This window comes from Vulpes lagopus, chromosome 8, assembly GCF_018345385.1.
Source record: "Vulpes lagopus strain Blue_001 chromosome 8, ASM1834538v1, whole genome shotgun sequence".
Lineage (NCBI taxonomy): Eukaryota > Metazoa > Chordata > Mammalia > Carnivora > Canidae > Vulpes > Vulpes lagopus.
Window position 1 is genome coordinate 84,093,089 of NC_054831.1, and position 142,408 is coordinate 84,235,496.

General features: G+C 42.8%; 5 protein-coding genes across 17 annotated transcripts in view; 2 read left to right on the forward strand and 3 right to left on the reverse strand.

The window, feature by feature from the left end:
• Nucleotides 1-397: 397 nt before the first annotated feature.
• DNAJC18 (DnaJ heat shock protein family (Hsp40) member C18) lies at nucleotides 398-30,701 on the reverse strand. Of its 3 annotated transcripts, XM_041766680.1 has the most exons (9): nucleotides 30,683-30,701; nucleotides 27,550-27,636; nucleotides 25,708-25,891; nucleotides 17,326-17,471; nucleotides 14,357-14,542; nucleotides 13,277-13,383; nucleotides 12,204-12,313; nucleotides 9,072-9,244; nucleotides 398-4,262 (listed from the first exon to the last, which is right to left on the reverse strand). In XM_041766680.1, exons 2-9 carry the CDS (start codon nucleotides 27,587-27,589, stop codon nucleotides 4,138-4,140), a joined length of 1,071 nt encoding a protein of 356 aa, XP_041622614.1. In that variant the 5' UTR covers nucleotides 27,590-27,636; nucleotides 30,683-30,701; the 3' UTR covers nucleotides 398-4,137. The 3 variants fall into 3 exon arrangements, with proteins under 3 accessions (XP_041622614.1, XP_041622613.1, XP_041622615.1); XM_041766679.1 differs by lacking the exon at nucleotides 30,683-30,701 and having other exon boundaries at nucleotides 27,550-27,659; XM_041766681.1 differs by lacking the exons at nucleotides 398-4,262; nucleotides 30,683-30,701 and adding an exon at nucleotides 6,912-7,255 and having other exon boundaries at nucleotides 27,550-27,660.
• A 1,658-nt stretch (nucleotides 30,702-32,359) lies between these two features.
• On the reverse strand, nucleotides 32,360-42,222 carry ECSCR (endothelial cell surface expressed chemotaxis and apoptosis regulator). Of its 3 annotated transcripts, XM_041766682.1 has the most exons (9): nucleotides 42,067-42,221; nucleotides 38,863-38,907; nucleotides 38,515-38,565; nucleotides 38,318-38,377; nucleotides 35,967-36,080; nucleotides 35,464-35,562; nucleotides 35,201-35,237; nucleotides 34,233-34,329; nucleotides 32,360-34,066 (listed from the first exon to the last, which is right to left on the reverse strand). In XM_041766682.1, the coding sequence occupies exons 1-9, from the start codon at nucleotides 42,125-42,127 to the stop codon at nucleotides 34,058-34,060; spliced, it is 573 nt and encodes a 190-aa protein (XP_041622616.1). In that variant the 5' UTR covers nucleotides 42,128-42,221; the 3' UTR covers nucleotides 32,360-34,057. The 3 variants fall into 3 exon arrangements, with proteins under 3 accessions (XP_041622616.1, XP_041622618.1, XP_041622619.1); XM_041766684.1 differs by lacking the exon at nucleotides 38,515-38,565 and having other exon boundaries at nucleotides 42,067-42,222; XM_041766685.1 differs by lacking the exon at nucleotides 35,967-36,080.
• A 4,585-nt stretch (nucleotides 42,223-46,807) lies between these two features.
• On the forward strand, nucleotides 46,808-49,685 carry SMIM33 (small integral membrane protein 33). The gene is made up of 2 exons (XM_041766691.1): nucleotides 46,808-47,120; nucleotides 48,951-49,685. The coding sequence occupies exons 1-2, from the start codon at nucleotides 47,112-47,114 to the stop codon at nucleotides 49,338-49,340; spliced, it is 399 nt and encodes a 132-aa protein (XP_041622625.1). The 5' UTR covers nucleotides 46,808-47,111; the 3' UTR covers nucleotides 49,341-49,685.
• Nucleotides 49,686-52,488: 2,803 nt separating this feature from the next.
• Nucleotides 52,489-81,855, reverse strand: STING1 (stimulator of interferon response cGAMP interactor 1). Of its 8 annotated transcripts, none has more exons than XM_041766674.1 (8): nucleotides 81,837-81,855; nucleotides 57,217-57,316; nucleotides 56,486-56,712; nucleotides 56,172-56,355; nucleotides 55,820-55,928; nucleotides 54,454-54,683; nucleotides 53,538-53,724; nucleotides 52,489-52,972 (listed from the first exon to the last, which is right to left on the reverse strand). In XM_041766674.1, exons 3-8 carry the CDS (start codon nucleotides 56,710-56,712, stop codon nucleotides 52,782-52,784), a joined length of 1,128 nt encoding a protein of 375 aa, XP_041622608.1. In that variant the 5' UTR covers nucleotides 57,217-57,316; nucleotides 81,837-81,855; the 3' UTR covers nucleotides 52,489-52,781. The 8 variants fall into 8 exon arrangements, with proteins under 8 accessions (XP_041622608.1, XP_041622607.1, XP_041622606.1 ...); XM_041766673.1 differs by lacking the exon at nucleotides 81,837-81,855 and adding an exon at nucleotides 57,655-57,673; XM_041766672.1 differs by lacking the exon at nucleotides 81,837-81,855 and adding an exon at nucleotides 57,648-57,666.
• A 12,092-nt stretch (nucleotides 81,856-93,947) lies between these two features.
• Nucleotides 93,948-142,408, forward strand: part of UBE2D2 (ubiquitin conjugating enzyme E2 D2) — a 53,530-nt gene continuing 5,069 nt past the window's right edge. The window contains exons 1-6 of one of the 2 annotated variants that reach the window (XM_041766690.1): nucleotides 93,948-94,423; nucleotides 126,372-126,510; nucleotides 132,310-132,373; nucleotides 139,503-139,534; nucleotides 139,613-139,690; nucleotides 139,775-139,880. In XM_041766690.1, coding sequence (XP_041622624.1) covers nucleotide 132,373; nucleotides 139,503-139,534; nucleotides 139,613-139,690; nucleotides 139,775-139,880 — 217 coding nt within the window. In that variant the 5' untranslated portion in view covers nucleotides 93,948-94,423; nucleotides 126,372-126,510; nucleotides 132,310-132,372. The remainder of the gene's footprint in view (nucleotides 94,424-126,371; nucleotides 126,511-132,309; nucleotides 132,374-139,502; nucleotides 139,535-139,612; nucleotides 139,691-139,774; nucleotides 139,881-142,408) is intronic. The other variant, XM_041766689.1, reaches the window with a different exon arrangement.

Consider the following 142,408-nt stretch of genomic DNA (forward strand, 5'->3'; position numbering starts at 1 on the left):
GGTGATGCTATTCACAGAAATGGGAGCATCGAGTGTGGCTTCCTTTTTCTGTTGAAAAAAAAAAAAAAAAGACTGCCTTCTGTAAGAAGGGTGGTTATATTTCAAGTCTCTCTTCCTCAAAATTGCTTCCACTGAATCCTCATTCTGAATGAAAGTCCTCTGTTATAGCTCCCCAAGCTTTCCTCGGTTTCCCCTTTGACACTCATCCCACTGGGGAGCATTGTCTAAAGTTAGCTTCCATCTCAGACATGAGCTGCAGGAGTCTGGGTCTCACTTGTTCTCCATCCCCCAGCCCCAAACTCAGCCCACCTGATGCACAGTACATTCTCCATCTTTGATGAACTGAATCTCATCTCCATCTTTTCCCAAATGAAAGGTATTATTTTGAACCATGTACTCTATGTTTAAAGTCTTTTATTCATTTATTTATTTTTAGTAATCTCTACATCCACCGTGGGCTCGAGCTCATGACCGTGAGATCTAAAGTCGCATGTTCTGACTGTGTTGTTCTCAGGTGCCCCCATGTACTGTTTATTTAAACCAAGACTTTCCTAAACAGGGGTCACTGAGAACAAAGCCATTAAGGAACTGGGATAACACCTGATTTTTGGGTGCTAAGTAGTTTAGCTCCGTATGTTGGCTATAATATGCTGCAAATGCTGTTACCTGATAGAAAAGAAATATAGAATTGGTGATGCCACCAGTTATCTACTCTAAACACCAACGGTTCCAGTGATGGATGTGGGAAGACTAGAGCAGAGGAGAGACACTGGGCCTTCTCTAGTCCTAAGTGGCTCCAAGGGAGTGAGGCTGTATGTGGTCCCCAAGGATGACATGAGCAAGGGTAAAAGAACAAAGGAAAAATATAGACCCATTCTTTTTATATAAAATCGTTTGATTTCTTTCTCTGTTAGAATACACTCAATCCAGATGCAGTGGATCAGGTGACCGGGTTTTCAGGATTCATATTCCACCAGGAGCTGATTCCACCTGTGTCAAACCCGGCTCTGGTCACATAACATTCACATCTTTAATTCCAAATACTGAGTGTGATGCAAATGATGTAATCAATATCAAACACATGGATATATAGTCACTTGGAGGTCACTGCACGAGCTATCAACAATGCAGGCTCAAAAAATATGATGTAGAGTAACTTGGCCCTTTCCAAAAATAAATATATTAGAACACTAAGCTTATACCATAAATGAGTCCAAAATAAATACTAATTAAGAGCTAGCTTCTGTGAGGAAAAGAGCAGAGACAATGAACTAGCAAGTGTGGCAGGTGTAACAGAAAACTTCTGGAATCCCAACAGTGCCTCCTCACAAAGCCAGTCCTGAGCGTGAGGATGAAAATGAGAACAACACAAGGCTTGGCCAGGCTGCTGGATCTTATGTTCTATTGGGGTTTGGAGTTCGGTGTAATTTCTAATAGTTTCCAACAGGAAGCACAGCAATGGCATTTTCTTACTGGTTACTATCCCAAGCTCTGAGACCTGGAGATGATCAAGGAAGTTCAGAAGTTTTCTGGTTTGAACAGATGAACGCCAGGGTTGCTAATGGATTTCTTGAAGTTGTAGTGTCCTCTGCGTGGGAAGGGTTTTCACCCTCCCCTCCTCACTGCTGACCAAGCAGTGCAGAGAGTGCTTTTATCCTGATGAATGGGAGCTTCACCTTCTGCTTGAGCGGCTAGCCCTGCCTCTTAGCCCTTCTCCCATCTCATACATCTCCATTCTGCATTAATACTCATAGAAATGTATAGAGCTACATGGTGAAACAGCAAGAAAAAGCCAAAAGAGTTTATACATAATCAGGAAACATCTTCCAAAAGATGTAGACAAGAGGAAGACGCTTATGTTACCACTGTACAAACAACCCATCTAAAATAGAACCCAGGAAATTATAGTTTAGCCATATTTCAGACAGTACCAAATAGATTTAAACTATTCTTCAACAAAGGCAAATACCATCCTATTGAGGAAAGCTAGATGTGTTGTAGTCTCTTAGGTAATAAACACAACAGTATCATCAGTGCTATGAAAACAGATAGAGACCTGACATTTAATGGACTTAGTTTTACCTCTATTTAGTATCATCACAGATAACTCATCTCTGCTATGAAATCCATGTCAAGTCAATTTAACTATGGCTCATTCTTTTCTAGCAGGGTTGGAGTTGGGTAGAGGAGAGCTTTGATTTTTGGGTGTATAGGGAAACTTTCCATAAGCCTGTTTGGCTCACAGGCAAATTTTATAATGTAAATTCCCTCAGTTACTCAGAAAGGATCAAGGAAGTCCCCCAAACCAGGAAGACAGACCTAGTTCAGCAGAAAAATCTGGCTATTTCCGGAGCTGCCCTCTCCTCACAGCTGAGCAGTTGTCCCCTACCAGCCACCAAGATCCACTCTTTACCTCCCATCACATGACCCTGGGGAATATCCATGTTGAACCATGCTAGACATGTCTGCCGAATTCATGGCTATGCATCTGAAAGGAAAAACTCTACTTTAGAAATCAGTCTTGACATAGGAACTTTTCTTCCATCCTGAAGGAAACATGGAGTGTAGACTACAGTCACCTATTGATTTCCAGGTTCTGATTCATGCCTATCTAGGTAGCTCAATTCTGGTAGTTCACCTGGACAAGAGGGCCCAGGACCGTGGGGCCTAGACAGTAACTTACCTCTTCCTTGTCACCAGTGGGAACAGCTAGCTGCCATTGAGGGACGTCTTGCTTTGTATACAGGATTGTTACAGAGAGGGTCTTGCTTCCTCAAGACCAGGGAGGAAGGTGTCTGCAGTGAATGCAGGACTGCCATTAAAAAGGGATTCAGAGTCATGGGGCCAGGAGGGACCAGGGCTTTCTTGGGAAATGCCTTATCAATCTGGCTAGAACCACCAGAAAAATAGGAATGACCGCACAGTTTCTACCTGATGATCAGCCTACCACCTAGCTCTGCCACTACCAATTGTATAACTGTATCATCCTCTCTGAGCCAATGTTCTCCTCCATTAAAAAAAAAAAAACAAAAAAACACATCTTCACACATCACAAATTCACAGAGTTGTGAGGAGGCTAAAGTAAAAAAAAAAATTGTGAGAGTTCCTGCTTCATACTAGGTACTCAATAAATGTTGACTACATGAAAAAGCATCTCATATCACAAGCTATGGGGCACTGGGTTAAACAACACTGACCTCCAAAGCCATGCAAAGAGGGTCTTTCCCCTCCAGCTCTAGGCTTGAGCAAATAGCCTAGTTGGCTGGCAAGGCCTGCTCTTAGGTCTCACCACTGTACTTCTATGGGGTGGAGGGACTCCGGTCAAGTGCGATCCTACAAGAGGAAATGACAAAAAAACCACCCATATTCTCCAGGTTTTGTGATGGACAGGGGGACCTGCACCAAGTTGAGACTCAGTCTTGCATTTTACTTTCATCCTCGGGTCCCTGCTTTCTGCTGCTGGGCTGACCACAGAACTGTTTCTTTTACCCAGTGGCTTTTACTTTCTGGACACTCTACAAGAGAGAGGGTCAAGGAAGTAAAAGAAACTCAAATCAGGCAGACTGCTAATGCTACTAACTCTGAAGAGAGACAGGCAAATGGAAAACTATTGACTGTAATAGTTTACATCTCTCTATATTCCCCTTGGAAAATGCAAAGTTGGGTGGGCACATGTTTCAAGGGCTGAATGCTGGGGGCCTTGATGACTCACAGGAAGGGGGAGGTCTCATCCTTGTTGTACACTATAAACAACTAATATCAAGCTGCTCTGGCTATGCCTAGTAATGACTGGGTATCAAGACTCAAGAAGGGAAGGAGGAAGAAAATGTAGATCTGCTCTGGGATGCCTGAACTACAGTCCTAGAGGCAGGGTGGGCATGGAGCAGTGGGGCCGCATCGAACGCTCTGCCTTTAATTCAATTTAGATGAACTGTTCGTGGCCCCTGGAGCCAATCCCCAGGAAGGAGTCTGTGATGACAAGTCTGGCTCCATGCTCAAGTGCCTTCAACTCTGCCCACCAAAGTTAGCAAGTTTTAAAATGTTCATCATTTCCTAATTTTGTATTATAAAATGGAATTAGGAACATAAATAGTAACAAGTAGCAAAACCCCAACCCTATATAGGACTATCATCCTCTCAGCCACCTTTGCGCAGGCCAATAAGTTTGGAGAGTTTTTCACAGTTTTCAAGTTTCAGTGACTCTGCCTTCTGTTTCAATCGTTCATCTCTGTACAATCCTGCCAAATTTGTCAACTCCGACTCTGAAAGATAAAGAGGTAACCAATTCATCAAGAGGGTTGAGCTCCTTTGTTTTGTTTCAATATTTCTGGACTCAAAGCTCCTTTTACCTTAATGCTTTTTCTTTTAATTACATTTAAGAAACGCTTATTTATTTATTTGAGAAATGTGAATTTGGCCGATACTCTACACCAGGTGCTGTGGATTAAAGGCCACCTGTGATCTTGGAGTCTTACAGTATCCGTGCTCTATTATAAAAGCCCTGGACTTAGTTCTTATCAATAGAACATTTGGCACCAGACTTAGGAAATGTGCACGTGTGCAGTAAGAGGAGACTCCGTTTCATGGCTTTCCTACGAATGGTATTCAGATGGCAGTTGGGAGAGAATGGAGTCCAGTCGCCTGTTCCTGTCATCTGAAACAAAGACAGCTGCTTCAGTCTGTCCCCTGCATTGCTGGATCATAACTCATACATGCTAACTGACACAGAGCCTCCCTCCAGTGGGTATGCCTTCTATAGAAGGCCAGGCTGCCAGTAGCTCGCTTCATTCCCTCACCACATGTGGGGTCCCTAACTCAAAGGCCAAAGGCAGCTGGGATCTTTTAAAAGTGAAATCATCTGGATCCGGTGACCTTTGTCTCCTTGACTAAATGAATTTCATTTTCTCTTCATGGTGGAGAAGGTCATTCTATTTTTAACCAGAATATAATCTCCACTGTCTTTCCCAACTCCACAGTGGTTTGGCTGCCTCTGTTTTTCATTCTTTTGTCAAGTTCCAGAGACATTCTTAGGAAGGAAAGCCTGAAAAGCAACCCCAGAGACGTGTTGTGTAGTAACAGGATGGCATGCTTGGATGGGCCGTGTGGCTTCTGAAAGCCTCTGACAGCAGGCAGCTACTCAGTGTTTAAAGGACCATACTTGTGAAAATGCTATTTTAATCATTTTGAAATATGTCTATCCATTCTTAATCATCCTGCCAACAGATTTTGTTTTTCTTGCTGGAACGAGAGGCACCTGTCTGATTAATCAGCAAACTGACTCGAAACAGGAATTAATACTCAGCCAAGGGCGGAACAATGGGCATGGTTTCCGAATAAGTTTCTATCAACACAAAACACTGTCTGGCATTTCTGCTCACAATGATTCTATTTACACCAAGTAAGGCCCAAAGTGCAGATTAAGTGCAGGACTCCAGGGTGAGGGGTGGCCATGCATGAAAACCCTCCCTCTACAAAGAAGGCTTGGAGCCTGGGCCCTAGCCCAGCAGTTGCCTGGCAAGCAGTGTTGTCTCCTGGGCCCCAGAACACTGTGCTCTCACCCGCTGGCTTGAGGGCCTGCAGTGCCTGCTAGCCAGGGCTTGCCACAGCACAATCATCCTGGTGGCCGGTGGGGCTTCCTGGAGGACCACGTGGCACATCCAAGTGAAAGCCCTCCGCTCTGGGGGCCTGCCTGCAGCACAGACTCCATTTCTCTGGCATGTGGGAGAGCTTGTTCAGGAGGCTTCTGTAAAATTAGTCTGTGCCTCCGGTCCTCTGGAGACGGTTACGCCCACACATGGAACAGATTCTGTGGCATTGCTTTTCCTTGCACTGATTTCCTTAGGTGTTTTGTGTGCTGAGCTCATCTAAATGCCTCATTACTTGAAAGCTCATTCTAGAAAAAATTAAGGGCTAGTGATTCTTACTATTTTTTTTTTGATTCTTACTATTTTCTACATTGAAGTCCACTCTAACAAGCTGATGAGGGATGAGTGCACTTACGTGAATGCTTTTCTCAAAATACCACATAGCTTTTCATCAAGCTCCTTAAAACCAGGTTTCAGTGCTCCAGACTTTGAGAGCCCTGCTCCAGATCAATGACTTTGCAACAATGTCAGTGTTTCAAGGAACCATGTCTCAAGTACCCACTACCAGGCTTGGAGAACCTTCTCTCCAGACTGCCAGTGAATGCTTTTGCCCTTCAATGAGTAAAAAGTCAACTCAATTAACATGTTACTTTTAACATATTTTAACTGTTAATATTCAGTTACTTCTAAGTAAAAAGAAGAAAAAAAATTCCTTGGAAAGGGGATCAAGAGAATAGCTTTTCTTCTTTGCAAAACGTTTCACTTGGCCTGAATGCCTGTGGACATCCACAGGCCTGTGGATAGATGGATGGTACGCTGAGCCTTCCAGGTAAACTGAGACAAATTGCTAAAGCAGCAAGTCTCAGAGCCCCTCCACAGAACACTCTGTACTCTTGTGGTCTGGAATACCACAACGGATCCCAACCACCCTCAGGATCCAGCTCCTTGGGACAGTACTGCATCCAGTCCAGCAAGACCACACAAGGCCTGGACTCCACTGGGAACCAGGCACTTAGTATGTGCCAGACACCATGCTAAGTATTATACACATACCATCTCCTATAACCTATACAGCATCTCTAGAAGGAAGTACATTTTATCCCCATTTCGAAGCCTAAGCTTCTACCCACTGTGCTACCCTGCTCCGGGGCATGGAAAGTGCTCCTCTGCCAGGCAGGACCAGGATCTCAGCTCAGCTCTGCCAGGCTGGGAGGCAGATCCTGCCTGTTACTTTTGTCCATCCCAGCCCAGTGGCCTGGCCACTTCATCTGGCATTGGGTTTATTATCTAGATGCAGCTGTGAAGGAGTAAACAGGGCAATCAGTGTTCATAGTAAGGGATTACTCATAGGCGTTCACTCATATTAAGCATTCTAAGGGAAAACAGAAAAGAAATGAACAAAAGATTAAAAAGACAATGGCTAACTTTGCTAAGAACAGTTTCCATTCGGTATTTTGCCAAGAGTGAACTTTGTTCTCAAGTGGATTTATTTTTACAACCTCCAAGTGCTATATTTAACCTTGTTGGCTGCATTTGCTGCTGGATCCGGAGGGCAGATGCTGCTCATTCTCAAGTGGCATTTGGGTCGTGTAAAGTCTGGACGGCCACCATCCTTCAATGCCAGAAATAGACTTTTAAGCGGTGTGTGCTGATAACCCCCTCTTTGGAACCTGTGGGTACATTCATCATCCTTACCCACTGGATTTTTATTTATACCTAGAGAGTACCAAAGCCCTGAAACTAGGTTTCATGAGATCAGGAGAGAAGCCTAAAAGCCATTTTAGTGGTGAACTGTTTGCATAGTTGCAGCTGGGGAGTGTATGTGGGTGGGTGGGTGTTTGAAGAATGTGAAATGCAGATTTTCATCCAGTTCTTGCAGAAAGCAACAAATTCAAAACCCTCCCAGGGTTGAATACAATGAGGACTTTTAGGACACACACTGTGGCCTATACCTGGTTTAGATCCATGGATAAAATGCCTTTCTGTCAAAAGCCTCATCGTGCTCCAAATTCTTTCCTGATTTTTGAAACTTGCAACAATTTAACATAAGGTAGGGTATTTCCTGATCTCAGTTTTTTCAATATTCATCAATAAATTTTAAAAAGCAACTTCCTCCTGCTTACTTTCCCCTTATATCTTAGAGTCTTTGCCCATCAAGCTCCTAATGTGCCTGAGAGTGGAGGTGGACTGTGCCTTATAGGAGAGGGCAGGGACAAGGTTCCTAAGGGTTAGGGTAAGGACATTAACCCTGCTCTGTGATTCTTAATCCATGAACATTTTTATTATTTTCCAGGCCTGAGAATCCTCTCTTCAAAAGCTATTTGTTGAGCACCTGTTCTAAAGCAAGGACTGTGCCAGGGGCCGTGACATGAGATTGGTAAGATATGGCTCTTATCTTCAGAGAGCCCACAGTCCAGCAGGGAGATTGACACGTACCTACAGAGCACCAACACGGAGAGCAGTACTGTGTTGGCAGGATGAACACAGTGTTTTAAGAACACGTAGGAAGGAGAGATTAACTTGGGGGTGGGGTTGGGATGCATGATGGGTCAGCAAGGGCTTAGCAGCACTGTGACTGAAGAGCTAATTTTATCAGGCACTGTTAGACATTTAATAATATCCAGTAATACCATTTTAAAAATGAGTCAGTTTGCTTTTTAAGTATCAGAACCAAGTTTTATAAGATACATTATTAAGGGTGTGTGGTGGAGTGGTGCATAGGTGTGCATGTGCATGTGTGTGTATATGTGTGTGGAATCCAAATGGGATGAAGTGAATCTTCTGGCTGCTACCAGCGCTCCCCACTGACACTCAGCTGGAGTTGTAAGCCAGCTGGCAGACACAGACACTCCCAATGTCTCCAGAGAGAGAACAGAGTGGAAGGCTTGCTGTAACCCATCCTTACTGAAGGGGCAGACCGAGTAGGGTCACTTGTGATCTAGCTGGTCCCAGCTGGCTAGAGCTCGCTTTTGGCCTGGCTCAAAAAAATGAGGCTGGATCAATCAGATTTTCCTATAGGGAATGTGGAATTAGGAAACTGGACCAATCCAGCTAGCACTGGATTACACAGGAGGCTTGTGAGGTAGAAAGGGGCCAATAACTAGAGGGGTTGCAGAAGCTAAGAGAGAGACAAGGAGGGTAGCAACCAAAACCAAGCAGGGCAAAACCAGGTTATGAAGAAGAAAACTCGAAGAAGCAAAGGCAGGCAGATGGCAGAGAGGAGAGAGGGGCAGATGGGCAGAGAGAAGTAGAGACAGACAGGCAACTAGTACTGCCTGCCTAAGTTCCTAAGGTTTCCAAATTCTCGCCACATGTATCCTGTCGATTAACTTCACTTTTTTTGTAGTGTCCTGAATGGGCCTCTGTCCTGTTTCTGTTCACATAAACATGTGCCACTCAAACTAGGAAAGAGGAGGGATAGGGAAGCTGGAATGCCTCAGTTTGGAAGCATGACTACCAGTTAAAGTCCCTTTCAGAACATCTTACTTTGTTGTTTCTCCTTCCAACAACTTGTCTGGACATAATCAATGTAATCCTTCTCTATCGTCTTCTCCAGGTCACGGAGAGATGCTCCTCTGTAGGCCTTCTCAAAGTTTTTATCCACAAAATAAGGCACCTGCAGGTTCTGTGTTTCTCTAGAGATGGTGTAGCCCAAGGTCCTGAGACAAGGAGAGAAAGGCTCAGGTAAGCTGGTTATATTTGGCAATCTCACTCTAAGCGCTGGCTGCACAGATATCATGACCATAATCACCTCATCAGAGGGCAGATGCAAGTACCACTGTCTAATACACCGAACATTTATTATTTCCCCAGCAAAGTAGTAACTGTAATGTCATCATTAGGTGAGCATATTCATATTGTGACTTCAGCCTCAATATAGTTCATTTATTCTCTTCAGGGATTTGCCTCTCTTATATTGCTTTCTGTGCTAAAATCTGAATGCTGAATGCTTAAAAAAAATATTGTACATCATGGAGGACCTAGCATGGTACCTGGCACAGAACAGGTTATTGGTAAATGTTGAATGAATGCACTGATTATTACATTAACTATTCACAAATAACCAGATAACTTACACCAACCTAGTATCAGTTTTTAGGACCAGAGAGAAAATACTTCACACACAGCTGCTAAGTGAGAACTGCAAAAAGACAAAAGACTTCAGTGATGCTTCGGCATTCTCTGTGGGTCTAATATATCCAATGGTATATGGCACTCAGAAACATCAGTAGGTCTGGGTAAACTAAATACTAACTATAAGGAAATACAGAAGGAAACTCAAATTCAAGTTAAAACAATGTGATAGCAATGTGCATAATCCAGGCTAGTTTTATTCAAGCAAGACAAGTTCCGCCTCAACTGAGTTATATTTTGACCTTTTCCTAGCTTTTTCCTTTGATCTCTCTACTTAAAAGCATCTTACTAGATGTCTCAGGGTTCAGGCCTAGACTGCTCCCACCTCCGTCTGGGAAGGTGTTAGCAGGGCAAGTTCCTCTCTGTCCCACTGGCTGGGCAAGAAAGGAGATAGAAGTAGCAAATGGAGAAACATGGATGGTCGGGAAATAGCGGGAATCAGGCCAGAGTGACCTGATAGTAATAACCCTTGAGACTCAGCTTTCCTTTCTGTAAAATGAAGATACTGATCTAGAATATAGTCTTTAGTCTATAGTCTATAGTCTATAGACTCTTCCTCTTATGTACTGCCCCATGGGTTCCTCATTTTGTTAAGGTTTTTTTTTTTAAGATTTTATTTTTAAGTAACCTCTACACCCAATATGGGGCTTGAATTCAAAACCCCGAGATTTTTTTTTTTTTTTTTTTTTTATGATAGTCACAGAGAGAAAGAGAGAGAGGCAGAGACATAGGCAGAGGGAGAAGCAGACTCCATGCACCGGGAGCCCGACGTGGGATTCAATCCCGGGTCTCCAGGATCGCGCCCTGGGCCAAAGGCAGGCGCCAAACCTCTGCGCCACCCAGGGATCCCAAAACCCCGAGATTAAGAGGTACACTCTTACTGACTGAGCCAGGTCCCCCCATCTTGTCAGGTTTTTGTCTGCTAAACCATAATGGGTAACGACTCATTTCTCATCTAACTTAAAATAATTAATCCAGTGGGGTGCCTGGGTAGCTCAGTCAGTTTAAGCGTCTGGCACTTAATTTCAGCTCAGGTCTTGAACTCACAACCTGAGTTCAAGCTCCATGTTGGGCTCCATGCTAGATGTGGAACATACTTTAAAAATAATAATAATAATAATCATCATCATCATCATCATCCAGTAAGGGGGCAGCCTGGGTGGCTCAGCGGTTTAGCGCCGCCTTCGGCTCAGGGTGTGATCCTGGAGAGCCGGGATTGAGTCCCACGTCGGGCTCCCTGCATGGAGCCTGCTTATCCCTCTGCCTGTGTCTCTGCCTCTCTCTCTCTCTCTCTCATGAATAAATAAATAAAATCGTTAAAAAAAATAATAATAATCCAGTAATCCTTAAGACTATGAACCAGAGTTATTTAAAGATCTTTTTATTTTTTAATTTTTTAAAAAGTTTTACTCATTTATTTGAGAGAGAGAGAGCACAAGCAGGAGAGGGAGAGAGACAGAGGGAGAAGCAGACTACCCACTGAGCAGGAAGCCCAACCCAGGACTTGATCCCAGGACCCTGGGATCATAACCTGAGCCAAAGGCAGACACTTAACCAACTGAGCCACCCAGGCGCCCTTGGAGAGCTTTTTAAAACTCAGATTGCTAGTTCTCATCCTGAGAGTTTCTGATTCAGTATGTATGGAGTGAGGCTTACGAGTTCACATTTCTAACACGTTATCAGTTAATGATGATGCTGGTCTGGGGACCAAACTCTGAAGACTGAATTAATTGAAATAATTAATTGAATAAATAAATTCCTATCAGAGTTCATTATTTGCATGCAATGCAAACATTACAATGAATTTTTCAGCAAAAGCAAAGAAATGTGACACTATGGTTTGACTATGTAGTCTCATCATGAATAAATGTACCATTCTTGCAATTATTTAAATTGAAAATAATCGGGATCCCTGGGTGGCTCAGCGGTTTGGTGCCTGCCTTCAGCCCAGGGTGTGATCCTGGAGTCCCAGGATCAAGTCCCACATCGGGCTCCGGGCATGGAGCCTGCTTCTCCCTCTGCCTGTGTCTCTGCCTCTGTCTCTCTCTCTCTCTCTATCATGAATAAAAAAAAAAAAATTAAAATATTAAATTGAAAATAATCACTAGATTTCAGATACTATGTTCCCAATCCAGAGGGGTCCAGTGATCTAGTCACAAGCTTAATAGGGTCCATTCTAATGCTAACCTGATGTGATAAGGATTTAATCTGAAACTGGAGTTAGTCTATTAATTCTTCAGAAACCAGTTGCTGCTGTTCTGCAGCTGATCAGATGATGTCGCTGTAGAACAAAATAATCCGCGTCCTGAGCACACAGGAAACTGCCTACATTATTTTTATCCTATCACTATCCAGCTGTTCCTTTAAACAAAATATCAAGGTTTTCTACAAAGATAAAATGAAATGTTAGCAGTCCCAGCAAAATGTTCAAGTATTTCACCCTCCAAACTGTCATTAAGAAACACTTATAAATATTTGACTTACGATTTATAGAATAGACTATATGGGGGATTAGCAGCTAGCAGCTGAGTAATGACAGATATAATCACAATCACAAGAACAGGAAGTAACTGAATAAATGCAGAATATGTAGTCTGAAAAAGAAAAAAAATATTTGGTTTAAGTGTTCATCATCAATAGAAAGCTTACAGAAAATAGGATACTTTTCCCAAAGAAAATAGAAATTCCTGCAACGTACTGCACAAAGCCTACGGCTTTTCTAGGAATGCTGTCTCTCTGCTGAGAAGACTAAAGGAGACCCACCCACAACCTGTATTGACACCCAGTAATGCTCATGCAGCTCCCTTTTTTAAGACCAATGAAGTGGACACCTCTGGGTGAGTCTGCCCAGACTATGACTCTCACAGGGCCATGTTAGTATTATGCAGCTCTGTTGCCTTGGCCACAGCTGAATGAACTGGGAGATATCTAACCATTGCAGGGATAATCACATTCTCCTTCCTAGGAATTTGGAATTGAGATCCATCTTTGTTCCCTGCTAGACAGTCACCCAAAGAAAGGACACATACTCTTAGGCAGTATGGATTGGCTATTTGCAAGAGGAAGTAGAACGAGAATCAAGCAAATGCAGAGGCAGGAAAAGTGGAGACAATCTGGCCACAAAGAGTCATGGAAAGATAGCTGCATGAGTGCCTGACTGTACCTTAGTTCCTGGTTTCCATCTGTCGTGAGGCCCACCTGCGCTTCCTGACCTTGAGCTTCATCAGACTCCCTAGATCCCCTATTTTAAACTCCCTTTAGTTCTGAATATTTTGAGAGGAGTTCCTATTCTCTGCAATGAAGAAAAGCTTGATCAAGATAGCCCCACAGGGGAACGGATTCCCTAGAACAGCTACCAAAGAACAGGTAGGGAAGGAGGTACCATTCTGGCCTACTTGGGCCAATTATTCACTCCTTCCTACCACTGCCTCTGCTTTCCAAAAACACATGTTAATAACATCACTCAAGCTGAACTTCCAAAACCCAATCATATACACCATAAAAGCCAGCTCAGTATAATGTTGATGAACAGCAGTTCAGCCATCATTCTGTGGTACCTGAGGCTTATCTTCTTCTTCCTTCCGTGTCTGCATCCTCTCACGTCCATGCTGCCGGCGGTAATAGTGGGTATCATCTGTCACATTTGAAAACATATGAATATTTCCTGGAAGAGAAAGGATATGGGATATGGAAGACACTCCTTCCTTGCTTTTTCCAAGGTCCTTGTTCCCAGCCAGGTTCTCTAAGGGCAGAGCACTGTCCCACTTTACTCAGTAGAAAAATAAAATGGTAGGTAAGCCAAGTGAATCAGGTGCAGATGGAATGTGCTTAGCTCTCCTGCTTTTTTTTTTTTTTTTTTTTTTAGCTCTCCTGCTTTTATTTAAACAGTCCTTTGTAACTAGTGAGTGAGAGATCCCAAAAGGCTAGTAGATAAAGAACATCTTTAGGTCATGCATCCTCTCTGACATGCTCCTATCTGCTTCCTTGTCCAATATCAGATTATGTCACTAGTATCTTTTTTATTTTTTTTAAGTAAGCTCCACACCCATTGTGCAGCCCAATGTGGGGCCTGCATTCACAACCCCGAGATCAAGGCCTGAGCTGAGATCAAGAGTCAGACATCCAACCGACTGAGCCACCAGGCGCCCCAACATTAGTATCTTTAAGAGCAACTCATAAAACTCAGTTTACTACCTTCTCTGAGGGTATTTTTCTAACTTTTATCTTTATATAGTTGCTATTTTGCAATAATCATAATAGGCATCTTGCTACTTTTATTTATATTTATTATATTATTATATTATATTATTATATTTATTATTATTATATTTACTTTATTTATAAAGCACTTAAAAATATATAATCCTCACAGCAGCCCTGTGAGGTAGATATTATCAGTCCCATTTCTCAGGTGAGGAAACAGGATCAGAGAGACTAAGTGATTTGGTTAAAATCATGTACAGTTGGAGGCTGGAGGCTTGCCTCAAACCCTAGCTCATCTGATTCCAAATTCTTGCTGTTTCCACCATTCCACAGTCCCTCTATTCAGATCCTCAAAGAGGAGCTAGCTGAGATACAGAAATATAGACAGAGAGAGATATATATAAATTTTTAAGTGATAATTTTGAAATACTCACCTGTAGGAAAATGTCCTCCAAAGAAGACATTGAATAACTCTTCTGGAGTGATATCAGCTTCAAAGTCCCTGTAATAATTATAAGGTCTGCCTCGAGGGGCAGTGAAAGTCACCTGTTCGTCTCCATATTCATCATAGCGGAGTCGCTTGTCAGGATTGCTCAGGACTGCAAAGGCATTTCCTATCGCTGCAACCAAAACCAAAAAATACCTGAGTACACAGTCTTTGCTGTAGCTGAGGGTGATCATCAGAGCAGCAATGATGAGCCTAGAGTCACTTCACAAGAGCCTAAAGAAAGGTGCTTGGCTGCTGGGGATTTACCCCAAAGATACAGACGCAGTGAAACGCTGGGACACCTGCACCCCAATGTTTATAGCAGCAATGTCTACAATAGCCAAACTGTGGAAGGAGCCTCGGTGTCCATCGAAAGATGACTGGATAAAGAAGATGTGGTATATGTATACAATGGAATATTACTCAGCCATTAGAAACGACAAATACCCACCATTTGCTTCAACGTGGATGGAACTGGAGGGTATTATGCTGAGTGAAATAAGTCAATTGGAGAAGGACAAACATTATATGGTCTCATTCATTTGGGGAATATAAAAAATAGTGAAAGGGAATAAAGGGGAAAGGAGAAAAAATGAGTGGGAAATATCAGAGAGGGAGACAGAACATGAGAGACTCCTAACTCTGGGAAACGAACAAGGGGTGGTGGAAAGGGAGGTGGGCGGGGGGTGGGATTGACTGGGTGACAGGCACTGAGGTGGGCACTTGATGGGATGAGCAATGGGTGTTATGCTATATGCTGGCAAATTGAACTCCAATAAAAAGAAAAGAAAAGAAAAGAAAAGAAAAGAAAAGAAAAGAAAAGAAAAGAAAAGAAAAGAAAAGAAAAGAAAAGAAAAGAAAAAGAAAAGAAAGAAAAGAAAAGAAAAGAAAAAGAAAAGAAAAAAGAAGAAAGAAAGAAAAAGAAAGAAAGAAAGAAAGAAAAGGAAGAAGGAAAGAAAGAAAGAAAGAAAGAAAGAAAGAAAGAAAGAAAGAAAGAAAGAAAGAAAGAAAGAAGAAAAGAAAAAAGAAAAGAAAGGTGCTTGGGCCTAGAAAGTTCACCAGAGTTCTTGCCCTTGACATTTTCCATGATCTAAAGTTGATAAGCCAGAAGCACTACTGGACTCAAGATGAACTAAGAACCACTGCTTTCATTCATCAAAAATGTGTCCTTATTTCTCTTGAAAGCAATTAGTTTATGGTTGGAAATAGTTCATACATAAACAGTGGTATGGTTTCTAACTTGAAGTCAGAAACAATCTTCTAAATAAAATAATCAGTAAAATGATTGCTGGGCTAAAAACAAAGTCCATACAAGTCAGTCACATTGTTCCAGCTTACTTTAGAAAGTGGGCTTTAGAAATTGAAAAACACATCTCCAGTGTCTCAGTGAGTGAAATCTTATCAAAGACTGGATAGATTACACATGCTTACCATCACTTCTCCCTATGCATAAATGTGCAAATGTTGTCCAATTTCATTTTAACATACAATCAGTGCCAATAATCAAACCTTGAAAAAAAATCTTTAAGACAGTCCCACTCCCCACCTCTAATCGAGTCAACACCAACAGAAACACAGTCAGAAAGAGCATTTCTTTATGATTCTTCTGGCGAGGGAATTATATTAAATGTTTATAGTAATAAAACAGCTAAGCAGAAAAAACTAACAAAAAAAGCCAAATAGTTGCTTCAATATCGCATCCCTTGAAATCCGGCCGGTTTCTCATAGAAATGGCATTAGGTCTGTGAGATACTTTACATGAAGATGTAAAGAGAATGTGGGTTATCTAGTGGTTTCCTTGTAGAAACTGTGGGGAGAAGAAGATTCACAATGGCACATCAACAAAGGGAGATTGTCCTTTGAGGGAAATATTGACTTTTAAAATGTTTTCAGAGCTATCATTTTTTAGTTTTTCTTTAGAAAAATTCCAAATCTACAAAAACATTGAAAGAATAGTAAATAAACACATATATATCCTTTATTTGATTCATCAATTGTTAGCATTTTGCCACATTGCTTCCCTTAACTCTCCATACACACGTATATGTAATATGTAGAAATATCTTTTGTTGAAGCCTTTGAAAGTAGGCTGCAGATATTATGGCACTTTATCCCTAAATATTTCAGCATCTATCTCCTAGAAGAATCCCCTGCATGATCACAATACCATTTTCATTGCTCAGAAAATGAACAATCCATGCAATTCATGCAAGGTTCTTGTAATATATTTGCTTTTATATTCCCTTAGTTTCATTTAATCTAGAAGAGTCTCCTTGTCTTTTCTGCTTTTCATTATATTGACTTTTTTGAAGAGCAGGTCAGTGTTCTTTGTAGAATGCTCCATATTTTTATGGTTTACTCATTACTAGATTCAGATCGAACATTTTGCAAGAATAGCCCACAGGTGCCATATCATATAATGTGAGGTGGGTCCAGCATTAATGATGACAAGTTGGACCACGTGGTTAAAGTGGTGACAGCTAGATCTCTCCATTATAAAGGAATTTTTTCCTGTTTGTAATCAGTAAGTATTCTGGGGGATGATGCTCTGACATCATGTGAATATCCTTTTCAACAAAAACCTATCACCCAACAGTTTTAGCATCCAGTGATAATCCTTGACTGAATCAGTGGCTTCACTGGGGTTGAAGCTCTTAAGTAAGATTTTTATTTATGTGTCAAATCTACAAAATTACCATTCCAGAGAAACGGGAAAAAAAATTTTTTTTCCCGAAGAAATTAAGGTAAATGAATGAAGACAGGAGGGAGCTGTGCTGATAATGACTATTTAAGGGATATGGCAGGAAAAAAAGGCCTCACTTGTGGCCTTATAAAATTATTACAGGGGAGGCTGAAAACAGCTTGTGGCCAAACATCACAAGAAGGGCAGAATTAAACATTAATTGCAGCTCAGACCTTTGAAAGCATCAGTTGCTCCAGGAGCACAATTCTTGTCAGGGTGAAATTTCAGGGCAAGTTTTCGATAAGCTTTCTTAAGCTCTTCATCACTGGCATTTCGAGAAACTCCCAGAATTTCATAGTAATTTCTGCATTTCTTGATCCTAAAAACACACATCAGAAACACATATGTCTACAAAGGCCCCTTTTGAACAACTAACTGTAAAATAGTACATTTTTACATTTACATTTGGTCCTCTAATCTGTAAGTCCCAAAACAAACCTAAAAGAAAATTGGTGAACACATTCATGAAATTTTCAAATTGATTAACAGTGTCCCCCCCACCAAGAGCTTAATGCTTTTAAAAGTATTTTTTTAAGATTTTATTTATTTATTCATGAAAGACACAGAGAGAGAGGCAGAGACATAGAGAGAGAAGCAGGCTGCCTGCAAGGAGCCTGATGTGGGATCACGACCTGAACCAAAGGCAGGTGCTCAACCACTAACCCACCCAGGCGTCCCGAAAACAAGAAATTTTAAAACAGAGTGATGATATAACTACATTATCAGTTAGCCTCTCAAAAATTTTAGTGTACAATCATGAGAGAATGGGAGTGAAAAAGGCAGATAATGTGTTTGTCTTATTATGAAAATTGTTTTAAACTTGCAGACCCCCTAAGGGCTTGGGGTTTCAAGCCACACTCTGAGAAATGTTGTGCTAGAGCATGAACTCTGGAGTCAAAATGCCTTGGTCAGGATCTTATCTTGCTGAGTACTTAGCTCCTGTACCTTAGTGTCATCTTCTGAAATGGGCTAATAATTCCAACTAACATTTCACGAGCTGTTATAATTTAAATGAAGTAATTTAAATGAAGTATTCATCAAAGCGCTTGATAGCATGTGACGCTATATAAATATTGGCTATTATATAACTATCATTCTTTTCAAAAGCTGCATGTTATTGCATTTTATGGATTATATATATATCCTCTCCTGATAGGCACTTATAGAACATCTCCGGTCTTTTGCAACTACACAACCCAGTTAGGCAGAGAGCCCGAGTCTTGCTGAAGAGATCAAAGTAAGTCAGTAACACAGGCTGGACTATAAACCAAGGTCTGGAATGTCAATCACGGTCCTTCCCCAAGAGTTGCCCATGGGGATCCTTTGGATCCCCAGCCCAGTTTCCAATCCCTGTTTCCATGGCAGATACTCCTCTGCCTCTTTCTCTCTTTTGTATAAAATTTTTTTTTTAAGATTTTATTTATTTATTTGAGAGAAAGGGAGACAGAGTATGAGCAGGGGGGAGGAGACAGAGGGAGAGGGAGAAGCAGGCTCCTTGCAGGGAACCTGGTGCGGGGCTGGATCCCCGGCTCCTGAGATTAAGACCTGAGCCAAAGGCAGAGGCTTAATAAAGTGGGCCGCCCAGGCACCCCTAAATTTGTTATTTGTTTAATAACAGTTTTCTTGAACTACAATTCACATATCACAAAGTTCACTCTTCTAAAATGCACAATGAATTGATTTTTTCTAAGTATATTCAGAATTGTGCACCCATCACCACTACCTAATTCCAGAACATCTTCATTACCCCAGAAAGAAACTCCATTACTCATCAGCAGTCATTCCTCATTCCCAACCCCTGGCAACCACGAATGTACTGTCTCTATAAATTTGCCATTCTGGACATTTCATATAAAAGGAATTATACAATATATACACTTTTGTGTCTTGCTTCTTTGACTAGCTTGATGTTCAAGGTTCATTCATGTTGTAGCATATATCAATACTTCATTCTTTGGTTACCAAAAAGTATTCATTGTATGCATATTCCCCATTTTGTTTATCCATTCATCAGTTAATTGGCCTACAGGCTGTTTTCATTTGGGCATTATTATGGATGATGCTGTACAAACATTCATGTATACGTTTTTGCGTGGAAGTATGTTTTTATTTCTCTTGGTATATACCTGGATTGCTAAGTTATATGCTATGTTTAAACTTCTCAGGAACTGGCAATCTGTTTTCCAAACTGGCCACACTGTTTTCCATTCCTACAAGCAATATACAAGGGTTCCCATTTCTCCACATTCTTATTAACACTTGCTATTATCCATCTTTTTGATTATTGCCATCCTAGTGGGTGTGAGGTAGTGTTTTGGCTTTGGCTTGTATTTTTCTAATAACTAATGATACTGAGCAACTTTTCATATGTTTATTGGCCATTTACAGATCTTTTTCTTTTTTCTTTTTTTAAGAGCCATTTGTATATATTCTTTGGAGGAATGCTTATTCAGATCCTTTGCCCATTTTTCAATTGGGCTATTTGACTTTTTATTATTGTTTTGTAAGAGTAGTTTATATATTCTAAATAGAAGTCCCTTATCAGATACATAAGTTGAAAACATTTTCTCCTGTACTGTGAATTGATTTTTCACTTTCTTGATGGTATCTTTTGAATACAAAAGCTTAAATTCTAATGAAATCCAATTCACCTATTTTTTCTTTTGTCATTTGTGCTTTAGATGTCATGTCATGAAAATGTACATTTTTGTCTTCTAAGAGTGTTATAGTTGTAGCTTTTACATTTAGGCCTTATATTAGGTCTTTAGTTAACTTTTGCGTTTGTGTGAGAAAAAAGTCCAAGTGCATTGTTTTGCATATGGATATCCAGTTGTCCAACACATTTATTAAAGACAATTCTTTACCCTATTACATTGTCTTGCACTCCTTTTTTTTTTTTTTAAAGTAAGCTGTATGCTCAATGTGGGGTCTGAATTCAAGACCCTGAGTTCAAGAATTGCATACTCCACTGACTGAGCCAGCCAGGTGCCCCTGCCTTAGTATTCTTGTCAAAAAAATTAATTGGCTCATGGTATTGTGTTTCGGTGTTACAGTATGTTGGACATCTGACCCTTTTTTTTCTTTTCTTTCTTTTCTTTCTTTTAAAAGATTTATTTATTTATTCATGATAGATATACAGAGAGAAAGAGAGAGGCAGAGACACAGGAGGAGGGAGAAGCAGGCTCCATGCTGGGAGCCCGATGCGGGACTCGATCCCCGGACTCCAGGACCGCACCCTGGGCCAAAGGAAGGCACCACACCGCTGAGCCACCCGGGGATCCCCTGACCCTTTTTTTCTTTTAAAGATTGTAAAGAAAGAATGCAAGTACAGGGAGGGGCAGAGGGAAAGAGAGAGGAGAAAAGCAGAGTCAGTGCTGAGTGCAGACCCCAATGCCAGGCTCGATCTCAGGACCGAGCTGAAACCAAGAGTCAGATGCTTAACTAACTGAGCCACCCAGGTGCCCCAGGGTGTCCAACTCTTGATCTCGGCTCAGGTCTTGATCTAAGGGTCATGAGTTCAAGCCCTGGACTGGGCTCCATGCTGAGTGTGGAGCCTACTTAAAAAAAAAAAAATCAATTGACCATAAATATTAAGGTTTACTTCTAGACTCTAAAGTCTATTCCATTAATCTACATGTCTATCCTATGCTAGTCTACACTGTCTTCATAACTGTAGCTTTTTTTTTAAGATTTTATTTATTCATTTGAGAGAGAGAGAGAACACAAGCACAGGGGAGGGGCAGAGGGAGAGGGAGAAGCAGGCTCCTGGCTGAGCAGGGAGCCCAACTTGGGGCTTGATCTCAGGACCCTAGGATCATGACCTGAGCTGAAGGCAAGATGCTTAATCAACTGAGCCACCAGATGCCCCTCTAACTGTAGCTTTGTAATAAGTTTTTCAAATTGGGAAATGTGAGTCCTCCAACTTTGTTCTTTTTCAAGACTGTTCTGGCATTCTGGATCCCCTTGCATTACCATATGAATTTTAGGATTGGCTTTGTCAATTTTTTTAAATTTTATTTATTTATTCATGAGAGACAGAAAGAGAGAGAGAGAGAGAGAGGCAGAGACACAGGCAGAGGGAGAAGCAGGCTCCATGTAGGAAGCCCAATGTGAGACTCAATCCCAGGACCCCGGGATCATGACCTGAGCCAAAGGCAGACACTTAACCCCTGGCTTGTCAATTTCTGCAAAAAAGGCAGCAAATATTTTGATAGGGATATGTTGAATCTATTGATCGATTTGAGTAGTATTACCATATTTCCATTACCATATGCCTTATAATCCATGAACACAGGCAATTTTCCCATTTATTTAGACCTTCTTTAATTTCCTTAAATGAAGTTTTATAGTTTTCAATGTACATTTTATACTTCTCTTGTTAAATTTATTCCTAAGCAGTTTATACTTTTTTGGACAGTGTTATAAATCAAGTCTGTCTTCCTTCCTTCCTTCCTTCCTTCCTTCCTTCCTTCTCTTTCAAGATTTTATTTACTTGAGAGAGAAAGCGAGAGAGAGCACAGAGGGAGAGGGAGAAGCAGACCCCCCACCAAGCAGGGAGCCAGACTTGGGCTCCATCCCAGGACCCTGGGATCATGACCTGAGCTAAAGGCAGATGCTTAACTGACTGAGCCACCCAGGTGCCTCTGAAACTGTTTTATTTTCCATTTTTGGATTGTTCATTGCTAGGGTACAGAAAAACAACGATTTTTGTATACTGATCTTATATTTTGCAACTTTGTTAAACTCATTTATTATTTCTAACACTGTGTATTTCTTAGGATTTTCTATATTATATCATATCACTGTGAATACAGTTTTACTTCTTTCCAATCTGGATGACTTATTTTTTAAAAATTTTTAAAAAGATTTACTTCTTTATTTTAGAGAGCAGGAGCTAGAGAGAGCACACACAGCCAGGGAAGGGGCAAAGGGAGAGGGAGAAGCAGACTCCCAGCTGAGCAGGGAGCCCAACTAGGGGCTTGATCCCAGGACCTGGGATCATGACCTGAGCTGAAGGCAGACATTAACTAACCGAGCCAACCAGGTGCCCCTAATTTTCTCATTTTTAAAAAAAGATTTACTGGGGTGCCTGGGTGGCTCAGTTGATTGAGCATATGCCTTCGGCTTAGGTCATGACCCAAGAGTCCTGGGATTGAATGCCACACCAGGCTTTTTGCTCAGCAGGAAGCTGCTTCTCCTTCTCCCTCTTCCTGCCATTCCCCATGCTTGTACTCATGCTCTCTCTCTACCAAATAAATAAATATAAACTCTTTTAAAAAATTAAAAAGATTTACTTACCTATGTGAGAGAGAGAAAGAGAAACAGCACACAAGCAGGGGGAGGAGCAGAGGGAGAGGGAGAGACTCAAGCAGACTCCCTGCTGACTACGGACCCAAAACATGGGGCTTGATCTCCAGACCCTGAGATCATGACCTGAGCCAAAAACTGAGTCTGAAGCTTAGCCAACTGAGCCACCCAGGTGTCCCCAATCTAGATGATTTCTCTATTTCTTTTTTTTTGCCTAAATGCCCTGGTTTGAACATCTAGTACAATGTTGAATAGAAGTGGCTAGAGTCTTGTCTTTTTCTTGATCTTGCAAAGCATCCAGTTGTTCACCATTAAGTATGATAATGTTAACTGTGGGGTTTTTGTAGATGGCCTTTATCAGTTGAGGAGGTTCTCTTCTACTCCTATTGTGTTGAGTATTGTTATCATGAAACAGTGCTGAATTTTGTCAAAAGCTTCTTCTGCACCTATTAAAATTATCATGTGGCCTTGTCCTTTATTCTATTAATATAGTGTATTACACTGATTAATTTTCATGTGTTAACGTTGCATTCTTAGGACAAATATCATTTGGTCAAAGTATATAATCCTTTTTTAAACAGATTTATTCATTCTTTTTTATTTGAGAAAAAAAGAGAGGTGGGGGGCACATAAGCAGGGGGAGGGGCAGAAGCAGAGGGAGAAGAGCAGACTTCCCACTGAGCACAGAGCCTAACACAGGGCTTGATCCCACAAACTGGAGAACATGACCTGAGTATAAACCAAGAGTCAGATGCTTAATTGACCAAGCTACCCAGGCACCCCAAGCTATATAATCCTTTTTATGTTTTTCTATGTTGCTAGAATCTATATCCATAAGGGATATTGATTGATAATTTAGTTTTCTTATAACATTTTTGTCTGGTTTTAGTTATAGAGTAATACTGGCCACACAGAATGAGTTGAGTAGTGCTCCCCTCTCTTGTATTTTTTGTAATAGTTTATGATGGATTAGTTAATTCTTCTAAAAACATTTGGTAGAATTCACCAGTGAAGTCTTCTGGGCCTAGGTTTTTCTTAGTGGGAATTTTTTATTTTATTTAAATTCAATTAATCAACATGTAGTGTATTATTAGTTTCAGAGGTAGAGTTCAGTGATTGATCAGTTGCACAGAATACCCAATGTTCACTATATTACATTCCCTACTTAATGGCCATCACCCAGTTACTCCATCCCCCCACCCACTTCCCCTCCAGCAACCCTGTTTGTTTCCTATCTCTGTCTCTCTGTCAGGGTTTCCTATCAACCCTGTCTCTGTCTCTCATGAATAAATAAATAAAATCTTTTTATTTTTTTTAATTTTTTTTTATGATAGTCACACAGAGAGAGAGAGAGAGGCAGAGACATAGGCAGAGGGAGAAGCAGGCTCCATGCACCGGGAGCCCGACGTGGGATTCCATCCCCGGTCTCCAGGCTCGCGCCCTGGGCCAAAGGCAGGCGCCAAACCGCTGTGCCACCCAGGGATCCCTAAATAAAATCTTAACAAAAAAATGTGTTGGCATACAATTATTCATAGTATCCTTTCAGAATCTTTATTATCGTTATAAGATTGGTAGTGATGATTTTAGTTATTTGAGTCTTCTCTCTTTTTCTTGGTTAGCCTAGCTAAAGGTTTGTCAATTGTGTTAATATTTTCAAAAAACCAACTTTTGGTTTTGTTAATTTTCTGTTGTTTTTCTAACCTCTATTTCATTTATTGCCATTCTATACTTTTTCCTTCATTCTGCTTGCCTGGGTTTAGTGTACTCTTTCTGTGCTTTTTTTTTTTTTTCTAGTTTGTTAAGGTGGAAGATTAGATTACTGATTTTAGATTTTTAAATATATATATTTAGGGGATCCCTGGGTGGCGCAGCGGTTTGGCGCCTGCCTTTGGCCCAGGGCGCGATCCTGGAGACCTGGGATCGAATCCCACGTCGGGCTCCCGGTGCATGGAGCCTGCTTCTCCCTCTGCCTGTGTCTCTGCCTCTCTCTATCTCTCTGTGACTATCATAAATAAATAAAAGAAAATTAAAAAAAAAAATTTTAAATATATATATTTAAATATTTACAGCTATAAATGTCCTAATATTGCTTTAGCTGCATCCTATACACTTTGGTATGCTATGTTTTCATTTTCATTCATCTCAAAGTATTCTCTAATTTTTCTTATGATTTCTTCTGTGACAATTTGTTTTTTAGGAATATGTATTTATTATATATATGTATACATATGTATATATATGTACATGCATATATATATATGTTTTAAAGATTTTATTTATTTATTTGAGAAGGGGAGAGAGAGCATGAGCAGGGGAGAGCGGCAGAGGGAGAGGGAGAAGCAGACTCCTCACTGAGTAGAGAACCCAATGTGGGGCTTGATCCCAGGACCCTGAGATATGACCTGAGCTGAAGGCAGATGCTTAACTGATTGAGCCACCCAGGCATCCCTCTTTAGGAACATATATTGTTGGGACGCCTACGTGGCTCAGCGGTTGAGCGTCTGCCTTCAGGTCTTCAATTCAGGGCATGATTCTGGAGTCCTGTGATCGAGCCTGCTCCTCCCTCAGCCTGTGTCTCTGCTTCTCTCTCTGTGTCTCTCATGAATAAATAAATAAAATCTTTTTTAAAAAAAGGAATAAATATTGTTTAATTTTCACATATTTGTGAATTTCCTAAATTTGTTTCTATGGTCGATTTCAGAGACCATACACTGTATGATTTTAATCCTTTTAAATTTATTGACACTTGTTTTGTGGCCTAACATCTGATCTATTTGGAGAATGATGAGACACCTGGGTGGCTCAGCAGTTGAGTGTCTGCCTTTGGCTCAGGGCGTGTTCCCAGGGTCCTGGGATCGAGTCCCTCATCAAGCTCCCTGCATGGAGCCTGCTTCTTCCTCTGCCTGTGTCTCTGCCTCTCTCTGTGTGTCACTCATAAATAAATAAAATCTTTTAAAAGAGAGAGAGAGAGAGAGAAAGAGAGAGAATGTTTCACGTATATTTGAAAAGAATGTATATTCTCCTGTTGTTGGCTAGGATGTTGTATAGATGTCCATTATGTTGCGTTTCCCTGCTTCTCCTTTCCAGCCGGAAAGTGACCTCAGATTACACCTTAACAGTACACTTCCACTAGTCTTGCCTCTGAATTGTGCTTCAATAATAAAAGTACTAATAGCCATCAATATATATATAACATATCTGCCAGGAACTCTACATTAAAATCACTCATGTCATTCTACCAGACTCACCTTTGTACCCCAAGCAGCTGTTCCTCAGTGTAAGTGGCACTCCCCTCACCCTGCCGGGTTTGATTCCACTCATGCTCAGATTTTTTTTCCTTTTGTACTTTCATGCAGTTACAGCAGCCACATGGGTCATGACTTTCAGGTCTGTCTTCTGGGTATTTGTTTCTTCTAACTGCATCAATGTAAGCTGCAAAGCAATAGTGCCTCCATTAGGCCTCCATCTGGTCTGCAATCAACTTTGCTATCTGCCCTAGCTATCAGGGAGGACATAAGTATGAGGGCCAAACTACTGACATCGTACAGATTTTTAAGAATCCATATAAAACTGAACGAACATCTTCCTTGAGGAAACAATGTAGTAAATACAGAGGCAATCATGAAAAACATATAAGGCTAGAAATATGAAGCACAATAATGTCCACCATAACGACAATGGTCATTCAGCAAATAATTCTGGATCAGAGCCAGAAAAGGGGCTTAGAAGGCACGTCCTCAATACCTTGCCTTTCAAGAGGTGTCTACCTTTAGTGCAATGCAGGGGAAGTCTTTATTTTTCTGTGATGCATGGTCAGAAGTGACATTGCTCATAGAAAAATTTTTTGTTGTTGCAGTGCCTCCCACCACTAAGACTTAAACTAGGGGTTGGTTCAGTTCTACAAGACACTTGGCTAGACAGATCATGGAAATATATGGATAAGACCTATTTTGACCACAAAGGGGCTATAGTTTAAAGGGAGAAGATTCAATTTATCATAACACCTGGAGAATGTAAAGAAGGCCACAGCAATCCAGTCAAAGAAGATAGAGGACTCATGTCCCATCTGAAGGATTCAGGAAACACTTTAAAGATGTCTCTCTCCTGCCTAAAGTCCCTTAGCGACTACCCACTGCTCCTTGTCCAAATTTATTATCATAGACCCAGCCTACCTCTGCAGCCGCCTCCCTCACCACAAACTCGTTTGCCGTCTAAGCTCTACACATATCTTTCAGATCAGCAATGCTTTCTCTTTTCTCTTGTGCCTTTTCACATGCTGTTCCCTCTGCTTGCAACATTCTTCCTCTGTTAGCCTGACTAACTCCAAGGCATCCTTCATGTCATCATATGTAACACTTTCTTCCTGAGGCCTCTTCTGACAGTCAGGCTGGCTGTCAGTTTGCTTCCCAAACCTAAGACCTTGCTGTATATGTCAGGACTTGGAGGCTCTGTTTCATAACTGTTTACCTGTTAAACTCCCTCAATGGACTGAGAGTTCTGTGGTCTCAGGGGCCCAAGTCTGTCAGATCCCTGCTGCACGATCAGCATAATGCAGGCTACATAACACGTATTGAATCAATACTCTTTGCTTGACTGCAGGATGGAAAAGGCCAGCCTATCGGTGCTGATGCGGGCTGCAGGAGCAGGACCAAGTGGAGACGGAGTCAGGCGGCCTAGTTGGGCGGAGCGGGGATAAGGGCCGGGCAAGCAAGCTGTGGGAATCCACATCATCCTACTGACTTCCCAGCCACCCAGGCAGGCAGGGCCTGACGACCGCTGGCCCTAAACTGGGCACGGGCCGAGGAGGGATGGGGCGGGGCTGGAGGCCGGAGGCAAAAAAGTCATCACGGGTGACTCTGGGTTCCTGGCCGGTTCCTTAGATTGAGCCAGGTATCCTGATTTCCAGATTCTGACCTCTTCCATAGGCAGTCCCCCACCTAATACGGAACCCTACCTACTCAGGATCAGCATCTCCTCATAGGCTTCCATCCTTCACCTCAGGCCGAGAATCTCAGCTCTTAGGAATCTCAAGGAGCCCCATCCTTCTCCCGAACTCTGCCCTGTCCCACCCTCCCGCAAGGACCTGGTACCTTCGGTCCAGCGCTCCCCGCTGCCCAGAGTCGCAGCCATATCGGTTCCCAATCAGCAGGTCTGCGGAGCCTCCCCGGAGCCCGAGGCTGAAAAGGGCAAGAAGCGCGGGGCATGCTGGTCATTGTAGTCCAACTCATGGGAGCTGCGGGACTTTGGACTACAACTCCCGGCAGGCTCCGCGCGAGGGGCCGTGGGAGTTGTAGTTTTGTATGGGGCTCGACCTTGGGGCGAGGTCCGCGGAGGTTTCTTGCTGCTGGTTGACTGCTGGGTGACTGGGACCGCCACACTTTTCCTCATCTGTAGACTAAGAATAGTGGCTTAGGCCTCGCCTAACACTAGGGGCATTCAGGGAGACGCGATGAGATCCTGCCTGGGAAAGGTTTTGCAAACTAGTCCAGAGGGTGACAGTGTGACTGTTTATCTCAAGGCTGTCCTTTTAAAATATATGCTAATGCCTTGTTAATTTTCCCCATTCTCACTGGAGTTAAAAATAGACCTGCCCTACGACCCAGCAATTGCACTGCTGGGGATTTACCTCAAAGATACAGATGCAATGAAACGCCAGGACACCTGCACCCCGATGTTTATAGCAGCAACATCCACAATAGCCAAACTGTGGAAGGAGCCTCGGTGTCCATCGAAAGATGAATGGATAAAGAAGGTGTGGTTTATGTATACGATGGAATATTACTCAGCCATTAGAAATGACAAATACCCACCATTTGCTTCAACGTGGATGGAACTGGAGGGTATTATGCTGAGTGAAATAAGTCAATCAGAGAAGGACAAACATTATATGTTCTCATTCATTGGAAAATATAAATAATAGTGAAAGGGAATAGAAGGGAAGGGAGAAGAAATGGGTAGGAAATATCAGAAAGGGAGACAGAACATGAAGACTCCTAACTCTGGGAAACGAACTAGGGGTGGTGGAAGGGGAGGAGGGTGAGGCTTGGGGGTGAATGGGTGACGGGCACTGAGGGGGGCACTTGACGGGATGAGCACTGGGTGTTATTCAGTATGTTGGCAAATTGAACACCAATAAAAAATAAATTTATTATTTAAAAAAATAAAATAAATAAAATAAAATATATGCTAATGCCCATCCTGTGCAAAATGTATGTTAGGTCCTGGAGGCTGAGAGATGGGTTTTGGGGTTTGCGAACTCAATCCTGAAATTTTAAGAACCAAGAAAATAGAAAAGTGAAGTAGATTTGTGTAGTCAGAGGACAGTCTGGGTATGTCCCTATTTGTCTAGCTGCTCTGGCACAAACATCATTAGAGGGATCTCTAGGATTCAGGGGTAGAGAAAGAAGAGAGGGACAGGCATTGGAGCCAGCATTAAAGTCCCTATCTTAAAAAAAAAATAAAATAAATAAAGTCACTATCTTTGCTATTCCTTACCCTTCATCCATCCCATCATCCATCCCATCCTACTCCAGGGCACCTCTGAGACTTTTCTCTTCCATTCCACCCCACTCATTTCTGTGGCCCATTCCCTTGCTTTCTGAAGGTCCTACAAAATTAGTAAAAGGGAAGTGAAATATTCCTGCATTTTCCCACTCAGGTCTGCAGGGGCCTAGCAAAGAATAAAAGATTTTCATAATGTTCTTACTGACTCATGCCTGTGGGTGAATTGGGATGGCCAAAGATCAGTTTCATAAGTGAAAAATGATCAATTCATCCCAAAATGAAAAATTACTTGGGATCTTACCAGAAAACCAAATAAGTATGCCAACAATGGTATCAAGAAGCAGATACTTAGGCATTTGGGGCAGGACTGGGAGATGATCAGCCCAAGACACAAATTGAAAGAGTAAAACCCTCCAGTTGTATGCAGTTCTATCCCTTCCCTGCAGTCAGTGGTGGTCCTAGGATATATGAGCGTAGAAGGCTGGATCCTAAAGAAGTCACTTGTGTTCAATAGACAAGGGACCTGATCAGGGATATACATTAGGTGATTGAATATAAGAAGGCAGTTTATTCCGTTTGGGAAAACTAGACAGACTGCTCTAAAATATGGACCAAGGAAGGTGGGGTATGCCTTAGAGTCTAGGGGCACAGGCTAAGGTCTAGAGATACTCAGAGATGTCAGAGTACTATTGAAGTTAGAGGTATCTGGTTGAGAGTAGGGGCACTAGAGCACTGTGGAGAGTAATAGGATTGAGAAGGGATACTTAGGAGTACAGTCCAAGTTCAAGAATGCTAAAAAGAATGGGGGAAGCTGCAGCCCTTTGGAAATGTCTGGTACCTCAACAACCTTTTCCATCATCCTCACTCCTCACTTTTTTTTTTAGAAGACTCATTTACTCCTAGATCTGTAAAAAATGTCTCATTATGGCAACCTTCTCAGATATGCCAGCAAATATATCCTTTAGCTCATTTACACCTCAACACTACTAGATGAATGTTTCTATGACTGTATCACTAGGACTTACTTAGAACTCCAAACCTCAACATTTAGAACACTTCTGTGCCAGTTTTGGCTTGAGTATACCAACTACTCAACAAAACAATTCCCACTATCAAATTCAGTCTCTGTGTTTGGTAAAAGAGGAAGCTTTGGGTTCAGAAGGTTCAGGATGGAGGTGCCTGGAGGAAGTAAGCAAGTGAGGAAGCATCTGGGAAGGAAATAAGGCAAGAGAACTTGGAATCTCTGAGGTGGTTCTCAAGGAGAAGGAGGTAAGTGTAGAAAGAAGTTCAAAAAGGTGATAAAGGATGTCCACAAATCCAGAGGGAGACCGCTAAGCAGTGTCACACAATGTTTTCCAACAGATCTAATAGAGTTGATTAGTACTAGTCTAGCTTTAGGAAATTAAGCGCATGAACTAAGCCAAAAAGCCTGCAATGATCCTTCATCTGCTAAACCATTTTACCGAGAGCTGGCCTCAAATTTCTATCAGTTTTGGGATCCCTGGGTGGCGCAGCGGTTTGGCGCCTGCCTTTGGCCCAGGGCGTGATCCTGGAGACCCGGGATCGAATCCCACATCGGGCTCCCGGTGCATGGAGCCTGCTTCTCCCTCTGCCTCTCTCTCTCTCTCTCTCTCTCTCTCTCTCTCTCTCACTGTGTGCCTATCATAAAAAAAAAAAAAAAAAAAAAAAAAAAAATTTCTATCAGTTTTCTCTACTTACTTTTAGAAGTATTTGTTGAACTGTAGTAAATTTTTGCTGGTGACACCGAGGTTTGCCTTGTGCTCTATATGATTGAGATGCTGCACCATCTACTCCTGGAAGAAAGATACTGAGTAAATGATCCCTCTGTCCCACTGGGCCTGTGTGCCTGAGCTGATTTATTGGTTGCTCTCCCATAAGATGGGGGAAGAAGCAAAAGAAGGATACTCTATAGGAACCACCCCACACCACCACCTGTTCCTGCATTGGGGCCTGTGTTAGAATAGGGAAGAAGTTGTCTTGTAAATGGCCACCATCCTGTTGTCTAGACATCAAGGAAGAGATACAGTCTCAGGGAAGTTGCAAAAGCTGCTGAAGGCTACACTCAGATTTCCTACAAGAGGTGGGTTCTTGTATTTGCATAAATAGTAAGATCCTCTAGCAGAACTCCTTCTAATATAGTTTGCTAGAGAATTAAGTTAATCCATCCTTGACCCCTTCTCAAAGGATAGCTGTTTAACAATAGGAAAACCAACATGGCTAGTGTAGAACTGCAATGCTGGTTTCTGGGTAAAATCCATTTAATCTCATATTAATACCAGTTCACACCCTTTTTCCCACATATAAATACCTTATGACTAACAGCTCATATTTGCAGGACATTGTCCAGAGTCAGGGGGAAGCTTGTGGCCTTAGAATGGAGATATTAACTGAGTTATCTAGAGTGAACCTCATGTTCTTGACCTAGTTAGTCCAGTATGATAAGCAGGTGAGCTAAGTACCCATGGCACCCAGAATAACAAGAACAATTCAAATAGAATCCAGTACTTCTAGACATTGTTATGTCACCTGAAGAGTTCTATCCCAATGATGGAATTTTTTTTTTTTTTTTTTTGTACTGGAACTGGCTAGGAAATCATTTGCTTTTTGCAGTGTGGCTTGAATAAATGTATCTGATTTGTTTTTGTTTTTGTTTTTTTTTAATGCTATAGAATTTTAGTGGTACCCGGGTGGCTCAGTCTATTAAGCATCTGTCTTTGGCTTAAGTCACGATTCCAGGGTCCTGAGATCAAGCCCACATTGGGCTCCCTGCTCAGCGGGGAGCTTGCTTCTCCCTCTCCCTCTGCCCTTCCCCCCTACTTGTGCTCTCTCACTCACTCAAATAAATAAATTCTTTTAAAAAATGCTATAGTAGGGATCCCTGGGTGGCGCAGCGGTTTGACGCCTGCCTTTGGCCCAGGGCGCGATCCTGGAGACCCGGGATCGAATCCCACATCAGGCTCCCGGTGCATGGAGCCTGCTTCTCCCTCCGCCTGTCTCTCTCTCTCTCTCTCTCTCTCTGACTATCATAAATAAATAAAAAAACAAACAAACAAACAAAAAAAAAAACAAAAAAAAATGCTATACTAGGTGTCTAGATGGTTTGGTCGGTTGGGCATCTGCCTTTGGCTCGGGTCATGATCTTGGGGTCCTGGGATCAAGCCCCATATTGGATTCCTTGCTTGGTGGGTAGCCTGCTTCTCCTTCTCCCTCCGTAGCTCCCTCTGCTTGTGCTAGTTCTCTCTCTCTCTCTCTCTCTCTCTCTCTCAAATGAATAAATAAAATCTTTAAAAAAAAACAAATTTAAAATGCTGTAATTTTTTTTTAATGCTGTAGTATTGCTATTATAGGTTGGAAATAGACTCTGAGACTCTGAGATTTGCATGCTGAAAGTTTATTTGGTGAATGCTCCTGGGAACAAGAGCTGTGAGGAGTAAGGGAAGCAGGATTGGGGAAAGGGGAAATTGAGGCAAGAGGTCCAGGTCTTTATCCCATCCCCATCAACCAGTCATCAACCAGCTACGAGCCCTCAGGAGACAATGCTCCTTTTTTTTCTTTTCCTTCCTTCCTTCCTTCCTTCCTTCCTTCCTTCCTTCCTTCCTTCCTTCCTTCCTTCTTTCCTCTCTCTCTCTCTCTCTCAAACTTTAGCAGCCAACACTCCTAACAGCTGGGGAAATAGTGAGTTGACCTTGAAGTGGAATCTGAGTGGGGATATTCGACATTATCTGCTGCAATTGCCAACTAGTACTTTTACTTCCCAAGTTTTTATGGCCTCTTATGTGCTGGGCACCGTGTACCAAATAGAGCTACAGACATCTAATCACAACTAGATTTTAAGCCTTGTCCTAGAAGATTTTAGAATCCAGTAGGTTTCTTCAGTCCACTTGAATAGTTACAATGAAACGGAGAGGGTAAAGTTTTTTGTCCTAGGCTTTCTCTATCATATCACCTTGCAAAGTCTAAATCCAGAAGCAAATAGCATGTTGTCACACATTGTTTTAGAATGGGTCATCTCCTTATAATCTGAACTGCCAGCTAGCAGGTATTTATAAAGTTAACCCCTCTGTGCAGACACACATAGATGACTCTTCCACCGAATTTTCCCCAACCAAGATTCACTTCCAAACCAGTGTCATAATGGAGATTTCTAAGAAAATTGGTAACTGCTTTCTTTTCCTCTTTCCCTTTAAAAGACTTTACAGTGTTTGTCCCCCTTTGTCCTATCTCTAGGACACAAAGATTATAGCTGTATGGGGTAAAGGGGGTGGGTTCTGCCTTATGAAATTACAGACCTGCCCTTGTTCCAAACCTTGCCAGTGTTATTCTCACAGCTTGGACCAAAGTGAGGCATGTCAACCCTGGGCAGAGAGAAGACATTTGCCTTCATATTACTCAGCCCTCACCGCTGGACTTCCCTAGTCAGAATGCATCGTGCCTCTCATGTTCTCACTCTTCAGGTTCAGAACTTCTTTACTGGTGAAGATTGGTTAGTGTTTACAGCTCCCTTTCTCTCTCTTCTCTTGAAGTGATTAGTCACTCAGGACCACATTCCTCCTTAAAAATCCAGGTGAACTGAGGCAGACCTGACAAAATGTTTAGTCTACCTCACAGTTTTCTCAGAGAGCTCCCTCAGAGGCAGAAACTTTGGTCCATGCCTTGCCCAGGAAAGGAGGCCCCATAGCTCCTAGAACACTGTTAACAAATATGCACAAGAGCACAGACCTTAAAAGAAATTAGACTGTCGGCCAGAAAATAATTTTAATGCAAAGTAGCAAGGGCCACTCCATTTTATCATTTCCTTCCTCTTGCTCTACAGACTCTTCCTTCCTGTGACTGAGCAGGTGAGAGGAACACGCTGTGTTTCTCGAGTGGCTGCCCATATGGGAAGGAGTCTCTCATACTGGTAGCTTGCTCCTAGATCTGAGGTAATGCTAGTGTCCTTTAGATCTTGGAGTAAATGTGAAATAATAAAATAATTTATATGTGGCTCGTGCGTCTACTGATCCCATCGCCTTCCTCTTTATAGTCACAGGGCAGCTGCATCATCCTTGGATCCATGGGGACCCAACATTGCTTCTAAAGAACCTGCAAAATAAATACAACATGAAAAAGGGTGAACTTCTTAGCAGTAGTGGGCTAGAGAAGATGAGAGCAGAGCCTGGGTCTTTGACAGTATCACCTTTCTGGTTAAGGGATTAGAATCTGAAGATAAAAGGAAGAGAAGGTAGGAAAGGAACTAGGAAAAAATGACCTTCTCTGCGGTGGGGCATCCTTTGCTGTTATTCATGTTGATATTCTTCATAGAGATCAGGGTGATGCTGTCTTTCTCTCCGTTGGCTGTGGAGCAGCTAGGGGAAGGATAGGAACATGGTTGAACAATGAAGAACAGGAGTCAATATAGTGGTTAAATAACTGTGGGGCAAAGTGTTGGAACCTTGAACTTTGTTTCTATTAAACCTGTAATTTGGCAATGGACCCTAATGAAATGGGAGTGTGCTTTGAAGCCCAAAAAACTTCTATTTAAATCTTAGTTTTACTATTTGCTACTTATGTGATCTTGCCCGAGTTACAACCTCTTCCAAATCTCATTTTTTCAAATGTACAGAATGCAGTATATCTGCCTGGAAGGATTGCTGTAAGGATTTGAGATAATATTATAAAATACCTGCCATAGTACCTGGCATATACAAGATGCTCCTTAACTAAGTGTTTTCTTATTTAATGGGGTATAATAGAGGGGGTCCTGGATGGTTCAGTTGATTAAGTGTCTGACTCTTGGTTTCAGCTCAGGTCAGGATCTCAGGATTGTGGTATCAAGCCCTGCCTCAGGCTCTGCACTCAGAGGGGAGACTGCTTAGGTTTTCCTCTTTCTCTCTCCCTCCCCCAGCCCCTTTCTCTTTCTCTAAAATAAATCAATAAAATCTTTTTTTAAAAAGAGGGGCATATTAGCATCTGAATTCCTACACTTTTCAAGAGGGGGTTATAGAGGCTTAGCCCTCAGGCTGAAGAGTTCCATTCATCTCCTGTCACTTGATTGTTTCCTGTTAGGGTCACCCCTGTCCCACCCATCCCTAACCCTGGCCTTGCTGGTGGCTGTCAAGATTCCATGCATGCTTATGCAAGCATGTGCGCAGAAGGCAGGAAGCGGCAGTTCTTTCTTGGAGTAGGGGCTGAGAGGTCAAAGAGATGATTTCTCCCTTATGCCTCTGACAGTCTTACCTTTCAGATAACCCCGAACTCCCAGGTTTCTGGGGATCTGTAAAACATCCAAAGACACAGACTGGGGGGAGGGTCACATACTATAACTCAGAAGACCAACCTGTTCCTCAAAGCCCACCCAAGTGGACTACCCTCCCATTTCATCAGTGGTGCTTATGAGCCATTCTTTTCCTGCACTCCAGGCTGGGTGTCAGTCCCAAAATCTAGCTCTTGGTCTCTTAGCAAAGAGGGACAAGTGGGACCCCAAGTGGAAGGGCATGTACCTTCAGACTCCTTGTTCTTCCGACACTTAAACCTTAGACTGACCACACTGACTAGGATGATCACCACAACCACTAGGATGACAATGAAGCTGATAACACCTGGACAGGGAGAATGGGGTAAGGGAGAGGCAAAGGAGGGGTCAGAGAGGGGCCAGAAGAGTCCAAATTCCCTTCCCAGCCAAGTGCCGTGTAGATAGACTCTGAGAGCAGAGTGAATTCCCCTTCTCCGCTGGATGAATGAATTCTCAGCCTGCTACTCCTGGTGAGAGCGAGCTCCACAGCCCTGTCCCACCCTCCTATAAGAGCATGGAACCCGGCAGAGCCCAGAAGAGTTGACTGGAGGGCCAGTGGAAGCTCCTTCCTACCAGGGCCTTCTTCATCAACCAAGCCCTCCTACAACAAATAAATAGGTGAGATTTAAACTCGTGTTTCCGGAGCCAGAGTCTACGTTAGTTCAGGGGTGGGGTCTCCTGCCACTCTCCCCATCTTCTCCTCTCTCTTACCAAATGCAGCCACAGTGAGCACCGTCTCTGACGTGGGGCTGGGCAAAATGGTTGAGTCTTCTCTTATCCTCAGGCTCATGGTGGTTGATATGGGAGTAATATTTTGAGAAGTGTCTGAAGTGGAGTGGGGATGGGTATGTCAATGAAGGGACTGGCATAGCCCACCAGAGACATGGCTAGCTCCCTCCCACTTCCCGGGGTAAAGAACTACAGAAGGAGGGCACCTGGGTGGCTCAGTGGTTAAGCGTGAGCCTTTGACTCAGGTCGTGATCCCAGGGTCCTGGGATCAAGTCCCACATTGGGCTCCCCACAGGGAGCCTGCTTCTCCCTCTGCCTATGTCTCTGCCTCTCTCTGTGTGTCTCTCATGAGAAAACAGAAAAAAAGAGATCTTAATCTTACAATGAAAAAATCTTAAAAAGAAAGAAAAAAAAAAAAAAAAGAACTGCAGAAGGAGCTAATGCCCTACAAAAAGGACTTCCTCCTTGCCACTCAGACCAGATCTCATTAGGACGGAGGTTGGAACTGGGTGATGTGGGATGAGGTGAATTGCATTGCTGGTTGCTCATGTTATTAGGTCCAGGGGACTCCAAAAAGTTCAAAATGCTTCTCCTATTATTCTCTTCCCACCATCCCCTTGGGGCTCATTTATGCTCTAGAGATAGGGAGCCAGACTGGGCAAGGTAGAGCCATCTGTGTTTTGCCAAGGGTTGAAGTGGGAGGAAAAAAGCCCCTGGGTGTTTATCCCTAGGCACTGATTTAATAAGCCAGGCTGCCAGTTTCTAGCCCTCTTAGGGGATCCCTGGGTGGCTCAGCGGTTTAGCACCTGCCTTTGGCCCAGGGCGCAATCCTGGAGTCCCGGGATCGAGTCCCATGTCGGGCTCCTGGCATGGAGCCTGCTTCTCCCTCCTCCTGTGTCTCTGCCTCTCTCTCTCTCTCTCTCTCTCTCTCTCTCTCTCATAAATAAATAAATAAATCTTTTAAAAAAAAAAAGTAGTATGATTACCCATCTCTTCCCTTCTTCAACTCCTTTTTTTTTCTTTTTTAAGATTTTGTTTTTAAGTAATCTCAACACCCAACACAGGGCTTGAACTTGTAACCCTGAGATCAAAAGTCACAGCTCCACCGACTGAGTCACTGAGGCACCCCCTCTTCCACTCATTGTACTGCAAGTTTGATTGCTATCCATTTCCTTATCTGTACCTGCACTGCCAAATAAGTCTTCGAGTCTAAAAAAAAATCTCAGAGCCAAGGGGTAGGATAAGAGGAAGGGTCAGGGTGCTCTTCACTGAGAGTATAGGCAGGACATACCACTGCTCCTTGGGATAGCTGGACCTATGCCATGAAACAGCAGGGCTAGGATGGAAGTGGCCACTCCCTCCCAGCTCTCTCCCCACACTGGCACATGAAGGTCAGCCTGCCCCAAAAAGCATATAGTCCTGGCCAAACCCCTTCTGCCTCCCTTTCCATCATTTTGGGTTCTCCCTCTCCCTTCCCCCTCCATGATTTTATCAGTCCCGAGTCTAGGCTTCTTTTACCTTCACTGTGACCAGGCCCAAGGCTGTGTCTCTACTTCCTACCAACCTTCTCTCATTCCCAAACCAGGCTGCCACTGATGTGGATCCTGGCCCTGAGACGCCTCACTGTAGGACAGAATCTGGGCCTCATGACGAGGTGGAGAAGGACCCCAACCACAAATGACCTAGTGCTCTTGATCCTCAGCCCCACATATTCACTAGGTTGTGCTGTGTCCTTCTGTGGCTGGGGCTGAGTCATGCCCACCAGGGACTGGGGGTGACCATCCATGGTGCTTGTGCTCAGTGTCCCGGGTTTAATGGTTACCGCGAGGACCTGTGAGGCCCTCTCTGGAGCTGCTGCAGATTGGGAAGCATGGGTGGGCCTGCTCAGGGCTTCAGCCAGTATGTACACGGGGGTCTCTTTAGTCCAAAATCTTCCTTTTCTTTACTGCTTTCAATTCCAGAAGGAGCCATCTTTTCTTTTCCCTTTGGGACCTTACCGATATAGTTACATCTGCCTAGAATATACATGCTACCACCCTCCAACCCACAGTCCTCATCTGGTTAACTCTTGGGCCTCCACTTCCAAGGTCACTCACTCTAACATGTCTTCCCTGACTCCCAAGTCTGAAGTGGCCTGCATCAGTCTCTGCTCCTCCGGCACCTTCTCTTCATGCTTATCACATCCCTTCCCACCCTGCTTTGTAGTTGGCAATGTGAGGTCCCATTTACTTGTGTGTTTCCCTACTAGTCTATATTCTTCTGTAGGGCAGAAACTGTGCCTGCTTCCCACTAGGCCCTCCCCAGAGGGCATCTGGATCTGAGCAGCAGAGTACCTGGGGTCCCAGCACTGGCCGGAGAGCTTGAGCTTCTGGGCTCTGAGGAAGAGCTATTTCCTGTAAGGACAGAGGCAGGAAGAGGTAGAGGGGGGAAGGTTTGGTGACACCATGCTCCCTCATCCAACTGAGAACCCTTGGGTTCCAAGCAGATCTGAAGGGCTAGGTCGGGGCAGGGACTGGCCACACTCACTCACCTGTATTGGAAGAAAGTGGTTCTGTGATCAGACTTGGTTTGCCAAAGGCTCCTGAAACAAATCATCTGAGGCTGAGGGTCACTGCTTTCTATTACTCTGTCTCCTTCTCTTCTTCCCTTGTAACTAGAGTTTTCTAGTCTTTCTACCTGCCACCCCCACCCTCAGCCATTCATCTTACTCCTCTTTGAAAGCACGTGAGACGGGGTCAAGCTGAAATAGTCCTGAGAAGAGCTCAGGACCCATGTCCTGAGAGCTCAGGCCCCAGCCCTAATCACCTGAGATCTGGTCTCACCCTTCCTAAGCTGCCAGGTCACCATACCAGAGTAGGCGCTATGTATTTGCTCTTACCCTGAAACCGAGATGTCTGCATCGTCATGGGCTGGGAGTGGTGGCCTGCCAGAGAAAGCAGAACACTTTGACTAGCTTGATGAGTCTCTTGTCCAGTGCAGAGCCCACAGAAGATCCTAGGCTCTCCAAACCTTCCATGTTGGAAGGCAGACACACTTGGCAGAGGGCTGAAGAATGTGGCTCTGGCTCACAGTGCTAGCTTCCTCTGAAACTAGCACTCAATAGTACCATCACCACCACCTCGTGGTTCAGTGTGCCAGAGTCCTTTCCTGACTCTTTAGTCCCATGTGTATTTTATACCAACCTGCCTTGAGGTCAGGGGAAGGTTATTTCAAACTAGTGATTTGTCCAAGGACAGAGGGCCAGTAACCTGCGACGTCTAGATAAGGACCTTGGACTCCAGGTTCTTGCTATCCTACCACTGAGCCCTTCATTTTCCCCTGTGAATATTGTCATCTTGGTTCTGCCCCAAGGGAAGAGGATGGAAAGATGTGGTGAATAAAATGAGGTTATGGATTGGGGTAGGTATCTGGGCTGTCTCTCTGCCCCCCTCCAGCTGGAAGTACGGGTGCACACAGCAAGTAAGTTCTGAGGAACATGTAGGAGCCAGGGAAGCTCTAGAACAAGCAGCCAATCTTATTTTCATAGGCAGAGGCTGCTTCCGAAATGGCCGTGGTTGGCCAAACCCAGGGAGGAGCCAGTTACGGGGAGGCCCCTATCAGAAGCCCTCATTGGCTTTTTTGTACATCCATGTATGTGCATGTGGGTCTCTGTGCAGATGTGTATGTGTGCTTGTGTGCCTGTATGTGTGGCCCCTGTGTGTGTGGGACCTGAAAGGTCAGGTTGTGTTTGCTCATTTTCCACAATGAAATCATTCTTGAAACCTGTGAACAATGTGAAAGGAAAACAACGTGGGGAAGTGGAGCCGCCCAGCTGGGTTCCCGTCCCTCTGCCACTGCTGAGACTGTAGCCTCTGGCCTGGCGCTTGGGCTCCCAGGCTCCCATCAACACGGAGGTCCCAAGCCTGGGCAAGGGTGAGCAGAGGTGGTTGGGGCCAGGGCCCTCCCAGCCTGTGGTAGCCTGGCGGCCTGTTTATTTTCCTTAACTACTGCCTTCCTCCATGGGGCTATCACTTGGATGGGGTAGAATTAACGGTTTCCAAACCCAAGCTCGCCTAAACCGTGGCTGTGTTTTTCCAAGTCACCCTGTCTCTGGTAGCCCCACCCTCTCACTGGGTGGGGCATCAGAGGGGGATTAAAACTAGTAGGGACCCAAGGCTAGCGAGCAATCCGCCCAGCTGAAAATGACCCTGAAAGAACATTTCAAGGCACATCCTGACAACACCTCTCAGTAATTGATGAAGCGTGTCTTAGGTACCGTCTGAGCTCTATCAGGTTGTCACATTAGCTCTTCATGGATGAACACAATGCACTGCCTTCTGGCAAGTGTGGAAACAAAACCAGTGTTTTAGGAAGAGTTCCAAAACCACAGGCTCTAAGCTCCAGTACTCTGTTCTCTGTCTTCTGGCCCTATCCCCCTACCAGAAATTTCTGTTAGCAGTAGATTCTTCTGTGAGTAGATGAGGGACTTTGGGAACATCTGTTTTTGCAAGCCAGGGTTCTTCTGACCCCTGGGCCTGTAGACACCCCAAGAACCCTGGCCACATGAGATTTCTGATTTTCCTGTCTCCTCTCCCTAATCCCTACCTGCTTCATTACCTTCCAGCCTCTCCCTTCTTCCTCTCTACCACCTCTGTCCCTTATTTTCCTCAGCAGCAGAATTTAGTAGTTTAAAAATCACAGCTTTTGGAGTCTGACAGATATGAGTTCAAGTCCTGCTCTACCACTTACGTTCCAACTTGGGCCTTAGTTTTTCCTCTTCTTTAAAACACAAATGACTTACATACCTCATAAGTGGTTGCGAGAATAGGAAAATTCGTATAAAGCACTTAACTCAGTGCCTGACAGTCCATGCTCAATAAATGCTAGACATCCTCCAAGTCTCTGTGTATCCAAGTCAAGTCACCTTGTGGGCCTGAATCACCTCAAAAAGGGTTCCTCAAGGGAGACAGTAAGCATGCTGAGATCTCAGGATGAGAGATGAGGAAACTCAAAGGGTAATCGTGGCTCATGTAGAGTTTATACAGGGCACCATGAGCCCTGCCATTTGCCTGGGACAGTGCCCCCTCATGAGGCTCCCCTTTAATGTCCTTCTCTGCCACTTCTGAGGTTTCTACCACAGCCTAGTCCCCCAGCCCCGGATCAAACCTGTGACTCTGTCCTCCGGGGATGGGGTAGGGATGGGAATGGGGTGGGCAATCAGAGTTTTGCTCCCAGCCCATGGGCTTCTAGAGAAAGGTCTGACCTCTCCAAGGGACAGAGTATTAGAACTCAGGCTTTCTACCCCCACCAAGGGAGGGCCTTCCTCTGTCCCCATCCAAGCACTTGGTATGAGCAGGCTCCTAAGTCTCCAACAGAGGACTGCTGGAGAGTGACATGGGAGTAGGGAAGGGATGAGCAAACGGAAGTTGCTGCCCTGTGAGTCAGAATCTCCTGGATTTCTCATGGTTCCCAGCAACTGCTCCCTAATTAGAGGACTCCTGAGCTGCTTCACCCTTCCTTGGCTCCCAGAATCAGGTCTCAGAGGGGCTGTTTCCAGGCATCTCCTCTGGATGCCTTCTCATCCAGCCCCTCAGGTGAGGATGCTGTATACATCCTCTCTGGTAGATAGTTCTTTGTACCTAACCTGAGTCTCTCTTGCTGTAATTTGAGCTTCAAGTCAACATTTAGAATTCCCAGGTTGTTACTCCTCGTATGAAAGAAGAGTCAGGATCATCTGTAAAGCCCAAGGAGCAGACAATTTTGTGCCTGAACACCCTGGAAGGAGCTCTCTGGCCTCAGTCTCACACCAAGATGGTGGCTTCCCACATTTCAGGAGGTCAGACTGTGGAGGCCCCAGTTCACCCTGGAAATGTTCCCACAAAAGGGTTTAGCCACATCTCAACTTCACCTTCGCTCAGTAATGGCCACCCTTCCCCCCACACCATTTCAACTGGTTCTCTTCATCAGAAGGCTCTGGAATTTCCCTTGGGCACAGGCCTGGGTGAAGAGCATGTGCCTCCTACTCTGTGAAGAAGGGACAGGCGCCCAGGACCGCCAGTGGCGGGAGAGGAAGTGCTAAGGCAGGATGGCAAGTGCCTCTTACCTTGGAGCAGGAGGAAGCCAAGGATCGCCCCGCACAGCCGCGCCGCTCTGACGGTGCCCATGTCAGCTGGGTCTGTGGCGGGCAGGCAGCTGCTCCACGGTGGCTCTGTCCATAGTGGAGAAGAGAGAGGGAGTGCTGGGGCGGGGTGTGGGGTGGGGGCTCGCTCTCCAGGAGCTTCCTGTCAAAGAATAGAAGGAAACAGATTGGGCCTGGCTCTAGGGGCCCTGCTCAGCCAGCAGCCCAGATGAGGATGTAAAGCTGGAGCAGTGTGACTGTGCCTGGGGCTCTGCCCTGCCTGGGCTAGCGCCACAGTGGGGTCCTCCAGGGCCTTTCCACAAAGACCAGTGATGGCAACGGGGTCCATGCCCCCTTCTCTGCCCCTCTGAGGGGTCCATCAGCTTCATCCACACACTGTTTGGAGGCTTTTGGAAATTTACCTGGAGTCGAACTCCAATCTCTCCCCATACTGTTTCAGACCAGGTCCTCGTCTCCCAAGATGAACTCTAAAGCTCAGCCCACCAGCCATCCATGCTCTGGAGACTCTGAATGCTTCACATTCCTCTCCACTCCCAGGGTCCCAATGCAGATGGGACTTCCAGCATTTTTCAGGGAGGCCTTACAAACGTTGTTTTTGTTTGCTTGTTTTTAAGTAATCTCTACAACCACATGGGTCCGGGCTTGAATTTACAAGCTTGAGATCAAGAGTCTCAAGCTCCACTGACTGAGCCCACCAGGCACCCCTATTGTTATTCTTAACAATTCTTAATGTTAGCAGGGCCATATTCCCTCCCAAGGCTCTAGAGGACAATCTGTTCCTTGTCCTTTCCAGCTTCCAGTGTCTGTTGGACATTCCTTGGCTTGTGGCCACATCACTTCAATCTTTGCCTCTATCTGCACATCACCTTCTCCTCTGTGTGTCTCTTACAAGGACACTTGTCATTGAATCTAGTGACCATCTGGATAATCCAGGATGACCTCCTTGTCCCTAAATCCTTAGCTTAGTTACATCTGAGAAGACTGGTTTTCCACATAAGGTTAATATTCACAGGTTCTGGGGACTAAGATATGGACATACTTTTGTGGGGGCCACCGTTCAGCCACTATGGCTAGCTTTCCCCACTTTAAAGTTCCTCTTTTCACCTTTATAATTAAGTACTTATTTGCAAATAAGTACTTTGAATTCTGTAAATATTACACATTACAATAATTTATTATTTTGATGCACAGATTGTCCCCATTTTGGTCACTGGGAGTCCCTTTGAGCTGGCTTTCATGTCCTGTTGACATGGCTCCATCATTCTTTGAGGATTTTCTTACTTTCTGGAGTAACAAGATGTTCCATGTTCATCCCATGCCAACTTTGAGATTGGCTGTTTCCTCCAAAGGAGCCCCAGTTCCTTTTAGTGGCAAATGGCTTTGAGAAATGGAGATCCAGGCAATGGGGGTGCTCATTGCTACTATGACGTAGCTTCTCTAAGGCCCCTTTCTCTCTTTTTAAATTTTATTTTATGTATTTTATTTTTAAAAGATTTTATTTTATTTTTATTTTATATTTAAAATATTTTATTTATTTATTTGACAGAGAGAGAGAGAGCACAAACAGAGGACTGGCGGGCAGAGAGAGGAGGAGCAGGGAGCCAGATGTGGCACTTGATCCCAGGACCCTGGAATCATGACCTGAGCAGAAGGCAGATGCTAAACCGACTGAGCCACCCAGGTGCCCCTCTGTCCTTCTCTCTCTTTTTTAAAGATTTTATTTATTTATTCCTGAGAGACATGGAGAGAGAGAGAGAGAGAGAGGCAGAGACACAGGCAGAGGGAGAAGCAGGATTCCTTCAGGGAGCCCAATGTGGTACTCGATCCCAGGACCCCGGGATCACGACCTGAGCCAAAGGCAAATGCTCAACTGCTGAACCACCCAGGTGTCCCTATTTATTTTAGAAAGAGAATGCATATGGTGGGGTGAAGAGGGGGAGGAGAGAGACAAGCTGACTCCACACTGGGAGCTTCATCCCAGGATTCTGAGTTCATGAACTGAGCCAAAACCAAAAGTCAGACGCTCAACCCACTGTGCCACCTAGGCGCTCCTCATGGTGATCATTTTTAACGGCAACGTTTTTACTGTTCTATGGTCTATTTAACCACTACCCACCCACCTTGGGAATTGGAAAAGAGAAATGACCCCAGTGCACAGAACTGAGTCAGGGCCCTCCATCCCGGAAGGCTGAATGTGGGGAGGACCCCAGACTCTTTTCATCTGTGGTTCCCACGCCTAAACATTGAAAGCCAGGGCTTCTCCTCTGAAATAAGAGTAGATTTTTTAAAAGATTTTATTTATTTATTCATGAGAGACAGAGAGAGAGAGAGAGAGAGAGAGGCAGAGACACAGGTAGAGGGAGAAGCAGGCTCCATGCAGGGAGCACAACGTGGGACTCGATCCTGGGACTTCAGGATCAGGCCCTGAGCTGAAGGTGGCGCTAAACCACTGAGCCACCAGGCTGCCCAAGAGCAGATTTTTTTTTTTATCATTTTAGAACCTGAACCCCTCCAAGAGGCTCCATTACAACAAAAAGCCAAAGAGACTGAGAGGATAAGTCACTGAACATTTGTCATGGCTCAGAAGTGCCATCCCCACAGGTGAAGGTTATGGCTTACAAATCTAAGGACCATGTTGGGGTGGAGGGATTCTTTCAGTTTCCAGTTTGATTCAGCAACCTTTGTCCAGCACCTGCTGTGTGGTACCAAGCCCCATGATAGACTCCGGAACACAGACAGGAGTACTTTGATGGGGTTCTGAGGCTAGGAAGAAAAATGAGCACTCACCCACCTGTATATAAGACAAAGTGTGGCAAATGTCAGGAACGAGGTAAAAAACATCCTGGTATAGCGTTTAAGCAAAAGAGAGCAAGCTACCTCGTCTAGGGGGCTGAAGAATATATTCCTGGCAGAGGTGACACTTGAACTAAGCCATAAAAGATGGTTAAGGTTTAGATGGTGGGAATAGGGGAAGGGCAGCTCAGAAGAGTGAGCATAGAGATGGAAAAGTAAAGGAAGGCTGGAATAATAGTCTAGTCCCCAAAGTTCCACCCACTTATCCTTTCTGAGGCCTTTTAGGAGATAGATCCAAGATTTATGAGGGAGGGAAAGGGGAGATTGCCATCAGCAGGAGCAGGAATTGGGCTTTTGGACTCAGGGACTGGAGCTTCAGTGGTGGTGCTTATGAGAGCAATGGGACATGTGTCTTTAGGGGCAGGAACCAAACAGCAGTGACTAAAGCTTTTCACTGTGGCAGAACCCATATTCCCTCTGGCTGAAGTCTAAGTGAACCAATGTGGGACGTCCAGAGCCTTGGGTATCATTGACAGGTAGGGGATCAGCCTCCTAGCTGGATTCAAGGCCAGCCAGCCTACAAGACCAGGTCAGCAGCCCAGTAACCTGGGCTTAAGTGAGCTTGGAGATCTGAGTGAAGTCCCTGAACGTCAGAGTGTGGAGCAGCTTGGCTGATGGACAAGGAATCAAAGGGCTACATGTTGCCTCCTGAGATCAAGCTACTGGATGAGTGAAGTTCCCAGAGGTCTCTTGGTCTCTAGACTGGAATGGAGGGTGGCACACACAGAGCAAGGGACAAAATGAGGGATGGCTGGTTGCATGGAGTTAGTTGAGACCAAAAATTATAAATTTATAAAATTTATAAAACCAAAAATTATCCTTTATGAACTCTCCAGTTAGAGGAGAAACTGCTGGGTGCTTTTTTTTTTTTTTTAAGGTTGTATTTATTTATTCATGAGACAGAGAGAGAGAGAGAGAGAGAGAGAGAGAGGCAGAGACATAGGCAGAGGGAGAAGCAGGCTCCCTATGGGAGCCTGATGCAGGACTTGATCCTAGGATCCCAGGATCAGGACCTAGCCAAAGGCAAACGCTCAGCCACTGAGCCACCCAGGTGCCCCTGGTGAGAGCTTTTTTTTTTTTTTTTTTTTTTTTTTTTTTTTTTTTTTTGGTGAGAGCTTTTTAAAAAGATTTTATTTTTAAGTAATCTCACCCAACATGGGGCTCAAACTTACAACCCTGAGATCAAGAGCCACATGCAGTATTGATAGAACCAGCTAGGTGCTCCTGGTGGGCACTTTTTGTGACTTTAACACATTGAAGCACACACATTCTCAAATGAAGCTACCTTCAGACAAATGCAAAGAGACATATAAAATTAATATTTATAATAACCAAAGAGGAAAAAATCCAAAGAGAAAAAAATATACCTTGCATGGGAATGATAAATGTCATATTCAACAAAATGGTTAGAAGGAGGGGCAAGGTCAAAAAATGGGGCTCCTATTTTATTTGTAATATTTCATTTCTTAAAATTTTTGAAATAGGGCACCTGGGTGGCTCAGCCAGTTAAGCATCTGCCTTCAACTCAGGTCATGATCCCAGAGTCCTGGGATGGAGCAGGAAGCCTGCTTCTCCCTCTCCCTCTGCCTGCCACTCTCCCTGCTTGCATGCGCTCTGTCAAGTAAATAAATAAAATCTTAAAAAAAAAAAAATTTTTTTTTAAATAAGTGTGACAAACTATTAAGATGGACAGAGCTGGTGGCTGGGCCAAACAGATTTAGTATATTATAGTCTACACTTCCAATGTGTTTGAGAAACTGCACTAATAAAGAAACAGTAACTTCAGGAAATCAGTTGGGGTGAGGAGTCATCATGTCATGGTATAGAGTGGGGCGGGGTGAGATGGATCACAAGGTGTGTAGGATCTGCTGGAGGAGGAGTAGGCAGGCAGACTCAGGCTTCTGAAGCTAGCAGGAAGCATAACAGGACGTGCCATATCAAGGTCCAAACACATTTAAGGGAGAGCTAGGCCCAGGGGAGTCCCAGTACTCACGGAAGTGAAAGCGCGGGGAGAGACATTGAGTGTGTGTGCAGAGGGTGTGTGCCTGGTAGAGCCCCATAGACGTGGCAGCTCCCGGTAGGGCCCATGCTGGGGCAGCAGGCTCTTCTTCACTGGCTGGCCACCTGTCCCCGGGGAGCCTTGCACCAGGCGGAGGATGCACCAGGTAGACTCTTGGCTCACCCCCCTCCTGATAGGCTGTCTGACTCTGCAGGGACCCCAAGCTTTTCACCAGCCTGAGCTTCCCTTTTTCCCCTGCTCATCTGGAGCTGCTTCCCCACCCCTGCCCCAGGAGCTCTGTGACCTGGGCCCCAGAGAGCCTTAGACTTTTAACTGGGGGTGGCTATTGGGCTTTCTACATGCAAAGGGACAGTGGGGTTGGGACGGGGTAGACAGTGTGACTGAGAAAACTAAAGGGAGAGTATTCTGGATAGCCTTCCTTGGACCCTAGTTGTTTTCTTTTGGGGAGGGCCAGGCTGATGGCTCCAGGTTAGGGGAGAGGTTCCACCCCCGGTGGTCCAGCTGGGGAAGGGAAGGCTAGAGAGAAAAGCTTTCTTGAGCCTGTGGTGACCTCCTCAGCCAGCTCTGGCATTTACACTTCGGAGGTTTGCTACCTTCATTGGCAATCCATCCCACCCCTACTCAACAGTTAGCAGAGTGGAGACAGACAGACGTTACCCCCAGCTTCTGGCTGGGACCCTGAAAGAGGCAGAGACTGGCATGGGTTCTCCTCAATCCAGCCAGGAATCAGCACTGGGCACCCCCTTTCCTCCAGGTCCAGATCCTGGGACCCCGAAAAAGATCATATCTTTTGGGATGAGGTATCCCTTTGTTTCACCCCAGGCTTTGCGAGTTCCTGCTCCATTTTTCTTTCTCCCTCCCCCAGGGTACCACCCCTCCACCTTCTGTGGAGTTGAGGGTGGTGGGAACCTCAGATGCTCCACACAATGATTCCCTTTCCCCAGGACTTGAAAAGACAGTGGCTCACTGCCCACTGGCCGAGACGCAGGACAGCAGCCCCTAGTATGCTCAGATTCCTGACCTAGGATATATTCTCTATTTAGGAATTTTACTGGAGGTCTGGGAAGACAGAGCAGGGGGAGGGGACAGGCTTGGGGCTAGGGGAGTCTATATGCCAGACTGGAAGGAAGCCTTTCTCCGTTGCTTTCTGAATGACTTTGTTTCCTTTGTTTCTTTTTTCTCTGTCTCTCTGTACCTATTTCACTCCTGGCTCTTTCTTTTCTTTTTTAATTTTATTTATTTATTCATAAGAGACACAGAGAGAGAGGCAGAGACACCGGCAGAGGGAGAAGGAGGCTCCCTGCAGGGAGCCCAATGCGTGACTTGATCCCAGGACCCCAGGATCATGCCCTGAGCCGAAGGCAGATAGATGTTCAACCGCTGAGCCACTCAGGCGTCCCTCCTGGCTCTTTCTTTATCTCTCTCTTTTTCTTTCTATTCTTGGATTTTTGTTCTTCTTTAAAATTTTATTTATTTATTTATTTATTTATTTATTTATTTATTTATTTATTTTAAAGAGAGATAGCAAGAGAGAGCAGGAGCAGGGGGGAGGTGGAAGGGGAGTCAGGCTCCCCGCTGAGCCGACCTTCTCCATCTCAGAACAGGACCACAACCTGAGCTGAAGGCAGACACTTAACCAACTCAGCCACCCAGGTGCCCCTTGGCTTTGTGTTTTTCTCCATCTCTCTGTATCCCCCACCGGCCCCCAACCATGTCTGTCTTTTTCTTTTATTCTTTCTTCCTACATGCAGGTATTGGGGGGGGGGTAATGGGTTTTTTGCTATGTTTGTGTTAATCTGTATGTTTCTCTGTCTCTCCATCTCTTCACTCTGTCTCTCTCTCTTTTTTTGTCTATGTTTCTCTCTTTCTCAGTTCCCTTTGGGCATCTGTCTCCATCTTGCTCTTTTTCTATGTGTACATAACAGACCATGTACATTCTATGTCACCCTCTCTCTCTCTGCCACTCTCTTACCAGGCTGGCCACCATCCCTGGTCTTTTCCAGCTGTGAACAGCTCAGCAGGGCAGGAGCCCCAGAAGCAACTCCCAGAGGTGCTTGGTGGGGCCTGGGGACCACCTCTAGGGGACGGACTGCCCCTGCTCACCATCATTGTTGCTGCCTTTGTCCTGCTGGCAGTCTGTATTGTGGTGGCTGTCCACTTTGGGCCAAGACTACATCAGGGCCATGCCACTCTCCCCACAGAGCCACCAGCCCCAAAGCCGGAGGACGGCATCTACCTCATCCACTGGCGAATACTGGGTCCCCAGGACAATCATGAAGGTGCTCAGCAGGAACCTCCTGCCTCTGGCTCCTGCCTTGTGCCAGATGGACCTAGGCTCAGCATGGATGAAGTCACTTATCTGTAGGAGGGAGACTTTGAAGAGTTGGACTGACCTGTCTCAGAACAAGAAAACAGACAGAGAATTAGGGCAAAAGCAAATTAGGATCTGGACATCAGAGCTTTGGAAGCTCACACATGGACTCAGCTGGAGCTGCTCTCTCTGCAGAGTATTTATAGAGAAAGCCCTGATGTGGACAGGAGAAATAAAAGAAGTGTGAAGGCTTTGCCTGGAAACATGCTACTGTGAGCATTCCCAGTGCCCAAAGCTGCCCTAACAAAGCTACTCCCTCCTTTTTAGGGACCATCAGATCTCTGACCCTCCTTTACCAAGTCCTTACCTCCTCCTCTTCTCACCCCTAATCTCCTTTGCTTTTGTTGTCAACATGAGTCCAGCCTGCAAGATCCCACCACCCACCCCACCCCTGTGCGTGGATGTCAGTATCCTTGTAGACGTCCTACCCCAAAAGCCCCCAGGTCCTGTGAGGGAGAGCCAAAGCAAAGAACCCAGGGACTGCCTTCTCCACTACTCAGGGAGAGAAGGAAAATCTGTTGCCTTTCACCGATTGAAAAACATCCCTTTGACTATTGGGGTCTATGCCTCATCAGCAACTTCCAAGGCCCAAGTACCAATCATAATCATAATCATGACTAAATTGCTTTTGAATGCCTCCTTCTATGTTGAGGAAAGACTTTGTCTTGCCTTCCCCAGATGAAATGGGGGGAATTTGGAGGTTTTCATTACCCGGAGGTAATTACACCCCCACCCCCATTTCGGTGTATATGGGCTGGTTGGAACTATCCTAAAAATTATCCCATGACATTTCCCAAATCCAGAGCCTCCTAACTGGTGGGAAAACATGAAAGGAAAAGAAGCTCCAAGAAGCTTGTCTAAGGGAAGGAAAGAGTAAGGAGAAGGTTTACCGGGGGGTGGGCATGGAGGTTGGTAAGATGCGGGAAGGCAGAGCTGAGCCTCCCGGTGGCTCTCTGGAAAGGCACCCTTTCCCTGACACCTGATATGTAGTCAAGAATGTGCAGACTGGCATTTCTGGAGGGATCTCTGGGTTCTTCACCCTGGGGAGCACCTGAGAACAATAGATGCACCCTGGTACTGCCCTTGGTGACACCCTGGCACAGTCAGGAAGGCCAGGATAACAGACCATGAAGAGGAACACAGGTGGAGATTGTAATGTACACGCAGGACTGGCCTGCCTGCTCTGGGACTGGTGAGAGGCAACTGTAACATTAATGGCTACTCCTTCTTGTGGTCCAGCTCTATGCTGGGTACCCCACTCATCTGTGAACCTGTGAATATTATACTGTTTGCTCCTCATCACAGTCTTGGGGGGAGGAGTCACTGTTATTACCATGTTACACTGGAGGATATTGGGATACACAGGTGGACACAAGTACTGAGTGGTGAAGTTAGGAGAATGAACCTGAGCTGTCAGGCTCCACAGCCTAAGCACCAAGTTGGGGGGCTAGATGGGTGGGGGATGATCATTTTGGAAAGGCTTTTGATTCTGCCCTGGTTTCTAGGGACAGGAATGATTGATGTAATGTGAGAGGAACCTCAGGCCTTTGGGGCAGAATGGCTGGGACAGCTGTGAAGATGAGGAGACTGTGTCCCCCTTTCCTCCTTAGGCTCCGTCATCTTTGGAGGCAGTTGGTTCTTTCCAGCAAATGTGTATCTGTCTGTTGAGCCTTTCTCCACAGTAATGCTGTATCCAGAAATTCATATTGAGCATTTGTGATCAAAGCTGAAGTGAGGGGCACCTGGCTGGCTCAGTCAGTACAGCATAACTTTTGATCTTGGGGTTGTGAGTTCAAGCCACATGTTGGGTGTAGAGATTACTTTAAAAAATTAAAACAAAACAAAAACCAAAAACCAAAAAAAAAAAAAAAAAATCAGAGATTGGGGGCAGGGAACAAGTCCTGGGTAGAACAGGTGGAACTGGTATAAATGGGCTGCCTGCCCTCCCAGATACAGGCCATCCTGTCATGACAGTATTGTCGTGATGGCTCAGGCCTAATGGTGATGGCATAAGATATAGCAGGAGCCTGGCTGTGTTGTCCAAGGTCTTCCAGAGAATATCCTGTCTCCTCACAGGAACCCTCTTCTCCCCCCACCCCTCCTCTCTTTGCAGGCTCTGTCATCCCCGGACATCCATCCAATGGCCCCTGCTCCTTGGAGTGGCCCCTTGCCCTAGATGCAGCCGTGTGCCCCTCATGGGGTTGGCATGCCTGCTCAAGCCACTCCATATTCCCCAGGGCTCTCACTAGAGACAAGGGCCCTGGAAGTGCAGGCATGCTACCCTCTAATGCCTTCAGCCTGACTCCTGGGCTCTGTCCATGATGAAACGATATCCACCACCATACTGCCCTGTCCTAGAATAAGGAGGGGTCTAAGGAATTATGTCTGTGTAAGGGGATTTGGACATTTCAGATAATAAATGCCAATTCTTCATGTCTGTTGGAGTCCAGCCAGAGAAAGATGGCACACTCAGATAGGTAATCTGAGAATTGTTGATAAAGGGTGCTGTTTAGGGGCAGCTGAGTGGCTCAGTTGGTTGAGCGTCAAACTCTTGGTTTCAACTCAGGTCATGGTCTCAGGATCCTGAGATCAAGCTTCACATCAGGCTCTGCGCTGGGTGTGGAGATTGCTTGAGATTCTCTCTCTCTCCCTCCCCCTCTGTCCCTCCCCCACCTACCCTCACCCATGCACACACAGGTGAGCACTCTCTTAAAAAAAAAAAAAAATTCTTTTTAAAAAGGGGGTTGTTTAGAAAGGGCAGGTATAAGAAAACCACAAGGAGAATGAGTGCTCCAGAGGAGAAATTAGCAGGAAACCATTGCCAAGTCTGAGCAGCATGGGAAAGGGACAGGTAATGGAATCTGGGGAGAGACAGGGTTACCGAGAGCATGGCGGAACTGTGACCTCAGGACAGATATGCAGAGAGACCACAATGACCTTGATACTGCAGGGAGGGATCTGGGGGGATACCTACCCCAACCTCACCCTCCTCCCTCCCTCTGTTCTCCCACTGGGGCTTCCTGTGGACTGAATATGACCAGAATTCAGAGAGCAAGGGAGCCTGTTGATGCCATCTGAGGGCTGAGGAGGCAGAGAGGAGAGTCAGTCTGGTGGGTCTAATGGAAGACACTTAACACACCCCTTATCAGGTAAGTCTACGTGATATTTAGAGTTTACAGAAAGTTCCATACAATCATAGTCCTCACAGCAACCCTGTGAGGTAGGTAGGACAGTGATTATAATCCCATTTCATAGATGAGGACACTGAAGTTCAGAGAGGTCAAACAACTTGCCCAAGGCCATTGGATTCACCTTGAGATGTTAAGTTCAGGGGCCTTCTCTGAGAGGCCCCCCTGGGAGAATGCCCTTCAATCCACACTCTTGGGTATACAGTCTTGGGGAGCACTGGGGGTTCAGGCCAGCTAACCTTGGGCCTCAGAAGACATCTGTGCGGAGTGGGAGAGGCTGTTCCAAGCCACTGATGAAGAGATTGGGTTCTTGGGACAGTGTAGAGGAGCTGTGTACGATCGAGGTGTCCATGCTGCCCATAGTAACCTCCCTTTCCTCCTGCCGCAGGTGCCGGAGAATCTCCTGTGACAGGGAGAAGCTGCTGCCCTCTGCAGGTTCTGGAACAAGCATGGGGAAGGTGGGGGAGGAGTGCAATGAGGACCTCTTACGTTCTTTAACTTCAACATTCCCTGAAACTTGCTGAGCAGATCCTCCAACCTCCCTGCATCCCTCCCCACCCCTAGCCCCTGGGGCTAGTTTCCTGGAATTCTAGAGCTAGAATTGCTTTCAGAGATGACAGAATTCCACTTTCTCAGGCTCAGAGATGATGCTCAGAGAGGGGCGGAGACCTGCCGAGGTCACAACGTGAGGCAGTAGCAGAGCTGAGGCTGCAGCTAACCCCCCCACCATCTCTTTGTTCTTCCGCTTCTTCTGGCATCCCTAGATGAAGTGAGGGGATCCTAGAGCACATCTCTTCAAACTTCACCCAGGACCCATAGCCAGATACCTCAGAAAGCAAGTGAGTGTCCTGGGTGGAGAGGCAGGACCTCTCCCCAGGGAGGAAGGAGCAGGGTTTGAATGCCTTGACCACTTGGGAAGGCCCAGGGCATAATGCTGCCATAGCTCCTTCTAACCCCTCAGGACACCTGACTCTTCCCGCCCTGTGGCCTATCAATCCCTCACCTTGGTAGACAATGAGGCGGCAGTTGTTCTGCAACTCAGGGGCATCTGCCAGGATGTCTTCAAGTGTCCGGCAGAAGAGTTTGGCCTGCTCAAGCCGATCCTCCCGGCTAAAGCCAGCTCGGCCATCCTGTGACATGGCAAAAAGGGTCTGCAAGGGGGTGGCATACTCCAGGACACAGATACCTGCCTGGAGGAGATGAGAAGACAAGATTCAACCAGGACCCAGATAGATAGACTCTGGACCCTGGTGCCACTGTTGGGGCCCCGCTCCTCCAGCCTGTAGAGATGCAGTTCCAGGAGGTGGCTACCCTGATGAGATCTATGCTATCTATGCCTTTGCTCCTAAAATCAGGACCAGGACTGTACTAAATTTATCCTTCACAGATTCCTCCTTCCCAGATCCCAGAGCAAGGTCCCCCTACACCCCCCGAGTCACCTGCTATCAACAACTCTAACTGGAAATCAAATCTGGAGGCTGTGCTCTGGGCTTCAACCCTGGTCTGGGTTTCCCCCAACCTATGTGAGATCTTAAGACATTCTCACAGCTTTGTCTAGGACAGCTTTATGGTCAAGAGCACGGTATGTCAGGATTATTGTCCAAATTCTTACTGGTTCTCTGAGTCTTAGTTTCCTCATTTGTAAAGCAGGGATCATAACAGTCCTTACCCCACAGGTGGTTGTGAGGGTTAAATGAGGTGGTCAGATGAACAGCGTCTGGTATGCAGTAAGTGCTCAAGTAGTGTTGCTTATTGTTATCATAATTCAGAGCTGAAGCTTGCCCAGCTCTGGGACCAATTGGGGAAATTAAGGGTCAGAGAAGGGTAGTGAATTTTTATCAGGGCTTGGCCAGGGGTCAGAATTCTGGTGCTCTGGGCTTGACTCCTCTTTAGCAGCTCTCGCCTCCCTGACCACTCACCGGTTGCCCTTTTTCCCGAAGTTCATAGACGCTGTTGGTGTAAACCCGGCGCTTGATGCCAGCACGGTCAGCACTTTGCTGGGGCAGCTCATATAGGAAGCGAATGTTGGGATCGACCACACTCAGGTCATCAGGCACCCCACAGTCCAATGGCAGGAGGATGTGCAGCCGATGGCTCCCTATGCCCTGTAGCATGTTGTTGTGCAATGCCTGTATCCGGGCTGGAAGCCCTGGGATGGAAAGGCCCGAAAAGTCATTCCTATTAACCCTATTTCCCACCCAACCCAGGACAGTAATCCAGGTCATTGGTTCCCTCAGTGTGTAGGTGCAAGAGAACGAAGGGTCCAGTCCACTTTCATTGTGCAGGAGCCAGGAGGGGCAGAGCTTTCGGGAACTCTCCAGCCCCTCCCTCTACTCCTTTTCGCTCTCTCTCCCTTCATCTGTCCTTTGTCTAGATTTCTCTGCTCACCCCACTCCTTCCCACAACAGATTTTAGAGATCTGGGAGGCAGGAAGAGCCCTAGGAGGTGACCTACCCAGCATTCCCAGGTACACGGAGTCTGGCCTCTAGCTCCAGACCTATTTCCTAGCAGAAGCCATGGTGACAAGGGCAGACAGCAATGAGATATGGGAGAACCATGGCCTCAGCTAGCAAGTCAGAAGAAATGAGACATGACACATGTGCTCACAGGAGAGTGGTTAAGGGTCCAGGCTCTGGGAAGATGTGGGTTCAAATCCTATCTCCTCTTCTCACTACGCTGTGTGACTTTGGAGAAGTCACTCTACCTCATAGAACCACAATTTTCTTACCTCTAAAACAGGGAGGATGATTATCCCTTGCCCACAAGGTATGAATTAAAAGCAAAAATGCACACAAAGGGTGCAGAGCATGAAGTAAATATTCATTGGAAGAATTCACGGTTAACCTGGGAGAAGTCACTTAATGGCTCAAAGCACCATACTCCTCCCTATAAACCATGTCCTTCATGCCTGCAGAATTGCTTTGGGAATCAAATTTTTAGGAATAAAAATTATTTTTTAAATATTTTATTTATTTATTTGACAGAGAGAAAGAGTGTGCACCAGCAGGAGGAGTGGCAGAGGGAGAGGGAGAAGTGGGCTCCTTGTTGAGCAGGGAACCCAATGTGGGGCTCAATCCCAGAACCCTGGGATCATGACCTGAGCCAAAGACAGGCACTTAATTGAGCCACCAAGTGCCCCAGGAATAAAACTTCTTTGAAAAATACAGGTTCTAAAAAAAAAAAAAAAAGAAAGAAAGAAAAATATAGGTTCTAGAAACACAAGAGATTTTATGTCCTATTGTCTGTCTTAGAGGTCTAGAAATAGGAGTATAAAGAATGGCTCACCTGGCAGGATCAGCCGCAGGTACCCAATAAAGTATGACCATGCCAGCCCATGGGCCACATTGAAGTTCCTTTTTTCACAGACTGCAGAGACCTCAGCTGGGGCTAGGCCCTGTGGACAGGAGGGTGGGGCTAGGGAGCCTCCATGGAGATTTCCCAATCTTCAAGATTTCCCAATCTGCTGCCAACTTGATCCCTTCTCTGCCATTGCTGGACCCACTGTTGTAGGACATTATAGGCTCTACTCTAAGGACCAACCTCTGAACTAGTCTTACTCTGAATACTGAGCTCAGAGTATCTCATACTAACTGCAGCCTCCACTTGGCTACATCCTCCACCTCCCTCTGTGTCTTACCTGGAGCTCCAGGAGGATATTTAGTGCCTGTGAGAGGCCGAGGAGGGCAAGCATCCAAGTGAAGGGCAGGCCAGCTATGTTTGGGAGGGAGCCGTAGAAATAGCAGGACAGCAGGAGCAGAGCCCCACAGCGAATGGGGCAGCCCAGGCAAGCCCGTGTAGCCCTCCAGTAGCTGCCCTGGTACCTGCAGGTGACAGTCAAGCTCCCAACTCCAGCCCAGCTCAGCCAGAGAGATTCAGGGAGGGGCAAGGCTGGGTATCAGTCACAAGAACAAGACAGGTAGGGTGCCCAGTCGCCATGGGTAATGGAGTCACCTGGAGTGGAGATGGCACAGCTCTTCAGGCAGATAACAGACCCCCTTGAACAGCAGTCCCAGTTGCAGGGAGGCCAGGTGGAGCACCAGCCATCGGAGAATGTGTTCCGGTAGCTCCCCTAGCCCCCAAAGGGCTCCCAGGCAGACAGCCAACAGGACCAAAGCTGCCTTCTGGGCCCTGGTCCCCCTGGGCCGTGGAATGGATGGGTGCAGGCTAGCCTGGAGCATCTGTGGGTACCAAGAAGCCCCAGCTGTTACCCTCTTACCCCACTACCGCTTCCAGACAGCTCTCGTTCTTCCTGGTGCCCAGCCGGAGTCAGAGGCTGTGGTTGGAGATGCCTCTAGGGGACAGGCTGGGCATAGAGTGTCCCAGAGCTCCTGTCTGGGACAGATTTGTTGAAAACAAAGCAGGGGGAGAGGAGAAGTGCATGTGTCCACACATATACACCCTACCTAACCCCAGTAAGATCACAGATGTAGTGAAGAAAGAAAGCAGTGACTGTCCCAGACTCAGACCTGAAAGTGTCCTGGGAGGTTCTACCCCCCTAGGGACTATCAAAGACTTGAGTTTCCCCTCTCCCCAGAATCCACCCCAGAAAAGACCTTAGTCAGCAAAGGTGCCACCACAGTCTGGGGGTGCAGGCAGGGCAGCCGGAAGGCTGGCACTCATCTCTGGGTCTCTGGGGTCCTCAGCCTTGGAGCCTGTGCTCCACTACTCCTAATCCTACCTACCTTCTATATCTGAGACTGCAGCTTGTTTCTGGAAGACAACAGGGAGAAGAGGTCTGGTGCAATGCCTCCCAGCGACCGAGGGCAGCTTTCTGGGTACAGCCTGAAAAACAAACATTAAATGACAATCAAAACTTTCCACAACACTCTAGCCCTGGCGTCTCACCAGACCACAGTTTATAGGAGGAGGGTATTTCCTGCTCCCCGGGCAGAGAGGAAGGGCCCCCACGAGCCAGGCCTCAATCTTGGTATGGGGAGGGAGGCTTGAGAAAGCTCTTGTTCCAATGCCATTTGCTCCACCTCATAATCCCCTGCAGCCACAATCCTGAACACTCAAGCCCCCATGATCAAACACAGTCTACCAACACCCAGGCAGGCCTCCACAAGACCAACAAAGACACTCCCAGACACTCCCAGACAAAGGCAGCACACACACTGCACCGTGCTGAGTTTTATTCTGATTTCTAGATGCACATCCTCTTTTTCTGAAGACTGTGTTATCAGGAAGGAGGAAGGGAGAATGAGTGGCTATTTCCTGTAACGACAGCCTTGCGGGTAAAAGGCTTTGTAGGAGCAGAGAGTCTATGGGGGAGTGGAGATTTGGCTCCCTGCAGGAAGTGGCCACACCTGTGATTTCTCAGGGACAACCCTGTAGTTCTAGCCAAAAAAGCAGTCCTGGGGAACTTCATCATCATCGTCATCATAAATTGTTTACCATGCTCCAGATATTATGCTAAGAGCTACACATATTATTTTACTTAATCCACTGAGCATAGGGACGCCTGGGTGGCTTGGTGGTTTAGCGTCTGCCTTTGGCTCAGGGTGTGATCCTGGAGTCTCAGGATCGAGTCCCGCATCGGGCTTACTGCATGGAGCCTGCTTCTCCTTCTGCCTGTGTCTCTGACTCTCTCTGTGTCTCTCATGAATAAATAAATAAAATCTTAAAAAAAAAATCCACTGAGCATAACACTATTTCCCATTTTACAGGTAGATAATCTGAGGCTTAGTGAAGTGAACTGCTTGTTCTGTGCCATGACTTCATGGGAAAGGGTAGAAGTTACCAGAACCAGGTTTCACACCAACAGTTTCCTCTGGGGTAACCGGGAGTGTCTCTGGCTGTTCTCCTGCAAACTGATAAGCTGATTTGATTTGAAGATGGGGCAGGCCTAAAGAGTGGGGTTGGGGTGGCACCCACACAGCAGCAGCCATTCATTCCTGACTGGGTCAAAGGGTCTTCGCCTGGACCCTCCCCCGAATCACACCCAGAAAAAGATGACACATCACATTCATAGATCGACTGGCCTCCCAGAAACAAGGAGGCTTCCTGAAATCTCTTGATTGTGAAAATCACTTCCTCCAAATGGGGGAATTCCCTACATCTTCTCTTCCCTACAAGTGAGTCACAAAGGGGCCCCCTGAGGTGAGCAAGGGCTCAGCTACTTCAAAACCAAAGAAAATCAAGGTTGCCCAAAAGAAGGCCTAGCAGAGTCCTCCCAGAGTGGGCACCTTCACACCTGCCCCAAGAGCCAGCTGTGCCAAGTAGCCAAGGGCTTCCTGGCTACTAAGGACCCACTCCCCGAGGGGGCACTGCTGTTGCCTCTCTACGGCTCTGCACTGGTCATCTCTTCCCCCCAAAAGTGTTCTCATCCCATCTTTTCTCCTGAAGGAAGTTCCTCTTGTATAGGCCAGGGTCGCACTATGCATCAGAAGCCTTAAAAAACACACATACCATGGTGGACCCAGCAATCCATTTCCAGGAACCCTTTGTCAATAAATAATCCGACAAGGGCACAAACATGCCCATTTTTCAGATATTTGTAGCAGTATCATTTACACCAGAGAAAAACTGAAAGTTATCTAAATGCCCAACAATTGAGGACTTGTTAACTAGATGTGCTTCATCTTACAGTAGAAGGTTGCATACCAGGGCACCTGGATGGTTCAGTAGTTGAACGTCTGCCTTCAGCTCAGGGCATGATCTCGGGGTTCTGAAGTCAAGTCTCAAGTCTCGCATCAGGCTCCCCGCAAGGAGCCTGCTTCTCTCTCTCTGCCTGTGTCTCTGCCTCTCTGTGTGTGTCTCTCAGGAATAGAGACACACAGAGAGAGGCAGAGGGAGAAGAAGGCTCCATGCAGGAACCCCGATGTGGCGCTCAATCCTGGGACTCCAGGATCACACCCTGGGCCAAAGGCAAGGGCCAAACCATTGATCCCCAAATAAATAAAATATTTTAAAATGTTTTTTAAAAAAGGTTGCATAGCCACCAAAAATGATGATGTAATTTTGTACCTATTGACTTTTTTAGAAGATTTATTTGTTTATATTGGGGAGGGAGGGGCAGAGGGAGAGGGAGAGAGAGAGAATCTCAAGCAGACTCCCTACTCAGCACAGAGCCCTTTGCAGGGCTTGATCCCACTACCCTGAGATCATGACTCAAGCTGAAACCAAGAGTCAGACACCCAACCAACTGAGCCACACAGGCACCCCTGTATTTGTTGATTCTTAACCACATTTATTATACATTTCTTACTGGAAAAAAGCAGTGTACAAGACAGTATAATAGCATTTTAAGAAACATATTTTGCATGAAAAAGGTCTGGAAGCACAGATATCAAAACGCCAACAATGATTACTCTATGCAGTAGGAATGCAGGTGATTTTTAGCATATTTTCCTGTTTGCTCATTATGTTTTATTGGGTTTCTTTTCCCAAGATTGAACATGTATTGGTTGTTTCATGCTTGGAGTATGCTCTAAAAAGAAAAAAATCCCAGCATTGCCTCAGGGCCTTCTTCTAGGCTGGTGAATATGTCAGGCCAGGCCCTGCTGTCATGACACCAAGAGCAGGGCTGGGGCAGTGGGCATTATGTAACTGCACCAGCAATTAACTACAGATGTGGTGAAGGCTTCAAAGAATGTACTTCTATTGCTGTTCTGAGAAGATCCTGGAATACCCCAGTCTAGACTTTCCTGAAGAAATGCCACTGAGTTTGGAAGGAGCAAGGAAAGGGTGGTGAAGAGGAATGCAGGTGTGGAACATTCTGATAGAGCAGCACGTGTAAAAGCCCTAGGGTGGGAAGGAGTTTGATCTGTAGAGAAACAGAAATGGCTGGTGTATCTGTAACGTGTGAGCATGTTGGGGTTCTGTATCAATTTCTTAGGGCTGCTGTACCAAAGCCCTAGAAATGTGGTGGCTTAAAACAACAGAAATTTGTTAAATAGAAATTTGCTCACAGTTCTAAAAGCTGGAAGTCTATAGTCAAGGTATTGGTAGGACCATGCTTTCTCTGAAGTCTCTAGAGAAGAATCTTTTCTAGCCTCTTCCACCTTCTGGGGCCCCCAGGGGATCCTTGGTTTGCACCTGCAGCTCTTATATCTCAGCCTCTGTCACGTGGTGTTCTTCAGCTTTGCAACTCTATCTTCACATGGTGGTTCCTCTTACAAGGACACCAGTTGTATTAGATGGGTCCCACCCTGATGACTTCATCTTAACTTGATTAAATCTGGAGATTAGGCTATCTCCAAATAAAGTTCTGGGATCGAGTCCCGCATTGGGTTTCCTGTAGGGAGCCTGCTTGTCTCTCATGAATAAATAAATAAACTCTTAAAAAAAAAAAAGGTTCCTGATATTCATGTGTAAAGGTCCCTGAATGGCAGGGGGCTTGTATTTTTTTTATTTTTATTTTTTTAAAGATTTTATTCATTTATTCATGAGAGACACACATGGGGAGAGAGAGAGAGAGAGAGAGAGGCAGAGACACAGGCAGAGGGAGATGAGGCCCCATGCAAGGAGCCGGACGTGTGACTCGATCCTGGGTCTCCAGGATCAGGCCCTGGGCCAAAGGCGGCGCCAAACTGCTGAGCCACCCGGGCTGCCCAAGTGGGGGTATTTTAATATCAGTTAACCATGGTGCATACCTAGGATCCCACTCTGGCCTCTACCTCTCCTAGCTATGTGACCTTGGCCTAGTTATTTAAATTCTTTGAGCCTCAGTTACAATGGGGATGGTAATATCTTTTATCATATCAGACTGTCATGAGGATAAAAAGATATGTTGCACTTGTAGACAGGACTGGCTCTAGATGCTCAGTGATTACTCATTCTAACTGCTACCAGCTGCAGCTGCAGCAACAGCACTGACGACCACATTCTTGGAGTTGCCAGCTTCAATCACCTTGGCCTCTATAATGGGCTCAAGTCACCTCTCCAGCAGACACAGATTTGATGTCTCATCCAGGGGTGGCTCTGAGTCTGACCCCAGCCGCTTCCTTGTTATAATTCCATTGCCCCATCATGGAGCCAACTAGAGTGTCATGGTCCTTCTTGGACAGGACAATATCCAAGTAGATGTGATAGAGAAAGAGGTCCTGGATGATGAAATGATTAAGGGCGGAGGAGCATAGGGAGTGAATAATGGATCCACATCCTTCTGGAAGGAAGTTATCTAGCAGGGTAAAGAGATCTGATTTTTGTTTGTTTGTTAGTTTTTGCTAACAGCTTTATTGAGATATAATTTACATAACATACAACTCATATATTTAAAATGCACAATTCAAGGGCGCCTGGATGGTACAGTCGGTTGAGCATCCCAGTCTTCATTTGGGTTCTGGTAGTGATCTCGGGGTCGTGAGATTGGGCCTGTGTAGGGCCCCTTGCTCAGCACAGAGTGTGCTTCAGATTCTTTCTCTCTCTCTCCTTCCACCACTCCTGCTCATGCTCTCTCTCTCTCAAATAGTAAATCCATCTTTTTAAAAAATTTAAATAAATAAATAAATAAATATAATACACAATTCATTACTTTTTAGTATATTCACGTAGTTGTGCAACCATCACCACAATCATCTTAGAACATTTTCATCACCTCCCAAAAAAAAACCCTGTAGCCATCACTGTTCAACCACCCTCACCCCTACCTCATTCCAGGCAATAACTAATTTACCTCTGTCTCTACAGATATGCCTATTCTGGACATATCCTGTAAATGACCTCAAACAATATATAACTGTGTCTGTCTTCTTACATTTTCAGGTTTCATCCATGTTGTAGCATATACCATACATCATTCCATTTTATTGTTGAATAATGTTCCATTGTGTAACTATATCACGTTTATTTACTCAATCACTAATTGAAGACATTAGAGTTTTTTCCATTTTTTTTGGCTATTATGAATAATGCTGCTATGAACATTATGTGCAAGTGTTTTGTGGATTCTCATTTCTCTTGGGTATATACGTAGGAGTGTGGTTGCTGGGTCATATGGTGACCCTATGTTTAATTTTTTGAAGAATTGGGCAGCCCCGGTGGTGCAGTGGTTTAGTGCTGCCTACAGCCCAGGGTGTGACCCTGAGGACCTGGGATTGAGTCCCACGTCGGGCTCCCTGAGTGGAGCCTGCTTCTCCCTCTGCCTGTGTCTCTGCCTCTCTCTCTGTGTGTCTCTCATAAATAAATAAAAAAAATATTTTAAAAAAATGTTTTTGAAGAACCATCAGACTATTTCCCAAAGTGGCTGCACTATTTTACATTCCCACCAACAGTATATGAGGGTTCTAATTTCTCTACATTCTAGCCCATATTTGTTTCTTATCTATCTTTTTTATTATAGCCATCCTAGTAGGTGTGAAATAGTTTCTGATTATGGTTTTGATTTACATTTCTCTGATTGCAAGTGATGTTGAGTATCCTTTTATGTGCTTATTGCCATCATATATCTTTTGTGTGAAATGTCTATTCATATCCTTTGCCCATTTTTAAAATTGGGTTGTCTTTTTCTTATAATAATAATAATTTATTATTGTAATTATCATAAGAGTTCTTTTTACATTCTAGATACAAATCCCTTATCAGATATGGACTTTGCAAAAATTTTCCCCTATTCTGTGGGTTGTCCTTTAGTTTTCCTTGCACTGTCCTTTGAAGCACAAAAGTTACTAACTTTGATAAAATCTAGGTATCTATCTTTTCTTTTGTCTCTTGTCCTTTTGGTACTATAAGAAATTATTGCCTCATCAAGGTCACAAAAATTCAAACTTATGTTTCTGTCTAAGAATTTAATACTTTTGGCTCTTACATTTAGGTCTTTGGTCCATTTTTTAGTTTTTTACATGTGATGTGAGTTAGGGGTCCACATTAATCCTTTGCGTGTAGATATCCAATAGTCACAGCATCATTTGTTGAAAAGACTATTTTTCCCTGTTGAATTGTTTTAGCACCACTGTCAAAAATCATCCAACTGGGGGGTGCCTGGGGGCACAGTTGGTTGAATGGCCAACTCTTGGTTTTGGCTCAGGTCACCAACGGAGCCCCACGTTTGGCTCCATGCTTGGCAGGATTCTCTCTCCCTCTCCCTCTGCCCTTTCTGCTCATTCTCTCTCTCTCTCTCTCTCTCTCTCTTTCTCTCTCTCTCCCTCTCAAATTAATCTTTTTTTTTAATCAACTGACTGGGAATGTGAGAGTTTATTTGTGAATTCTCAATTCTTTTCCATTGATCTGTATGCCTATCCTGATGCCAGTCCATACCATATTGATTATTATAGACAGAGATACAGGCAGAGGGAGAATCAGGCTCCCCACAGAGAGCCAAATGCAGGACTCCGTCCCATTCTGGATCCCGGGGTCACTTCCCAAGTGTGGAAGGCAGACGTTCAACTGCTGAGCCACCCAGACGTCCCTTGTAGTAAGTTTTTAAATCAGAAAGTGGGAGTCCTCCAACTTTGCTCTTCTTTTTCAAGATTTTTTTGGCTATTCTGGGTCCCTTAAATTTCCATATGAATTTTGGAATCAGCTTATCAACTTCTGCAGGGATGCCAGTTGAAATTTTGAGAGGGATTGCATTGAATCTAAGATTATCACCATCTTCACAGTTTAAGTCTATAAATATGAGGTATCTTTCCATTTATTAGGATCTTCTTTATTTCTTTTTTTTTTTTTTTAATTTTTTTTTTTATTTTCTTATTTATTTATGATAGTCACAGAGAGAGAGAGAGGCAGAGACACAGGCAGAGGGAGAAGCAGGCTCCATGCACCGGGAGCCCGATGTGGGATTCGATCCCGGGTCTCCAGGATCGCGCCCTGGGCCAAAGGCAGGCGCCAAACCGCTGTGCCACCCAGGGATCCCTTCTTTATTTCTTTTTAGCAATGTTTTATAATATATAGAGTGCAAGTTTTATACTACTTTTGTTAATTTATTCAGAAGTATTTTTGGGGAATTTTTATTGTGGTAAAATAAATATAACATAAAAATTGTCATTTTAAGTGTAAAATTCAGTGGCATTAATTACATTCACATTGCTGTACAATCACCACTGCTACATATTTATTCATCATCCCAAATAAGCTCTCTACCTATTAAGCAATAACTATTTTCTCAGCCCTTGATAACCTCTAATGTACTTTTTGTCTCTATGAATTTGCCTATTTTAGGTATTTTATGTAAGTGAAATCATACAATATTTGTCCCCTTGTGTCTGGTTTATTTTACTTGGCATAATGTTTTTAAGGTTATCCATATAGAAGCATGTATCAGACCTTGCTTCTTTTCTATGGATCAATAATATATTCACACACACAGTACATTTTGTTTTATTTTGTTTTTTTCTTTGACAGAAAGAGAGAAAGGGAGAGAGCACAAGCAGGAGGAGCTGGAGGGAGAGGGAGAGGGAGAAGCAGGCTCCCCACTGAGCAGAAAGCCTGACTCAATCCCAGGACCCTGATATCATGACCTGAGCTGAAGGCAGATACTTAACCAACTGAGCCCCCTTGCATTTTATTTATTCATTCATCTGTTGATGGATGCTTGGCTTGTTTCCACCTTTTGACTATTGTGAGTGATGCTGCTATGAACATTCTCATGCAAGTATCTGTTTGAGTCCCTGATTTCAATTCTTTGGGGCATATACACAGACGTGGAAATGTTAGGTCATATACTAATTCTAAAAAGTTTAACCTTTAAAAATTTTTTTTTATTTATTCATAAGAGACACACAGAGAGAGGCAGAGACATAGGCAGAGGGAGAAGCAGGCTCCATGCAGGGAGTCTGATGTGAAACTCCATCCTGGACCCCAGGATCATGCCCTGAGCCAAAGACAGACACTCAACCGCTGAGCCACCCAGGTGTTCCTATGTTTAACCTTTTGAAGAAACGCTAAACTTTAAACTAGGCGGCTCTGGTGGCTCAGTGGTTTAGCGCCGCCTTTAGCCCAGGGCCTGATCCTGGAGACCTGGGATCCAGTCCCACGTCAGGCTCCCTGCATGGAGTCTGCTTCTCCCTCTGCCTGTGTCTCTGCCTCTCTCTCTCTCACTGTGTCTCTCATGAATAAATAAATAAAATCTTAAAAAAAAAAAAAGAAACACTAAACTGTTTTCTATTCTGTTCTTTTTAATGCTATTGTAAATTGAATTGTTTTCTTAATTTCACTAGATTTATAGTTTTGTATCCTGCTTTTTAACTTAGGAACTTATCATAGGCATATTTGTGGGGCAATAAAAGTAAAATCATTATAAATTTAGGTGTATGCCCAGTGTTCTCTAGTATAGAATTATGAATCATGATTGAGGCAGTCACCCATTACTGGGCATTTAGGTTCTTTTAAACTTTTCTCTACTATAAGAAACTTTGTAGTAAACATAAGGAGGTCATCTCTGTGTACTTACTTTTCTGATTATTAGGAGCTATTCTCAGAAGTGGGCTCAAAAATTATATGTGTTTTTCAAGCTTCTGATAGTACCAAAAGTCTCGCTAGATGTATGCTGTTTGCTTTAGAAGCAAAACTGAAAAAATAGGAAACAACCCAAACTTTCAAAACCACAGGATCAGTTAAAATAGTGATGGTGTATCCATAGAGTGGCAGGGTGAACAGCTGCAAAAAATAATGTAGCACTACACTTGCTGACACTGAAGGACACTTAAGAGTGTTTCATATTCTGAAGTCACAGAACTTGTTACAGAATAGTTCATATGAAATAAACTCTGGTGCCTCCATTCAATGAAATACTCTGTAGCTCTTTAAAAATTGAGGCAACTTCCCATATCAGTATATGGAAATATCTGAGAGAGAATTCAGAGAGGTGACAGAGCACACTGCAGAACAGTGAGTGTGGAAACCTAGGGTAGCTCTGCTTATATATTTGTAATATGCAAGAAGATGGTGAAGGAAAAAAAAATAAAAGAAGAAGATGGTGAAGGTGGTGAGCTTCAGAGAGGGCAAGTGAGTGCCTGGGAGCAAGTGAGAGAGGGAGACTTGCAGCTGCATATCATTTGGTGCTTTTGTACCTTCTAAATTTTATTTTGTGTACATTATTACCTATTCCAACATTAAATAAAATAGCAGTAAACCACGGTATTTATATTATGATCCCATTTTTATTTTTTGAAGTAGTTTATATTTGCATGAGAAAGATTCTGGCTGTAAATACAACAGTTCACAATGGTTATTTTGGAAGGAGACTTGTTGAATCTGGAAATTTAAAAACATATCCACAAATCTCTTGCACTGCTGGTGGGAATGCAAGCTGGTGCAACCACCCTGGAAAACCGTATGGAGTTTCCTCAAAAAGTTAAAAATAGAGCTAACCTACTGCCCAACAATTGCATTTCTAGGTATTTACCCAAAGGATACAAATGCAGTGATCCAAAGGGGCACCTACACCCCAATAGCAACAATGTCCATAGTAGCCAAACTATGGAAAAAGCCCAGATGTCCATCAACAGATGAATGGATAAAGAAGATACGGCACGCACACACACACACACACACACACACACACACACACACACCACTGGAATATAACTCAGCCATCAAAAAATGAAATCTTACCATTTGCAATGATGTGGATGGACTAGAGGATATTATGCTAAGCTAGATAAAGCAGTCAGAGAAAGACATCCACATGATTTCACTCATATGTGAAATTTAACAAACAAAACAGAGGATCATAGAGAAGGGAGGAAAAAATAAGATGAAGTCAGAGACGGAGACAAACCATAAGAGACTCTTAATCGTAGGAAACAAACTGAGTGTCTTTGGAGGGGTGGGGGTGAGAGGATGGGGTAACTGGGTAATGGGCATTAAGGAGAGCATGTGATGTAATGAGCCCTGGGTGTTATATGAACTGACGAATCGCTGACCTCTATCTCTGAAATTAATACACTATATGTTGGGACGCCTGGTTGGCTCTGGTTGAGCATCTGCCTTCGGCTCAGGGCATGGTCCTGGGGTCCTAGGATTGAGTCCTGCATCGGGCTTCCTGCATGGAGCCCACCTCTCCCTCTGCCTGTGTCTCTGCCTCTCTCTCTCTGTGTCTCTCATGAATAAATAAATAAAATCTTTTTTAAAATACACTATATATTAATTAACTGAAATAAAATAAAATAAAACCACAAATCTTTGCTGCTCCTCCTTTCAAAAGGCAGAGACTAATCCCTGCCCAAGTTTAGGCCTAACTGGATCACTCGTTCTGGGGACAGTCAGTTGCCATGTCATAAGACACTCACACAGCTATGGAGAGGTCCGAGTTGTGAGCTTCAAAGCCTCCTACCAATAACCAGCAACATCTTGCCAGGCAAACAAATTAGCACCCTAGGAAGTGAAACCCCCAGCCCCGGTCAAACTTTCAGATCCCTCCAGCTCTGGCTGACAGCCTGATTGCAATGTCATGAGAAATCCTGAGCCAGAACCACCCAACTAAGCAACTCCAAAATTCCTGAAACTGAAAACCTGTGAGATAATCCATGTTTGTGTTTGAAGCTAAATTTTGGGATAATTTGTTACACAGCAATAGATATAATAATCTGAGATAATTTTGGATTTTCATTTTCCTTATTGTACTTAGAAATGTTTATTAAAATGAGTACATATGTATGAGTAATCAAAACTGAGAAAGAAATGAGCCAGAGAATAATGGAAAAACAGTTCAGCCTAAGGTTCATTAACTCAGCCATGTGATCCTTCGATGGGGACACTCTGGCTTCTTAGCAGTTTGAGTGAAGCATCCTTATGGGCTTTAGAGGACCTCAGGGCACTGCTTATGGGCATAAGCAGCCCTTATGGGCTTTAGAGGACCTCAGGTGCACTTCATAAGGGCATAAGCAGCCCTTATGGGCTTTAGAGGACCTCAGGTGCACTTCAACTTGCCATCAAAAGGTCTCTGCCCTCCTGGGCTGTGTTCATGGAAAGGTAGATCCACATCATGGAAGGTGACCTCATGCTTCCCCCATCCCTGACATCAGACCAGATCTGGGCATCAGACACTGGTGTCTAGAACCTGCTGAAGGGCCGGAAGTTGTCTCTTCCTTCTTTTGGGGCCTCTTGTCTCATAGTTCCTTTCTCAGTTGTGCACTCCAACAAGACTAGGCCTTCTCAGTGTTCTAGACACTCCATGCTCTCTCTCACTGCCTAGATGGCTCTTCCTATCGCCTGTGTGGTCCCCTAACTCTCCCCTACCACCCCATGATGCTGCATTTCCCGGCAAGCAGACTAAGCTCAGGCCATGAGCAAAACTTCTCCCACTGTTTCTTTCCTCTTCTTTTTATTTTTTATTTTTTGATTGATTTATTTACTTGAGAGAGAGGGAGGAGCAGACAGAGAGCATCTCAAGCAGATTCCCCACTGGCATGCACCCTGACATGGGGCTCAATCCCATGACCTCAGATCACTACACCAGCCTAAATCAAGAGTTGGACACCCAACCAATTGAAGCATGCAGGCACCTCCCCTGATTTTTCTTTAAAACTTTGGCATTTGAGGGCAGCCCCAGTGGCGCAGCAGTTTAGCGCCACCTGCAGCCCAGGGCGTGATCCTGGAGACCCTGGATTGAGTCCCACGTCAGGCTCTCTGCATGGAGCCTGCTTCTCCCTCTCCCTGTGTCTCTGCCTCTCTCTCTCTCTCTCTCTCTCTCTCTCTCTCTGCATCAATATGAATAAATAAATAAAATTAAAAAAAAAAAAACTTTGGCATTTGAAAAGCCTTGTAGCTGCTCACCAGACCATAGGGACATCTTCCTAGGAAGTCTTCCCAGACCTCATGCTGGATAAGGGCCTTGCCTCCTGCTCTGTGTCAGTCTAAATCTTTCCTATTTGGCTTTGTGCATGCTTTATTGTTACTGCTGGTTGGTTGCTGGTTTCTTGGACAGACTATAAGCCATGGAGGGCAGCATCAACCTTGTTTGGTCTCTGCTGTGGCCCTAAGGCCTGACACATAGGACATGCTCTGCATATAGTCACAAACAGTAAACACACAAATGAACTCAGGAGACCTGAGCAACTTCGGTGTAACCGTAGAAGGCAAAGCTAAGATTAATCAAAGTGAGTCAAATTTTGGTTCTAAATCAGGAAGAATCTTCTAATCATATACGCTGTGTATGAGGGAGTGAGCTGTGATCACCAAAGGAGTTTATAATAGGAAGCCTGGTGGGCTCTCTGGGAGGGAAGACTGTAAGAGCATTCCATACTGGACAGAATTTGTGAGTTCCTAAGATCCCAGGCAAGTTGGCTTTTGAGGAAGTCATGAGGGTGTTTTTCTGGTGGAGGAGGGGCAAGGAGGTAAATTTGTTTTTTCCAATTAAGGAACTTCCTTGTGATTCAGACTGGCTGAGCCCAGCTGGTCAAGTTCACCCACACTTCCTCAACTCAGCCTATCTCTTCTACACTTGAAAGGCTGGCCATGTGGCTGGCACTGGTGACACCTGGTGGCCATTTGGACTAGGAGGGAAGCCGCCCTACAACTCTCAACCACTCTGCTTGATACCCATCACTTCAGCTGTACGGACAGGCTTCATCTCCCTGGACCTCAGTTTCCTAATCTGCAAAGAGATTGTTTAAGGTATGAGACAGGCTGCATGTCAAATGCTTAGAGCAGTGTCTGGCGTGTGGTAAGCATTCAGTGAGAATCCAGGGGGTGGGGGGCGCCTGGGTGGCTCAGTCTGTTAAGCCTCTGACTCTTGATTGTGATCTCAGGGTAGTGAGATGGAGCCTTGAGTCGGGCTCCGTATTGGGCATGGAGCCGACTTGGGATTCTCTCTCTCTCTCTCTTTCTCTCTCTCTTTCTTCTCCTCCTTCCCTCCCACTTGCTCTCTCTTGCTATCTCTCTCTCTTAAAAAAAAAAAAAAAAAAAAGAATCTTAGTGGCTATTACCATTGCTGTAGACCCAATTCAAGTCCTTCCCACAACCCCCAACTAGCTGGAGACATATTTGAGGGCAGCGGTTAGAGTACCTTGACTCTGTATCCAGAGAAGACACAGGACATAGCAGTGGTCTTTATTGGCTTTAGAGGGCACCTGCTGGCTGATTTCCCTTAGTGCCTTCCTTACAGGCTAGAGAGGGGCTGGCCCTGCTGGCTGAAGCTGACTGTCTGGCTTTCCATTTCTTGAGGCTATAATGAATCATTCATACAGAATGGGCTTGAGATCTCTCTGATAGGCCAAAAAGCAAAGAGAGACAGTTTGCCACCAGGAGAACAAAGACGCCATCCCCAGATGACCTGGATGGGAAAAACAGACTCAAAACCCTCAGCAGAGGAGGAGGGATAGGCCCATGAGGCCACAGAGAAAAAGGCTGATATATAGGCACAGGTTCTCCTTGGCTTCCTTGGGAGGAGTGTGCCTTTGAACCAGACTGCTGTGGGTAGCAGTGTGAGGGGAACTGGAAGAGTCCACTGCTGCCCAATAATTCCCTCTCTTCCATCTTCAGGGCTGGTTTATTCTGGGTTGCTCTTCTTTCTCATGCTATCATGCCAGGTCCTAGGATTGCCTTGAGCTCAGAATATTCCCAGATATTCATTCATTCGAGAGTCAACAAGTATTTATTGAGCTCCTTCTCTGTGCCAGGCACCTTGCCATTGGAATTTACGTTCTGGTTGGAGGGACAGACAAAGGAGCAGACAGACAAAACTATACTTAATAAACATTGTTTGGGAGTAAGCCCAGGGCTTGCAGAGAGCAGGAGAGAGGTGGCCTTTAAACTGGATCTGAAGGAAATGGGGGACATGGGGGGGGGGGGACATGAGACTTGCATTTAGGCTGGGTGAGGTGGGGGGGAGGGGGCGGGGGAGGACGGGAAGAGCTCTGGGATTTTTCAGGAGTTGCAGGAAGTGATCTCAACCACAGACTTGTTAAACATGGGTGCCACTTCCAGGGCCTGGGGAACCCAAATCAGCATAGTTAACAAGCTCCACGAGTGATTTTGATACAAGTGGGGACTGTGGCTCACCATGTGAGAAAGGCATAATGAAAGATGGGCTGGAGGTCACAGGTGCTGTGCTGTGAAAGGCTAGTAGGTCAGACCCAGTAAGGTCTTTATATCAAAGGAACAGGAAGGCCACTCAAGAGCCTTCATCCTGGGAACAACAGAATCTTTACAAAGACTCCTCTGCAATATGGAAAATGGGTAGAAGAGCGCTTCAGCCCAGAGCAGACATTGGCCTGAATCAAGAAAGAGGCAGTGGGGACAGAGAAGCAGCCGGATTTGGGAGAGGAGGTGGGACTGTAGCATCCGCAGAGGCCGGTGGTGATGCGCTGGCTGTGAGATGAGAGAAGGAAAGCAGCCAGAAGGCAGGGGAATGTGTGAGAGAAACCAAAATCTGGTAAGGGAAGTTGGAGGTGTGAGAGGGAGGGAGGCATGAGGGGAGGGAGGGAAGGATTCAATGTGGGGTGTAAAGGGGCTGAGAGGGACAGACCGCTGAGGCCAGGTCGCCATCTGAGGACAGGCAGGACAAGGATGGGAAAGGCGCGGCACATCGGGGACGCCGAGGTCGGAAGGACCCACCCTCGGGTGCGCGCTGAGTCCGCAGCTAGACAGAGGTCAGAGAAGCCCAGACCGCCGCTGGTCCCAAACCCTGACCTGTCCGCGTGGTCGGCCGTGCCCGGCAAGGCCCAGGCCGGTGACCTCACGGGGCGCGGGCGCCCAGGCCCTGGCCTCCGCCAGATGGCGCTGCTCCGGCGGTCCTTGGCGCCGCCCGGCGGGCGCGGCTCTCGGGGCGGGGCCGGGACACCCGGCGGCCCGCCTGCAAGCGCTCGGGCTCCCGCTCCGCTAGGCTTGGGCGGCGGGTCCGGGCCTGTCCCGGCAGCCGGCAGCTCGGGGGCCGGCCGCTGCCTGGAGGGCTCCGACCCCGCCTCCACGCTGTGGCCCAGGGCGTGGGCGTTTTTGCGCACTCCAGGGGGACGCGGGTCAGAAACCTGGGCACCATTCTGGAGAGCGATGCCATCCTCGCACCCGCACCAGGCAGCCACGGGGTCTGGTCGGCCCTGCCGTTCTGCCCTGTCCAGAACCCTTCCCGGAACCCTGCCCTCTCTCAGATCGGCCAGCTTAAGTAAAGGAATAGACTTGGAAATCAACAGCTAGCTCTGACCTTGAGGAACAATCTTCCCTTGCTCCAGTTTACCTTCAGATTAGATAGAAATGGTGATGCCACCTCAAAAGATTGTTGGGAGGACTAAATGAATCATCTTTTTAATCATTAAGCAAGTAGCCAATACATACCAGGTATTTGAACCATTCTCTTTGTGTTGCTGGAATATTATCACTGACCCAGACTTTTCTTTTAAGATTTATTTGTTTATGATAGACACAGAGAGAGGCAAGAGACACAGGCAGAGGGAGAAGCAGGCTCCATGCCGGAGCCGGACACGGGACTTGATCCCAGGACTCCAGGATCGCCCCCTGGGCCAAAGGCAGGCGCTAAACCACTGAGCTACCCAGGGATCCTCTGACCCAGACTTTTCAATGGCTTCTGACTGCCCTCAAGATCCAGTCCAAACCTTTAGCTTAGGCTACAAGGAACTTTCAGTCTCATTTCCTGTCATTTGCCATCTCTTCCTCCCCCACATCTTTGGCAGTTTTATCATAGACTTCTTTGTGTCTTGACCTGAATACCTTTTCCCATTTTCTCTCCTCACATTTGAGTCCCACCTCAAAAGCCTACCTGTCATATACTCCCCAATAATCCCAAAGTTTTAAGATACCCAGAACTGGCATTATAAGAGACAAAATGGAAAGACTAAGAAACAATGTGTCACAATTATGAATATGTTTGAGCACTCTGTGCTTAGTTCGAGGGACAAAAATAGCTAAGGAGATAATTGAGCTGGGATATTAAAAGAGAAGAGGATCAGGGAGGGAGGAACAAAGAAAAAGAGTTTCCTCCACCCTCTAGCCCAACAAGTGTCCAGGCCCTGAATAGACACCCTCACCCCTATCCCCAGGAACCAGGGTCAGGTCTCTGGACAGAACCAGTTTATAGGTTCTTGGAAGCTATTGTTGCACACCTATTTAAGTAGCTTTTCCAGATGTGGGAAAGGATGCCACACGAGTCACCTGCCCATTGGCATCTGACCCCCTGAAAACAGGAGGCAAGCACATGTGAGACCAGATCTGGGACCATGTGCGCTGATAGAGATCTGAATTGACAGTCTCTGTGGATAATCTGGACCCTAGCAGATCCATGTAAACAACCTGACATGCCCATGCTTATGCCGTGTCCTTCAGCACTCCTCACCAATCAGGTCATCCCAAGCATCCAGTGAACTGAGGTAAGGGACACAGAGTATTAAACTCCTCCCCAACCATCCGAGTCTTTCCTCGGTACTTACAAGTAGATGTTCCAGACAGTGGGCTGGGCAATGCCCAGTAGATGGGACAGACAGAATGATGTCATTCTTGCCCCAGAATGATGTCATCATTCTCACAGTCTAATGACAGAGATGAGTCAACCATCAGGACAAGATGTGACCTGTGGTGTGAGAGGATGACATGAACTAGGGACAATGTAGTGCAGTGCTTAGAGGCCTAGACTGGCCTCAGATGATACTGTGAAAGTGCTTAGTGCTAAACATGACACATGAGTAATAAAAAAATAGGTACTTAAGAGGCCGTGTTGAAGTTGCAGAAGTTTAGTGTCTAGCTTATCCTCTCAGCCTTCTGCAGGCTTCTGAACAAATATGAACTACCCCTGTTAAATCTCTGTAGTCATTCACAGCATGCCTGAGTAGAGATGAGCATCCTCCTCTCCTCCTTATAGCTTGGGCTCATCACCTGAACAGAGGACAATAGAAGGTGGCAGACAATGGGAGAAAGGTCGATGAAGGGGCTACACCTCTAGAGGAGGTAGCTCAGACCTTTTGGGTGCCAGTGAACACCAAAGGGCCCATTGGATGGAAGGCTGCTCCTTGGAGGCTGGTTTGGAAGTCCATTTGCATAAGAATGAGAAAGCATCGATTATCTGAATCAAAAATAGAGAAGTGCCCTCCTTGGCACTGCCTGGTGATGTCCCCAACTCTCCAGATCATCAAACACACAACTGCTGATGCCAAAGAGTAACAAAAAAGGGACTATATTAGTGCTTGGGTCTTCTTTCTTGCCTTTTTTTTGACCCAAACTTTTAGATCTGCTGAGGTTTCTTTTTTTTTTTTTTTTTTTAAGATTTTATTTATTTATTCATGACAGACACAAAGAGAGAGAGAGAGAGAGAGAGAGGCAGAGACACAAGCAGAGGAAGAAGCAGGCTTCATGCAGGGAGTCCCACGTGGGACTCGATCCCCAGGATCAAGCCCTGGGCCAAAGGCGGCGCTAAACTGCTGAGCCATCCGGGCTGCCCTCTGCTGAGGTTTCTTATTCTGGAGTTCACTGGACCACAAGAACACAGGAATCCATCCAGGGGCTAAATATAAAGCCAGTCCATCAGCTCCCATCCCTACCCAAGTTTTGCCAAACTCAGGCTTTACTTTCTCATTACAGGATAAATATATGCTCTTTTGCAAATAAATTAGAAACCACAGATAAGCAACAAACAGAGCTACTTCATATAAATTTTATCATTTTCCTCAAAAATATGAAAAGTTAAACAAAACATACTCTGAACGTTTGTTCCTATCACTAAAACCTTCTCCTGCTGCACAATTTGTAATTGCTATAGACTATGGTGTTGGAGAGATATGTGTATGTGTGTGTGTGTGGCCAATTACCCATCATCAGGCACAGAGCTTGTTTTTGCTCATAAATAACACTGAGAGGACCATCCTTATAACAAAATCCTTGTGAGTCTCCTTAGTTATTTCAAGGTACATTTCTTGGTGTGGATTTGCTGGGTCAAAGGGAGCCCCCCCCCCCTTTTTTTTTTACTATATTGCCAAAATACAGATGGGCCTATTTAGTGTCAGACTTTAGGAGATAAAGTTAGGAGATAAAGCTGCTGGGAAGTAGAGAGAGGTGGACAGCCTGGGTTTGTTAGCTATTCCTAGGGAGTCCTGGGATGTGAAGCTAGAAAATAATAATGGAACCAGTTAGCTCTCATACTCCAGCTGCCCTATATGCTGTTCCAGTTCCCCCCAGCCAGGGCCTCCCAAGGGATCTATAGGAGGGGAGGGAAATCTATCCCTGGGGAGTGAGGGATTAGGGCCAGTGGTGCTAAATTAATAACCTAAACCTTTCTGCTTTTCCTTGGGATTTAATTTTAGGCATTGTGCTAGATGATTTACAGACATTATATGATTCAATTCTCACCAAAGCCTGAGGAGATAGGTATTATCTTTATTTTCAGTGTGTGGATAAGGACCCTGAGGCACAGAGGAGCCGAGTGGTTTGACTAAGGCCATAGAGCTAGCAGGCGGTAGAGCAAGAGTGCTGAAGACAAGAAGCTTCCCCGACCCTCAGCCCTGTTGGTGGGCCTCCTAGAATGGACCGAAATTTGGCCACCCTGGGAAGGAGGAACTTGCTGAAAGAGGACTTGAAGCTTTGGCCTAGGCCACCTCTCAACCTTCTCTAGGAGCTGATCCTTCAATGAGGGAGTCTTACACATAGCCCCATCTGGCACTGGCTACCTTTGACCTCTAGGTGGATTGGCTAGCTCCAGAAAGGATGGAAGTGTAGCTCAATTGGAAGGGATTGGGGAATTAATCCCTTTGTGTCCTAGGAGGGTCTTGAATAATTGGAGAGACAATGATTGATGATGGGGGTATTGAAAATCCTAGTACGTGGACCAGAGGTGAGAAAGGGGCCTGGGAAAAACTCCTGATACAAGGAGGTCACAGGAAGATGAACTACCAGCAAGAGGGGAAGATGGACAGGTTTGGAAGTACAGCTAGCTTGGAGGTAGAGAGCACTGGTTTCAGAGTCCCAGCTTGGGCTTTCAGTGCCATCTTTGGTTGCCTTGTCACTTTGAGCAGTTAAGGACTCTAAGCCTTCTCTTTCTTGTCTGTAAGAGTATCTTCTGCCCAAGACAGTTGTGAGGGGTTTGGTGCCTAAAAAGTACTCAATAAATGCTAGGCATTTTTATTACCAAATGTTGAAGATCTGATACTGTGTGTGGTAAGGAGCCATAGTTATGCAGTACTTGGCCACCTCTGAAGGCCCAGCCTAGAGACTCTCTGGGGTAGAGAATCAAAGGAGGCCTGAGGATCCTTAATGTGAAATCCCCTTAGGAGGCTCCAAGCTCCTGTATCCTAGCCAGGAAGACCTTTATGATGGTTATTAAACACTAGACAGAGACCCAATTCCAAACTTACTGTCTCCTTCTCTGGAATGGGTCAATAGTCTCCCTGGGGCCTTCACAGGGGAAATTTTATATTTGGGTAGAAATTTTAGATCTGGGTAGAAATAGGTGAGAAAACCACACTCTGAAGCTGAGCCAGGTGAGAATCCCCCCTCCAGCCCTCTACCTCTGGAGGCCAGCAGAGAGCACCTGGGTCTCCAGAAATAGGTGCAGGGCCAAGAAAGAGTGACCAGTGCCCCTACTTCCATTTCCTATGCTGCTTTCTCTCCCCCACAGTTTGATAGACTGTGCCTGGAACCAGTGGAAAAAGCAAAAGTTACAGATGCCTTAAAAATGCATCCCCTAAAAAAAAAAAAAAAAAAAAAGAAAGCATGCCCTGACTGCAGAACTCAAGTGAGTGAGCAGAACAGGTTGTAGAAACCACTGAAATTAGACTGCAAAAGGGACTTTGTTTCCCTCCCAGCATCCATGTTAAGTTAGAGGAGGGTGTGGTTCACCAAGGGGACCCCATGCACATACACACATGCCTAACTTCCTGTCTGGCTTTAGTGTCAGCAGCAGGCCACACTGATCTTGCTCTAGCCATCCTCTGAGTGTGACAGGCCTCAGCTCAGCCACCCATTCCCAGGAGCCTGGCAATATTTGAAGAGACCTGGCACTCTGAAGGGCAATCTGGTTGCAGACTGCCATTTACAAGATGATGAAAAGGTCTTTGGGGGAAGACAGGAAGAGCTAGCACAGAACAGATGCTTGCTTTTGAACCATGAAAGCCAGTGCTGCAGAAGTAGAGGCCACAGCTATTTCTCCCTGACTCCCAGGCCTTTGTGTAGGCTTTCTCTCCACCTGGAAAAGGCAGCCTCTCTTAACCCAGGCCAGGTTACCTCCTACCTGTAATGTAGGTTTCGAATGAGATGTCTTCCCTTCGAAGACTCTTCTGAAACCCACAAACTGGATTAGGACCCCTCCATTGTGCTGCATAGGTCGCCTGTGCCTATCCCTATCAAAGTCTTCATTTCTTCATCTGGAAACTGTTAACTCATCTATAAGATAAAAGTAGTGTTTACTTCAAAGGGTAGTTGGGAGGACTTAAAGGACACAAAGCTTAGAGTCAGGTGCAGTAAAAAAAAAATTACTGGTTTTGCTGTTGCTCTAGAGTTTACCCAAAGGATTATAATCTCTTATGTACTTATCTCAGGATTATAGTTTTCTATATATCACGGTCCCACTTAACCACAAGCATCTTATGTAAGTCTGGTTCATTGTATCCCAAGATCCAGGCACAATGCTTGCAACACATTCATAGAACAAGTATTTATTGACCCATCACCTCATATGTCCCAGGCTTAGCTCAGGGGTTCTTTTTTTTTTTTTTTTTAATCTCTCTCTCTCTTTTTTTTTTATTGGAGTTCAAGTTGCCAACATATAGCATAACACCCAGTGCTCATCCCATCAAGTGCCCCCTCAGTGCCCGTCACCCAATCACCCCTACCCCCCGCCCACCTCCCTTTCCATCACCCCTTGTTCGTTTCCCAAAGTTAGGAGTCTCTCATGTTCTGTCTCCCTCTCTGATATTTCCCACTCATTTTTTCTGCTCAGGGGTTCTTAAATGCTCAGAAACTATTTGTTGAAAGAATGACAGAACACTGAGACACCCTTGAAAAAAATTATACTCCATTTCAGTGGGGTGGCAGGATTTGGAATCTCCACTCTACTTCTTTAAAGGGGGGGGCAGGGACAGGGGCTCCAGGGGCCCCACCCTGCCAAGCTTCAGCCTACAGAATGATGGTGGTGACTATTGGATAATCCACTTCCATCATTAAGGCCTGAAAGAAGGGATGCCTCCCAGGTTTTACCTTTTCCCCCTCAAAGTGAAAATTTCTTTCATATGTTTTTATTATGAAAGTCACATGTTATAGTAAATGAGTCAAATGATATAGAAACCTATGAGCTGAAAATTAAAGCTCACTTCCCAATTCTACCTTCTCAGGAATAACCACTATAACAAATGGTATGTGTCTGTCTAAACATTTTTTTAAGAGTTATTTATTTATTTATTTATTTGAGGATTGGGGGACTAAAAGAGGCAGATGGAGAGAGAGTCTCAAGCAGCCTTCCTGCTGAGTGTGTCTGTCCAAACTTTTTACAATAACTATTGGATGGCTAAATATACATACGGCATGACATAGTGGTTAAGAATACAGGCTGACTTTGACAATCAACCCTTAATATGAACCTCAGTTTTCTCAAATACAAGATGAAGATAGTAACAAATAATAATTGTTACTTAAAATGTTTTTACATAAGGAGTGCCTGGGTGGCTCAGTGGGTTAGGTATCTGCCTTCAACTCAGGTGACCATCCCAGAGTCCTGGGATTGAGCCCCACGTGGGGCTCCCTGCACAGCTGGGAGTCTGCTTCTCCTTCTGTCCCCCCACTTCTCATTGCTTGTGCTCTCTCTCTCTCTCTCTCTCTCTCTAGCCCTGGTTTCTGTCAAATGAATAAATAAAATAATTTTTAAAATGTTTGTATGTAAGTGGACTCATACTACACATAAGGTTCTATACGTTCACTGTTTTATTTTTTTTAAGATTTTATTTATTCATAGAGATGCAGGGAGAGAGAGAGAGAGAGGCAGACACAGCAGGCTCCATGGAGAGAGCCCGACGTGGGACTCTATCCAGGGTCTCCAGATCACGCCCTGGGCTGCAGGCGGCGCTAAACCGCTGCGCCACCAGGGCTGCCCCACTGTGCCACCAGGGCTGCCCTCGTTCACTGTTTTAAACTTTATTTTTGAAATACTTGTAGAGTCACAGGAAGTAGCAGAAATGGTATAGAAGTTCCAATGTGCCCTTCTAGTACAATATCAAAACCAGGAAATTGATGCAGCTATGTTAATGTCATTTTATCCTTTGTGCAGATTCCTTTTTTAAAAAAAAATTTTAATTGGAGTTCAATTTGCCAACATATAGCATAACACCCAGTGCTCATCCCACCAAGTGCCCCCCTCAGTGCACATCACCCAGTCACCCCAACCCTCTGCCCACTTCCCCTTCCACTACCCCTTGTTCATTTCTCAGAGTTAGGTGTCTCTCATGTTTTGTCACCCTCACTGATATTTTCACACATTTTCTCTCCTTTCCCTTTATTCCCTTTCACTAATTGTTTTTCCTTTCACTAATTTTTATATTTGTGCAGATTCCTGCAACTACCTTTGCAATCAAGATACAGAGCTATTCCACTACAACAGAGATCTTCTTCATGGCACCTCTTCATAGTCATATCCACCACCCTCCACCCCAATATCTCTAACCCCTGGGGATCCCTGGGTGGCTCTGTGGTTTAGTGCCTGCCTTCGGCCCAGGGCGTGGTCCTGGAGTCCTGGGATGGAGTCCTACATCGGGGTCCCTGCATGGGGCGTGCTTCTCTCTCTGCCTGTGTCTCTGCCTCTCTCTCTGTGTGTGTTTCTCATGAATAAATAAATAAAATCTTTCAAAAAAATATGTCTCTAACCTCTGGCAATTACTAAGCTATTTCCCAACACTATAATTTTGTCATTTTTAAAGTGTTATATAGAGACACCTGAGTGGTTCAGCAGTTGAGCATCTGCCTTCGGCTCAGGACATGATCCCGGGATTCTGGGATCGAGTCCCATATCGGGCTCCCTGCATGGAATCTGCTTCTCCCTCTGCCTATCTCTCTGTGTCTCTCATGAATAAATAAATAAAATATTTTTAAAAATAGAAATAAAAACGTTATATAAATGGAATCATATAGTATGTGACCTCTAAGATTGGCTTTTCTCACTCAGCATAATGTCCTTGAGATCCATCTAACTTGTTTGTATCAACATTTGTTCCTTTTTATTTCTGTGTCGTAGTCCATTCTATAACATACTTAATTTTTCTTTTTCTCGAATATCAACATTTTGCAATCTCTAATTGATTGCGACATAGATCATAGATGGATGCTAACTTTTTAGAAAGAGGCAACCAGACACTATGTGCTTTCTGTTAGAAGCACACCACACCAGGGCAGCCCTGGTGGTGCAGCAGTTTAGCGCCGCCTGCAGCCTGGGGTGTGATCCTGGAGACTTGGGATCGAGTCCCACGTCGGGCTCCTTGCATGGAGCCTGCTTCTCCCTCTGCCTGTGTCTCTGCCTATCTCTCTCTCTGTGTATTTCTCATGAATAAATAAATAAATAAATCTTAAAAAAAAAAAGAAGTACACCACACCAATTATGAAGTAGTCTTTTTTTTTAAGATTTTATTTTTAAGTAATCTCTGCACCCAACGTGGGGCTCAAACTTACAACCACAAGATCAAGAGTTGCATGCTCTACCAACTGAGCCAGCCAGGCACCCCAATCTTGCCATCAAAGCTCCACATTCAATTATAAAGTAACAGGGAGTAGAAAGGAAAACATGTCAAAACTATCCCTTGTGAAGGCAACGAGGAAAATCCAGATTTTTTTTTAAGATTTTATTTATTTATGCATGAGAGACACAGAGAGAGGCAGAGACATAGGCAGAGAGAGAAGCAGGCTCCCCTCGAGGACCCCGATACGGGACTTGATCCCAGTATGCCAGGATCATGCCCTGAGCCGAAGGCAGACACTCTACCACTAAGCCACTTAGGTATCCCAGAAAAATCCAGATTGTGAGAAACTTCATGACAAACATCACAGTTTCTTCAGCAAATAAATTGCAAGTAAGCACATTCTCTCTCTCTCTCACACACACACACACACATAAATATGTAGATGGAAGAAACTTATAAATCAACGTATTTTTAAGAATCCATACAAAAAAGGGATGCCTGGGTGACAAAACTGAAAATTTGAACACTGACTAGATATTTGAGGTTATTAAAGATTTATTTATTACTATTTTTTAATATTAGGGTGATTTTTTAAAGTCTTTTTATTTATTTGACAGAGAGAGAGAGAAAGAGAACAAGCAGGGGGAGTGGCAGGCAGAGGGAAAGGAAGAAGAAGGCTCCTTGCTCAATGCGGGACTCCATCCCAGCACCCTGCGATCATGACCTGAGCTGAAGACAAACACTTAACCAACCGAGCCAGACAGTGCCTGTGTGGTGATTTTTTTTTTATTAGAGTTTTTTCTTTCAGAGATACATACTGAAATACTTACAGATGAAATGATGTCTTGGGGGCAGCGCCGGTGGCGCAGCGGTTTAGCGCCGCCTGCAGCCCGGGGTGTGATCCTGGAGACCCGGGATGGAGTCCCACGTCGGGCTCCTTGCATGGAGCCTGCTTCTCCCTCTGCTTGTGTCTCTGCCTCTGTGTGTGTGTGTTTCTCATGAATAACAATAAATAAATAAATAAATAAATAAATAAATAAATCTTAAAAAAAAAGAAATGATGTCATGGATTTGCTTCAAAATAATACAAGAAATAAGTTAAGTGAGAGTACAAATGAAACAAGACTCCATATGCCATAGTAATTGTTGAAGCTGAGTAATGAATGCATGAGGGCCATTATAACCTGTTTTCTACCTCTATCTTGAAAATTTTCCATAACAATAAAACATATATCAATAAACATATTCCCATGTCAATACATGAAGACCTACATCATGCTCTTTAAGAGCTGCATAGTCTTCCATATTTATTTAATCAATTATCTGTTAGAGAATATTTGAATTGTCTCCAGATATTCAAGATACTAAACAATATCTCAGGAAATATGCTTGTACAGAAGTCTCTGCCCAAGTAACTATTTCCTTAGAATAAATTCATAGAAGTAAAAGTGGTAGGTCGACGGATGTGCGTGTTTTAGATTTTTGTATATACGGAGAGATTGTTCTCTAGAAAAAACCTTGAGGTTACCTATTTCTTGACACTTCCAATAGTATGTTGGTCATTACCAATTCTTTTTTTCTTCTTTTTTTTTAAATTTACTGTAATATACCTTATACATCATCAAATTCACTCATTTCATGGGTACAATTCAATGATTTTTAGTAAGTTTATAGAATTTGCATACATCCCAAAAACTAATTTTAGAATTCTTTTTTTTAAAAAAGATTTTTTTTAAAGGTTTTATTTATTCATTCATGAGAGACACAGAAAGAAAAAGGCAGAGGGAGAAGCAGGATCCATGCAGGGAGCCCAATGCGGGACTCCATCCTGGAACTCCAGGATCATGCCCTGGGCTGAAGGCAGACACTCAACTACTGAGCCACCCAGACATCCCTTTTTTATTTATTTTTTATTTTTATTTTTTTGTAGGAAAAAAATGGTTTTGCACATGGGAAGAAATGATATAAATTCAAAACTTACAGATAAGGATTAGCTCTATCACTCATCTCTTTAAAAAGTTTATATGAATATCCAGTCAAAACCAACAGGGCATCTCCCTTGAAATGTTATCTATACGAATTTCCAAGTAGACCACAGGACTGCATACTGTCTTGGAATCAGACATCCCTTTTTAAAAAGATTTTATTTATTTATTCATGAAAGACATAGAGAGAGGGGCAGAGACACAGAGAGAGAAGTAGGCTCCAAGCAAGGAGCCCGATGTGGACTCGATCCCAGGACTTGGAGATCACGCCCTGAGCCAAAGGCAGACGCTCAACCACTGAGCCACTCAGGCATCCCAGAGAATGCATTTATCATCCCATCCCCTAGTCACTCCTTAATCACACTCCAGCCCTCCGTAACAATGAATCTTCCTGTCTCTGTAGATTTCCCTTTTCTGGATATGTCACATGGATGGACTAATGTGTTCTTTGGTGTCTGGTTTCTTTGGCTGAACATAATGTTTTTGAAGTTCATTCATGTTGTAGCGCGTATCAGTATTTTGTTCCTTTTTATTGCTACATAGTATTCCATTGTATAGATACACCACATTTTGTTTATGTATTCATCAGTCAATTGATAAGCAACACAAAGTTTCCACTTTTTGGCTCTGGTGAATAACACTGCTATGAACACTCACAGGTCAAGCCTGTGTGGACTTACAGTTTCATTTCTCCTGGGTAGATTGCTGGAGGTAGAATCGCTATGTCCTGTGAAAATTCTGTTTAACATTTTGAGAAACTAACCAATTGTTTCCCAGAGCAATTGTACCATTTTAAATTCCTACCAGCAGTGTACGACGATTCTAGTTTCTCCACATTGTCACCAATCCTTATTATTATGTTAATATTATCATCATCATCATCATCATTATTATTAGAGGGATGCCTGGCTGGCTCAGCTGGTAGAGTATGCTACTTTTAATTGGGGTCATAAGTTCAAGCCTCACAGTGGGCATGGAGCCCTCTTAAACAAAGAGGGTGCCTGGGTGGCTTAGTCACTTAAGTGTCTGCCTTCGGCTCAGGTTATGATCCCAGGGTCTAGGAATGAACCCTGTGTCAGCTCTCTGCTCAGCAGGAAGCCTGCTTCTCCCTTTCCCTCTCCTTGCCTTTCCCCCTCCTTGTGCTCTCTCTGTCAAATAAATAAAATATTAAATATATATATAAAATCATTATTATTATTATAGTCATCCTAGTAGGTGGTATCTCATTGTGGTCTTGATTTACATTTCCCTGAATGGTTAATAATGTTGAACATCTTTTCATGTGCTCATTGGCTATTTGTATTATCTTCTTTGGAAAAAATATTCAAGTCCTTCATTCATTTAAAAAATTGTATTATTTGTCTTTAATCCTTTTATTCTTTGCCAGTGTGTGAGGTGAAAAATTGTTTCCATTTACATTTATTTAATCACCATTGAATTGGACAACTTTTCACATATTTATTGGCCAACTGTATTTTTTTTATTTGTGAATTTTCAGTGCTTATAAGAGCTCCTTTTACATGAAAAAAGATTAATTCTTTTTTATACATGTTAAAAAGTTTCCCAGATTTTTAACTGACTACAGCAACTGTGTGTGCCATCTTCATATGAATAACCCAAATGGCTCAGGGTAATTAGGTAATAGACAGACACTTGATCCTGCCCAAGAATACCTAGAATTTGATCCTAAAGCTCAGCTGATCTCTTCATGATGTTCACCATCCTCTATCCTCTAGCCATGCTGAAGCAACCTCACCGAAGTCACTGTCCCTTAATCATGGTATCTAATCCTGCTCCTGAATAATCCCGTGCAAAGAGACACAAAGATAATCAAACTTTTACTCCTGACTCACCCTCCTTCTCTTCTAACATCAAGAACCTGAATAATCTCATTTATTGAATACTTAACCAAGTATGCCAGACACTTTGTTTTGGCACCTTATGCAGATCATTATCTCTGTATTGTTACTGTCCTCAGGTAACAGATGAGGAAATGAAGCTGAGAGAGTCTTAGTAACACACCAAGGCCACAGAGCTAGAGAGTTGTGTGGCTGGATTGGACCCGGTCCATCTGACTCCAGAAACTGCTTTTGCCCACTGAGTTACGTTTCTGCAGGTTTTTTTTGTGTGTTTTTTTAAGTTTTTGTTGTTGTTTTTAAGATTTTATTTATTCATGAGAGACACACAGGGAGAGAGGGGGAGAGACACAGCCAGAGGGAGAAGCAGGCTCCATGCAGGGAGCCCGATGTAGGCCTCCATCCTGGACTCTGGGATCACACCCTGAGCCCAAGGCAGACGCAGATGCTCAACCGCTGAGCCACCCAAGTGTCCTCCCCGCCCTTTCTGATGTTCATCTCTTTGGCTATTCAAATTCCTTGGAGGCCAGCGATCCATCTAAATCCACGTGGTTCTGGAATTGCAGGGGGACTGGCTGCAGGGGTAGGATGCTGTTTGCGTGGGTCGCAGGCCCCACCCCTCCGGAGAGCGACCCTGGGACAAGACCCAGCCAAAGGCTGCAGGGAGGGGCCCTGCTGCTTTCTCCTGCGCCGCCTGAGGTTACTTCTCAAACCCAGCCTCGCCTATCACGGCCCCCCTGCCTGACTGTCCAATGGTTTACTTTTCCTGGAACGAGGATCTTTCCAAAGGAAAGCATTTCCAAAGGAATGCTTCTAGGGCGTCGGTAACAATAGACATTTCAAATGTGATAACGTTCACGCGGAGCTTCCACTGCTAAATCCCAGTTCTTTCCCCAGAGGAGTGCTAATGTTGCAAGGTTGCGAGACCATAGCATTGTAGTTTTGTCTGCTTTCTTGTTTAAACAAGATGGAAAAAAATAAATAAAAATAAAAAATAAACAGGATGGATTTCGGGCTGCCCAGGTGGCTCAGCGGTTTAGCGCCCCCTTCAGCCAGGGGCGTGATCCTGGAGACCTGGGATCGAGTCCCACGTTGTGTTCCCTGCATGGCCTGCTTCTCCCTCTGCCTGTGTCTCTGCCTCTCTCTCTCTGTCTCTCATAAACAAATAAATAAAAATCTTAAAAAAAAGTAAACAAGATGGATTTCAACCAAAAAGTGCAATTTCCTTAGTGTAAACTGGAGGGCCATCTGCAACACCATCATCTAGACTGGGCACCACTGGCTGGAAGCCTCTGTTCTTTACCAACCGAGCCGGAAGGGAGGCAGCATCCATGGGGTGGTTTAGGAAACCCCATGGAAGACAAAGAATTTTTTTTTCTATTTTTGTTGTTGTTAATAATAAAATCATGCTTATTTTAAAATGTAAATAATGGGGATCCCTGGGTGGCGCAGCGGTTTGGCGCCTGCCTTTGGCCCAGGGTGCGATCCCAGAGACCCAGGATCGAATCCCACGTCGGGCTCCCGGTGCATGGAGCCTGCTTCTCCCTCTGCCTGTGTCTCTGCCCCTCTCTCTCTCTCTGTGACTATCATAAAAAAAAAAAAAAAAAAAAAAAAAAAAAATCCAATCATTTAAAAAAAATGTAAATAATGTATGAGTCTGTAAAGCAAAAATCAAAGAATCTTCCCTCACTTTACCCATGCAATTACCCAGGAATAACTAAATTAGCACTGTTAAAAATTCGGTCTTCATCTGTCTAGATCTTTTTCCTAAAGTTTACTTATCTAAGTAATCTCTCCACCCAACATGTGGCTCAAACTCACAATCAGCAGTCACATTTTTAAATTGTTTAATCTTTCTCTTCGAATAATACCAAATAATAAGGAATAAGAAAGGGACACCTGGGTGGCTCAGTCGGTTAAGTGTCTGCCTTCAGCTCAGGTCATGATCTCAGGATCCTGGGATGAGCCCCAGGTTGGGCTCTCTGTGGAGCCTGCTTCTGTCCCTGCCCCTCTTCCCTGCTCCTACACTCGTGCTCTCTCTCTCTCTCTCTCTTGCTCTCCCTCTCTCCTCTCTTGCTCTCTGTCTCAAATCAGTAAACAAAATCTTCTAAAAAATAAATAATAAGTAAGAATTGGTGGACATGTATATGCATAGCCTTCCGTTCAAGGGTTCTTTATCTTTCCACCTCCCCTCCAGGATTCAGAGGGAGTTTAGGGGACTGTCTGTAGACTGAATGATCAGGCTGTTTGTTATTCAGGTTGAAAGCCCCCAAGATTGCTGCCTATTAAACGTGAGTTGACCCTGCAGGAAGCCATCCACCATTTGTTGATGCACTTTCATCCCTGCCACAGGATCCACAGGAAAGAGCAGTAATTGAGGGTTCTGGGAACCCAAAACAGGCCACCAATCCCAGCTTCCCAGGGACTGAACTGGTAGACTTCTCTCAAGGGAAGAAGATTGATTGAGGCCAGTCTTCTATGATACTGCTTTTCTCAGGAAAATTATCATATCATCATCATAGGTAACGTTTGACAAACACTTCCTTCAGGCCAGGAACTTTATATATACCTTTTAATCTCATAATCCCATGAAGATGTTTATATTTACCCCATTTTACTGACAAGAAAAAAACAAGTTTCAAGAGTTCAAGTAACTTGCGTAAACTCACGCTATGAGTAAATAGCAGAATAGAGCTTGAATCCACTGATGGCAAAGCCCTAGTTCTAAATCACCACCGCACTGTAGCACACTACCTCTCAGTACCACTGATCTCAGAAAGGAAGAAGCACAAGAGTGCACAACCAACTCCTTTTTTCAGACTATTTCACCAGGAGGAAGTTCTCATTTGCATAATGGTATTTTCCTCCATGGACAGAGTAGGGACAGTATTTCTCATTCCTACTAGAGATTTTGAACCCCTCTACACCTGGTTTAGACTGTAGTTCTGTGACATAAAGTCTTGGAATACCATGGAGTGTTTTTGTTTCTTGTTTATTTAAGGGAGTTACTGTCTTACTCAATAACTTGTGAGGTTTTCTTGAGCTGCTCATTTTTTTTAAATTTTTATTTATATATGATAGTCACAGAGAGAGAGAGAGAGAGAGAGGCAGAGACACAGGCAGAGGGAGAAGCAGGCTCCATGCAGGGAGCCCGACGTGGGACTCGATCCCCGGTCTCCAGGATTGCGCCCTGGGCCAAAGGCAAGTGCCAAACCGCTGCGCCACCCAAGGATCCCTCATTATGATTTTAACTTGCATTTCCCTGATGACTAATAAATTTCAAGGTTTTTGAAAATAACCCTTGGTCGAAGGGGAAATCAGAAACTATTTTAAAGTGGCACATGGGTGGCTCAGTCGGTTAGCATCTGCCTTTGGCTGGGGTTGTGATCTCGGGGTCTGGGATCAAGTCCAGAGTAGAGTTCCCTGCAGGGAGCCTGCTTCTCCCTCTGCGTATGTCTCTGAGTCTCTCTCTGCGTCTTTCATGAATAAATGAATAAAATCTTTTAAAAAAAAGAAGCTAGAAGAACAAATTATATTAAAAATACTTAGAAGAAGAAAAAAAAATACTTAGAAGAAGAAAAAAAAATACTTAGAAGAAAAAAATAAAAATAAGAGCGGAAAACAATATAATAGAAAATAGAAAAAACACAAGGCTAAAGTTAGTTCTTTGGAAGGATTAATAAAACTGATAACTTCCCAGCAAGATTTATCAAGAAAAAAGGGAAAACACAAATAACCAACATTAGGCATACAAAAAGGGACATCTTTGTAGATGCTACAGATAGTAAGATGAACAATAAGATACTATGAGTATCTTTAATTTATTCTAATAAGTTGCACAACATAAGTGAAATGGACAAATCCCTTGAATTTGGGGTCCCTTTGAAGGGGCTGTCTGTAAAAAGAAAACTGAGGGCAACCCAGGTGGCTCAGTGGTTTAGCACCGCCTTCAGTACAGGGCATGATCCTGGAGACTTGGGATCAAGTCCCACGTCGGGCTCCCTGCATGGAACCTGCTGTCTGTGTCTCTTCCTCTCTCTCTGTGTCTCTCATGAATAAATAAATAAAATCTTAAAAAAAAAAAAGTGAAAAAAAGTCCTCCCAAATCCTTAAAAAAAAAAAAAAAAAAGACAAAACTGAAACTAGGAAATTCAAGTATCACAATGGACACAAGAAAAAAATCTAAATAGCCCATACTTTTTTAAAAATTGAATTTATTATCAAACCCTTTTTGTGAAAAAAACTCCAGGGACAGATGGCTTCACAGGTGAATACTTCCAAATATTTATCTAAGGAAGAAGAAAATAACAATCCTACACATTTCAAAACAAGGAAGAGGGAACACTCCCCAACTTATTTCATGAGGCCAGAAAAACTTTGATATGAAAACATGTTAAAGATACTACAAAGTCAACAAAACTAAAAGACAATCTACAGAATGGGAGAAGATATTTGCAAATGACATATCAGATAAAGGGCTAGTATCCAAGATCTATAAAGAACTTATTAAACTCAACACCAAAGAAACAAACAATCCAATCATAAAATGGACAAAAGACATGAACAGAAGTTTCACCAAAGAAGACACATAGCCAACAAGCACATGAGAAAATGTTCCACATCACTGGCCATCAGGGAAATATAAATCAAAACTACAATGAGATACCACCTCACACCAGTGAGAATGGTGAAAATTAACAAGACAGGAAAAAACAAATGTTGGAGAGGATGTGGAGAAAGGGGAACCCTCTTGCACTGTTGGTGGGAATGTGACTGGTACAGATACTCTGGAAAACTGGAGGTTCCTCAAAGAGTTAAAAATAGAGCTACCCATGGGCAGCCCCGCTGGCCCAGCGGTTTAGTGCCGCCTTCGACCCAGGGCGTGCATGATCCTGAAGACCCAGATCTAGTCCCACAGGGAGCCTGCTTTTCCCTCTGCCTGTGTCTCTGCCTCTCTCTCTGTGACTCTCATGACTAAATAAATAAAATCTAAAAAAAAAAAAAAAAATAGAGCTACCCTACGACCCAGCAATTGCACTGCTGGGGATTTACCCTAAAGATACAAATGCAGTGAAAGACCAACCAAAAGGAATATTACTCAGCCATTAGAAACGACAAATACCCACCATTTGCTTCGACGTGGATGGAACTGGAGGGTATTATGCTGAGTGAAATAAGTCAATCGGAGAAGGACAAACATTATATGGTCTCATTCATTTGGGGAATATAAAAAATAGTGAAAGGGAATAAAGGGGAAAGGAGAGAAAATGAGTGAAAACATCATTGAGGGAGACAGAACATGAGAGACACCTAACTCTGGGAAACGAACAAGGGGTAGTGGAAAGGGAGGTGGGCAGGGGGTTGGGGTGACTGGGTGATGGACACTGAGGGGGGCACTTGACAGGCCGAGCACTGGGTGTTATCATATATATTGGCAAATCGAACTCTAATAAAAAAATATACAAAAAAAAGATACTACAGAAAAGAAAATTATAACATGATATTCCTTATGAACATACATGCAAAAATCTCTGAAGAAGCACTCTTAAAATTACAAAAGATTAACTACAGAACATCCATTACAGTAATATTTTTAATGGTAAAAAGTGGAAATAACTCTGGAAACAGTAATGTTCCCTGAAACATGACCAGTTAAATAAATATGGTCCGTTTACATGATAGAATATGTGACCATTAAAATATAGTAGAAATGTGTATTGACACAGGAAATTTTACTATATATTGTTTATTTAAAAGTAGATTTTCAAGGGGCACCTGGATGGCTCAGTGTGTTAAGCATTTGACTCTTGGTTTCTGCTCAGGTCATAATCTCATGGTTGTGGGATCAAGGCCCATGTTGGGCTCTGCACTCAGCAGGGAATCTGCTGGAAATCATCTCTCCCTCTCTCTCTGCTCCTCTGCTCCTCCCCACTACTCACTCACTTATGCTCTCTCTAAAATAAATTTATTTATTTATTTATTTGTTTGTTTATTTATTTATTTCTCTTTCCTTCCTTCCTTCTTTTTCTTTTCTTTCTTGACCCTATTTTTTTTTTTAAAGATTTGTTTATTCATTCATAAGACACAGACAGAGAGAGAGGCAGAGACACAGGCAGAGGGAGAAGCAGGCTCCACTCAGGGAGCCCAATGTGGGACTCGATCCCAAGACCCCAGGATCACACCCTGGGCCGAAGGCAGACACTTAAACTGCTGAGCCACCCAGGGATCCCCCCCAATTATATGCTTTTAAAAAAATAATGTGTATATTTTAAATTAACTATTTTTCAATAAAAATGTAATAGAAAAGAACAAAAATAAAATCTACAAAAGTAATTATCAAAGATTTCAGATGTTCTCACCAAAAAAAAAAAAAAAAAAAAGCAAGGCAATGGATATGTTTATTATTTTGACTGTAATAATAATTTCACTATATTTAAATATTTTGTTTTTTAATATTTTTAATTTTTTAAAAGATTTATTTGAGAGAGAGAGAGCATGTACATGCACACTAACAGGGGGAGGGGCAGAGGGAGAGGAGAGAAAGAATCACTCACCATGGAGCCCAACACAGGGCTCAATTCCACGACTCTGAGATCATGACCAGAGCTGAAATCAAGAGTTGGACACCTAACTGACAGAGCCACTCAAGCGGCACTAATATTTTATTTAATTTTTTTTAAAGATTTATTTATTTATTTATGATAGACATAGGGAGAGAGAGAGATCGAGAGAGGCAGAGACACAGGAGGAGGGAGAAGCAGGCTCCATGCGGGAGCCCGATGTGGGACTCGATCCCGGGACTCCAGGATCGCGCCCTGGGCCAAAGGTAGGCGCTAAACCGCTGAGCCACCCAGGGATCCCCCCTAATATTTTATTTTAAAGTAATCTCTATACCCAACACAGGGCTCAAAGTTACAACCCCAGGACTAAGAGTTGCATACTCCACCAAGCCAACCAGGTGCCTCTATATTTGTTTCAAACCATCATGTTGTAGATCTTAAATATATGCAATTTTTTAAAAAGTATATTACCAAATAGTATTACGACATGATTTTTTTAAAAAGATTTTATTTATTTGAGTGAGAGAGCGAGCGAGTGCGCACCAGCACAAGCGGGGGGGGGGGGGGGGGCAGAGGAAGAGGGAGAAGCAGTCCCCCCATTAAGCAGGAAGCCTGATGTGGGACCCGATCCCAGAACCCTGGGATCATGACCTGAGCTGAAGGCAGACCCCCAACCAACTGAGCCAGCAAGGTGCCCCTGATTCTACTTTTTTCAAAGAAAAATATGTTATTTATTTATAAGGAAAAAAGACTTAGGCATAAACCATATTCAAAAGTGGTTAAGCATTAAATGATAAGAATATGGGGATCCCTGGGTGGCGCAGCGGTTTGGCGCCTGCCTTTGGCCGGGGGCGCGATCCTGGAGACCCAGGATCGAATCCCACGTCGGGCTCCCGGTGCATGGAGCCTGCTTCTCCCTCTGCCTGTGTCTCTGCCTCTCTCTCTCTGTGACTATCATAAATAAATAAAAATAAATCTTTAAAAAAAAAATGATGAGAATATGGTTGACTTTTATTTCCTTCATTTTGCTTATCTGTATTTCTTATAACAAATATTGTTTTTCTAACCCCTCCCAAAAAAAAATGAACTGTTGAAGAAAAGATTTTAAAAATAGGATCAATGGGCATTTTTGTACTTCTTCCATCACAGTTCTTAGGAAGAAAAGATTTGGGAATGTGGAATGTTCCTCTTCACTTCCAAGCTCAAATATACTCACCCTGGACGACTAGATGCAGCTTTTCCCTCCTTTGACTTGCTGTGCCCATGTTAGCCCTCCCTTCTGGTCCAACCTTTACTCCCTAAGTGAGGCAGTGTAAGTTTTGCCCCTGATCTACTGTGTAACATTTGGCAGGATCCTTCCCTTAGGAGCTCCAGTTTCTCCTCTCGAAATTCAGGTTAGAAACCAATGATCTCCAAGATCCCTTCCAGACATAGGAAAGAATAGTTTTAGAATCAGATAAGCCTTGGGATGAAGTTGAGAATGTGAGCATCACTCACCAGGAAAATAATCCTTAACTATTATTCTCCATTGTCTCCAGCCAGGCTAAGTACCTCCCAGCCTAGGCTTGAACTTATATCTCACTGGTCGTGGTGTAGGGCTCTACACACACTAGTTACTCGGGGAATTCACATTTGTCTCATCCTCCTTAAAAAGCAGGCTAGCTCCTGACGGTGATCTGAACCACATGGTTAGTTTTAATTCCTGGAGCACACAGTACACCGTTTTTTTCTGAGGTTAATTGGTGCAGTGCTTGTTTGTAACAATTCACCAAGCAAAGCAAGGCCTACCTAAGAGATCTTGCATTTGTCATGCTGCTTGGGTGGGGCTTTGGCTAGAAAGGCCAAGGGCGGGCAGCCCAGGTGGCCCAGCGGTTTAGCGCCGCCTTCAGCCCAGGGCGTGATCCTGGAGACCCAGGATGAGTCCCGCGTCTAGCTCTCTGCATGGAGCCTGCTTCTCCCTCTGCCTGTGTCTCTGCCTCTGTGTCTCTCATGAATAAATAAATAAAAATTTTAAAAAGAAAGAAAGGCCAGAGGCGGGCTGAAAAAAAAAAAAAAAGACACATCCCCAACAGGGGCCCAGGCTGTTACCACGAGGCTTGGAAGTCCCGGCTTTGCCTCTGTAGGGCTGTGTGACCTTGGACAAGTCCCTTCCTCCTACAGGAACGTTGTAGTGGACCTGTACCCCCTCCCAGGTCAGTCTGTACTACGGCGCTGACCAAGTGGATGCGGGAAACATTCGCCTTTAAACGTTTATGAACACGCGCGTGGGGCACCAGAGGCAAGGGACTCAAGGTTGCCGTCGCGCGAGCATCTACCACCCGCTCCATAAATCTCGCGAGACTGCTCCCCTGCGCTTCGCGGCGTCATCCTCTCGGCGGCCGCGGCGGCGAAGGCGACCGCGCGTAAGACACTAACAGGGGCGGCCCGTATCCTTCCGCCGCCGGCGCGGTCCGGCCCTCCCTCCCTCGCCCGCCAATCCCCGGGCCTCCCGACCTGCCCCTCGGCCTGGACCCACCCCGCGCTCCGGCGGCCCCACCCCGGCGGCGCCGCCCGCCCGCCCGCCCGCCCGTCCGCCCGCGAGTCCCTCCGTCCACCTGCAGCGGGCAGTCCCTCTGGCTGTTCCACTGAGCGGCGCCGGCCGAGCCCGAGGCTTGGGCTCTTGCTCCCCGGCGGAGGGATCCGCGGCGGCTGAGGAGGCGGCGCTGAGAATAGGTGGAAGAGGCAGCTACGGCGGCGGCGGCAGCGGCGGCGGCGGCTCGGGCGGCAGCGCATAAAGGGGCCGCCGCCGGGTGATGCGGTGACCGCTGCGGCAGGCCCAGGAGCCAAGTGGGCCTCGGCCCGCAGTCGGTCCTGCCAGACTCGCGCTCCCGAACTCCCCATCTTCTCCGGCCGACCCGCGGTCACTGAGGCGGCCTCGCGCCCCCTCGCCCCTTCCCCGTCCCTCCCCTGTCCCCGTCCCCGCCCCGGGGGCCACCGCCACCCGTCTCCCACGATGGCTTTGAAGAGAATCCACAAGGTAAGCGGCCGGAGGTCGGCTGAGGGTTCCGGCCGCTGGGCGGGCTAGCTGAGCAGGCTGCGGCCTGCACTTCCCGCCGTCGCCTCCGCCTGGCTCGCGGCCTCTTCGGACCCGGCTGCCGGCGGCGATGGTCCTGCCGGGCGCCCTTCCCACCCCACTCCCAGTGATGGCGCCCGTAGAGGCCCCGGTACGCAGCCCGCGCTCAGGCCGGAGGTTCGCCAGCCGGCTCAGCGTGCCTCCCTGGCCTCCTTTCTAGGCCCCGCGTGGTATGGAGTCCCAGGGCCTCTGCCCGGCTTGGGACTGCTGCGCTAGAGGGCCATTGTCCGGCCATGCCGGGAGGGGGAGCTGGGCTGGGGCGCTGAGCTGTCCCATTGACAGAGGTCGAAAGGGCTCCTCGCCCCACGTCTGCCCGTGTCCCCCGCCTCCCGCCTCCCGCCCACCTGCCCTGGTTCCCTCCTCCGAGCCGCCTGAGCTTGGAGCCCACGTCTCAGGCACACGGAGGAAGCCTTTTTGTCCGATCCACAAGTATTCCTTGAGTTTACTTACCTCTTGGCGGCCGCGCACTTCGGTCCACTCCACTCGTCCAGAAACTTAAGGAGTAGGAAGTTCAGAAGGAAAACAAAACAAAACAAACATGACTCTTGAGGGAGGAGGGAAGTAGAAAAAGGTTTTGTTCTTTGAGGTGGCCAAATGTAGTCCGAAATTAAACTTTTATAGGAATGGATCTAACAGAAAAACTTAAATTTGCAAGGATAGAAGTAGAAACCTGAACATTGAAAACCACTGAAGGAATTACACAAAGTTTCCTTTTACTGCCTCTTTATACGGCGGATTTTAACGCGTAAATTACGTGATATGTTCAGGGAGACCCTTTGAATTTAGAAGGAATTTTGCTCAATTTTTTCTATTTGAAAGGGTATTTAGTTATTTGTATGAAGGTTTTCCGTATACTGATTCTACCTTATGGGCTTGGCTTTAAATTTAGAGTACCCCCAATATTGTAACACTCCTGGAGCCTCTTACTATCCTGTCTTTTTCTTAAAAGTGAGAAGTACTAATGATGATTTTTGTTTGGTGTTTTACTTAGCTCCTTGGACAAGCTCTATTAAACCTTTAGCCACTTATAAATAGATCCCGGGATTATCCATCGGGAGCAATGGGATGGAGATGTACCGGGAAGAGAACAAATATTCATCTTGCCCTAAACTCAAGGCAAATGCAGACGTTGGACAATTAAAAACACCTCAGTTTGCAGTGGATTTTCACTTCATTCATGCTCAAAGACCTTTAACGTGGAATTAATCCTAATGGTTACCGTAAATTAGGTTAGATCCTTACTAGCTTGTTTGGACTTCTTTGATTTCTAACAAATGAAGAAAGGCAGAGTTCAGAGTAAATCTTGCATTAAAATGAAGCAGGTTATTTGTTAAAAGGAGCTTGCAATTTAACCAAAGATTTCTTAAAGAACTATTTAAGGGACAGGAGCATACTGAGGAATCATCATCCAAATAAAAATGTATATGTATTTTTAAGGCTTTTTTTTTTTTAAGATTGATTTATTTATTTGTGAGAGACACAGACTGAGAGAGAGAGGCAGAGACACAGGCAGAGGGAGAAGAGGTGCCTCACAGGGAGCCTGATGCGGGTCTCTATCCCGGATCCTGGGATCACGGTCTGAGCCGAAAAAAGGCACCCAACTGCTGAGCCACCCAGGCGTCCGTGTATTTTTAAGGCTTTTAGTAGTTTTTATAGGGTCTCAATGGGTTATCAATTTGAGATTGTAACTGTAGAAGACTGCTCTTTTTTTTTTTTTTTTAAAACTCCTCTCTCCATGTTCTTACTCTAAAACCTGAAGAGGAGTATGTATGATAATTTGCAGATCAATAAATATACCTTTTAATCTCTATGTTAATTGATATGTATTTCTATTTTTTCAGAGAAAGGAACTCAAAACATGTACTTTAATCTCATATACTTGCCCCAGTAATTAGTTTCTTTTGAGTTGCTACATATTCTCTAGATTTTCTCTAAAATATCTTATAAAAATTTCAATAAGATCAAGTTTAGGCAATGATACTTTGAACTTTTAAAACTCAGTAATTAGCCTTTTTTCCCCCCTGTTTTATAACTTAGGGCCCTCCTCAAAGTATGGCTCAACTTCTGAGACTGCCGGGGAATAGAAAAATAAAATTTATTTTGGTATACTAGTCAGTAAGATTGTGAAAACAAAATGGAGATTTTTTCCCCCCAATATTTTGTATAATAGCAATTTTAAGTTGAAGTCAGACTTACTTAGGTATGGGTAAGACTAGTTCTTACTATCTTCTTGGCCCTAGTAATGTATCTACAGTGGAATCCCAAAAAAACTTACTTGGCTTATGTAATTGATCTTGATCTTGAACCTTTTCAACTATCATTCTCTGAAAATATAGTTCTACTTAAAAATACTCTGTTAATGTTAGGTATAATGAACTGCTGCATCTGGGTTCTAATAAACTTTTGCTGAGAACAAATGCATTTGACAATGTGGCATCTTTAGAACTCAGCATCTTGAGGGAAATAGTGTTCTGTGAATTTGACAGTCCTTTAAATGCATTGTCTTTTTGGCAGAAGCTTGTGATGGACTTTATTTTGATAACACACTTTAAGGTCTCCTGACTTACAGAGTGTTCCAAAGAAGGTCATTATGAACATCCAGTATAGTTCTGTGCAGGGATTAGGACCCTCTGGGCTTGTTTATATCTACACCACATGGTCCTAGCCTGCTGTGTTTTGAGGTTTTCTGCTGACTTTATAGGTCTTTAGCTTTGATTTTGATGCTTTGAGTGTCTGCCTCTTGCAGCACCACCCCCAGCCCTTTTCCAGTTGGCTGCATCTCATCTGTTGTGGGCTGGGAAACTAGATCACGGAGCTTATTAAAATTATGTCTAAAATAAGATCCAGTAGGCTCTGACTGATGACTTCATGTGTTCTGTGAACTGTGTGGTCTCTGACTGATCAGAGACCTTTTTTATTTCCTGTTTTTCTTTTGTTATACAGATGCAGGAGGCTTTGAGGTACTCTTAGAGTGCCATAATATTGAAATACAGGGTTAATTTCTTTATTCTTTGGAAGGATAAAAGATTGTCTTGATTCTTTGAGGAGTTGAAGACAAACCAAAGTTAGTATACTAAAACCTGTTTTCGTAACAGTAATATTTTAGCGGTATCCTGATATTTATAGTTAACATTTGGTATACATGGTTTTAATGCCAAGATCCTCACTTGATTTATTGGTTCTATGATAAAGATTTTTATAGCTAGCTTCTTCTAAGACCCTTCAAAATATACCCACTTACCACCAAAGAAGAAAAAAAAACACCTCTGTAAGATAAAGATTTCAAATTCCAATAGCTCTAAAAGTGAGCAAAGAGTTGGGGGGGAACTAGACATTACATACGCTATCAGAAGAGGGCAGCTGCTACCCTGCTCTCTCTCCAAATGTTACTATTACCAGGATCTGTGGGCCCAGTGTTGCCAGATCTTCCCTTTTATTCCCCTTTAAAAGGAAAGCCGCAAATCCAGATTTTTGGCAACCAATTCAAATTAAAAACAATAACACATTTCTGGTAGGTTGGTAGGCACTAGTTTAATTTGTGAATTAAAAAGTTGAGGTTCAGTAAGCAATCAGGAGTATAAGGGTTAAATCATTTAAACCATATATGCTATCTTTTTTTAAAGTTTCAAATATTTTTTGCTTTATGTAGGTGGTCAAGATTAAGCCAATTTAGTAGATGGATTGATCCCACAGAAGTTTGTGTCTTACTGTTCATTACATTCTTTTTCATGTTGTGAATCATCTATCTGTAGACTATATACTTTCAAAATGTTTGAAAGATTGGGAGATTACAAAAGGATGATTCTTACCTTTATAACACTATAATAGTACTAAATTTAAAAAATAATTATTTTAGGAGTGCCTTGGTGGCTCAGTCAGTTAAGCATCTGACCAGCTCAGACCATGATCCCTGGGTCCTGGGATCCAGGTTAGTGGGGAGTCTCCTTGGCCCTCACCCCACCCATGTACTCTCTCTCAAATAAAGTCTTTTAAAAAATAATTATTTTAAAATACTGTACTGTGTGATACCATATATTAGTGTTACCCTGTCAGAATGGCAAAATATTATCAAATTGTTCTGTGGAGTACTGTGAACTTTAATAAATGGTTGACTGAAAATGGCTGTTTGGATTAGATCTCTCTCAGAAAGCACATATACCTTCTTACTCCAAAAGATAAGGCTCTTGAAATCTCTAGGAAGATTTTTTTTTAAATTTATCATTAGGAAATGTTTTTTGCTTTACATAGTTTCATTGGATTGAGAAACTTTCTTTGGATCTTCCAGGTTGCTATTTATTGATTTAAAGAATCATCACTGAAGGATAATTAATCTAGGTTTGATTAAATTAATTAAAGGGATAGTTAATCTAGGTTTGCCTTAAACTCTGTGTGTATTACTGTACTGCTGAATGACAAAGAGGAAGTTTTGACAAAGTCCAATTCTGGATATTTTAGTCCAGAGAGAGGACTGCTAAAATATCCTAGGCAGTTCCCAGGATAGGAATACCTGACTCATGCCTGATGGTGCCAGGAACCTCTGCATGCTTCATCCCAGAAATGCAGGAGCACACTTGTTTTTTCTGTAGAAACAGAGTTTTTGTGGTAAAGTTCCCAGGCTAACCTTCAAAATCATATTTAATTATGACAAAGGAAAAAAAAGTACCATTAGTTTTTCTATCTACAGAATCAAGTGAGATTTCAATTAATAGAATCATAAAATGTTAGAACTGCAACACATCTCAGAGCTACTATCTAAAAAGGCCATTTGACTTTCTAGGGCTGGATTAAGAACCTGTTTTTTTTTTTTTTTTTTTTTTCCATGTACCATTCATTATATAGCTGTTAGGTGTGTAAATCCAAAGGATGCAGTCTTTTTCTTTTGTTCAGTTGGGTTATGCAGACTGTTACTGGGAACCAGAAGATGTTTTCCTCAACATCTCTTTTTATTGTTGAAGAGGTATGTATGAACTCCCTTAAAACTATATACAAAGTTGGGATGTTCTGTCCTCCATATATCTTTCATCAGAGTTAAATGGGTTTTTTATTTACTTATTTATTATTATTATTTTTTAAGATTTTATTTATTCATGAGAGATAGAAGCAGAGACACAGGCAAGGCTGAAGCAGGCTCCATGCAGGGAGCCTGATGTGGGACTCAATCCCCGGACTCCAGGATCACGCCCTGGGCGGAAGGCAGACGCTAAACCGCTGAGCCACTCAGGGATCCCCAAGTGGGTTTTTTTAATCTCTGGAAGATTAAGAATCACTGTCTTACATCCTTAAACATTCTATTTTAATGTCAGTTGGTGACCCAATTACCTGTTCTACAGAGAAAGTAGAATTCGTATACGTGAATTCTTTCAGATTTCCTTTGAGGCCTTTAAAACAAAAACAAAACTCTATAGCTACCATCTTTATAGTACTCATTCAATTTCAGGATTACTGAATCTTCTGAACAACCCTTTGAGAATTCTGTTCTCTCCAGGCTAGATGGAAAAACAGACACTTGGAGAAGTAAACAAACTTACCTATGATTATATGGTATAGTAAGAAGAGCCAGGATTCAGATTCATGCAGTCTTGACTCTAGACAGCCATTGCTCCAAAATTACCGTAGTCATCACTCTTTTTCCTTCTTGTCTCTGCAGAAGCTGTACTTTTCCCTTTGTCAAGCTAACTTATGCTTTCCTATTCTTTCTGCCAGGTCCTGGCTCTATAGTAATTGTCTCTGCTCTCCTAGCTCCAGTTTCTTCTAAGTCACCCCAGCATCCACGCTTATCCAAGAGTTCCCCATCCTAAAAAAAAACCAACAACAAAAACACTTTTTAACTCTCCTAGTCTGCTACTGCTGGTCCCTTCCTCTTCTTTATTCCTCCCATTTCTATCATTGCAGTGCCAAAATTCTTAAAAGAATAGTCTATTCACCATTCTGGGACTTAGGAAGGTCACTGGTGATTACTTAATTGCCAAATTCAATGGATACTTCCTCAGCTTTTATTTAATTTATATAAGTTATGTTATCACTCATTTTCCTTAGCTTCTTTTTTTTTTTAAGATTATTATTTATTTATTCATGAGAGACACAGAGAGAGGCAGAGACACAGGCAGAGGGAAAAGCAGGCTCCCTGCAGGGGCCCTGATGCGGGACTTGATCCTGGGACTCTGGGATTGCACCTGGAGTGGAAGGCAGGCACTCATCCACTGAGTCACCCAGGTGTCCCTCCCTTAGCTTCTGATAAACTGATACCTCTTCCTTTCTCATATCTAGTGTTTCCCAAATTTATTAGAATGCTTTTCAATACAAATAAGAGTTTGTGAAACAATGCACACTTGGGTTAAGATTGACAGCGCAAATGGTCCTGGGTGAATTAATTAAAGTATGTAATCAAAATGTAATACCAGAAGCACAAAATTAGGTAAATTATTTAAAAAACAAAATATATTAAGATGAAACATTTTGTTGTGAAGGAGCAAACTAAAAATGGTATTTTTCTTATGTAACAATAGAGACCTTCATCAAAGGTTTCACTAAATATGTTACTGTATGTTGTTTTCATTACAGTATAATATGAAAATTTGTTTCAAATAGGTACACTGTAGCAAAAGATTACAAACTACATATTTGGCATTATTCATGCAGTTAAGCTACTATCAACATTATTGTCACATCTATTTAGGTGACTTAAAAATCAAAGGACTTTGTTTTTCATTTAAAACTTTCTTATTTGGGATGCCTTGACTCAGCGGTTGAGTGTCTGCCTTTGGCTCGGGGAGTGATTCCAGTCTGGGGATCAAGTCCTGCATTGGGCTCCCTGTGAGGAGCTTGCTTTTCCCTCTGCCTATGTTTCTGCCTCTCTCTGTGTGTCTCATGAAAAAGTAAATAAAATCTTTTAAAAAAATAAATAAGGCTTTCTATTTTAGGGGCACCTGAATGGCACAGTCAGTTAAGCATCAGACTCTTGGCTCAGGTCATGGTCACACTGAGTGTGTGAGTGGTGGAGTCTGTCCTGCTTTGGACTCTGTGCTCAGAGCAGAGTCTGCTTAAGTATCTTTCTCTTTCCCCCTCTGTCCCTCCCCCAATGTGTTCTCCCCTCTCTCTCTCAGGAATAAATAAAATCTTTAAAAAAATCTGGGGGTTCCTTGGTGGCTCAGTTGCTTAAGCTGTCTGCCTTCAGCTCAGGTCATGATTCCAGAGTCCCAGGATCAAGCCCTGCACCAGGCTCCCTGCTCAGTGGAGAGTCTGCTTCTCCCTCTGACCACCTCCCTCATGCTCGCTTGCTCTCTCAAATCTTTAGGGGGAAAAAAAAAACCCTTTCGTGTTCTAGTTACAACTCATGAAGAATGGGTTAGTATAGTCAGAATAGTAAGCTTTGATTAAATCTCAAATACAGGGGTGCTGGATGGCTTATTCAGTTAAGTGTCTGCCTTCGGTCCAGGTCATGATCTCAGGGTTCTGGGATCGAGCCTCACGTGGGGCTCCCTGCTCAGTGGGCAGCTTGCTGCTTCCTTTCCCTCTGCCCCTCCCTACACCTGGCATGTGCTTGCTCTCTCAAGTAAATAAAATCTTTTTTAAAAATCTCAAATATAGAAGGACACCTGGGTGGCTTAGCGGTTTAGCACCTGCCTTCAGCCCAGGGCATGATCCTGGAGTCCTGGGATCGAGTTGCACATTGGGCTCCCTGCATGGAGCCTCCTTCTCCCTCTGCCTGTGTCTCTCTGCCTCTCCCTCTTTGTGTCTCTCATGAATAAATAAATAAAATATTTTTAAAAAATAAAAATCTCAAATATAAATTGAATTATGACAAGAAACTGGATAGATCAGTGGAGTTAAATTGATAATACCCATGATTAAATCCTGTTTGTACATCAGGATTGATGTACAACACACCTGTTTGTTTTGTGTTCCAGTTTCTTGAGGCAAATTATTGCTTTAAATCTGTAGAAATATGTAGTATTTCTTAAAAACATGTATTAAAAGTTAGGTAAAATTTAGGACAAAAAATATTGCCACCTTTATTCATATAATACATATTAGTGTTTCATGAAAAATGCTACTGTAATTCAAGCAGTTCTAATTGGTCCTTCTTAGAATCATTTTCCTTTAGTCTTTGTGCTTTTCCTTTTACAGGGAATGTCCTCTCACCCCACCCCCTCCTCCTGAATTCTTTATTCATCCTTAGACACCCAACAGAAATGGCCTTTCTGTGTAGCATGCCCCAGGCATGCAGGCAGTAGGGTTCCACTATAGAACTATTTCTTAGTATGTAGACATGATTGATTATTCTCCTCCTCTGGACTGAGCTCTCCAAGGCAAATCCCTGTCATTTACTCCTATTTCTAGTATCTGATGCATAGTAGACATTCAGTTTTTGTCAATAACATTCAGTGCTGACAGCAAGTGATATGATGAAAAAAATAGGATTTTGGAGTAACATACTTATTGAGTCATGCGGTAGCCCTGTAGCCTTGAGCAAGTCTCTTCCGTAGTTTCCTTTAGCTTCAGCTTCCTTGTCTGTAGAATGAGGATGGTGTCATTTACCCTGCAAACCCGTGGAGGGTGAGTAGAAAGGAAATAAGGATTACATAAAAGGTAGTTTTTTTTTTTTTTAATTTTTATTTATTTATGATAGAGAGAGAGAGAGAGGCAGAGACACAGGCAGAGGGAGAAGCAGGCTCCATGCACTGGGAGCCTGACGTGGGATTCGATCCCGGGTCTCCAGGATCGCGCCCTGGGCCAAAGGCAGGCGCCAAACCCCTGCGCCACCCAGGGATCCCAAAAGGTAGTTTTTAATATCGTCACTGTGACTTAACTGCCACAGTTGCAAAGTTGCAAATACAATACCTAGACTATTTTTCTTTTTTTTTTTTTTTTAAGATTTTATTTATTTATTCACGAGAGACACAGAAAGACAGAGGCAGAGACACAGGCAGAGAGAGAGAAGCAGGCTCCTTGCAGGGAGCCCGATGTGGGATTCGATCCCAGGACTCCAGGATTACACCCTGAGCCGAAGGCAGATGTGTTTAACCACTGAGCCACCCAGGTGCCCCTAGAATATTTTTTTCCTTTTTCCTTTTTTTTTTTTAAGATCTTATTTATTCATTCATGAGAGATACACAGAGCGAAAGAGAGAGGCACAGACACAGGCAGAGGGAGAAGGCTCCATGCAGGGAGCTCGACGTGGGACTCAATCCTGGGTCTATAGGATCACACGCTGGGCCGAAGGCAGTGCTAAACTGCTGAGCCACCGAGGCTGTCCTAGAACATTTTTTTCTTTAACCATTTCAGAGTAAGTTATTAACATGTCTCATCAACCCTAAATACTTTAATCTGTATTTCTTGGAAACAAGGACATTTCTGCCACATAATCACAGTACAGCCTTCAAAATTAGTAATTTTTTTTTTAAGATTTATTTATTTCTTCAAGAGAGACAGAGAGAGAGGCAGAGACACAGAGGGAGAAGCAGGCCTCCCGCAGGAAGCCTGATGTGGGACTTGATCCTGGGACTCCGGGATCACACCCTGAGCCAAAGGCAGAGGCTCAAGAAGGCAGAGGCTCAACCGCTGAGCCACTCAGATGTCCCAAAATTAGCATATTTCCATTGAGCTCTTACTGCCATATAATCCTCAAACCCCATTCAGGTTTTGCCAGTTGTTCCAGTAATGTACTTTATAGCAAAGAACCCAGTCCAGAGTTACTTCCTGCATTTTGTTATTTATCTATGGTCTCTTTTAATTCCTTAGTCTTTTCTTGACTTTATGACCTTAACACTTAAAACGTTAGAGTCCAGTTGCTTTGCAGAGTGTCCCTCATTTTGGATCTGTTTCCTTATGATCAGATTTACGTCGTGGGTCTTTGGCAGGGATGTCAATGAAGTAATGCTGTGTTGCCCTCTTTGCAGACTATCAAGTGGTATGTGATTTTGGTTGGATTCTTTTCATTGCGTCCTGTTGAATGGTATGCAATTTAAATTTGACCCGTTACTGAGAATTTTCATTTCCATTGCTTGATTAAGATAATGTCTACCAGGGTTCCCTACTATAGAGTTAATTTTTTTTTTGTCTTTGTAATGAATAAGTAATTTATTGGGAGATACTTTGAGAATATGTACTTAATCCTGTTTGTATCATTTATATATTGCTACAGAAGAAAGTACCCCAAAACTTAGCTACTTAAATATTTATTATGATATAGTTTCTGATGATCAGAAACCTGAAAATGGCTTACAGCTAGGTGATTCTGGCTTGGGGTCATTTTTGAGGTTGCAGCCACACTATTGCCAGAAGTTAAGTTTGCTGTAGGCTAGAGGATCCCATTCCAAGCTCACTACCATTGTTGTTGGCAGATCTTAGTTCCTTGTGAATTACTGGACTAAAGGATTCATTTCCTACCCACATGGGTCTCTCCCTAGAGCTGCTTGAGTATGCTTAAGATATGGTTTCCTTGGGCAGCCCCGGTGGCACAGCAGTTTAGCACTGCCTGCAGCCCAGGGCGTGATCCTGGAGACCCTGGATCGAGTCCCACGTCAGGCTCTCTGCATGGTGCCTGCTTCTCCCTCTGCCTGTGTCTCTGCCTCTCTCTCTCTCTCTCTCTGTGTCTCTATGAATAAATAAATAAAATCTTTTTTTTTTTTAAAAAAAAAAGATGGTTTCCTTAGAGTGCCCTGAGAGAGAGAGCAAGAGAGAACACACACACACACACAACCACAATATCTTTTATAACCTAATCTCAGAAGTGGCATGCTATTGCTTTTGTCATATTCTGTTGGTTTCACAGACCACTCTTGGTACAAAGTGGAAGAGAGGACTAAGGAGTATGAATATTAGAAGTCAAGAATCATTGGGAGCTATTTTGGAGTCTAGGTTCCACACCCTTATGCAAATTTTTAAGTTACTCGTTTTTAAATGTAAATTTATATGGACCTATGATTTCCTATTTTACTCAGGTGGATTATAATAATTTATTATCATTTATTTTAATACTCAAGGTTTTTTTCTTTTTTTTCTCATCATTCTTTGAGTACTTTGTTTTGGCACCCCAAGGTATCTCTGGCTTTTTCTTTTTTACCCTGCTCTGGCCCTGTAATCACCTATTTTTCCAAGGATTCCTAGTTCTGTTTACTGGAAAATGGTATTTAGAAATCAAGATCTGGAGGCTAGGTGTGCTCCTTGCTCTTGGAGTCTCACTGCTTCCAGAGTTTCTCAGTGTGATCACTGAATGTAGGTAGGGAATATGTGTGTGTGTGTGTATAGACAGACACATACATATAATACATCGTCATGTGTATGTGACATTCCTGCCAAAGATGCATGACCTAAATTTGATTCTGGGACTCTAGATCGTGACCTGAGCTGACGGCAGACAGCTTCACTGACTGAGCTGCCTAGGCACCCCTGTAGATACCATTCATGCTCTCTTTTTTCCCTTGGGGATGCCCTTAATTGTCCTGACTTGGACATCCTGCACTGGGTCATACCCATCCCCTTATAGATGTTCTCAGAATTAAAAATAAATAAAATAAAGGGCTTCTTATTTGGCAGAAATATTTAGAGAAGAAATAAAGTAATAGTGCCAGTCATGTAGAACATAAAATAGATACAGGATGTTCAGCCTAGTAATTGTAACCGCTTAGCTCTTTTTCCAGCTAGGGAATATGGCCCTTCTTTTTGCTTCAGTTTTATACCATTATTTGATAAGCAGCCATTAGTTCTCATCCACATAAACTGTTTGTAGATTTTTGAAAGTGGTGACAGGTACACAGGTAACCAGTGTATAGAACTTGTTTGGCAAATCTTCATCCTCCTGATGTTTTTGGACAACTGCACACAGGTACTGTATGGAACATTTTTTATTCCTTTGGCCCAGATGGCATTGTTGAGCTTGGTGTCAGTATGCACCTCTGGAGTTCCCATCTTCTTCATGTGAAGTTTCTGGATCTCCTTGCATGCCCAAGGGGCTGACTTTGAAATCCATTCCATGGATGCGCTCGTGAATGTTGATGGTATATTCTTAGGTCACTACCTTGTTGGTGGCGGAATGGTCTTCTTGCCACCCTTCTTTACAGGAGCCATCTGCCAGGCCCTAGTTGGAAAGGGAGAGCACAAGGTATTGTGGAGAATATGGTCTTTTCTATAGCTGTCTTGGAGTAAACCAAGACCATAATTTTAATTTAGTGTTGTTGTTGTTGTTGTTTAAGATTTTATTTATTCATTTGAGAGAGAGCAAGCATGAGTGGGGAGAGTGGGAGAGGGAGTAGCAGACTCCCTGCTGAGCAGGGATCCCAACTCAGGGCTTGATCCCATGACTGAGATCCACCCAGGTGCCCCAATTTAATGTTTTCTAAGATAATTTTGATAACTCTGGTATCCTGTATAAATACACTAGTTTCCAGTCTTAGAAATATTTGGAAACAACCATAAATAAATAAATAAATAAAACTTACCTTTTTTATGAAATATTTTATACAAAAGTATAAAAGATTTTAGACACTGATATGATCAACACCTATGTACTTAATATCCAATTTAACATCCAGAAGAACTACCTAATTTAGCAATAGTGTTAAAGTTTATTTAGCAATAGCTTCTCTCTTTTTTAAAATATTTTTTTAATTAAGTAAACTTTATCCAGCATGGGGCTTAAACTCACAATCCTGAAATCAAGGGCAGCCCCGGTGGCTCAGCGGTTTAGTGCCGCCTTCAACCCTGGGTGTGATTCTGGAAACCCGGGATTGAGTCCCATGTCGGGCTTCCTGCAGGGAGCCTGCTTCTCCCTCTACCTGTGTCTCTGCCTCTCTCTCTCTCTCTCTCTCTCTCTCTGTGTGTGTGTGTGTGTGTCTCTCATGAATAAGTAAGTAAAATCTTAAAAAAAAAAAAAATCCTGAAATCAAGAGTTGCACGCTCTATGAACTGAGACAGCCAGGTGCCCCCAAAAGCTTCTCTTTTTAATTTATGAGCTTAGCATTTTTGCATATTGAGAAGTATTGTTTATGTTTTCATAAGGGTGCATTGTTGGTGGTGGTGGGGAATTGCTTGTGGAACCACTCCAATTTCACTTATTTCAATAAGGCAGTATCATCAATGAGCTTAGTAGTAGGCCAGTTTAGATTATTTGTATCTTTAAGTATTGTGCTTTACTTTTATTGACTAGAAATAGTATAATCCACTTTGAAATTATTGAGCTTACCAGCAATATCATAGATATTTGTGAGCTCTTTTTAAAAGTGCATTGCATGATATTTAGCGTATTTATTTCAAGGTTGGTTTGAAACCATTTTCCAAATGTTTAAAATACTGATTAAATTGGTTTAAAACAAAAATTTGAATTATTTCTCAAAACAAATAGTTATACCCTTTATTTTCATCAACACAGGACAAATCTTGAATAAATAAAATCTGTTTAACATGTACTGGCAATCCCAAAACATGCTTATGCAGTAATTTATTTTTCAGTATACATGTCTTACTTTAGTTCCTCTGTTATTGAACCTATAACTTAATGTGGAAAATAAATTGAATGAGGTCACATGCAACATTAACATAGAGTTAAAGAAATTGTTCCACTTTGGAACAACTTGAAACTGACTGTGTTTATTGGCATTTGGGAAGGAGCTATTAGTTTCTCAGCCTGGACTGTGGACATGATTTGATCTGTAATCCTAGAGCCCGGGGTAGGGCCATGACTGTGACACTCTTTTTACTTTAATTTATTTTTAAAAAGATTTTATTCATCTATTTGACAGAGAGGAACACAAGTAAGGGGGAGTGAGAGAGGGAGAAGCAGGCTCCCCGCTGAGCAGGGAGCCCGATAAAGGGCTCAATCCTAGGACCCTGGGATAATGACCTGAGCTGAAGGCAGTTGCCCAATTGACTGAGCCACCCAGGGTGCCCCCTTTTTTACTTTTATAGTCCGTATTTTCATTGTCTTATAGTTTCCAGTATTGCTGTTAAGTCTAAAACTATTCTGACTCCTGATCCTATATATTTGGCTAGTTTCCTTTCTGAAAATTTACAGATTTCAATGTTTGTGTTTTCATTTTTAGATATATACCTAGGAGTGAAATTGCAGGGTGATGTGGTAATTCTGTGTTTAACTTTTTTTTTAGGATTAGTTATTTGAGAGAGTGTATGTGTTCACAAGCACAAGTTGAGCAGAGGGAAGAGCAGAGGCGAGGGAGAGGGAGAGAGAAAATCCTCAAGCCGACTCTTATTCTGAGGACAGAGCCCTTTGCGGGTCTCGATCCCAGGACCTTAGCTGAAACCAAGAGTCAGAAGCTCAACCCGTTGAGCCACCCAGATGCCCCCGTGTTTAACTTTTGAGGAATCACCAGGCTGTTTTCTAAACCAAACTGTACTATTTTACATTCCCATCATCAATGTATGAAGGTTCTAGTTTCTATACATCATCATCAACACTTGTTACTTTATTTATTTTTTAAGATTTTGTTTATTTATTCATGAGAGACACGGGGGGGGGGGGGCCAGAGGGAGAAGCAGGCTCCACGCAGGGAGCCTTATGTGGGACTTGATCCCCAGACCCCAGGATCACATCCTGGGCCGAAGGCAGGTGCTAAAGCACTGAGCCACCCAGGATCCCCCACTTGTTACTTTATTATTATTATTTAAGGTTATATTAATCTATTGGACAGAAAGAACACAAGTTGGGGGAGTGGCAGGCAGAGGGAGAGGGAGAAGCAAGCCCCCCCACACACAGAGTAGGGAGCCTGATATGGGACTTGATCCCATGACCCTGGGATTATGACCTGATCTGAAGGCAGACACTTAACTGACTGAGCCACCCAGGTGCCTGTTACTTTATTATTTTGATTATAGCTTTCCTGATAGGTGTCAGGTGATATATCATTGTGGTTATGATTTGCATTTCTCTTAATTACTGACTAATACTAAGCATTTTTTCACATGCTCATTGGACATATATATATTCTCTTTGGAGAAAAGCACATTGTTTATCCATTTTTAAATTGGCTTGTCTTTATTGTTGACCTATAAGAATTCTTTGTTTATTTTATATATTAAACCATTATCAGTTAAATGATTTGCAGGATTTTTCTCCCATTTTGTGGGTTGCCTTTTCACTTTATTCATGGATGTACAGAAGTTTTAAATGATGGAAGTCCAGTTTATCTAATTTTTCTTTTGTTGCTTGTGTCCTTAGTATCATAGCCAGGAAACTATATCCAAGGATACAGAGATTTGCATTTATGTTTCCTTTATGAGTTTTATAGTTATAGCTATTACATTTAAATTTTTGCTGTCTTTCAATTTTTTTATCATAAAATTCATATATAAAACTTATCATCTTAGCTGTCTCCCCCCCCCCCCAGAGAGGGAGAAACCCAAGAGGCTTCATGCCCAGAGCAGAGCCTGACATGGGGCTTGGTCTCACAACTCTGAGATAATGAGCCAAAATCAGGAGTCAGACATTTAATGAACTGAGCCATCAAGGTGCCCCTTAGCCCTTTTTTAAAAAGATTTTTAAAATAAAATAAAATAAAATAAAAGATTTTTTTAAGTAATCTCAACACCTAGTGTGGGACTCGAACTCATGACCTGAAGATCAAGAGTTGTGTGTTCTTCCCACTGACCCAACCAGGTGACCCACTCCCCACAGCCATTCTCAAATAGACATTTCAGTGGTATTAAGTACGTTGTATTGTTGTACGACCATTACCACCATCCATCTCTGGAACTCTTCACCTTTCAAAATTGAAACTATACCCATTAAACAGTAACTCCCTATCCTTGTTCTCTGTGGCCCCTGGCAACCATCATTCCACTTTTTGTCTTTATGGTTTTTTACTAGGTTCCTCATATAATTGGAATCAGATAGTATTTTTCTTTGTGTGACTTCTTTCTCTTTAGCGCAATATTGAAGTTCATCCATGTCAGAATATCCTTCCTTTTAAGGCTAAATAAAATTCCACATTTTGCTTATCTACTTGTCAGGTGATGGACACTTGGATTGTTTACATGTTTTAACTATTCTGAATAATGCTGTTATGAACACGGATATGCAAATATCTCTTCAAGACTCTGCTTCCAGTTATGTAGGGTTTATACCTAGAACTGGAATTGCTAGATCATATGGTAATTCTATTTTTAATTTTTGGAGAAACTGCCATACTGTTTTCCACAGTGACTGTACCATTTATACTCTCACCAACATGAATCCAACCATTCTGTTTGTTTTTTGTTTGGATTTTTTTTTCTAGTAACCTTCCTGATAGGTATGAGATTGTGGCGTGTGGTCCATTTTTAGTTAATTTTTGTGAAATGGGGTCTAGGTTCATCTTTCACATGTGAATATCCAGTTATAGCACTATTTGTTGGAAATATTCTTTCCCCCAAGTGAGTTGTTTCTGACAACTGTAAAAAACTAGTTGGTCATAAATCTGTGGGTTTATTTCCAAACTTTCTGTTCCATTAATCTATACATATTTCTCTTTTTATGCTGGTATCATACAGTCTTGAATACTGTGGCTTTGTATTAAGTTGTAAAATCCTTAAGTGTGAGGATCCATCTAAATTTATTATCTAAATCCTTCTAAATTTATTATTTTCCATGATGGTTTTGATTCTTTGGGTGCCCTGCATTACTGTATGAATTTGAGAATTACTTTGTCATTTCTATAAAAAGGGGGAGACATTTGGAATGTTTATAGAGATTGCATGGAATCTGTAGATCAATTTGGGGGAGTATTTGGATTAGTCCTCTTATATTTTCTTTTTTCCTTCTTTGTTTTTTTTTTATTTCATAGAAGACTTTCTCATTCTCATTATGTTTAAGGATTTTGCTCTTGTTTCATAGAAGCAATAGCTTCTCTTACCTTTAGGATATTCACGATAGTTTTTCTTTTGTTTTGGCTTTTTCTCCTTGTATGGTCTTTGTTTTCCTTTGCTTTTTTCTATACATTGTTTTGGTGCTTATCTTTCATATTGAAGATGAATGATCAAATGGTTGAATTCTTCATTGTCATTTATATTTATTAGGAGTCGAGTACTAAAAACCTGGTGCAAAGTTCTGAGCTTATAGGGGTGAGGTTTCTCAACTGTGGAATCAGTTTACAGTTTGCTGATTGGGGTATTTCTCTGGATAAACCATTAATATCAGTAAATTGTAAAGCTCTTTATCTTGTTCTGCTGACTTTTTTCCTAGGGATCTTTATAATCTCCTGCCTAGACAGTGCATGCCTGGCTTCCAGTTTTCTCAGAACCACTGGGAACAAAGTTTGTATGTAAATGTTCACTTAGCCTTCCTGTTTTCTGTACATCATCCATCCCCTTGACTGTCCTTATATAATCTCTCAGTCCTGAGTCCTTGTTTTATCTTTTCCAGAGAACAAACATCTGGCTTGTGGCTTGAGTTGGAGAGGCATTCACTAGAGGAGTTCAGAGTCAAGAAAATGATCTAGACATCACTTTTAATAGTTTTAAGTTTTATTTTATTTTTATTTTTAATTTTTTTATTTAAGATTTTATTTATTTATTCATGAGGGACACAGAGAGAGAGAGGCAGAGACATAGGCAGAGGGAGAAGCAGGCTCCCTGCAGGGAGCCAGATACAGGACTTGTTCCCCAGACCCGGGATCACTTCCTGAGTGAAGGTAGACACTCAACCGCTGAGCAGCCACCCAGGCATCCCAGGAAATGTATATATTTTAAATGATGTGCATTTTCAGTGAATACAGATAAACCAACTATATTTTTTAAAAATTTGTTCTGCTAAAGGGATCCCTGGGTGGCGCAGCGGTTTGGCGCCTGCCTTTGGCCTAGGGCGCGATCCTGGAGACCCGGGATCGAATCCCACATCAGGCTCCCGGTGCATGGAGCCTGCTTCTCCCTCTGTCTGTGTCTCTGCCTCTCTCTCTCTCTCTCTCTCTGTGACTATCATAAATAAATAAAAAAAATTTTAAAAAAATTTAAAAAAAAAATAAAAATAAAAATAAAAATTTGTTCTGCTATGATAGACATTGTTTCCAAGTTTTTGCTGCTACAGACACTGAAGCATCAACAGTGCCATACATGTCTCTTGGTGCTCATAGGTGAAGGTTTCTTTTTATAGTCAGCAGAGTTGTCTGGTTAGAGATTGTGAGCCTTTTCATTTTTGTAAGATATTGCCAAATTGTTTTCCAACGTTTTAATTTTTCTTATTTTTTTAAGGATTTATTTATTTGAGAAAGTGAATGAGAGAGAACACAAGCAAGGGGAGCAACAGAGGCAGGGAGAAGCAGGCTCCCCACTAAACAGGGAGCCTGATGCAGGGCTCAATCCCAGGACCCTGGGATAATTGAGCCAAGCCAAAGGCAGTTGCCCAACCAGCTGAGCCACCCAAGTGCCTAGACACCCAACTAACAAGATACAACGGTTTCTTTTTCTTTCTTTTCTTTTCTTTTCTTTTCTTTTCTTTTCTTTTCTTTTCTTTTCTTTTCTTTTTTTCTTTTTTTCTTTTTTTTTCTTTTCTTTTCTTTTCTTTTCTTTCTTTCTCTTTCTTTCTTTCTTTCTTTCTTTCTTTCTTTCTTTCTTTCAAGATTTTATTTATTTATTCATGAGAGACACACAGAGAAAGAGGCAGAGACACAGGCAAAGGAAGAAGCAGGCTCCATGCAGGGAGCCTGATGTGGGACTGGATCCCGGGACTCTAGGATCATGCCCTGGGCAGAAGGCAGGCGCTAAACTGCTGAGCCACTCAGGGATCCCCGATACAAGAGTTTCTAATTAACTTACTTTCTTTTAAAATTTACTTTATGAATGTAACACATTATAGAAAAATGGACAAAACAGATGTCTGACAAATTTCTAAGTACTCCATCACCCATCATTTTATGTTATTTCTCAATACGTCTTCCATCTTCACTTGATTATTTTGAAGCCAATCCTAAATATCCCATCATTATATCTAAATAATTCAGGTAAATTACTAAGAGATAAGGCAATGGTTTTCAACTCTGGGCAGTTTTGCCCACTAAGTAACATTTGGCATTGTTTGTAAACATTTTTGGTTGTCACAACTGAGAGACTACTGGGGGCTACTGGCATCTAGGAGGTGGAGAGGCTAGGGAGCTGATAAACCTTCTACAGTGCATAGGATAGTTCCCAACAACAAAGAATTATCCAGCCCCAAATGTCAACATTTCCAGATTGAAAAACCCTGAGATAAGAACTTTTTAATATCATGTGTATGATACAGTTATCACATCTCTTTCTTTCTCTTTTTTTAAGGTTTTAGGTTCTCTCTACATTCAACATGGGGCTCTAATTTACAACCCTGAGATCAAGAGTCCTATTCTCCACTGACAGCCAACCAAGTGTTCCTATTTTTTTTTTTCAATATTTTCTTTCTTTATTCATGAGAGTCACACAGAGAGAGGTAGAGACACAGGCAGAGGGAGAAGCAGGCTCCTCTCAGGGACCTGGACTCTGGGATCTCGCCATGAGCCACAAAGACAGATGTTCAACCCTGACCCACCCAGGTGTCCCCCAAGCACTCCTATTGTTATCACATCTAAAATATGAACAGTAATTTCATGATATCACGTGTCCAGTTTAAAATTTTTCTTTTTCAAATGAAGTGGTTTTTATTTTGTTTTCTTAAAGATTTTATATATTTGAGAGGGGGACAGAAAGAGCCATGAGCACAAGGAAGACAGAGGGAGAAGGAGAGGGAAAAGTCGACTCCTTACTGAGTGGGAAGCCTGGTGCAGAATATGATCCCAGGATCATGACCTAAGCTAAAGTCAGATACTTAACTGACCCAGCCAACCAGCTACCCTCAAATGAGTTTTTAATTATTTTTTACATTTGATTTGTTTGAATTATTACATAGATAAAGTCAACTAATTAAATTTGGTTGGTGTCTTTTAAATCTTTAGGTATCCCCTCTTTTTTCTTACATTTATTTGTTGAATACAATAGATCCCTTGTTTTATATACTGTCCCATATTCTCTAGGTATTGCTGATTGTATCCTCCTCTTCCTTTTTTTTTTTTTTTTTTTATTTATTTATTTATGATAGTCACAGAGAGAGAGAGAGAGAGGCAGAGACATAGGCAGAGGGAGAAGCAGGCTCCATGCACCGGGAGCCTGATGTGGGATTCGATCCCGGGTCTCCAGGATCGCGCCCTGGGCCAAAGACAAGCGCCAAACCGCTGCGCCACCCAGGGATCCCTATCCTCCTCTTCCTAAACAGACTTGCAGACAGTCCTGTTTTTAGCTCTACTTCCAGGAGTTGCTTGTACTATCAACTTCTGAGCCTTTGTGAATTTGATTCCTTGGGTTTTTCTTGTAGATAATAATTACAACCTTGGGACTGCCAAGTCACTAAAACTCATCGCTCTTCTCTTTTACTTTCCCAAAATTTTGTTGCTGTTGCCTCTTCTCCCTCCCATTCTTTGTACTAGTGGGTTTAAGCCTTAAAAAAAAAAAAAAAAAAGTTCTTAACTGTAGAGAACAAATAGATTGTGACCAGAGGGATGATGGGTCAGGGAAGGGGTGAAATAGGTGAAGGGGATTAAGAATATACTTATCTTTTTTTTTTAAATATGAGTATACTTATCTTTATGAGCACTGAGGAATGTATGGAATTGTTGAATCTATATTATACACCTGAAATGAATATAACACTGTATGGTAACTACCCTGGAATTAACATTAAAAAAAAAAATCTGTTGACTCTTATTTTAGTAAGATTTTGGAGAGAGTGAAAGTTGCATGTTCAGTCTGTCATTTCGTGTGAAATTTTGAGATGCAGTCAGTGATTCTTACTATATATTTTTCTAAAAACATGCTGTATTGCTAGACCAAAAATCTATATTTCTAGGAATTGTAACTTAAAAGAAACAGGTACTTCAAAAGTCATAAAGTACAGAACTCCTGTAGATCTAATTACTTTTATGTAGCAGATAAAAGTATTGGATATTTGCAATATTCTGAAAATATCTCGTGATTTTCTTCTAATTGATCTAATATATAACATAAAAGCGGTTGTCTTCTATATTTAGCTAAGATGCCTCACCTATTATTTACCTCATTTGAGGTTTTAGATGAGTATATCTATGAAGATTATTGTTTGGTGTTTTAAGGGACCCTGGACAATATATTAGGATGTCAGATCTGGAGGGGAGTGGGATAACTTGAAATAAACTATTTAATCATAACTTTGTAACCTTAACAATATTTTAAAATACTAAAGATTCTTCTTTTTTTTTTTTTTTTTTTTTTAAGATTTTATTTACTCATGAGAGACACAGAGAGAAGACATAGGCAGAGGGAGAAGCAGGCTCCCTGTAGGGAGCCCGATGTGGGACTTGATGCTGGAACTCCAGGATCATGCTCTGAGCCAAAGGCAGACACTCAACTTGAGCCACCCAGACATGCCCTAAAAATTTTTCTTTTGAGGCAGTAGGTTTTGGTAACAAGGCAGTTGTGGGTTGTTGGGTTATTTCTTTATTTTTGTTTTGTTTTAGTATTTAGCTGAATTAGAAATTTGTGATTATTTTTGCTGAGAAACTACTATGGTAATAATTGTTGGAAGGATCTATTATTCAGAGTCCTATTTTCTCTCTCTCTCTTTCTCTCTCTCTCTTTTTAAGGTTTATTTATTATTTGAGAGGGAAAGAAAAAGAGAATCACAAGCAGACTTCCTGCTGAGCATGGAGCCCAGTGCAGGGCTTGATTTCATGAGCCCAAGATCATGATCTGAGCCAAAATCAGGAGTTTGGACACTTAATCTTAACCTTCTGAGCCACCTAGGTGCCCTAAAGTTAGATTATTTGTGTCCTTCTCTGTCTCCCCTCCCTCATCCCCCTCACCTCCACCATCTTCCTGGTTTCCTAATTTCCGGTTCTGACCCTACCACCCCACCTCAATCCAAACAAGATAGCAAGGAGGAATCCACCTCTTCTTTGTCCTTTATCCTCATGCCTTGCTCATTTGCAATTTATGCTCAGATCTATTTTCTTACCTTCCTCTACTTTGCTCTTCCTACAAAAGGCAAGCTACCTTTCTCAGGCTCCCTTGCCAAGCAGCTCCCAGTCAGGCTAGGGCGGTGGGGATAACAAGACCAAGGGAGAGGGCATTTCTTCCCTCTTGTTGCTGACTGCATGTCTTTCATGGTCCAGCTCCCTTTAGGCGGCCACAGCTCCTGGGCTCTGGGGACATGACCTGCCTCTCTGGTCTCTCCAGTTTTAGGGATGGTAGTAGTCCTGCTCTTCCTAATCTCAGGATCTCCATTTTCTATTAGCCCTTTCATTTTTTAACACCTTGAAAAATAGTTCCCTGTGTTAAATTTCTTCTATGAAACTCACTGGCATGGATTCCACTTTCCTGATTAGAGCTTGACTGACGGAGTCCTCTATATCCAGTTAGTGACCATGCCTTGCCAGTTTTTGTTTCTGTTGCTCTTTATCCCTTTCTCACTGCCCTAATTCAGGCCATCATCTTTCACCTGGACTAATCTAATGTCCCCATTTCTAGTCTTTTGATTTTCAGTCTAGTTCCCTGTGAAGACCTTTTCCACATGCTGCCAAAGCAAGCAGTCACCTTACTGTGACCTTGTTACTAACCTTCTTAAAAACCTCTTTAGTGGCTCTATATCTCATACAAGAGCTCTGAGCTCCTTGGAATGATGGACAAAGCTTTTCTTACACTCTTTACCCCTACCAGCTGCATCTCCGGCTTCTCTGTTCTAATAACACCAAATTGCTTATAACATTGGCTCACACATTCACACACATGTATGCACACAACTCCTCAAACACAAACACCCTGCTTTTTCACCTCCCGTGTTTCTCGTTAGTTTTTCCTTCCTACCTGTGTGGCTAACTCTCCTTCAAAACTCAGCTGAAAGATTTCTCTTCCAGAAAACTTTGTGATGATCCAGCCTGGGCTTCTCTGAGCTTGAGTAGCATTTTGTGAATACTTTTATAAGTGCAGTTACCATATTTTATTAACATACTCTGCTTATACATCTCTTTTACCCAGATGGAGTGTCTCAAAGGCCTTGACCATGCCTTCTTCATTCGTCAGAGTCCTCTTCTCTTTAGAGACTATATAGGGGTATTTGTCACTTAGCTTTGCTGTGTGTTAAACAGTTCCAAAGCGTAATACCTTAAAAGAACAACCTATTATTTCTCAGGATTCTGTGGATTGACCAGGCAGTTTTTGTATTGTATTGTCTGCTAGGATCATTTCTGTGATTGTATTCAGCTGTTACCAGAGTTAGAAAGTTCAAGGCTTCCCCCACATTGTCTGGGAACTTGATACTTACTGTTGGCTTTTGAAATGTACATCCCTGGGGATGCCTAGGTGGCTTAGCGGTTGAGCGTCTGCCTTAGGCTCAGGTTGTGATCCCGGGATCCGGGATCAGGTCCCACATCGGCTCCCTGCGAGGAGCCTGCTTCTCCCTCTGCCTGTGTCTCTGCCTCTCTCTCTCTCTCAGTCTGTGTCTCTCATGAATAAATAAATAAATAAATAAATAAATCTTTTTAAAAAAAAATGAAATATACATCCCCAGCCCTCAAAGGGTCTTTCCAGCAAGATGGCCTGGACTTCCTATGTAGTGGCTCATAACAAAAGAAGAAAAGCTGTCAGGCCTCTTAAATACTAGATGTAAAACTGACAGTGTCATAAATTGCTCTACTTTTTTGGTCCTCCAAGATGTATGGCCAGCCTGCATTCTAGGGGAAGGGAAACGGACACTTTTTTTCTTTCTTTTTAGAGTGAAGGGGAGAATCTCCAGCAGACTTTCTGCTGAGCATGGCACTGGACACAGGGGTAGATCTCAAAACCCTGAGATCATGACCTGAGTAGAAATCAAGAGTTGGTCACTTATCCAGCTGAGCCACTTAGGCACCCCCTGATGATTCGTTGATAGGAGGAATAGTATGTTCTTATAGGGAAGGAGAAGTTGTTGATAGCCACCTCTGGAGATTATTTACTGCAGGGGAATTTGTAGTAAATGTTGTCTTAACAATGTATTTACTTCTTGGATATGGTCATGTGTTATAGATTTAGTAGAATTTTCTTTTTTGAGATGCGTGGGTGGCTTAGCAGTTAAGCACCTGCCTTCAGCCCAGAGTGTGGTTCTGGAGTCCCGGGATCAAGTCCCACATTGGGCTCCCTGCATGGAGCCTGCTTGTCCCTCTGCCTCAGGATCACTTTTTTTTTCTTTTTACCAGTTTTATCAAGATATAATTGACATTAACATTGTATAAGTTTAAAGTATACAGTATTAATTAGATAACACTTATATATTTAAAAAGATTCCTGCAGTAGTGTTGGCTAACCACCTTCACATTGTCATATAATTACCATTTATTTTTTGTGGTAAAAAGATTTAATGTGGGATCCCTGGGTGGCTCAGCAGTTTAGCACCTGCCTTTGGCCCAGGGCATGATCCTGGAGTCCCAAGATCGAATCCCGCGTAGGGCTCCCTGCATGGAGCCTGCTCCCTCTGCCTGTGTCTCTGCTTCTCTCTCTCTCTGTATCTCTCATGAATAAGTAAATAAAATCTTTAAAAAAAAATTAATGTATACTTTCTTAGGAAATTTTAAGTATGTAATACAATATTACTAACTATAATCACCTTGCTGCACATTAGATCTTGTTCATCTTATAATGGGAAGTAGTCTAACCAACATCTTCCCATTTCCTCCATCCTCCCCCTCCCCCAAGTTTCTTTGTGTAACCTAGTGCTGGGAGACTAAGAAAAGGCATTAAAAAGATAAGAGATAACTAGTATTGATGTACTGGAATCAAACTGTTTCTAGGAGCATTAAAATAATAATTACTGGGCTCTTTTGTGTTTTTTCCACTTTGTGTTAAGTTTTTTCTGTAAGACTTTAAAAGCCTAAAGATCAAGGAGGTGGCTCTCTTCTTGATTGCCTATCTGTTTTTGGAAATTGTTGGATAAAATTTGAGTTACAGGAAGAAGGAATTTCATACTGCCAGATTTGTTCCTACCAAAACTCTCACTTAGCTCATGCTCTTGATATCACGTGTATATTAAGAAACTTGAGGCTGTACCTGATATTAATATTACACTGTATATTAACTAGTACTTTTTAAATATTTATTTATTTATTTTAGAGAGAGAGAGTAGAAGGAGTGGGAGAGAGAATCTCCAGCCGACTCCCTGCTGAGTGCAAAGCCCAAAAGGGGCTTGCTTGCTTCTTTCTTTCTTTCTTTTTTTTTTTTTAAGATTTAATTTATTCATGAAAAACAGAGAGAGAGGCAGAGACATAGACAGAGAGAAGCAGGCTCCCCTGCAGGAGGCCCTATGTGGGACTCGATCCTTGAACCAGGATCACGCCCTGAGCCAAAGGCAGATGTTCAACTGCTGAGCCACCCAGGGGTCCCAAGGGAATTGATTTAATGACCCTAAGATTATGACCTGAGCTAGAGTGAAGAGTCCCAGACCCAACTGACTGAGCCACATGGATGTCCTAACTAACTAGAATTTATTTTTTAGATTTTATTTATTTATTCATGAGAGACAGAGAAGCAGAGACATAGCAGAGGGAGAAGCAGGCTCCCTGCAGAGAACCTGATGTGGAACTCTGGGATCACAACCTGAGCCAAAGGTAGAAGCTCAGGGATCCTTGGGTGGCTTAGCGGTTTAGTGCCTGCCTTCGGCCCAGGGCTTGATCCCAGAGGTCCAGAATTGAGTCCCACTTCGGGCTCCCTGTGGGGAGCCTGCTTCTCCCTCTGCCTATGTCTCTGCCTCTTTCTCTCTCTCTCTCATGTATAAATAAATAAAATCTTAAAAAAAAAAAAACAAAAACAAAAACAAAAGAAGCGCAATCCCTGAGCTACCCAGGTGACCCTAACTAGAATTTAAATAAAAACTTTGAAGAAAAAAAACCAACAAGTTAAAGTTGACTAGGCTGTCCTTTTTCTTTTTTCTTTTCTTTTTACTTAATTCATAATGTTTTCATACTTTTCCTATTGTCCAAAGAACTGCTTTCCTTGCTACCTCCTCTTAATCTCAAAAATGCTCTCAGAATCCTCAAGTAGCACCACTGTAATGATTATATAGGTTAAACATTCCCTGCAGGTTAATTGGTCAGATTTGCCATATTAAAAACTGCCTGTGAGACTTAATGATTTGTCCTTAATATCAGGAAGTATAAAATGTTTTTAAAACAGGTAATACTCATTGGACCCAGACCTTTCCCCAGCCTAACTATAGATTTGAATTTTGTCTGGCCTTTTCCCAACTCATGCTGCTGATGAAGTAGAAATTCTTTTAGAGTGTGAATTTCATCATAGGAAAACAAACTATTCATTTTTTTCTTCCCCCCAAGACACTAATAAATGCCTCTATTACTGTGTAAGAAGATACTTGATTTAGATGGCACCTCAAGTGATTTCAATGTGGACAAAGAGCTCCTATCTCTAAGCTTACATAAAATGTAATTTTGAAAAGACATTTCTTCAGATATACCTATTCACACTTTTGTTAATACTGTCTGGTGTCTAGTTTTGAAGGTTGGACCATTCCAGTGAGACACAAAAATCTTTTTCTGTTGGTATTTTGAATCATTGTTCTAAAATACAATCCCAGGTTTGAGATTTGGTTTGGGCATTATTTGTTGTTGTTGTTTTTAGTGAACTGTATTTTCTGTGCCTTGATGACTATATGAGATAGCTTTGCAAATACGTAGCCGGTCTTCTAGCATAGTAAAATTGAATAGTTTAGTTGACTTTGGTCACCTATTTTATGTCAGAGAATGTCAGTCTATAGAAAGACTGATTTAACTGGACAAATTCACCATTGAACTCCCTGGATTAGTATTGGAGAACTTGTGAAAGGGAAAAAACTGTGCTTTGGGATTGAAGAATAAAGTCTATGAGAAGTGTTACTTTTTTTTATTTTTTAAGATTTTATTTATTTAAAAAAAAGATTTTATTTATTTATTCATGAGGGACAGAGAGAGAAAGAGGCAGAGACACAACACAGGCAGGGGGAGGAGAAGCAGGCTCTCCAGAGGAGCCTGATGTGGGACTCAATCCCGGGCCCCGGGATCATGCCCCAAGTCAAAGGCTGGAGCTCAACCACTGAGCCACCCAGGCATCCTGAGAAGAGTTACTTTTTTTTTTGTTTGTTTGTTTGTTTTTTTGTGTTTTTTTTGAGAGAGTTACTTTTAAATTTCAAGGATTTATTGTTCTAAGTTAACAGTTTATATATATTTCAAAACATCAGAAAACCAAAACTTAACCATATGCTACTTATTAAAAATAATACATGCAGGTTTTTTAGAGGGTGGAACATAGTTTTACAGGATATTGGACATAAGATGTCATTTTTACCTCTTTTTGAAGTTCCCATTGTCCTGCAACTGGAATTAGCACAGAAATACACCAAGATAATTATATTAATATCAGTTCATTTCCCTATTTTCTGTAGCATGGGACTTTGGTACATGATTATTTTTATGCAAGAGTGTGGTGGTGACCTTAGACAAAATAAGTTCTTTAAGTTTCTAGTTTGCTACAATAGTTGTCAGTTGAGGTGGAATCAGCTAGTGGGTTGTACAAGATTCTGGTTACCTGAATGCTAGGAAAGGAGCTTTTCCTGACATTTCAGTATTTTCTTGGAAGCTTAGTGAGTGGTGGAATCTTTTGGCATAGGTGCTCCACCAGCTGTCTAGCTCATACACTCTTACCATCCACCTGGCTATGTGCCACCCTCATTTTGGAGATAGAGTATTGAAGAGCATGACCACTGCTTCAATAATTGAAAGGAGAGGGAATTTCAAACCCTGATAGGTACCCCGTATAGAGTCTAACCTGCCCTGACAACCTAGCTACCACTGCTTCTCAGCTCTGGGAGTTATTAACAAGGAATAGCTGTTTGCCTGTTTTGCTTTTGGTACCATATGTGCCTACTTGATATTTTTGTCTCCTCTACCTATTACCTAAGTAGTCTTCTAGAACAGTTGTGCTTATATATTTTTTTAAAGTATCTTACAAAGAAAGATCCTGTTGTCTTTCTCCAGCTACGTACACTTTGTGTAATTGTAACCATTCTTCAACAGACACTTTGTGGGCGCTTCCCATAGACCAGGCATTGTGGAGAGCTGGAGGCCAAATCCTTATTTTTCATTTAATGTTGAGGGGTATTAAATAATCACACAGATGAATATGAACTAGGATGCAAGTGCAATCCCAAAGCATAGTCAATTTCTGTTTCACAAGTTCTCCAACACTAACCCAGAGAGTTCAAAATGGTGAATTTGTCCAGGTAAATCAGTCTTTCTATAGACTGACAATGTAGTAGAATGTTTCTAGGATCTTGGACTGGTTGAAATTTTTTTTTTTCAAGTTTTGAAATGAGTAAATGGTAGTTTATAGAGGTAAAATAAAGTCTAGGAAAAGTTCTTGATCTTCAGTAATGAACAAAGAATATTCAATTATAACAGAATATTTCTAAGTAGTTGCTGCTGAAGAGCTCAAAGAAACTGCTTGTTCTTTGGTATCATCCAGTCTCACCCAAAAATCCCTGTTCTAGGGATGCCTGGTTGGCTCAGTTGGTTAATTGTCAGCTCAGGTCACAATCTCAGGGTCCTAGGAAAGAGCCTGGTGCCTGACTCCCTGCTCAGCGGGGAGTCTACTTCTCTCTCTCCCTCTCTTTCCCTTCATGTGCACACGTGTGTGCTCTTCCTCTCTCTCAAATAAATAAATTCTTGTAAAAAACACCCAAACCTCTTCTATTCAAGTTCAGTAATTAAATTAATGTATTTTATATGTATCACTGTGGACTATCTCCTGACATTATCAGTGACTAAGCCAAATAGACTTCCTCTAGGAAGTTTATGTGCTTTTGTTTATCTTCCCATTTACAGGTGATTCTGCTTGTACTGTGTTAGGCATTCATGCATTCATTCAGGCATTTGAGTGCCTCTTATATTCCAGTCTCTGGGAAATGGAGTAAAGAATATATCTTGTCTCTCACTCAAAGAATTTATAATTAAGGATTAAAGTGGGGACCCCTGGGTGGCTCAGCGGTTGAGCATCTGTCTTTGGCTTGGGACGTGATCCCGGGATCCGGGATCGAGTCCCACATCGGGCTCCCCACAGGGAGCCTGCTTCTCCCTCTGCCTGTGTCTTCGCCTCTCTCTCTCTCTGTCTCTCATGAATAAATAAAATCTTTATTTTAAAAAAAAGGAGTAAAAATAAATAAATAAATAAATAAATAAATAAATAAATAAATAAATAAATGGAGTAAAGGTGAGGGTATATGGAAGTTAACTTTTGATAGTTACAGATGAAAAATTGAACATGAGGGCTCAGTAGTTGAGCATCTGCCTTCGGCTCAGGGCATGATCCTGGAGTCCTGGGCTCAAGTCCCACATCAGGCTCTCCGTGGGGAACCTGCTTCTCTCTCTCTGCCTGTGTCTGCCTCTCTATCTGTGTATCTCATGAATAAATAAATAAAATCTTTTAAAAAATGGTCTTAATAGTAGAAGGCAGCATCAGTAACATTTTACAGTGCCAAGGGAATTAAGTCTATCAGATCAGATAATTTGAGATTTTATAATTTGATACTGTCAGAAATTACATATTTCTCTTTTAAACTCATCTAACTATGAGTTGATATCTCCCAATTTTTAAAGATTTATTGATTTATTGATTTATTTATTGATTTATTTTAGATTTTATTTATTTATTTATTCATGAGACACACACACACAGAGACAGGCAGAGACAGGCAGAGGGAGAAACAGGCTCCATCTATACAGGGAGCCCGACGTGGGACTTGATCCTGGGTCTCCAGGATCACGCCCTAGGCTGTAGGCAGCGCTAAACTGCTGAGCCACCAGGGCTGCCCAGATTTATTTATTTAATAGAGAGTGTGCAGGGCTCCATCCATGACCCTGAACTGAAATCAAGAGTTTTGTGCTTGGGGTGCCTGGGTGGCTCGGTCAGTTGAGTGTCTACCTTCACCTCAGGTCATGATCCTGGGGCCCTGGGATGGAGCCCCATGTCTGGCTTCCTGCCCAGCAGGGAGTCTGCTTCCTCTCTCTTCTCTCTTCCTCTGCCCCTCCTCCAACTCAAGCATGCTCAGTGTCTATCCAATAAACAAATTTAAAAAAAAAAAGTGTGCTTAACAGACTGAGCCACCCAGGTGCCTCAATAGTATCTTCAAAGCTTTAAAACTGTGTAATTTAAAAAACTTTAAAGGTGATTGGCTAGCTTAATCTGTACACGTGACTTTTTTTTTTTTTTAAGATTTGAGAGAGAACAAGAACACATGCATGTTAATTGTTTCTAATTATTTTGAAATATTAGTTTCAACTGGGCGCCTGGGTGGCTTATTCAGTTAAGTGTCTGCCTTTGGCTCAGGTCATGATCCCAGGATCCTGGGATCGAGTCCCATATCAAACTTGCTGCTCCTCCGGCAGCCGGAGCCTGCTTCTTTCTCCCTTTCCCTCTGCCTGCCACTTCCCCTGCTTGTGTTCTTTCTCTCTCTGTCAAATAAATAAATAAATAATTTAAAAAAAAATTAGCTTCAACCATTATGCTGGACGTAAAAGTAGGTACTAAAAATTAAATTAACATTTCTGTTGGAACTCTGCTGGTAAGACAAGAGTTGGGTAGGGAGAATGCAGTACTATAGTGATGACGGCTTCCCTTCAATGTGTTTTAAAAATGGAACACACCTTGTCTTTCTAAGTCTCAAATCCCTTTCTTGATTCTTCATTTTGTGCTATCATTTTGCACGTTACCTCTCCTTCCCGTCTTGTTGTTACTGAGTTTTCTAGCATTGCTCTTTTGTCTCTTTGCTTAATTCATCAAACATAAAGGTAATCAAGATTTAGTGTGCATCATAATTTTGTGGCGGAGAGGGGGGGCTTGTTAAAACACACATTATAGAATATATTCCAGAATTTCTGATTCAGTAGGTCTGGTTGGGTAGCCAAGTTTCTTGTGATGCTCCTGCTGTGCCAAGACCTCATTTTTGAGAACTGGTCTAGGTGTTCTTTCTTTGCATTGCAATCATCTTAAAGGAGCTTCAGGTTAATTTCCTGGGCAACACAGAAATTCTCAGACATTTTAACTTACACATTTCAAATATTTTAGATCCAGACTAAAGAAGCATGGTATTCTAGAACATCACTTCCCTACTCTCCTAATTACTAATATATTTTTCTTGGGTTAGATACTCTCTGTCTTGTTTTCTTATAAAATTGGGAATTGGTCTGGGTGATCTCTTCTGACTTTGAAATTACAATTTTTTGAATCATAATCTGTGCTTAAACCTTCTCTTATCCTTTAAAAATCTATATATATTTTTAAAGATTTTATTTATTTATTCATAGACACAGAGAGAGAGAGGCAGAGACACAGGCAGAGGGAGAAGCGGGCTCCATGCAGGGAGCCTGGCGTGGGACTTGATCCCAGGTCTCCAGGGTCACAGCCCAGGCTGCAGGCGGCTCCAAACCGCTGTGCCACCGGGGCTGCCCAAAAAAATATATATTTTATTTATTCGTTTGAGACAGCATGAGCAGCAGGGGGAGGCAGAGAGGAGGGAGAAGCAGATTCCCCCCTGAGCCAGGAGCCTACCTGAGCCAAAGATGCTTAACCAAGTGAGCCACCCAGATGCCCTTCTATGGATTTTTTTTTTTTTTTAAGATTTATTTATTCATTCAGAGAGAGAGACAGGCAGAGGAAGAAGAAGCAGGCTCCGTGCAGGGAGCCCGACGTGGGACTCGATCCTTAGTCTCCAGGATCACACCCTGGGTTGCAGGCAGCGCCAAACCGCTGCACCACCGGGGCTGCTCCCTTCTATGGATTTTTAACTACATTTCCTACTACTATCTTTTTTTTGTTTTAGGAATATGATTTCCAATGAAGAGACATGCAGGGATAACAACAGTGCCTTACATTATTCCTGAAGAATATCTATTTTCCAGAGGATTTAAAATGAATCACTATTAAATAAAACAGAACAGTAAAACCTCTGAAAGCCTCAGGTATTTCTGCATTACAGTACTAGAGCAAAAAGGAACCTTCTTAACTCTTTGAGGGGATGGAGTCTTGGAAGGGAGATGTAGATTTTCTTTTCACTTGCAAGTAATCAAGTTAGACTTAGTTGGTTAAAGTTAATATTTCTGTTAGTTATTTTTAAACAACCTTTTCCCAAATCTTAACACTTTTATGAAGCAAAATACAGATGGCATGGAACAGAGATTTGTTTCACCATTTTGGTCTTTACTCTGTGGCATAAGGTGAAAGGAACAAGATGGGAAAATGAAAGGTTACAGTTAATTTCTTAGAAAAATGGCTCCAAAGTCAAGTTTTAAGAATTCTAAATATACTGCTATACAAATCAAAGATCTTTGCTGGTGATAATTAGGATAAAAGAAGATTTATGGCTCAGATGGTTAAGCGTCTGCCTTCCGCTCAGATCATGATTTCTTGGTCCTGGGATTGGGTCTTATGTCAAGATCCCCAGCTCATCCGGGAATCTACTTCTCTCTCTCCCTCTGCCTTCTTCTCCTGGTCATGTGTGCATGCGTTCTCTTCTCTGTCTCTCAGATAAATAAATAACAAAAGTCTTTTTAAAAATGCATACAGGGGTACTTGGGTGGCTTTGTTGGTAAAGCATCTACCTTCGGCTCAGGTCATAATCCCAAGGTCCTGGAATCGAGACCAGCATCCAGCTCCCTGCTCAGCGGGGAGTTTGCTTCTCCCTCTCCCTCTGCAGCTCCCTCTGCTTGTGCTCTGTCAAAGAAATAGGTTAAATCTTTTTTTTTTTTTTTAAAGATTTTATTTATTTATTCATGAGAGACACAGAGAGAGGCAGAGATACAGGCAGAGGGAGAAGCAGGCTCCATGCAGGGAGCCTGACTTGGGACTTGATCCTGGGTCTCCAGGATCACCACTAGGCTGAAGGTGGCGCCAAACCACCGAGCCACCTGGGCTGCACGGTTAAATCTTAAATCAGAGAATTAAACCTTAAAATAATTAAATTAACTAGTATTAGGTTATGGGGCTGTTTGAACTAAGATGAAAAATAGGAAAGTAACAGAGAATCAAAATTATTTATAACCTTTGATCTTTAAAAATATTAGTTCTGCTATATAACTAGAAATAAGGGGAGTATATAGCATCAAATAATTTTTTAAATTGAGTACTGCAGTAAAATCTGTAGTTTGCTCCTATAATAAGACCTTCATTTTAATATTTTTTAGATTTCAGGGGGCACCTGGGTGGCAGTCAGTTAACTGACTGTTGGTTTCTGCTTAGGTCATGGGGTCGAGCCCCAGCTTGGGCTCTGTGCTCTATGTGGAGTCTGCTTAGATTGACTCTATCTTCCTCTCCCCCTGCCTCTTCCCACTTCTCTAAAATAAAGAAATTCTTTACTATTTTTTAGATTTCAAGGAAAGTTAGAATATAAAATCTTTTTGGAAATGAAGTATTATTGGGGTGTGTGGCTGGCGCAGTCACTGGAGCAAGCGACTCTTAATCTCAAGATCATGAGTTCAGGCCTCCAGTTGGGCATGGAGCCTACTTAAAAATTTAAAAAAAGAAAAAAATTGTGTATTTTCTACCTGAACTGTCAAAGTTTCCTCCTCCCACTTTTTCCTAAATTTCTAAACATGCTTCATTTTTCTATTGCTCTTTCTGCAGAAAAGAAGGTTTTCAGTAAACAAATTCCTTGATTTTTGGTTTTGTCTTATCCCTAGTCTCATTCCCAGTAATGTATAATTTTGCTGTATTATATATAAGATGAATTTGTATATTGTTTCTTTTAAGGGATCCCTGGGTGGCGCAGCGGTTTGGCACCTGCCTTTGGCCCAGGGCGCGATCCTGGAGACCCGGTTGAATCCCACATCGGGCTCCCGGTGCATGGAGCCTGCTTCTCCCTCTGCCTGTGTCTCTGCTTCTCTCTCTCTCTCTCTCTCTCTCTCTCTCTCTCTCTCTGACTATCATAAATAAAAATTTAAAAAATTAAAAAAAAAAAAGAATAAAAAGTCAAAGAAATTAAAGATAGAAACCCAAATGTTAAGCAAAAAACTGCCTGATACACGGTACCTGGGTGGCTCAGTTGTTAAATGTCTACCTTTGGCTCAGGTCATGATCCCGGTGTCCTGGGATTGAGCCCCGTGTCAGGTTCTTCCCTGCTCAGGGGGGAGCCTGCTTCTCCTTCTCCCTTTGCCCCCCACCTCTGTCCCTGCCTGTGCATGTGTTCACTCTTTCTCAAGTAAAAATAAAAATCTTAAAAAAAAAAAAAAAAAAAACTACTTGATAGGTTATTCCTTCTGCCAAAAGTAAGTGATCTGTCTAGATCAGTGCCTTTATTAAAATTGAAGATTGAAGGGCAGCCCTGGTGGCCCAGCGATTTAGTACCCCCTTCAGCCTGGGGTGTGATCCTGGAGACCCGGGATCAAGTCCCACATCAGGCTCCCTGCATGGAGCCTGCTTCTCCCTCTGCCTGTGTCTCTGCCTCTCTCTCTCTCTCTCTCTTTGTCATGAATAAATGAATAAAATCTTTAAAAAAAAAATTTAAGATTGAATTTCAGTTTCATCCTAATACAAAAATATCAAATTGTGTAACTTCTATATTTATTCAGTCTAACTGGGTTATCACTATTTGATTACCCTCTAGGTGGTTACAACTTTTAATAGCTGTTTTATTTTAATCCAAATTTATCAGATCATATGATATTTCTATTTTTCAAGAACCTCTAAACTATTTTTCTTAGTGGCTGCATCAATTTATATTCCTACCAGCAGTGCACAAGGATTCCCTTTTCTCTGCATCCTCACTAGCACTTATATGTCTTGTATTTTTGAAAGTAGCCATTCTGACAGATGCGAGGTGATAGCTCATTGTGGTTTTGATTTGCTTTTCCATCATAAGTGATGTTGAGCATCTTATGTGCCTATTGGCCATTTATATATCTTTGTTGGGAAAATATCTGTTCAGGTCCTCTGCCCATTTTTTAATCACACTGTGAGGGGATTGGTGTTGAGTTGTATGAATTCTTTATATATTTTGGATATTAACTCCATATCAGATCAGTCATTTGCAGATATCTTCTTCTATTCAGTAGGTTGCCCTTTTTGTTGTTGATGGTTTCCTTCACTTTTTAGTTGATATAGTCCCAGTTGTTTATTTTTGCTTTTGTTGTCCTTGCCTGAGGATACAGATCCCAAAAAACATTGCTATGACAGATGTCCAGGAATATACTGCCTCTGTTTTCTTTTAGGAGTTTTATGGTTTCAGATCTTATATTTTTAAGTCTCTAATCCATTTTGAGTTTCTTTTTGTGTATGGTGTAAGAAAGGGATCCAGTTTAATTCTTTTGCATGTAGCTGCCAAGTTTTCCATTTATTGAGGAGACTGTCTTTTCTTCATTGTATATCCTTGCCTTCTTTGTTGTAGATTAATTAACCATATAAGCATGAGTTTATTTCTGGGCTTTGAATAGTGTTTTGTTGTTATTTTTAAAGGGATAGAGGGGGCAGGGAGAAGCAGAGGGAGAATCTTTTTTTTTTTTTGCAGAGGGAGAATCTTAAGCAGGCTCCGTGCCCAGCACAGAGCCTAATGCAGGGGCTCGATTTTACAGCTCTGAGATCATGACCTGAGCCAAAATTGAGGGTCAGATGCTTAACTGACTGAGCCACCTAGGCACCCCATGGGCTGTGAATACTTTTTATTGTACTTTTAAAATACCAGATTTTACTGCTATTTAAAGATATAATCTGAGGTACCTGGCTGGCTAGTTTGTAGAGTACACTACTCTTGATCTCAGGCTCGTGAGATTGAGCCCCACATTGGATGTGGAGATTACTTAAAAAAAAACTTTTTTAATTAAAAACATAATCTGAAACTGCCCTTTTTTCCCCAAAATATTTTATTTATTCATGAGAGAGAGAGAGAGAGAGAGAGAGGCAGAGACACAAGCAGAGGGAGAAGCAGGCTCCATGTAGGGAATCCGATATGGGACTTGATCCCGGGTCTCCAGGATCACACCCTGGGTGGAAGGCAGGCACTAAACCGCTGAACCACCCAGGGATCCCCCTAAAACTACCCTTGTTTTAAATCTCCAATACCAAGCCAAGAGGAAAAGGAATAGGTTATGATTTGCTGCCTTGTGGTTTCTTCAGGAATTCCCACCCAATAACAAATCTCAAGTTTGTGGGCTCTTAATGTTAAAGTGACTAAGAAGCTGGCATCTGGTTGTAGAGCATAACTACAGGTAGATCTGTCTCTGATTACAAAATTTTATGGTGGACTTTATTACCTCAGCCTTTTTATTTTTTATTTTTAAGATTTTATTTATTCATGAGAGACACAGAGAGGCAGAGACATAGGCAGAGGGAAGAGACACAGGCTCCATGCAGGGAGCCCGATGTAGGATTCGATCCTGGAACTCTAGGATCATGCCTGAGCCGAAGGCAGATGCTTAACTACTGAACCACCCAGGTGTCCCTACTTCAACCTTTTTAATATATCCAGCCTTCTTTTTTTTTTTTTTTTTTTTTAATTTTGGTAGGATTCTTTCCTTTTCTTTCTTTCTTTTTTTATTTTTAAGATTTTATTTATTTATGAGAGAGAGAGGCAGAGACACAGGCAGAGGGAGAAGCAGGCTCCATGCAAGGACCCCAACGCGGGACTCCAGGATCACGCCCCAGGCCAAAGGCAGGCGCTAAGCCACTGAGCCACCCAGGGATCCCCCCAGCCTTTTCAATCTATCCTTTTTTAATTTTTTTCAACTACCTTTGGAACCCTGATAGTCTATATCACCTGAAAACATATCAAAATATTGTCAGATGGTCTCATATATTTGAAATATTGATGACTTCCACAACTAACCTAATAGTTTAATGGTATAAAAATTGGCCTTTGGGCAGCCCCGGTGGCTGAGTGGTTTAGCGCTGCCTTCAGCCCGGGGTGTGACCCTGGAGACTCGGGATCGAGTCCCATGTCAGGTTCCCTGTGTGGAGCCTGCTTCTCCTTCTGCCTGTGTCTCTGCCTCTGTGTGTGCGTGTGTGTGTGACATGAATAAATAAAATCTTTTTTAAAAATTAAAAAAATAAAAATTGGCCTTGAAGGTCAACTTCTTTTTTTAAAGATTGATTGATTGATTGATTGATTGATTGATTTATGATAGACATAGGGGGAGAGAGAGAGAGAGAGAGAGAGAGAGGCAGGCAGAGACACAGGAGGAGGGAGAAGCAGGCTCCATGCAGGGAGCCCGACATGGGACTCGATCCCAGGACTCCAGGATCGCGCCCTGGGCCGAAGGCAGGCGCTAAACCTCTGAACCACCCAGGGATCCTCTGAAAGTCAACTTTTTTGAAAACTAATATGAAAACTAATAAATTTTTTACTTTAAAACCATTTTTGTAGCTCTTTAGTATATAATACATGTTTACTTTCCTTATAGTTATCTACTAAGCTCTAAACAAAGCAAAAATGATCCACTTTTTAAACATACATTTGCATTAAAGAATCCAAAATACTGGGTCACCTGGGTGGCTCAGTCATTTAAGCATCTGATTCTTGGTTTCAGTTCAGGAATACATTTTTTTTTTTTAATTAAATTTTTCTTCCCCCCCCCCTTTTTTTTTTAAGTTTTACTTGAAGAAATCTCTCCCTCTCTGACTTTGAAACAGTGTTCCTTAAAAAGCTTTACTAATAAAAAAAAAAAAAAAGCTTTACTAATGGGTTAGACAATATTGGTATGAGTGAAAATTTTATTAATTGGTAAAAGTTACATTTATGTTGAATATATTTCCTTTCTTTCTGTTTTCTTAAGGAATTGAATGACCTGGCACGGGACCCCCCAGCTCAGTGTTCAGCAGGTCCTGTTGGAGATGATAGTAAGTATTTAAAAGGAATGATGGAGTAAAACTGCATAACCATCTGCATCTGGGAAACTCTAGGACTGATGAACATTTCTCTCTTAAGATTATTTTTTGCATGAAAAGACAATTATGCTGTAGGGAAAATGCAGTGTTTACCCTTACTTTTCCATAAAAGATACAGTTCTGTATGTATCCCATTTATAGTATTCATTTAGAACCTTTTGAACCTTTTCTACCAGATATTGTCTGTGTAGTTTTTCCAGCCCCTTCCTAAGTATCCTTCAACCCTTCTGGGTATTTTACTGGGATAAAATATTTGAGGTTTTACTTACAAGTAGCTACGGTCTTTTAAGTAAAATAATACTCAGTATGATAGGGGATAATAGGGAGAGATTTTTGTGTGTGTGTGTCCTTCCACTGGTTCATGTTTGTGAAGACAGGTAGTTTATTTCTTCTCTTTTTTTTTTTTTAGGTAAATTTATTTCTAATGTCCAATTTATCTGCTTAATCCTCTATAAAATAATTTGCTAGGCCTTATCACACATGTTGGATAATAATGTGTTTTTGTTTCACTTTGTCTCAACAGTTTTTCCTCCTTATACCATCTTCTAGCCTCTTTTAAAAGAAGGATTTTTGGGGCAGCCTGGGTGGCTCAGCGGTTTAGCGCCGCCATCAGCCTAGGGCCTGATCCTGGAGACCTGGGATCGAGTCCCACATCAGGCTCCCTGCATGGAGCCTGCTTCTCCCTCTGCCTGTGTCTCTGTCTCTCTCTCTCTCTCTCTCTCTCTCTCTCTCTGTGTATGTCTCATGAATAAATAAATAAAATCTTTTTAAAAAATAAATAAATAAAAGAAGGATTTTTTGAGCTAGACTGTGCTTTATGACACAAAACTAATTCACACAAAAATGTGTAATATTTAGCAAATAGGAAAAAAACATACTTGGAAACAATTTTGTAAGAAAAGTATATACGTTAAGACAATAAATAAGAGGTTATACTTGTGTTTAACATTTTCTCCTGATTGTGCTTAAGAATGTTGGTTTTGGTTTGCCAAACTTAAGAATAAAGCAAGGGGAAAAAGAAGGAAAAATAAGATTAAAACAGGGAGGCTAACCATAAGAGACTCTTAACTCTATAGGAAACATACAGAGTTGTTGGTGGGAAGGAGTAGTAATTGGGTGATGGGCATTAAGGAGGGCACTTGATGTAATGAGCACTGAGTGTTATATGCAACTGATGAATAATCCCCAAATTCTACCCCTGACTAACAACACACTGTATTTAACTAAATCGAATTTATTTATTTATTTATTCATGAGAGAGAGAGGCAAAGACATAGACTGAGGGAGAAGCAGGCTCCATGCAGGGAGCCGGATGTGTGTGACTTGATCCCGGAACTCCAGGATCATGCCCTGAGCGGAAGACAGACGCCCAACCAGTGAGTCACCCAGGCATCCCACTAAATTGAATTTAAATAATTTTTTTTTTTTATGATAGTCACACACAGAGAGAGAGAGAGAGAGAGAGAGAGGCAGAGACACAGGCAGAGGGAGAAGCAGGCTCCATGCACTGGGAGCCCGACTTGGGACTCGATCCCGGGTCTCCAGGATCGCACCCTGGGCCAAGGCAGGCGCCAAACTGCTGATCCCCTAAATAAAAAATATTTTTAAAAAGAAAGCAAGGTCCTTTTGCAGGGATTCCTTTACACATAAAACAGATAGATGGTATAAATTATAAAACTAAGTACATGTGATGTAAAGTGCCATTATCCAGATTTGTCCAGTATGAGTAGCTATAGTATTTGATATCAAACAGGATAGGCCAATTAAATGCACATTGTCTCGTTTAAGCCTCACAATAGTTCTTTTAGGCGAGTAGAGTAGAAATTGTAAACTATTTTAGAGAAGAATCTAGTGAGGGACTCGTGGTGGTTTCCAAAGTTGGCTGATGCTCAAGCTTTTTTTTTTTTTTTTTTTTTTTTTTTTAAGATGTTATTTATTCATTAGAGAATGAATGCATAAGCGGGAACGGTAGAGGCAGAAGAGGCAGAGAAGAAGGAGAAGCAGACTCCCCACTGAGCAGAGGACCTCCCTCCCCAACTTGGGGCTCAATCTCAGGATCCTGAGATCATGACCTGAATGGAAGGCAGATGCTTAACTGAGCCCCAGGTGCCCCTCACTCTCAAGTTTTCTGATTTTAGTTTTGTCATTTACAGTATCATACAGTACACCTGCATAATTGCAGTCTTTTAATTGAAAAAGTGGTTTTATTTTAACAAATTGTTATTTTTTTAATTTTTATTTATTTATGATAGTCACAGAGAGAGAGACAGAGAGAGAGAGAGAGAGAGAGAGAGAGAGGCAGAGACATAGGCAGAAGGAGAAGCAGGCTTCATGCACCGGGAGCCCGATGTGGGATTCGATCCCGGGTCTCCAGGATGGCGCCCTGGGCCAAAGGCAGGCGCTAAACCACTGCACCACCCAGGGATCCCAAAAGTGGTTTTATTTTAGTTAAATTCCTCGAAGTTGAGAGTGGCTGATCTTTCATTAAAAGTGGTTGAAGTAAAATTAAAAAAAAAAAGTGGTTGAAGTCTGGGGAATAGACCATTTTTGAATTTCTCTTCCGTGTACTGAAGTAATTTGCCTTTGCTTCACATAGTTGGTATTATCACATTCCTTTCTCAGAAAAGAAAAGTTGTTATCCTTGAGAGTTAAGTAAAACTCCCCCCAAAGCATAAGCAATACAAAAAAAAAAAAAAATAGGTTTTACATTTTAATGAAGTTTGATTTAGGTGCTGTAAATGAGATCATCAAGAAAGTGAGGAGACAACAAAAGGAGAAAATTGTGGAGGTCACCCCTGGATAAGGAAATTTATTCAAAACATTTTAAAAACTATAATTCAACAATATAAAGATAAATAACCCATTTTTGTTTTTAATAAAGGATCTGCTAAAGTAGATGTACAGTTGGCCAGTAAACACATGGAGAAGATGCTTGGTATCATTAGTCATCAAGAAAATGTAGATCATATCCATAATGAGATACCACTTTATGCCTTCTAGGATGGCTGGAATAAAAAAACCAAATAAGTGTTGATGAAGTTGTGGAGAAATTGGAATCTTGTATATTGCTGACAGTAATGTAAAATAGTACAACCAATTCAGAAAATTAGTGGTTTCTCAAAAAATTAAACTTTGAGTTATCATATGACCCAGTGAGTTCACTTGTAGGTATATATCCAAGAAAAATGAAAATATGTCCATGTAAAAACTTCTGCATTAATGTTCATAGAAACAGCAACTGTAATAGCCAAGATGTGAAAACAATCCAAATGCCCACCATCTAATGAAGGGATAAATTGAATGTATGTCCATACAATGGAATATTATATGTCAATAAAAAGGAGGTGAGTACTGATGTATACTACAGCATAGATGAGCCTTAAAAAGATGCTAAGTGGGCCGCCTAGATGGTTCAGTGGTTGAGGGTCTATATTCAGCTCAGGGCATGATCCCGGGTCCAGGGATGGAGTCCTGCTTTGGGTTCCCTGCAAGGATTCTGCTTCTCCCTCTACCTATGTCTCTGCCTTTCTCTATCTCTCAAGAATAAATAAATAAAATCTTTTAAAAAGAAAAAAAAAGATACCAAGTAAGAGAAGCCAGATATAAAAGGCCACATATTGTATGGTTCCATTTATATGAAATATCCAGAATAAATCCATAGAGACAGAGGTAGATAATGGTTACATAGAACTAGAGATTTGGGTGCAATGTGTAGTAACTGCATATGGATACGGGGTTTCTTTGGGGGGTGAAGAAAATTTCTAAAATTGTGGTGATGGTTGCTCAACTCTGACTGTCCTAAACATCACTGAATTGTACGTTTTCATTGTGACTTATATAGTATATGAATTATCTCCCTATTGCTGTTTTTTAGAATAAAAAGACTTGCATACTCTACCAACTGAGCCAGCCAAGTACCCCTATATTATTTTAAATATATAATATTTAGCTACCCAATTACCCTCTGGTTTATACTTTATATTATCCATCAGGAAGCCTTGACCAAGACTTTTTGACAGTAATTTATCTCAACTGTTCTTAAACACTCCCTAAAGTTTTAAGTATAGTATCAGCAAAGACTATCTAGATGATCAAGTGTAAGGAAGTTAACTGTTCCTAAGGAGATTTTCCTTATTCCCTTAGAAGGTAGGTACTGTTGAAAGTTTAGTAGTAGGTGAGTCAAGATACTTAAATAGGAAGGCTAGGAGATAAAGGAGAGTTAGTATTTTTAAAACCTGAGCCGAAGACAGATGCTCAACCGCTGAGCCACCCAGGCATCCCCAGTATGCAGGTCTTGATCTCGGGGTTGAGAGTTCAAGCCCCACATTGAGTATAGAGATTAATAAAAAGAAGAAGAGGGCGCCCAACGTGACTCGGTGGTTGAGCATCTGCCTTTGGCTCGGGTTGTGATCCTGGGGTCCTGGGATCAAGTGTCCCACATCAGGCTTCCCGCAGGGAGCCTGCTTCTCCCTCTGCTTATGTCTGCCTCTCTCTCCATGTCTCCCATGAATAGATAAATAAAATCTTTTAGGGCAGCCTGGATGGCTCAGTGGTTTAGCACCTGCCTTCAGCCCGGGGTGTAATCCTGGAGACCTGGGATAGAGTCCCACGTCGGGCTCGCTGCATGGAGCCTGCTTCTTCCTCTGCCTGTATCTCTGCCTCTCTCTCTCTCTCTCTCTCTCTCTCTCTCTCGAATAAATAAATAAAAAATTTTTTAAATCATCTTTTAAATTAAGAAATAAAAAATAAGATAATATATATTTGATAATGAACTTAATAATACAGTGCTTTATTTTTTAATATCCAGATTTTAATGTGCCATTAAATTTTTTCCCATTTTTCTGCAAGGATCTGGTAAGCAGGAAGATGTATATAGATCCTGAAAGGAAATGTAAGCCAAAGATTTATTGGTCATATAACCTGCTTCATTTTCTTTTGTTTTGAAATCTTGGTGAATTGGACTCTCTGGAGAGCTGAACTTGAATTCATACGTAGGTCTCTTGAGACTCATTCTCAAACTATAACAAATATTCTTGTTCTCTTTTAGCCTGAACGCTTTATCTTTGAGTATCCTAAAGAGTGATCATTGAGCTGTGAACTTTACATTTAAACTCTCATAAAAAAGGTTGTAGCTTTTAGTTTCTGTAATTCGGCTTTCCGTGTCAAACGAGGGTGGTAATGGGAGTTTTTGTTTGTTTTGCTGATTTTGGAACTATCAGTACTTTTTCATTCATTACGACAAGTTTTTATTTTTAACAGCTTCTAAGATTGATTTTTTTTTTTTTTTTTTTTTAAGATTTATTTATTTAAGAAGGAGAGAGTTGAGAGAGCACAAGCAGGAAGAGAGGCAGAAACAGACTCTCCACTGAGCAGGGATCCCACTGCGGGCTCAATCCCAGGACGCTGAGATCATGACCTGAGTTTAGGTGGAAGCTTAACCAGCTGAGCCACCCAGGCACTCCTAAGATTGATTCTTAAATTAAAGGTTTTTGAAATATAGATGTTCATATAAAATACAACAATATTTTTTGCTTATGGCCAAATATTTTGCCCACTATTTCTAGAGAGTATGTTCTTTTTTCTCTTTCGTTCTTTTCTTTCTTTCTTTCTTTCTTTCTTTCTTTCTTTCTTTCTTTCCTTTTCTTTCTTTCTTTCCTTTTCTTTCTTTCTTTCTTTCTTTCTTTCTTTCTTTCTTTCTTTCTTTCTTTCTTTCTTTCTTTCTTTCTTTCTTTCTTTCTTTCTTTCTTTCTTTCTTTCTTTCTTTCTTTCCTTTCTTTCTTTCTTTCTTTCTTTCTTTCTTTCTTTCTTTCTTTCTTTCTTTCTTTCTTTCTTTCTTTCCTTCTTTGTGAGAGACACAGAGAGAGGCAGAGGCATAGGCAGAGGGAGAAGCAGGCTCCCTGCAGGGAGCCCGATGTGGGATTCAATCTCAGGACCCCGGGATCACCTCCTGTGCCAAAGGCAGATGCTCAACCACTGAGCCACCCAGGAACCCTGGAGAGTTCTTTCTACTTAGAACCTGTAGTGATTTTTTGTTTTTTTTTAATCTAATGACTCTTCAACTGCTAACCAAACCATTATAATTTGAGTCAGGATTAGATATTCTCCCACTACCTTCTTCCCTTCTTTTTTATACTTCCACAAGGACATCTAGGAGTGTAGAAGAGTTCCAGAGGGAGACCTAAGTCAGTGATTCCAGTAGGTATTATATTTAACCAGTGTAGTAGAAATCCTCCATTAAGATTTTAATGGCAGGTCTTCACATGCTTTTGTTAATTAAATTCCATCTTAATGTGTTTTTAGTTTAGTTTGTCTTTCTCTGCCTTGTTGGTGTTGTAGATTCTAGATCTTTTTTTTTTTTAATTCATTCATTCCTTCATTCCTTCATGAGAGACACAGAGAGAGGGGCAGAGACATAGGCAGAGGGAGAAACAGGCTCCCTGCAGGGAGCCTGATGTAGGACTGGATCCCAGGATCCCGGGATCATGCTCTGGGCCAAAGGCAGATGCTCAACAAGTGAGCCACCCAGGTGCCCAACTCTAGATCATTTCATCTGTTAGTGAGGGACTAGTAATTCTAAAGACTTATACATGAATGCTCTCAGAAATTTTTTCTTGCTGTAAAAACAAGTCTTTCCTAATTGGGATATTATCTACTTTGACTTTATAGCCCTGCTCTATACCAGTATTATAAAAGGAATGTATTCTATGTTAATGTGTTGGGGAAATGATACAAGTTGAATCTTTTGTTGAATCTTTTGTTCTTTTTTACCTTTTGAGGTAAGAAATGCCTGTTTAAAAGTGAAAACTTGGCCCTTGTCAAGAATTTTGTCTCCCTGATAGGAATTTTCAAAATACTTTAGTCCAAATACTTTCTCACAGTACCTTATCAGTGTTCAAGACCATACTAGTCATTTTCTTTTCTTTCTTCAGTCTCAGACTTGATTTAGATTCCTCATCCTGCCCAGGACTTACCATACTGCCATACCCAGTTATAAATGAACTGGGGTTAGGGATTGATATGTCATTATGTTGTAGATACAATGGAAATATTGCTTCATGGTTATTTTTTTCTTCTTTTTCAGTGTTCCATTGGCAGGCTACAATAATGGGGCCAGTAAGTATTCAGATTGATTTCAGAGTAAGTGTTTATGTAATTCACTCATTTTAATCCCACTTTTCTTGTTATCAACAGAATGACAGTCCCTATCAGGGTGGAGTATTTTTCTTGACAATTCATTTCCCAACAGATTACCCCTTCAAGCCACCTAAGGTAATTGGGATATGGCATTTGTTTTTATGTGCTTTCTATGACATTAATAAATCAGTTTACAAAAAGTTTTCCTATTCCCTATAGGTTGCGTTTACAACAAGAATTTATCATCCAAATATTAACAGTAATGGCAGCATTTGTCTTGATATTCTCCGGTCACAGTGGTCTCCAGCACTAACTATTTCAAAAGGTAATAGAATGGGTATCTGATATTAAGATAAAGCAGCAGTGTTTTTGTCTTATATTTTTTACTTGTTTATTTTTAAAGATGTATATATTTGAGAGAGGGAGCATGCACATGCAAGCAAGGGGAGAAGCAGAGGGGGGAGAGAGGAAATCTCAAGCAGATTCTGCACTGAGCATGGAGCCCAACATGTAGGGCTCCATCTCACAACCCTGAGATCATGACCTAAGGCAAAATCAACAGTCTGATAATCAACCAACTGAGCCACCCAGGTGTCCCTGGTTTTTGTTTTTTTGTTTTGTTGTCTATTTTTTATTTTTTGAAATGATTATTCATATTCCTTTCAAGAAGAGGTAGTAAGTTCCCATTATTTTTTAGTACACCTTGAGACCATTGGAGGAAATTGGATTTTCAGGCATAGGTATTCTTTGATGTCTTGACAGCTCTGTCCGTTATGCTGTTCAAGCGTGAGTTGGAAAATGTCCACTTGGTATGAATTTCTTCTAGAGCAAAGTTAAAGTAGAGGAAATTAATGTCTCTTCCAACCCTGAGATCTGGGAATGGAAAGGATAGATTCTGTTCCAGAAGAGGACATAGCAGTTCTTTTGAAGGAATGCTTGTGGTATAAATACAGACTTTAGTTTAGGTCCTTGGAGAACAAAGTATAGGTGAATTCATATTCAAACTCTTTAAGGTTTTACCAGCTCTTGTCTTGAGGTTTCTATCAGAAACAGATTCATTCTCTAAGATGACCAGTTTAATAAAAATTCTATTTGATGATCTTAATCTTTTTAGTATATAGTCCTGTGTGTGTTTGAAAATGTGTATTAAAAATTAGTTACTGGGATCCCTGGGTGGCTCAGCGGTTTAGCCGCCTGCCTTCGGCCTAGGGCGTGATCCTGGGTCCTGGGATCGAGTCCCACGTCAGGCTCCTGCATGGGGCCTGCTTCTCCCTCTACTTGTGTGTCTGCCTCTCTCTCTCCCTCTGTGTCTGTCATGAATAAATACATAAAATCTTAAAAAAAAAAATTAGTTACTAATTTTGCAATGAAATTCCAGTAATTCTAAATAAAGCCTAATTACATGAGTTGGTTGGGGATTTTTTTTTTTTTTAATCCATGAACTAAGTAGCTAACATTTTCTTTTTTTTTAAGATTTTTTTATTCATTTACTAGAGGGAGAGAGCGTATAAGCAGGGGGCAGAGGCACTGAGCCAGCCAGGCACTCCAACAAACAATATGTTGATTTGAAATTGTACTGCCCCTCAACATCATATCCAAATGAAATCACAAGTGGATTAAGAGCTGTCCAAGTAAAAATATAATAATGAAAAAAAGGCTGTACAAATACAAATAAAGAACAAGAAAGAGGCTGCAAATGAGATAACGGGCTAATATGTTTGAAATAGGAAGAACATATATAAAAATCAGTAAGAGAAAAGATCCCAACAGATGAATAGACAGAAAGGAGCAAAATAATGAAGGAAATGAAAATTAAGTTCCCTTCTTTCACCTTTTTAATTTAACAAAAACCTTAGAAAAAGAAAGCCAGGGCAGCCCAGGTGGCGCAGCCGTTTAGCGCCGCCTGCAGCCCAGGGCGTGATCCTGGAGACCCTGGATCGAGTCCCACGTCAGGCTCTCTGCTTGGAGCCTGCTTCTCCCTCTGCCTGTGTCTCTGCTTCTCTCTCTCTCTGTCTCTATGAATAAATAAGTAAAATCTTTAAAAAAAAAAAAAAAAGAAATAAAAAGAAAGCCAAATGCTGGTGAAGTATATTGAAATGGGTACTTACGTATTACAGATAAAGTATAGATCTGTATAGCCCAGTCTGTCAGTATGTATTAAAAGATAAGAGATTGGGCAGCCCTGTTGGCTCAGCGGGTTTAGCGCCACCTCCAACCCCGGGGCGTGATCCCGGAGACCCGGGATCGGGTCCCACGTCGGGCTCCCTGCATGGAGCCTGCTTCTCCCTCTGCCTGTGTCTCTGCCTCTCTCTCTGTGTCTCTATGAATAAATAAATAAAATGCTTAAAAAAAAAAAAAGATAAGAGATTTAATCATTACTTCCCTTTGACCCAGTAATCCTAGTTTCATTTGTTTATACTAAAAAGACAGCCTCAGATGCTGAAAAAAAACTTTATGCTGAAATATATTTGTGACAGTATTGTTTTTGAAAATTAGAAATTACAGGAATAGCGTGTATGTGCGTTGAGGAGTGAGAAGGTCTAGTAGCTAAAATTGTTACCATAACTTTTTTTTTCCTTCCCCCTTTTCTGTGCCTAGTGTTGATTTTTTAGTTACTCTAAATCATAAGGGCTATTAGTTTGACTTATGCTCCCTCTACCTTAAAAATAATTGCAGTTCCATTTTATTGAATTTGATTATATCAGTGTATCTAAGTTTAATGTTTTAATGATTCCCTTTTGTAAATTGAATGTGTGGGCAAGCAGTTCTTTGAGAGGCCTGAATCCTATATGTGATAATAATTATTCCTTTTTCGAGGGCAGTAGCTTTGACCTGAAATTCTTTCCACTTTGA

Coding starts and splice junctions, on each gene's coding strand:
- DNAJC18 (XM_041766680.1), bottom strand. CDS start 27,589: ATGGCTGCGACTCTGGGCAGCGGGGAGCGCTGGACCGAAG. Junction 13,384..14,356: donor TGGAGGACATTTTCCTACAG/GTGAGTATTTCA, acceptor TTTCTCTTCCAG/GAAATATTCATATGTTTTCA. Junction 12,314..13,276: donor AAGAAGAAGATAAGCCTCAG/GTACCACAGAAT, acceptor TTTCTTTTTCAG/ACTACATATTCTGCATTTAT.
- ECSCR (XM_041766682.1), bottom strand. CDS start 42,127: ATGGGCACCGTCAGAGCGGCGCGGCTGTGCGGGGCGATCCTTGGCTTC. Junction 38,378..38,514: donor ACCACTTTCTTCCAATACAG/GTGAGTGAGTGT, acceptor CTGTCCTTACAG/GAAATAGCTCTTCCTCAGAG. Junction 36,081..38,317: donor GGCCAGTGCTGGGACCCCAG/GTACTCTGCTGC, acceptor ACTCCACTTCAG/ACACTTCTCAAAATATTACT.
- STING1 (XM_041766674.1), bottom strand. CDS start 56,712: ATGCTCCAGGCTAGCCTGCACCCATCCATTCCACGGCCCAGGGGGACC. Junction 56,356..56,485: donor CTGTGCCATCTCCACTCCAG/GTGACTCCATTA, acceptor TGTCACCTGCAG/GTACCAGGGCAGCTACTGGA. Junction 55,929..56,171: donor ATATCCTCCTGGAGCTCCAG/GTAAGACACAGA, acceptor TCCTGTCCACAG/GGCCTAGCCCCAGCTGAGGT.